This window comes from Anolis sagrei, chromosome 1 (genome assembly GCF_037176765.1).
Source record: "Anolis sagrei isolate rAnoSag1 chromosome 1, rAnoSag1.mat, whole genome shotgun sequence".
Taxonomy (NCBI): domain Eukaryota; kingdom Metazoa; phylum Chordata; class Lepidosauria; order Squamata; family Dactyloidae; genus Anolis; species Anolis sagrei.
Genome location: NC_090021.1, coordinates 278,685,477 through 278,829,655, shown reverse-complemented (window position 1 = coordinate 278,829,655; position 144,179 = coordinate 278,685,477). Strand labels below are relative to the sequence as shown.

The following is a 144,179-nucleotide window of genomic DNA, read 5'->3' as shown; positions in this document are numbered from 1 at the left end:
CTGCTCTCATTTTTAGTCTTAGCCTTACTCCCATTTTTAGCCTTAACCTTGTGGGTGCTAACCAAGATGCTGATTCTTATCCCCCAAATTAAATCATTCCAGAAGCTTAACATAGTTGATCTAGTTTTACAGAAAAGTAGCTATATTTAATCCCGGATCATACAGCATGGTCAAGTTCTGTGTCCAATCTCAGCTGCTGTAAATTGGTTGCGCGCGACTGGAATCACCAAGAAAGCTGTGTTACCAGATTCAGTGGAAAAGGATAGATTTAAGTGTTGCGTGGAAAGGACGGTTCTGACAAGTGGAACTTGTCAGGTTGTCAGCAGCCGAAGAAATCTTTACTTCTGCAAAACTCCTCCTAGAGGACAGAAAGTCAGCTGTTTTATTTTAATTTTATTTTTTGCCAATCAGGAGAACAATCTGGGGATTTGGAGACAGGGTTCAAGAGAGAACAAGTATACAATGGAACCAGGAAGGTCTTTTATGAAATTGATTCTTCACAATTTGTAAAGCATACCTTTTCAGACTTCGAATCCCAGAATACTCCATCCAGCATGCCAACTGAAAACAACATTTCCAAGCTATGTTTCTGCTTGATAATGGTGACTGCTGTCAATCATAGTCCTCAGAGCTTGGAGATAATGGGATATATTCTGAAACAACTACTTCAGTCACATAAGTACTTATTTCTTGGCTGGACTAAAAATCATCTCTGTTATGCCAAAAATTGTTTGAAGGAAAAATAGCTGTTTTGGCCAAAACACAATTCAGAGCAAAGCTGAGAAGAATATTTGTTAGAACATGATTATATTATTTCACCTAAACCTGTCTATAGTAGGCAATAATGCTACTTGGGAGGTCTATGCAACATGATGTAGTACATAATTTCTGTTTAACTTGGAGCTGTCAACCTTAAAATGGTATCCTATTATACTCCAGACAGTGCTCTTGGCTACAACTTTAGAGATTAGATTAACCTATGTTGCATTGAATGCCTTTGACCAGTTTTAACTACTGTATGCCCCCAGTGGCGCAGTGGGTTAAAGCACTGAGCTGCTGAACTTGCTGACCAAAAGGCCGGCAGTTCAAATCCAAGGGAGGAGAGTGAGCTCCCACTGTTAGCTCCAACTTCTGCCAACCTAGCAGTTTGAAAACATGCAAATGTGATTAGATCAATAGGTACTGTTCCGGCGGGAAGGTAATGGCACTCCATGCAGTCATACCGGCCACATGACCTTGGAGGCGTCTATGAACAGTGCCACCTCTTTGGCTTAGAAATGGAGATGAGCACCACCCCTCAGAGTTGGACATGACTAGACTTAAAGTCAAGGCAAAACCTTTACCTTTACCTATGATGTCTGGACACAAATAGTCTAGCTAGCTAACCATTGTTAACCTTGGGAAAAAGACAGCATGGTAAAGTGGTTTGAGTGTGAGAAGATGATTTGAATCACCACTCAGACACAGAAGCCAATTTCATCCTGGAAATCCATGACCTGACCTTGGGCAAGCCACACATTTTCAGCTTCAGAGGAAGGCAATGATAAACCCACTCTGAATAAATCTTCCTAGGGAAAATCTTGTTAGAGCTATCCTAGTCGCACAAATCAGAAATGACTTAAAAGCAAACAACAATACATTCGACATCTCTTCATATACAAATGAAATTACCTATGATAGATAAAGAGCCCGGAAGTATATAATATGGATTACAACACTTAGTACCTCACAGCCTTTGGAATCACCAGCTATGTTGGTGGAAGATTCTGTGAATAGTACTCCAAACCCCAACATATACATGTTCTGAGCTTAGTGGTCTCCTCCCATTAGTATAAACTGGTTGAATACACTGAGGATGATCTTATCTAATCTAATTGTATCTAACCTAAATTTTAGTATTGTTGTTGATATTTAATGTGCTGTATTGTACTGATTTTGATCCTATTGAATTTTAATATGCAAGATCAATATTCAGATTATTTCATGTAGTATTTTTATATTGTTTTACATTGTTGCTCTTATATTTCATATTCATTTTGTACGTGAACAGCCTATGGTCTAAGCATTAACAAACTACATCTACTACAATAAATATATTTCATTTGATTTGTACTCATGAACCATGAAGGCATACTTAAACACTTTCCTAGACTCAGTGCACATTCAGCATGTCTTCCAAAAATGGAATTGGCTCTGTTGACATGTTTCCCATCTCACCCTGCCTGTCCTTGCAGCCTCCACCCACACTTTCCCCATTATCCCTTGATAGACAAAGTAGGAAGATTATTATAATGATCCCTGACAAGGCAGTATCAGAAATTATACTGATGGATCTAAAGAGACAGTTGATACAGAAATCACAGTCCATAATATAATATAGGGTCATTAGCTTTGTTGGCAAAGACCAGACATCCCCCATACCCTGAATATCATCTTCTTGCCCCCCTTTCTAAAATGGGCTCCTGATTGAATTTTTGCAGTGACTTCTTAAATCTCTGCTCCAAGGGTGCATCTACGTGCTAGAGGCAAAACAGAAAATACTTCAAGGCAAAGGCAATTACTAGCATAGACCTTTCAGGCTCCTCCTTTGAGTTTTGCGTATCTTCTAGGCTTGTGCATTTCGGGTGAATCCCTATCAGTTTTTGCTTGCCAAATACTGGAAGCTCCCCATATCCGTTTTCTTGTGCCTCCCAAAAATGGGCGATCTGCCAAATGGGCATTTTTATTCCTCCTCTGAAAAAAGCAGCTCTTTTGGGCCCATTGGTAGCAATGGGGAACTTACAAGGCTCCCTTTTCTTCTGGGAGCCTTTTCTTTCTTCCCTTCAAGGGGGCCTGGGTGTCAGCAACAGGGTTAAGAAGGCACCCTATCTAGCCCATTATGGGGGGAACTTCCCACAGGCTCCCCTTTCATATCCTTGGTTAAGACCTGGATTTAAAAGAGCATCAGTGTTAAGATACTCTTTCTGGATCTTTTACCTTCTAGAACATGGCCATATAGCCCGGAAAAACTTACAACAACCCACTTTTACCTTCTGTTTGTAGATGAGACTGGGTTTAGGTTTAATGCTTCTTAAGGCTGCTTCTACTCTAGATGAGAGGCAAATGTGCACACTTTCAACAGCACCAGTAGCATGCCACAAACAGCTTTAGGCATTTTAAGGAGGCTCAGGGAAGGAAGAGTGCTGATGACCTGGAGCTCAGTGAGCTATCCTCCCTGGACTACCTTAAAAATCCCCTCTGTCTCTACTGCCTGCCTGCAATCTTCTTAAGGTTTTGCTTCCTTGAAGCTGCCTGTTTCTACTTTCTACTCTAGAGGAGAGGTAGGCTTCTCTTTTTGTTGGCTGGGATTACTGTTACTCATAGTACTTATTATCTTTTAGAAGTATTTTCTAAAGGAGAGGAAGTGAAGGATAAAAAGAAGCTAAGGGTGACTCTCAAGCCTCCAAACGTACTCTTGTGCACACCCCACCCATCATCCCTCAGGTCCCCAACTCCCAGTAAGTTCCACTAAATAAAAAGAATCAGGAAAATAAAGAAAACTCTAAAAGATTCAACTGTGATTTCGAATAGGGGAGGAGGAACCATGATCGGCTGCCACATGTTCCCTTTTTGGATGGGAATCCATGATGGCTGGTCCCTTACTGTTTCAAGCACCAGTACAAAATGGATAAGCCGAATGGCCGAAGGTACCGGCTAAAAACGGATCTGTGCACAAATCTTATATCTATTGTACTATTTAGTTTGTTCTTGTTGGCCCATTTGGGACATATCTACAAGTTTAGAAAAGTTACTTTTTGTAACAACAACAACAACAACAACAACAATTTTATTTTTATATCCCACTTCCATCTCCCCAAAGGGACTCGGGGTGGCTTACATAGGGTCAAGCCCAAAGTAACACATTAAAAGGCATATCAATAAAATAATAACAAAATAAGTAACAAAAATTCTCCGACAGGACACAAAACAGGAAGTCTTTTTAAGTTTTTTTGTATTGTATATGTATTGTTATCGTCTAGAGGACGTATGGTAGAGAGAACAGAATGATAGGTAGCACCCCAACCAACCCTATCTCTCCCCAGGCCCCCCGCTCCCCCCCCCCCGTCCCCTAGTACCCCACCCTTAGATAACCATCCCTATCCCCCCCATACCCCCTAATTCCCCCGTCTGTGTGTTGTTATGTGACTGGAATCTTGTGATATATGTTGTTTTAACTATATGAAAACCTTAATAAAGATTATTTAAAAAAAATAAAAATAAAATAATAACAAAACACAATATAAAGAAATAAAACACAATGTTCTACAGTGTATAAAACAAACATCAAATCAACAACCAATAGCAAGGTTCAATATCTCTTCGTGAGTGGGTGAATTGGTGCCACAACATTAGAAGATAGATTTAATAAGTAAAGTGAAAATATCTTATATCAATGATGAGAATAAGAACTATTTGTTACGGTAAGTCGTAGCAGGATCGAATGTGTGTTAAAGAAAAACCTTATGATGTTATTTATTATGTACAGCTGGTAATGTAGGTCAGCCAGCATGTTTGGGCCACACCCGGTGGGGTATAACTCTATGGATTTTAGAATACAGTTTAGAGAAGCACTACGCTACTCTGAGGAGAAGCACTATGCTGTAATGCTGCTATGCTCTAACAGCAATGCTCTTTGCTATGGTGGAATAGCTATTTACGCAAGGTTTATGTTTTGCTAGCTCATTTGAATGAAGAAGAAGAAGCTTTATTCTGTGTTACTTACAAGGACTATGTAAGTTTGTTGCACTGTCTGATTTTGTATGCAATATTGCAAGTTTATGCCTCTGTTGATAAGATTAAAGTTTGTCTGTTCCTTCTTCTTTTTTATGTCTTTTGCATGGGCTTTGGCTAAAACACGCTTTGCCCAACACAATTTACCATTAAGGATTTGGATATAACATCATATCATGATGATACCATCATATAATGTTTATTTTTGACAGCATCCATCATGCTGGCTGGGTTGGGAGAGAAATCAAAAAGTGAAGGGAGTATCCATGCTAATTTGTTCAAGAAATAATGGCCATGTTCAAGGCTTATGCATTCACCATCTACAGTTTGAAAAGATTTTTAAAAACAAAAGCAAACCTTGATTTATATCATGCTATAAAATAAACATCATGTTATTATGCCATTATATGTAATAGAAGTTGGGCATCTACTAATTTTGATATTTATATCCTAGAACCAAACTCAAGCAGATACCAAGGGCCCACTGCATTTCACTGTTGTCATGGAAGCTATGGGTCCTTCCACTGACCCAACTAATTTTGAATTTCCATGACGCCAGCACTTGTTCATGCATTTCTGTACTTTCCAATGGGATGTATGTCAGCAATTGGCAGTAATGTCCCACTATGCCAGTGTCTATGTAAAAGGTAATATCAAAAATGATAGTGGTAAAAAATAACAGGGAAACCCTTATTCATAGAATGATACAGTTGGAAGAGACCTTGTGAGTTATCCAGTCCAACCCCCTACCAAGCAGCAGGAAAATTGTATTCAAAGCACCCCCACAGATGGCCATCCAACCTCTGTTTAAAAGCTTCCAAAGAAGGAGCCTACACCACACTCAAGGGCAGAGAGTTCCACTGCTGAACAGCTCTCACAGTCAAGAAGTTCTTCCTAATGTTCAGGTGAAAGAACATTCTCCATGACGAACCTCTGTCCCTGACCTCAAACTGGCTATTAAAGTACTTCAATTAATATATATTTCAGTGAGAAATAGCTGAAGAAGAATCCAACAAGAGGTTTACCATCATCACCTGTGTTCTGAACAGGGACAAACTCCTTTCTATCACAAGGCCAATCAGCTCAGCAATGCAACATCTGTCTTATCACTCAGTTCCTGTTTTGTTAATAGCCACTGTTAATGCTGATTATTGGCAATGTACTTTCAACAAGTAACTTTATCTTCAAAGTAACCTGCAAGTTCTTCAGTGTGCCACTTGGTACAATGAATTTTCTCTCTGGACCGATTACAAAAGACATCTCAGCATCTGGAAAAATTCCCCTGGATAATGCTGTGAAGATACAGTGGAAGTGTGAAAGCAATATTCCTGAAACAGAAACCCCAAAAGGTATTTCTGAATATATTTTGTTACGCTGCCTGAGCTGAGAGATGCATGGGGAATTGTGGCTTGAAGGAAGTGCTGAATTGTCTTTATTAGAGATTTTCCCATCATCACTCACAGAAGTAGAATTTCCAGATTCCTTGGGATGATGAAATGATTATGAGACCAATTAAGTCAGTGTTTCTGATGTGCCCTCAGAACCCACAGGGGAACTGGGCCAAACTTGGTGTTGGTGCCCAGGATAGCCTGAGATGGCCCATCAATGCATTACCTAGTCAAGGTTTTGATAAAACAGCAACTAACAACAACAAAACCAAACAACACCTATGTAAATTTATGCTACTGCCTATAACCCATGGGTTGGAATCATGTGGCACATGGGGTGTACGCAGATATTGGCGGGTTCCCATGCCAACCTTGGGTTAACCCAAGTGCCCTAACCTTGAAAAACACTCACGGGGATTGATTAAGCCCCTCCAAATTGTTTCATAGAATCATAGAGTTGGAAGAGAACTCGTGGGCCATCCAGTCCAACCCACTGCCAAGAAGCAGGAAGGTTGCATTCAAAACACCCCCAACAGATAGCCATCCAGCCCCTGCTTAAAAAACTCCAAAGAAGGAGCCTTCACCACAGTCCAGGGCAGTGAGCTCCACTGCTGAACAGCTCTCACAGTCAGGAAGTTCCTCCTAATGTTCAGGTAGAATCTCCTTTCCTGTAGTTTGAAGCCATTGTTCTGCATCCTAGTCTCCAGGGCAGCAGCAAACAAGTCTGCGCCCTCCTCTCTATGACTTCCCCTCACATATTTATACATGGCTATCATGTCTCCTGTCCGCCTTCTCTTCTGCAGGCTAAACATGCCCATCTCTTTAAGCCACTCCTCATAGGGCTTGTTCTCCAGACCCTTGATCATTTTAGTTGCCCTCCTCTGGACATATTCCAGTTTCAGCCTACCAAGCCAAAATAGCATTATTGTTTATTTTAAAAAGCAGCAGAATATAATGAATTATCACTTCTACCTCCCCAAAATGACTCTCAAGACAAAACACTGCATCCTTTCAGAGTTTAGGACAAGCTAAGAAAGGGTGGTATGTGTTTTCTCGAAGATATTTAATACTGGATTATGCAATTAGATATACAACCTCATCATACTCACCTAAAAAAGCATCCTAGGATGCTTTGACCTTGTCTTCTGGATGGAGTCCCATGTCGGCATCAATGGAGTCTTCCCCTGCAACATGAGAGGCTTCCTTTTGTGGGTCCTCCGTGGAAGAGCGATGCTTCCTCCATTTGATGGGGAAAGCGTCACCAAGAGGGAACTGCATGTGGCAACAGGTTTGCCCCTCTTCCCCTCTTTTTTCTCCTCAAAGCCAGGCAGAGCAGGATATTTCACCTAGCCTTTGTGATGAGGCCCATAAGTGTCCCATCAAAGGTGTCCATCCATAAATTGTTGGTTTCTATTTCGTGGATGGTAGTTGGCAATGTTTGAATAGTATTCATGGGAGCTTATTCAAAAACCAGAGGGCCTCAGGTTGCTCATCTCAGTCACAAAACATTGATGATGCCAGAGACAAAATATGAGGATAGATGTGAGAGACAGTGTGCTGTGGCAGGTACATAGTCAAAACTTTGTTTTTCCAAAATTTCCTCCAATTCCTTTAACACAATCAGTCATCTGCTGCAGGTAAAAAGTGCTTTCCCACCCACAGTTAACACATGCTCATTCATGCAGTGGAATAGCTCCATCCCCAAAGGGCCTCGAAGAATGAGTGGGGATAGCTGTCTGTGTTTTAATGCTACTTCACACTTACTGTTTCTCCTTTCTTTTCACCCTGAGGATTACTTCCACTCTGGAGATCTTAAAAACCATAGCCATCCCATGAAGTTCTGGCTAGTTCCTTGAATCCTGGAAACCCTATAGTCATCATTGGTCATAATTACTATGCCCTCCAGCAACAACTAAAGGCCCATAAGTTCTCTAACCACTCCCCAAAGCATCAGACCTAGGGTTCTTGATATCAGAGCTAAGTCCAATGGCTGACTTTTTAGATCCAATTTGTTTCATGGAAGCCTTCTAAAAGATTTTTCACTGAGCTGAAATCACTGGAGGCTCCTGTGCCATTGACCCTACTCTGTGCACTGTTGTCCATCTGTGGAATGGAAAGGCCAGCATTACTTTACAAGATGGTTTTAGTGATATTTACTTATTCCCTCATCTGGCTGACAGTCTCTTATTGCAAGAGAGCTGGAGGGCAAAGCACAGTGTGGTCTGGAGGTAGGTAAGAGAGTTTCATAACTGGCCATGCATATAGAAATTAATAGCTCCCATAACCTCTCTCTCTCCCTTCATCTCTCTCTCTCTCAGTCTCAAGAGTTGGCCTTTGCCTTGGGAGATAAATTACATGCTTTCCTCTTCCTGTATTAAACTCTCTATTGACATAGCAATTGCTGTTTTTTTTAAAATCCCAACAATGGTGGTGTTAACACACTCACACAAAAGGTCAAAGAGATGCTTCACAAACTCTGAACAGCAGCAAATGGGCCTGTGGCTGGCATTAATATTAATAAGAGTGCTCTAACTTTGCTAAATGTATATGGGGTGGTTTTAGACTCATTCAAACCTCGGAGAGCTATCTGGGGTGAAATGTGCATGGCTTATCGTGCCTTAGTGGCATCAATGATTGCATCCAGTAAAGGGGTGTTTCCAGGCCTTGTTAATAAGAATCTTGTACAATGGTTCATCAAAGCAAATATTGATTAAGCTGCCTAGATATTGCAAGTCAGGCCTCATTAGGTTTGCTTGCTAAGCAATGAACAATTAACAGGATAGACAAAGAGCATTGCCTTTGTTGATTTGTGAGTTCAAAGTCCTTGTTTACAAGGCCAATGTTAGGAGGATGCACTAAACACATAAGTTTTGTTTTTGCTTGTGTGGCATCAACACACTTCTGGAGCAGGAGCATGATGATTTAGGCTTTAACAGGGCACGGCATTAACTACCTCAGCTGACAAATGTTAAGGGGCAAGGGATAGAGACAATGACCCTGAGTTTTCAAGACCTTAAAAGGGCAGCTGAAGACCAGGGATCTCGGAGGTATCTCAGTTATAATATCACTATAAGTCAAAGCCAACCTGAAGATGAATAACAGCAAAATACTGTGTGTGCGATATGGTTAGATCTGCCCACCCTAAGCAAGGCTGCTACTTTTATGTGTAGTGGAGAGAGTCTGTCCCAACCTGAAGGCACATAAACAACAATAAAAAATGATCTCTGTCCCAAAAGTCCATTAGAAAGCAGTGAGGGAAAAGACCATGGGGTGAAAAAAGGAACTAGGGGGAAACAAAAAGCAAATTCAGGCAGAAGTTTTATAGCTACAGAGTTCTTGCCATGACCAGCTGGAATAGAAACTATTCTGGTAAAAAAGAAAAGCCAATGGAGCTGGTCTCTGAGCAGAACTACTGAAACAGACTTCTCCTCTCCTCCATGAAAAGAGTTCATGGCAGTTGATTGATTGATTGATTGATTGATTGACTGACTGATTGATTTAAAATATTTATACCCCATTCTTCTCAACCTCTGAAGAGGGACTCAGGACGGCTTCCAACAGGCAACTATTCAATGCTAACACAATATAAAACATATCATAAAATACAACCATATAGATTAAATAGTTATAAATATACATTAAAAAACAGTTTACTAGGTTGAAATCGTCATTCAGATCAGTACATTGTGGTCAAATAAAGTCTTATCTTCATCAGTAAATTGGTCTATTCTGCAAACGCTTGATCCATAGCCAGGATTTTAAGTTTATTCCAGAAGGTCAGGAGGGAGGAAGCAGATCTAACCTCATTAGGGAGGGAGTTCCACAGCCAAGGGACCACCACGGAGAAGGCCCTGTCTCTCGTCCCCACCAAATGTGACTGCGATGGCAGTGGGACTGAGAGCAGGGCCTCCCTGGATGATCTTAAGGTCCTTGGTGGTTCGTAGAGGGAGATACGTTCGGACAGATATGGCTTTCATGTTAGTGAGGCAACAAATATACTCCAGGTATTTGTCTGATCTTTAAAAGAAAACATCCAAGGTGATGGATCCTATCCTTGAAACGATTCAGTGGCTTGAATGCCTCCTTGAAATTTCTGGCTGAACTCCAAAGCGGATTCACTCCTTCTCTGACATGGGAGCCACTAGCATCAGTGGTGACAATTGTTGGACATTAATACTAGTTGGTCTTTTAGCAGAGCTGGTGGAACATCTAGGCTGAGACTCTACATTGATGAGACGGAGCTTAAGGCTGTGCCTCGCCATTTCTGCATCCCCTCCCAACCAACAGCTTTTAAAGTTTAGGAGGAGCAGTAACAGGGATTCCAGTGAGTGCTGTGATGGCTGTTGCTTCTTATTTTTGGGGAAGAGTGGATGTGGGAGTACCTTTCAGTGATGGCTGGTCTGTTCTCCAGGAGGAAGGATGGGAATCAGCACTCACAAATTATGTGCATGCTCTCAAAGCATTAGAAAGGTAAGCCCCATTAACCTGGTAAATTTAGGGAGGATGGGGCATATAATCTGTCATTTCAATATAGCACTGAGTTGGAGAAGGCTGCAGCAAGTTATACAGTAGTCAAGGTCAAAATGGTGGTCCACAGAATCATGCCAACCTGCAAGCCATTTGGCTGTCATTCCAGTGTAAGTTCCAATGGGAGGGATGGGAACTGTGGTAGCCGAAGGGCACAAATATGCCCAGGGTTCCTTGCATATCATGAAAAATCCTGCCAGTCCACCAAATTAGTTTAAAAATGACTCCATCTATATTTAATGTGTTTCCCCTATTGAGATGAACCACTGCTGGTTAAGACAGTGAGCTGGAACACATCCCAAAGGCCCCAGGCCCTAGTTTGGATATTACCAGTGATTGTGGATTAAGAGCTTTCATAAATAAATGAGTGCTGGGCATCAGTCAAGCCCTCTTTAAAAACTAACATAGCCAACAGTCATTTCCATGAAATTACTGAGCATGTGTGAGCCTGAGGGGTAGTAGTAGATCAAAATATTGCTCCGGGTACAATGACACAGATTCTCTTTTGCAATCAAGATCATACAAACTGAGTTGGCACAGTGCCCGCTTTGAACAGCAGAGCCAAAGGAACATGGACTGTGCTGATTTCAGGCACTATGAGCATAATTATGCAGAGATGCCAGCAAAGGCAAATTTACGCTTCTTGGGGGAAAGTTACTTAGGCATCTAATGAACAAACAAGCAATCAGCTGTGTCGCAGTTGGGACCCTGGGTATTTCCAGCAAATGAAAAGGGGGAAACAGACTTAATCTTTGGAGTAGAAACAGCACTTTCCCACACTGTTCCATCTTTCTCTTAACCAGAAAGACTCAAGTAGCTGATGCACAAAGAGAACATTTAAGGAACAGTGCTTTCGATTCTTCTCTTAGATATTTTATATCACTGCATATTTCCAAGGAGATGCTCAGGAAGGAAGAAGGGAAGGAGCAAAAGTTATTATTATTTATTATTTACAATATTTATATTCCACCCTTCTCACCCCACAGGGGACTCAGGGTGGATTACAATGCACATATACATGGCAAATATTCAATGCCATTTAGACATACAACATATATAGACTGACACATAGAAGCAATTTAACTTTCCAGCTTTTTCCGTCTTCACCTTCCACTTGTGACACTGGGCCCTTTGATGGAATACTTCCTCATTCTTCTGCACACTGCTGGAAGGTTTATTTTATGGCATCGTAAATTAGTTAAATTAGCCTACCTGCATAAAGCAGTACCTAAATTTTGTACTTGACAAATTCAAATGTCTTTCAGTCTGCATAGGTCAACAGCAAGCTAGACTATTAATGGTCAGGCACTTACTCTGACTTGGGCTGGGTTCAAACTCATGATCTCTCAGTCAGTAGTGATTTAATGTAGCCAGCTACTAACTAGCTGCATCACAGCCCAGTCCCATTACAAAACTTTGTTTCCCATTTGCTCAAATGATGTGTTTAAAACAAGTGTTGGAATTATGCAGCCCCTCAAAACATTGTTGGTCTGCAGCTCCCATAGGCCTTTCTAGCATGTAAATGATAAGGGCTACAGTCCAATAACATCTGGAGAAGTACATCATTCCCATCATTGGCTAAGGCATTAAATTTCACACTGTTGGGTGGACATCTCTTGGAAGCCATGGATCACCTTGAAGGGTGCATGAAGAGAGGGACATGGTCTTCTGTTAAGGGATTATTCTCCCCCATACACCAAAATCTAAGTAAGCTGATCTGAATGCCCCTGGCACCAGTTCACTTTAGATCTGTTTCTACAATGCTGCATCATTTAATTTTAGTTTGGGAAGAAGGAAATGGGGGAAGGCCAACCATCCTAATGGAAGTTTCCCATGTGTCATTTTGAGGAGAATTTGGTTCTGTTCCATTTGTGTTCTAATGCCACTGTTGGACAAAAATTCTAGAGCTTCACATATCCTCTTATTCTGACAGTGTAGCTTCCAAATAACCATGTCTGAGGCTGGAAACTGCCTTATACCAAGTCACACTATTGGTCCATTCCCAGGGTGTCGTCTTTTGATGTTGTCATCCCTGTCCTTTTATCAGCACAATTCTAGCCCATGCCTGTTGTCCTGGGATTGCAACATCAACGATCCATATTTTGTTTTTTTAATACGATTGTGAGGTCAGGAGTATTGTGCTCCAAAATTCTGTCTGTCTGAATTTGGAAGTCCCAGAGTAGTTTGAACATGTTCATTTTCTGTAACTTTTTCAGGCTTGTGATCCCACCAGTTCTTTATCGCAGGCAGATGGTATTTGTGGCACAAATTCCAATGAATCATCTGAGCAACAGTGTTATGTCTCTGCTTGTAGTCTGTCTGCGCAATCTTCTTTCAGCAGCTGAGGATATGATCTATTGATTCATCTGCTTTCTTGCAGAGTCTACAATTGGGATCTGTTGTCGATATTATTATTATTATTATTATTATTATTATTATTATTATTACCTTGCTTTATCTCCCCAAAAGGGACTCAAAGCAGCTTGACATAAAAGCATTGGTATACAATTTAATATATAGACATATACAAACATAAAACACAATTAAACACAAACTGCGCTAAAAAAATTCACAGTTAAAATCTATCAAAACATATTCAAAGTTAAAAACCACAGCACCTCCTAGATCTTAAACACCTTCATCTTTATTCACACCTGTCTGAATAAAAAGGTTTTCGCCTGTTGCTGGAAGGATAGTCGCAAGCGGGCCATTCTGTCTTTCCTGTGCAGGGAGTTCCAGAGATGTGGGGCTGCCTCTGAGAAGGCCTGCTTTCTCGTTCCCACCAACTGAGCTTGAGATAAAGGTGGAACTGAAAGAAGGGCCTCTCTTGAAGATCTTATGATAAGTTTGCCTTATGGTCACCATAAGCTGCAAATGACTTGAAGGCACACATACCACCACTATCAATAGAAGTACATCCCTTGGACAAAAATTGGAACGATTTCACATTTTCCCATAGAATTTGCCAACAATAATTTCCCTGAGTGAAGTGTTACTAGATTCAGCATTTTTGCAATTGATTTGTCTTTGACATGGAAAGCTATTCTGTACTAGTTTAGCAATGCAGCCTGATAAATATTTGAAGGTTAGCATTTTTAACATGAGAAAAGGAGAGGTTTAGAATGAAATTGTTCTCTCTCTCTTCCCACAAAAGTAAGCGTTGTAAGAGTCAAGTATGCAACAAAACCATTATATTGAAATATTTCATGTCGTGCCTGTGTGGCAAATGTGACAAAATTGAGTGCATCCTTAAAATAGCAGCAGCCGTCTTCTTCAAACTCAAAAGTGGATGATTATTGATGGAAATGAGAACATAGTGCACAAAAATGGGGAAAAGAATAATGCACTTAACTCTAAAAGGAGTCATAATCTTCCTCGCTAGAGTACTTACTAGTATTTTAATCAGGATTGGTGTAGCAGAATTTCTTTCCCAGTTTGGACCCACTCTTACAAACATAAACTCATGGGCACACATTTTTTCAAACCAGAGAAAATGTGTCCAGAGCTTGCAAAGTAATTATTTGGGCTGCCATTTCTACCATGATCCTGGGGGTTCTGGAAGTTGTTATGTAAAAAGTAACTTTGACATGTCTTGGTAAATGTAAATGAGCTCTTAGTGACACCTAGTCAGAAAATGCAAAATGACATACAGAGTATCAGCTTACAAAGTTCATAATCCATGAGATGGGAGACATCAATGGTAAAAGTAGGTCTGTCAACTGAATTATACCAGTTCATACAAGATTTAATGTAGTGGACTATGACTCTGGAGTCCAGGTTTTAATTCCCTATTATAACATGGAAACCCGCTGAGAATCACATACTCTTAGCCCCAGAAAATCCCCTCATTTGCTTGTCTTAAGGTCATCATAGTTTGAAACAAGTTGAGACATACAACAGATTTCTAACTGGAGCAACTCACAGGGAGCACCCCTCCACCCATTGAGCCATCTGCACTGGCTACCAAGTACAATTCAAAGTGCTAGCTTTAGCCTATAAATCCCTAAACCAGTCGTTCTCAACCTGTGGGTCCCTAGATGTTTTGGCTTTCAACTCCCAGAAATCCTAACAGCTGGTAAACTGGCTGGGCTTTCTGGGAGTTGTAGGCCAAAACACATGGGGACCCACAGGTTGAGAACCACTGCCGTACATGGTTCTGGTTCGGCTTACCTATCTGAATGCATCTCACTTTATGAGCCAGCTAGAGCATTAAGATCAGCTGAGGAGGTCCTGCTCTCGGTCCTGCTGCCCTCGCAAGTGCGACTGGTGGGGACAAGAGATAGGACCTTCTTGGTGGTGGCCCCTCAGTTGTGGAACTCCCTCTCCAGCTAGATCAGATTGGCCCTCTCCCTCCTGACATTCAGGAAACTACTTAAAACATGGTTTTTAAAATAAGCATTTGGGGAGTGAGATGAAGCAGTCAAGACAACTTCAGGATCGGTGCCATTTTGAATGTTTCATGTTTGATGCTGTTTATAGTTTTCTGGTTTTAATTTTGTTATATGCTATTTTAATTATGTGTTGTATTTTATAATTTGTGAGGCATCGAATTTTGCCATTTAATTGCTGTGAACCGCTTTGAGTTCCTCCAGGGGTTGAAAAAAAGTATATAAATAAATAAGCAAGAAACATCAACATAGTTGCTAATGTATTTGATCTATACTGATTCCAATATTGGAAAAATCTCATCAAGTTTAATTGTAGAACCCCTGCTGAATCTCTTTTTTGTCCCCATGTTTTTGTAATTGTCATTTTTGTTTGAAAAAGCATAATTTTTCCATACTTTCATTATCCACATTCCAGGAGCAGGCAGAGAAAGGTTACCTTTCTCAGCTAGGCTATGTGAGTTCTCACAACATGATAAGTACAGTCAAGACATATGAAATAATGACCACAATCCTAGGAATACCCGTTCTGTATACAATGGAATGAATGCAAAAAGGTATCCTTTTTGATACATTAAATCTTTCTGCACTTCACCCCACACTTCCTCCTGCTTGTAAAGCTTATAGAGTTTGCTTTGGCTATTTATTATGGTCCTTAAACATTACTGTCCAAGAGGAAGGAAAAACTGTGTTCCTTCAATTCCACATATAAAACTGAATGGATTGGTAGATGACTCCAAATCCAAATCTAGATCAAGACACCATCCTCCATTGAAGGCAGCAGGCTATCATAGGGAGCAAAAGATAGGTCAATAAACATGTGATTCAGTCCTTTGTCTTCTTGTTGGCTTTTACATACCTTAGAAGTGTCCTGATTTGACAGGCACAGTCCTAATTACTTGTTTGTCACCTTGCTTTCTCAGATACTTTAAGAACGTCTCAGTTTCTCTCTCTTCCTCCCACATTGCCTGTTTGTCCTCAGCTTACTTCCATGTGCCACAGCGGGTTAAACCACTGAGCTACTGAACTTGCTGACTGAAAGGTTGGCAATTTGAATCTGGAGAGCGGGGTAAGCTCCTGGTGTTAGTCCCAGCTTCTGCCAACCTAGCATTTCGAAAATATGCAAATATGAGCAGATCAATAGGTACTGCTCCAGTTGGAAAGTAATGGCACTCCATGCAGTTATGCCGGCCACATGAACTTGGAAGCGTCTATGGATAACGCTGGCCCCTTGGCTTAGAAATGGAGATGAGCACCACCCCCTAGAGTCAGACACAACTAGACTTAATGTCAAGGGGAAACCTTTACCTTTACTTACTTCCATTGGTGTTGAAGTGTTTCAAAGTGCAAAAACTGCTGCAGCCTTCTAGCTTGAATATTTTCCTCAATAGTATTTGCCATCTTGTCCATACTCCAATGTTGCTTGGCCACACAGGTCCCCATTTTCTTTTGTGAAATGATATATTTGCATTTACTTCCAGCAGCTCTCTGCTAATAGTCGGGCTAGCAAGTCCCGCCATATTTTACAAAAACTGGTCCTTGATTAGCTTGGTTCTTGGATTTCTTAGGGATTTTTTTGTGAGAAATGTATTCAGCAGACAAAATTTCACTCTGTCTGCTTTGCTGTGTTGGCCCATGTTTATCTAACATATTCAAACACACAAAATGAGCTAGTGTTATTTTGTCAGGCCATTCTGATGGTGTAATGAGATGTGAAAGTACGGAGAGTTCTTCTTGATCTGCAAAAAAAGTAGCTCTTTTCCTATTGCAGTCATCCAGAAATGATATCTCTAGAGAATATTGAAGGAGGACATTTTAAGCGTAGGAAGGTCTATAATTTTCATCTGTCTTGTTACTTAGAGCTGTCATCCATATAATTATCGAATGGGTGCTTTACACATTTTTCAACCATCACCCCCCCCCCCCCCCTTTATCTGACTGATAAAAATGAGCAGCTAATTGCTTGGCATTAATGACAAAGATAACAGCATTGCAATGTCCTGTTTGAAGTGTCTAGTACCTGATGAGATGTGTAGCAATGCAGGCAAAGGAATCAGAGACTTCACAACCTGAGCTGACACCACAAACTGGAAAAGTTAATGCTTTGGATTGTAGTTTCCTGTAATCTAGAAATGAACTTTCCCAAGTTCTGGTCTATACAGACTGGTTGGGAAATTAGGCCCATGTGTAATACTGATGCTCTAGAGCAGTGATGCCCACCATCGGTCTTCCAGATATCTGGGACTACAACTCCTGGAAGCCTTGGCTAGCTTGTCCAATAGAAAGGAATTTTGGCAGCTGAACCCCAACAACAACAACAACTTTATTTTTGTACCCTGCCTCCATCTCCCCAAGGGGACTCAGGGCAGCTTACATGGGGACATGCCCGAATTCAACATAGTTAAAATATAACACAACAAATTTCATAAAAACAATTTCAGCAGTAGAAAAACAACCGCACATAGTGCAATATATAGCAAATGTCAAACAACCATCATAGGTCTGAACTCGGGCGAGCGGGCTGGTGCAAATTACTTGCCAAGGACAGAGCTGATGGGTAAAGTGCTGAAGGCAAGTGACAAGAGTAGAAACTGGGGGTGGGGTAGTGTAAGAAGAGCACTATATCTGTAGTTAGAGAATAATGATAATGTGCTGGTTTTGGAACAAAACTGGGGGCCAAAATTATTTGGGGAACTGTCTAATCAAAGGCACAGTGGAACACCCATAGTTTTAGTTCTTTACTGAAACCTACACCTGTTGATAAACTCTCCAAGCTAGCTGGCATTGCCCCCCCCCCCTCGATGTGTGACGGGAAGTTGCTGCTAATTGTGAGAGAAATAAGGTTGAACACTATGAAAGCCACCCATTACATGGCTACCAGCCTCCTCCCAGTAGACTCAAATTAAGGAAAAGCTTTATGAGAACTACCACTCCTCTTGGTGTCCCTCCAGCAACAGCAAGGGTATCCCTCTGGGCAACTAAATCTAAAATCCCAACTGCATGGCCCCCACAAGGGTCTTCCTCCAGGGGCAAACCAAGAATGGGCAACATGGAAGTCCCTAAACAGACTCAGAAGCAGAGTGGGCAGATCAAAAGACAACCTGGCAAAATGGCACTACCTAAAAGAATTCCATACCTTATGTGATTGTGGAGCAGAACAGACAACTCTGTATCTGTATTCTTGTCCATTGTGCCCTGCCTCATGTACAGAGGAGGAATTGTTAGGGGCTACAGACAATGCTGTTGCTGTTGCCCATTTTTGGTCGAAAGATATTTAGCCACCTGCACACCTTCTATTTTTGTCAGTTTTATGCTAATTTATGCAATGCTTTTGATACGAAATAAAATAAACTGACTGGGTGCATCCCTCCAAGAAGGAGTGGAGCTGCTGCAGAGCAGTGCCCCCAAGGCCCATTTTGGAAAGCCACCCCAGAAGGATACCATGAACAATGACATCAAAAGCTGCCGAGATGTCCAAGAGAATCAACAAGAACACACTCCCCCTGTCTAGCTCTCTGTGAAGGTCATCCAGAATGGCAACCAAAGCTGTCTCGGTACCATGACCAGGCCTGAATCCAGACTGTGATGGGTCCAGATAATTGGTTTCGTCCAAGAATCCTTGAAGTTGAGAAGCAACCACTCACTCCAGAACCTTTTGCCTGTACACAATAGTCAAAGCCAGGAAATGTATTGTTGAAGGCTTTCATGGCCGGAATCACTAGGTTGTTATAGGTTTTTTGGGCTGTATGGCCATGTTCTAGAAGCATTCTCTCCTGATGTTTTGCCTGCATCTATGGCAAGCATCCTCAGAGGTTGTGACCTCACGTCTGTAGAGAATACTTCTAGAATATGGCCATACAGCCCAAAAAACCTACAACAACCCAAAGCCAGGAAAGTTACTTTGTCCCACAATGTACAAAACTCCTCAGATTTTTCTCCATGCCATCCTTCATGGTAAATTACATCATAGATATATTAAATAACTAACAATTTGCTGCTCTTTCCTGAAACTTTGCATCTGCAGTCAGGAATGACTGCCCTCTTCTATCTAATGTTAGAGTTTCCTTAGTAATTACCATGCTGGATGATTGCTCAAATATCACAGTTAAATAGTACCAGCTGACATCTAACACTACAGCAGTGTGTTTTCATAGAAGGCAGTGCCCATAGCGGGCACTTTTTATTATCATCAATAGGATTCAAATAATGATATGGTCGGCCTTTTGTATCCATAGATTCAACCATCCACAGCTTGAAAAGATTTTTTTAAAATTAAAAAAGCAAATCTTGATTTTTCCATTTATGTTAAAGGCACAATTTTACTATGCCATTATATATAATAGGACTATTGCTTCCATAGATATTGGTTTCCATGAAGGGGCCTGGAACCAATCTTTAGCGAATACCAAATGCCTATTGCAATCTAATGTACAACCTCAAGTCAATGTGCCCACTGTGGCCAGCTGTTTCCAGGAGAGCAGCCATTCCCACCCCCATCTTCTCTTTATTATTCCAAACATTGCAGCTCAGAACTTTCTCTCTCTCTCTCTCTCTCTCTCTCTCTCCATGAGTACAGCAAAAATAACAATTCGTTGTACTTTTTAGTATTGTTTAGGAGGGAGGGAGAAGAAATCCGCACTGCAAACTCCTGAGGGAGTTAAATCCTATCCTACCTACATTTACACATAACAAGTGTAATTGAAATCAATTGGGCTTATTTCAGAGTTCGGCTGCATGTTTGCCCAGCAAATCTCTCCCTGCTTCCTTAGAAACAGAACTAAAAGTTCCACACTTACTGCACACTGTCACCATTGTATCCAAGGAGCTCCCAGTGGTGCAGTGGGTTAAACCCATGTGCCAGCAGGACCACTGACCGACAGGTCAGCGGTTCAAATCCAGGGAGAGCGGGTTGAGCTCCCTCTGTCATTTCCAGCTCCCCATGCAGGGACATCAGTGAAGCCTCCCACAAGGATGGTAAAACATCAACACCCCTTTACGTCCCCTGGGCAACGTCCTTGCAGATAGTCAGTTCTCTCACACACTTGCACAAAACAAACAAACAAAAAACCGCTTGTATCTTTTAAAGTATTGCAGTTTCCCCCAGTTTTCCTCTCTGTCCTCAGTTTTCTTTGACTGGTGTAAATTGAGTTCAAATTGCAAAGGGAGTGTGTCTTCAGTTAACTCAGGAGAGGAGATATTTATTTTATTTATCATGTCAGGAGCGAACCAAACAGTTGTATTGTATTCAAAACACAGACACAAACACACACACACACAAAGTTTGCAAACTTGGCATTATACTAAATGTCCTTTGACCAATAGCTGGCCACTTGGAGTGCCACTGGTGTTTCCATAAAAAGGTCCTCCATTGTGCATGTGGCAGGTCTCAGGTTGCATTGTAGTAGGTGTTCTGTGGTTTGCTCTTCTTCACACTTGCATGTAGAGAGGAGATGAAGGGGTGACATATTTCTCTGTCCTGTAGACTCAGGCAAAACCAAACTGCTGCAGGCTCTCCTGCCTTGTATGTTCTCCCTCCTTAACAACGTTTGTCTTCTTGACCACACTGTGATGTTGCTGGGCTTGATGTGTCCCAGTTTGCTTCTAAGAGAGATTGAAGGGGATAATGTATGCTTTCAGAAGCCTGTAGTGGGGGTTGGAGAAGTTACTTTTTGAGCCCCTTGTCTTTGTACAGTCAGCAGTTGTGGAATTTTCCAATCTATTCTTGCTTGTATATGCCTAGGTCTTTGTATATGGAATAAAAGTATGATTTGCACAATACTCTTGAGAGAAAGATCAGGACAACATAGCCGTCCTGGTGTTGCTGAACTACAATTTCCACCAAATCACTGGCTTCACTATGGGAATATGAGATTCCCATCTGTAGTAGAACCTTGAGCTTATTTGTCTCAGATTTATAACTAAGTGCATGAATCCGCAGTTTGCAGGGATTCTCTTTTCTGGGACTGGATGGTTGCTTGGCCCATTTCCTGTGAAAGGTCACTTGGGACTATCTTGGTGCCAGTCCTTCAAAGCAAGGAGCTGGTGGACTGTTTCCTGTCAGGGATATGGTTTGCTTTGAACAAGGAGAGGGACTGAATGGGAAAGCAAAGGCTTTCTGCCAGTCCTTGTCTCCATCCTTTCGCTGAGGAGAGACAGGCAGCTGCCTTTGTGCTACTTTGATTGCCCAACACAGATGCTGCCTGTAGGCCACTATTATTTCTCCACTCTAATCCCTTTGTAAATCATCTATCCCATCACACTCCAGTTGCCTGGTTGTTTATCAGGAGCCAAGCAGATGTTGTCAGTGGGTGTCTTATTTCTCAACTTCAGCAGCAGCAGGAATGAAGGCCAAGTCCCAGTGGGGCCTAGGTACTGTTGGGGTTTTTTTGGGGGGAGGGGATGGCATAGGAAGAGATGAAAAAAACAAATTGAAACAGTTTGGAACTGTTCTTCCATCTGGTTCAATCTCTGGAGGTATTTTAGATTACAGTTTCCCTTAGTCCTATGAGAGCAGAACTCTAGTCCAACACATCTGGAAGGTACTGCATGGGGAAGTGGGGGCGGGGGGGGGGGGGGGAAGGACTGCTGTAAGGATTTGAATATTCAGCTATTCCATTCTCACAAATTGGAATAATTTCTAAAGTTTTCTGCACAGTTCTCACCTTGTATCTGTACATTCCATTATATTTCATAAATACTTCAGGAACATGGCCATGTAGCCCAGAAAACTCACAGCAACCCAGATCATGTGCATTTAATGAAATAGTCTAGAATGTAATCTGACAGGTACCATTTACAACACATTTCCTCTACTCTTTGCCTTCATGCACATTCACACTTTCTCAGCTTTCACAATGCCATGTATCATGTCCCACAGTTGATGGTGGTTGGTGGTTAATGCAAGTCATAGTTCTAAAGGGCTGAGTAATTTGTAAGTAACAGTTTACAGGCAAAAGCAATTAAGGGTGGAGGCATGCAAGGGATAGGTTGCAGTTGGGTGTTACTGGATTTAAGGAGCTAACCTTGGGGCTGATCCCTGGGAGAAAATATTTGTCTTATCTTGATGGTAGGTGCTGCTGGTTTTCCCCCAGGTTTCTGGATTTTCAGTATCCTGACCTGTCTCCTGAACTCTTGGAACCCTGGAACCTTGAATCTTTGGGCTGGCCTTTGAGTACGCTATAGACCAGGGGTACTTAAACTAAAACCCGGGGGCTGGATACGGAGCTCCCAGTGGTGTCATTTACCTGGACCTCGCTCAGAGTCAACGTAAGTCTGAAATGACTTGAAAGCACACAACAACAACAACCCTATTTCATCAGCCAAAAGCAGGCCCACACTTCCCATTGAATTACTAAGAAGTTATGCAATGTGCATAGGAACTAATTCATGCTTTTTTCAAATTATAATCCGGCCCTCCAACAGTTTGAGGGACTGTGACCTGGCCCTCTGTTTAAAAAGTTTGAGGACCCCTGCTATAGACTCTTGATCCCTGGACTTTGCTCATTGAACTCTCAGCCTTTGATCACTGGACTGGACTCTTTGACTACAGTGTAGCATTTGCTATCAGTTTTTGTTTTATATCCTGTGGCTGAGTGCTATCTTTATGTTTTATATTTTGGAGTATTAAAACAGCCGGAAAGCAAGTGCTGTTTTAATTAAACTGTTTGATACAAACTGGGTGTTTGTTTGATTCACCTCTGCCTGAATACTGGTAGAGCCCTGATACACATCCCATATACATGCACAGTAATATAACCTTCCATAGGCCAGCTCTTCTGGACCACTGCACTACAACTCCCATAACCCTAAGCTTAGAGAAGCTGGGTTTGTAGGAAGCTGGGCTAATGCAATCAGGTAAAGATCTCTTCAGTCATTGATCAACTTGCTAACACTTTTGACACTAATCCTTTGTTCTACTAAAGTTTCCTTTCCCCACATTACGTCATCCTTTGCAAACAGGTTCAAGGGGCTGGTTCTGCCACACAAGACCTCAGTTTAAGGATGCACAAAAAGAGGTGTCACAGCCTCCTTGTTGATACCAAAAGTGGTATCTCTCTCTTGATCTCTCTCTCTGGTTAAAAATGATTTGGAATGTAAATACCATGTTTCTTTAGACCAGACCTGCCTTTTAAAAATATTAAAACCACAGGAGTTAGTTGAGTGGTTCTGTCAGAGAGTGTGGGGGTGAGGAGAAGGGAGGATTTCTGAGTACAGAAAATATCTTGTAAAACCACAACAGCTCTTAAGTGTTTGAGGAGGCGAATTACCAATCTGTGCAAGAGTTTGAAAAAGAATTGCATTGTGTGAAGTGCAGAAAAAAACAATGGCAAGTTTTTGTATTTGCGTGGGCATAAGAGAGTATATATGAAAAAGAAAGTGTGCCTGTTTGTGCGTATGTCGTTATTTCTTCTTCGCTGCAACATTTACTCCTTAGTTTACTAATCTTCTACATTTCCATGATGGGCAGCTCCACATGATACCTACTAAGTACTATTTATGTGCAGGTTGACCCTGCCATTAGCTGAGTAAGACAGCCCAGATGAAAATGGCAGCAAATTGTTAGTTATTTAGCAAATGGTTTGTTTCTTTTACTTCCAAGGATGGGGAAAAGTGATCTGGGGATTTTGTGTTTCCTGGACAAAAATAACCTGGCTGATTTGCCACCTCTGCGCTTTGACTTTGGGAGAGTGGGGACAGCAAAAACATCTTGGGCAATTCACACAGCTGTGTTTTCTTTCAACTTGTAGATGTCTACAACTTGCACTATCCTATTCCCCTGTTCCTGGTTATGGTTGGCCATGTTTTACAACAGTTCTCACCATAGGTTATAGGGCGCTGTTTTAAGTTTAAATCATTGTTTTATATGCTAGTGGTTTTTATTTTTAATGTATTGTGTGTTTATTTTATGCGTTGGTCCAGGATTAGGGTTAGGATTAGGGGTTGTGCCATATATAAGCCAGCTCGAGTCCTTTCAGGGAGATGGAGGCGGGGTACAAAAATAAAGTTCTTGTTGCTGTTATTATTGTTATTGTTATTATTACAATGCACCAGGTGCTTTCACATTACATAATTATAGTACTGTGATTTCACTTCATTTGCAATACGTATAGCCGATGGGATCATGGGATTTGTAGTTTGGTAAGGCACTGTAGCTTTGTGGCTGAGAATTCTATATGCCAAATGGCACTGGTTGAAAGACATATTAAGAAGAACATATTCATCCAATCAATTATCAAATTCACAGAAGTTAAGCCTGCAAACTTGGAGGGATGGCTGTATACAGTCTTTGTGTGCCTGCACTTTATGTGGAAGGATAAATAATATTCCATTATATACGTTAAATAGTGGGTGTGCTGTCGCACGCTGGGCCTGTGCATTAGACTGTACACAGGACATAAATTCTTTGTGCCCAATGGGACGCCGGGGCTGCCTCAGATTAAAGGCCCTTAGATTCCCCCAAACAGAGTCTTTAGAATGCTTAAAGTAAATCCAACAAAGTTCTTTATTGATGAAACAAACAGGTACTTTCAAGCTTTCTTAACTGTCTATAGGGTAGTCTAAAGGCAGGCAACTGTTCCTTCACTGTTGGGAAAATCCCCGACCTCTACCTGGGCAATCTGTCTTCTTTTCTGTTGGTGTGGGACCCCTACACCCGGTCCAATCTGCTTTATGGTTGCCGCGAAGGGCCCTTACCAAACAGGGACTTTGCAGAACTTCCAGGAGGAGGAAGATGTTCACTTCCCAGTGATGGCTGGCTGAAGTCCCTCAGCCAAGCTGTGGCTGTATGTCTCCCGGCCAAGCTGTAGGGCTGTATAACCCCGGCCAAGCTGTAAAAGACGAAGCTTTTCTACAGGAGCCACTTCTTTCTATGTCCTGTGCGCAAGGCTTCTCTGTGAGAACTGAACTCAAAAAAGCTCCTGTTCCCTCCAAAACTCAAAAAGGGGCAGGACCAGAGAACCTAACTATAACTGGCAGGTGGCTTACCCTATAAATGCAAATTATAACAGGAAACCCCCTGTTGCAAAATCCCAAGCATGGGATTGCACACAAACATTTAAACACAGCAAATAAATCTGGAGCTCCTGGAACAGCTGTTCCAGAACAGTGGGTATTTGGTAATGATAATAACTACCTCACATTCATTCAGGGATTATTAATAGCTAGGCTAAAGATACTGTAGCATCAATTTAGCTTCTGTGCTAAAATGTGTTTTAACACTCACCCCGTGATAGGATACTAATGAGTTAGAAGCTTCTGTATCTACTCTGATTATCAATGGCTGCCATTTCAGGGCAGGGAAATTCACCACATGATGAGCTCTGCCAAATGAAGATGGAAACATTGCATATGGAAGTAATAGGAAAACATCAGAATATGATTCGATTGGGCAAAAAAGGTCCATGTAGTCTAGCATTCTTCTCCCATTGTGGCTGTCCAGTTGATCATGGGAAGTCTACAAACATAACATGAGTTATACTTGGCTTTCCTGCTCATGTTCTCAAAAAAACTGGTATTCAGGGTTATATTGTCTTTACTACAGAATCTATAGCTATTATGAAAATTTATTTATTTATTTACAGTATTTATATTCTGCCCTTCTCACCCCACAGAGGATTCAGGGTGGATTACAATGCACATATACATGGCAAACATTAAATGCCATAGACATACAACATATATAGACAGACACATAGGCAATTTAACATTCCAGCTTTGTGAGGGCATGCTTGATTCTGGCCACAGGGGGAGCTGTTGCCTCACCATCCATTTGTGACACCAAGTCCTTTATGGAGTACTTCTTCATTCTTACGCATGCTGCTGGAAAGTTTTATGTGTCATAAAATAGTTAAATTAGCCTCCCCACATAAAGTGGCACCTAAATTTCTTACTTGACAGATGTAACTGTCTTTCTGGCTCCATAGGTCAAAAGCAAGCTAGAGTATTAATGGTCAGGAACTCACTCTGACCCAGGCCGACTTCGAACTCATGACCTCTCAGTCAGTAGTGATTTAATGCAGCTGGCTACTAACTAGCTGCACCATAGCCCGAAAAAGTAGCTGTTCAGAGCCTTACTCTTTAAATATGGGTTAATACCAGAGAAAGTATATTCCAGTGAATCTGAGGGGATAAAAGCCTCAAAAACAGACTTGGGGTGCCATTTGGCTCTGTTGCTGGTTTGCCTACCCTGCTATACAAAATAGGATTAAATAAAGCTTCAGCCAGCTCTCATTTATGGATTTTTGGGGTGAAGAGTTCCTCACTCGGTGATTTTACTCATTTAGTTTCACATGAGGGACTATTTGTCTGAAATTGCAATTAAATTGTTGAAGTTATCATGTCAGAGAAAGCATGTCTTTCTGCTGTCTTGTGAGTCTCTTACGATGCAGCTCTCAGACCAGTACAAAACTGAGACAACAACTCTCTACAGAGGACATCTGTCTTAGAAATACACACACACATTGGCCCTCAGGATTCATAAAGAGTGTAAATGGGCCTCAGATCTTTCAACTATGCTAGCAACATTTTACCCAAGTTGTGCTCACGCTCTCAAACTTGGGGGGCTATGATAATGTCCTAATGTAGTTATTTTGGGAAACTAGGGCAAGTATGACTTCAAAAAACGAGCAATGTGGAGACCATTTCAGCAAGCACTTCCCAAAGGACAGGTGCAGGATACTGCCTGCCTGCTCAGGAGAGGAGAGGTAAAATCTGTCTCAGGCCAGTGAATAATGGATATGTGTCCAGAGAGTCTTTTGCTAATTACTTCATTATCTCTCTAAAATGGCTTTCGTTGCTTAAATCACTAGAGTGGCAAGTGATAAATGCTTCTTCAAGTGGGAAGGGCTTTGAAAGGGAATTATGCCAAGACCTTATAATGAAGTTTCCATGTCAAGGTAAACCTCAATGCCTTGGTTCAATGGCCATAACATCATTCCATCAGACGTCACCATCAATTCATGATTGCTATCACATCTCCTTGGAACCAGATCCTCTACTCTCCTCTACAATGTGCAGCTGCCTTAAACAAGCCCTCCTTGCTTATTGAGTAGTGTTAGGAGGATACATGAAAGGGTTTTCTTTTGGGTATCAAGAGCCCTGGAGCCAACACTGAGTTTTAGATGAATGTGCTGGGCAAGGTTCAGCCTCAACCAGTTCAGGACCATTTAAATGTCTTCCTCCCCCTGCTCTGGGAATGGAGATAGAAATCATTCATTCATTCATTCATTCGTTCACTCACTCATTCATTCATTTACCATATTTATATACCACCTTTCTCAGTCCAAAGGCAACTCAAGGCAGTTTACAGTCCTGAGTAATGTTGTTACTCAACATTTCTACCTTCAGCATTATAGTCAGCATCACTTCCTATCACCTTCTGTCTCCTTGTGTTTTCCAGGTCAGATGACAATAGAGAGCAGACAGTGTTCAGCCCACTGCTGCCCCCAAATATGGTGTAAACCAGGGCTCCACAAACTTTTTAAACAGAGGGCCAGGTTACAGTCCCTCAAACTGTTGGTGGGCCGGATTATAATTTGAAAAAAACATGAATGCACACTGCACATATCTTATTTATAGTGCAAAAACATTTTAAAACAATGCAATAATTAAAATTTAGGACTAATTTTAATGAATATAAATATATTAGTATTTCAATGGAAAGTGTGGGCCTACTTTTGGCTGATGAGAGAGGATTGTTATTATTGTGTGCATTCAAGTAGTTTCATACTTAGGTTGACCCTGAGTGAGGGTCGGGTAAATGACCTTGGAGGGCTGCATCCGGCCCCTGGGCCTTAGTTTGAGGACCCCTGGTGTAAACCCTGAGGAGCCTTAACTGCAACAACTATCATCTTTATGAAAGTCACAATGTATGCCATGTCTCAATAAAGCAATATTTTGGAGCTCAAATATATCCTTAATAAGGACAATGTGACCTACTTCACTTATCATGTCTGCTAGGCATTAGGAAAACATTACTAACAACAGCAAAGGATCACCGCCTTGTCGGGGCGCTGGAGCTTGAGCACCTCAATGATGTCATGAGCGAAACCGTGAAGGGCCACCCAAGACGGGACGGTCGTGGCAGAGAGGTCAGACCAAGCGTGATCCCTGGGGAAGGCAATGGCAAACCACTCCAGTATCCTTGCCAAGAAAACTAAATGGACCAGTACAACCAGAGATATGTCGATATGCCATTGGAAGATGGGACTCCCAGGTCGGAAGATGGCCAAAATGCTACTGGGGAGGAGCAGAGGATAAGTTCAACTAGCCCCAGATGTGATGACGCAGCTAGCTCAAAGCCGAAAGGAAGGCTAGCGGCCGACGGTACTAGAGGCGAACGACGAATCCGATGCTCTAAAGATCAACACACCATAGGAACCTGGAATGTAAGATCTATGAGCCAGGGCAACTTGGATGTTGTTATTGGTGAGATGTCAAGACTAAAGATAGACATTCTGGGGGTCAGCGAACTGAAATGGACTGGAATGGGCCACTTCACATCAGATGACCACCAGATCTACTACTGCGGACAAGAGGAACATCGAAGAAATGGAGTAGCCTTCATAATTAATAAGATACAACCCAAAAAATGACAGAATGATCTCAATTCGAGTGCAAGGAAAGCCTTTCAACATCACAGTGATCCAAATATACGCCCCAACCACAGCTGCTGAAGAAGCAGAAGTAGATCAGTTCTATGAGGATCTGCAGGACCTACTGGATAATACGCCAAAAAGAGACATTATTTTCATTACAGGAGACTGGAATGCCAAGGTGGGAAGTCAAATGACAACTGGGATCACAGGCAAGCATGGGCTGGGAGAACAAAATGAAGCGGGACGCAGGCTGATAGAATTTTGCCAGGAAAACTCACTATGTATAACAAACACTCTCTTCCAACAACCTAAAAGACGGCTTTACACATGGACTTCACCAGATGGTCAACACCGAAATCAGATTGACTACATCCTTTGCAGCCAAAGGTGGCGGACATCCATCCAGTCGGTGAAAACAAGACCTGGGGCTGACTGTAGCTCAGATCACGAACTTCTTATTGCTCAATTTAAAATAAAACGAAAGAGATCAGGGAAAATACACAGACCAGTTAGATATGATCTCACTAACATTCCTAGCGAATATACAGTGGAAGTGAAGAACAGATTTGAAGGACTAGATTTAGTAAACAGAGTCCCAGAAGAACTATGGACAGAAGTCCGCAACATTGTTCAGGAGACGGCAACAAAGTACGTTCCAAAGAAAAAGAAAACCAAGAAGGCAAAATGGTTGTCTGCTGAGACACTGGAAGTAGCCCAAGAAAGGAGGAAAGCAAAAGGAAACAGTGATAGTAAGGGGAGATATGCCCAGTTAAATGCGCAATTCCAGAGGTTAGCTAGAAGAGATAAGGAACTATTTTTAAATAAGCAATGCATGGAAGTGGAAGAAGACAACAGAATAGGAAGGACAAGAGACCTCTTCCAGAAAATTAGAAACATTGGAGGTAAATTTCAGGCAAAAATTGGTATGATAAGAAACAAAGATGGCAGGGACCTAACAGAAGCTGAAGAGATCAAGAGAAGGTGGCGAGACTATACAGAAGATCTGTATAGGAAGGATAATAATATTGAGGATAGTTATGATGGTGTGGTGAATGAATTAGAACCAGACATCCTGAGGAGTGAGGTTGAATGGGCCTTAAGAAGCATTGCTAACAACAAGGCAGCAGGAGACGACGGGATCCCAGCTGAACTGTTTAAAATCTTAAAAGATGATGCTGTCAAGGTGATGCATGCCATTTGCCAGCAAATATGGAAAACACAAGAATGGCCATCAGACTGGAAAAAATCAACTTATATCCCCATACCAAAAAAGGGAAATGCGAAGGACTGCTCCAACTTCCGTACAGTGGCCCTTATTTCTCATGCCAGTAAGGTAATGCTCAAGATCCTGCAAGGAAGATTCCAGCAATACATGGAGCGAGAGTTGCCAGATGTTCAAGCTGGGTTTAGAAAAGGCAGAGGAACGAGAGACCAGATTGCCAATATCCGCTGGATAATGGAGAAAGGCAGGGAGTTTCAGAAAAACATCTACTTCTGCTTCATTGACTATTCTAAAGCCTTTGACTGTGTGGATCATAATAAATTGTGGCAAGTTCTTGGTGGGATGGGCATACCAAGCCACCTTGTCTCTCTCCTGAGGAATCTGTACAAGGACCAAGTAGCAACAGTCAGAACTGACCACGGAACAACAGACTGGTTCAAGATTGGGAAAGGCGTACGGCAAGGCTGCATCCTCTCACCCAACCTTTTTAACTTGTATGCAGAACACATCATGCGATGTGCGGGGCTGGATGAATGCAAAGCTGGGGTGAAAATTGCTGGAAGAAACAGTAACAACCTCAGATATGCAGATGACACCACCCTGATGGCCGAAAGCGAGGAGGAGCTGAGGAGCCTTCTAATCAAGGTGAAAGAAGAAAGCGCAAAAGCCGGGTTGCAGCTGAACGTCAAAAAAACCAAGATTATGGCAACAAGAATGATTGACAACTGGAAAATAGAGGGAGAAACCGTGGAGGCTGTGACAGACTTTGTATTTCTAGGTGCAAAGATTACTGCAGATGCAGACTGTGGCCAGGAAATCAGAAGACGCTTACTTCTTGGGAGGAGAGCAATGTCCAGTCTCGATAAAATAGTGAAGAGTAGAGACATCAGACTGGCAACAAAGATCCGCCTAGTCAAAGCCATGGTATTCCCTGTAGTCACCTACGGATGTGAGAGCTGGACCTTAGGGAAGGCTGAGCGAAGGAAGATCGATGCTTTTGAGCTATGGTGTTGGAGGAAAGTGCTGAGAGTGCCTTGGACTGCGAGAAGATCCAACCAGTCCATCCTCCAGGAAATAAAGCCTGACTGCTCACTGGAGGGAAAGATACTAGAGACAAAGTTGAAGTACTTTGGCCACATCATGAGGAGACAGAAAAGCCTAGAGAAGACAATTATGCTGGGGAAAGTGGAAGGCAAAAGGAAGAGGGGCCGACCAAGGGCAAGATGGATGGATGGTATCCTTGAAGTGACTGGACTGACCTTGAGGGAGCTGGGGGTGGTAACGGCCGACAGGGAGCTCTGGCGTGGGCTGGTCCATGAGGTCACGAAGAGTCGGAGACGACTGAACGAATGAACAACAACAACTAACAACAAGAAAAACAATTCAGTAAAATAAAATGAAATGAAATTGAAATTAAGTTTTCACAAGTTTCCTATTACAGGTTGAGTATCTTCTTATCTGAAAGGATCGGAACCAGAAGTGTTTTAAAGTTGGATTTTGGAATATCTGTGTTTGCATATATGTGCATCATGAGAGATATCTTGGAAATGGGACCCAGGTCTGCACACAAAATTCATTTATGTACCATATATATTTTATACAAAGACCCACGCTGCTTTAAAAATAATTTTGTGCATGAAACAAAGCTTGTGTACATTGGACAATCAGAAAGCAAAGGTGTCACCATCTCAACCACTCATGTGGGCAATTTCAGATTTAGAATATTTGGATTTCAGAATTCCAAATAAGGGATGCTCAACTTGTACTAACAGCAGCGTTGTTGTTAATAACAGGGTATCTTGGAGGTCTCTGGTTCATCGGTTTGCAATCGGTTGAAGATGACTTAATGACAAATAACAACTGATTTTGCTCCAGTGGGCAAAAGCCTGTAACCAGAGCTGATCAAGGCTATTCATGGGTGCAATTAATTTAAAGATTGATTTAAATCAGAGCTTATAAACAGAGCTTTTAAACGGGGAATCAAATCCATGAGATGAAAGAGCAATATCCCACTTCAGAGGAAAGTCAATAAATCTCAGGGAGAAAAAAGAGTAGCAAATGAGAACAACTTGAATTAAAGCATCCAGTGGAATTGGCTCCTACATATCAAATTTATAACACGCAAAATAAGGTATGTTAGCCTTTTATAAAATACTGCCTTTGACCTTTCCACAAGTCCTCTAGTTAAAGCCCTACTATAATGTTTCCGGATGCTTTTAGTAGTTTTAGCCTGAAGAATCAAGAATAAAAAGTCTTATAGCTACCTATTGCAAGAGGTGGTGCAACCTCAGTGCGAACAAACAGCCAGTGCATTTCTCAACACTTTGGCCCACTTTGTGAGTTTACTACAATGAGCTTGTGGTACACTAGGAATTAAATGTGCTAGAGGTGCATTTATAGGAAAGATGATTCTAGAGGGGTCATTGTAAGCTGCCTTGAGTCCCCTCCAGGGTAGTGAAAGGGAGGGTAGAAATGCTGTAAATAATTAATTAAATATTTGTCCAACGATACAGAAGAGGTTCTCTATTTGACAGGCTGACAAAAAGAAGTCCTCTTATTTCAAAGTAATCTCTGTATGAAGGGCAGTCCAGTTTGAATGTAATCTAAAGATAATGACCCGTGAGCAGGAAAATTGGGAATCCTAAATATTTTATTTATTTATTTATTTATTTATTTATTTATTTATTTATTGTGTCATCAGCATGTGCTCCTCACTGGCCAGGAGGCTGTCTCAAGCCTGCTTGTTCTGGGATTGGCACTGGTTTTGATGATGTGGCTGGGGATCCCCTTCTTGCCAGTCGTAGAGCCACCAATCAGCTCCTGGGGGTATCTTCTTGAGTGGAGAGGAATTCCCAGGAAGCAATGCCCATATTAGGAGGGTTTAGGTCGTAGTTCCAAAGACAATGCGTTTCCAGTCATAGAGATGACAGGATTATGTAGATATAAAATCCAGGGTGCTGGGGACAATGAGAGATGATCCTTCAAGTCCGTTCCCAGACAGGACAAACGAAGGAAAGGTCCCAAGATGTCTATTGAGTCTTTGTCTAATGTCCTGTTGTGCTGATGGCCAGGGTCCCGCCTGGAGCGATATTAGATGGGAAGCCATAAGCCCATCAGTTGAACCATCTGTTTCTGAAGTAGTCCAAGTTGCACCTCTCGGCTTGAGGTGCAAATAATGTATTTTTGAGTTGTTGTCTCTGCCCTATGTTAAGCAGACGTTAAATAGTGTCTCATGCTTTCAGAAATAAAATATTTTACTAAACAGAAATATTTAATAGCAGGGAGTAGGAAAGGGGAGACAAAGGGATAGAGTATATTTCAATCAGGTTAGAGAGGATACAATTTACAGAAGAGATTATAATAATGTTTCCTTTCCTTTTTATAGTTAGCCCCTACACATGTAGGTATCTCTGGATCAGCTAATATTACCAGGGATTAAAATGAAATCTCAGTGGGTCCCTTTGTCTAAAGGTGACCTGCCTTGGGGCCAGTGGTTACTATAAGGCAATGACTTTCATGCTTGACATGGTAGATGTAGGGAGGTGTACATGTATATATGAGATATAGCAAAGGAAAGGTCAGGGTAAAAGAGTGCTAGATAGCAATGAATTTTATACAGTATAGATATAGGATGGGAATGTTTGGATATGAAAAAGAGATATATTGCATCAAGACAGGATTGGGGTTCTTGAGGGAGAGATTTGCTGCTCCAGACCCCATTTGTATGTGTGCCAGTTCAAATCAGTGCATTTGTGGGAGCAGCTAACAAAAGAATATATATATATCTCACATTTATATTCCGCCCTTCTCATCCTGAAGGGGACTCAGGGCACAGCATATATACGGCAAACATTTAATGCTGGGACACAAATTCTTATATACATGCATAAACATTAAAAACATTTATCAAAATATTAAAATACACAATTTAAAACCATCCTAGTCATCCACGTCAAATCTAATTGGCCTGGTAATCTTTCCTATTGCTGCTTTATTGCCCTGTCCCGAAAGCCCTGGCTCCACAGCCATTTTTTAAATACATATATATGTGGAGGCTTGGGCCTTGTGGGCTGCTGCCCAGGGCTAATTGCAGGGTCACAGGGATCCCTTGGATGGTGGGGAAATGGCTATATTTGGTTGCGTGTACTTGGTGTTAGAAATCCCGAAAACAATAACAATTCAATTGGCAATTTAGGAAGACGTTCCTATCCAACAGTTCTTCATGACATTAGGGCAGGTAGGGCAAACTTCAGCCCTTCCAGCTGTTAGGAATTGTGGGAGTTGAAGTCCAAAACACCTGGAGGGCCAAAGTTGCCCATGCTTGCTTTAGGGGTATAACTAAGGTCTCTGCAGTCAATCATCTTGCGGCACTTATAAACTTAGATCAATACTTTTTGGAGGGATAAGGGAGCTAGTGTGTTGTGTATTGGACTACAAGTCTGGAAACTATGGAAACCCACAGGGTGACCCAGAATGACACACTGTCAGCCCCAGAAAAATCCTGTGATAGAACCTTAGAGTTATCATAAATCTATATTACTTGAAGGCACAAAACAACAACATTTAAGAAATGGTTTGTCAAATGCAGAGTTAGGAAATGTTACTGTTTGGAATAACATGTCAAGTGTTCATGTCGGGATTCTGGGAGTTGTAGTCACTGTAGGGATCATTTCGCCATATTATTTCACTTTCAGGTAGGAATGGACTTGGAACTTTGTATCAACACTCCTTTGTGAAGTTGTGCACCCTGCTTTATAAAACATATGGGAAACAAAGTGGGTTTCTTATATCCTTAATTCCCTTGTTCTTAGTTTATTTTCTAGTCCTGTTTCCATGGTCAATTTTTTCATCACCAGATTGTTCTTGTTGCAGTTATTAGTGGAATGTTGCAAAGCAAACAAAACCTCAAAGGGATGGCTGTCCTGTGCAATCAGAAAGTGGATTGGTTTAGATCCAGTCCTCTGAACAATTTACTTGCTGCCAAGCTAAACATTCAGGATTTGCCCTGGAGCTGTAAGTTCCCAAATTGCTAAACTGAATGGAGAGGTAGGAAAGATTTAAAGCAAAAGGTGCTTGGTCTTTCCTTGCCAGGGGATAATGGAGACAAGGTAATAGTCCAAGCAGACAGGAATCAGGGAAAATGTTATGGGGAAAGCTATAAAACAGAAGCTATCTGTAGATTCCTCGGATTATAAATTGAATGTGGGAGTGAGGAAGATTTAAAACAAAAGAAACTCGGTGGAGCTTTGCCAGTGGATAATGGAGACAAAGTAATTGTCGGAGCAGACAAGAAGCATAATATTATGGGAAAGGCAATAAAAACGAACCCATCTCAAAACAGATAATAAACTGTGATAGCCAGTATAATATATGTGACTACTTATGTGAAAGATGGCTGACCTCATGGCTCCTTTTATGTCCCATCTTTACTGTGATACTCACTGTTCCTTTCTTTAGTCTGTCAACCCGACTGTTTGCTAGCCAGAGCTGCATAAAATCAATCACTCAAGTCCTTCAATGTCTAGAAGGGTTCCAAGGCCTTTTTCGCAAACAAGAACTTCAAGCTCTTCTTTTCAGGGGCATTAGGCCTGAAGTCAAATTAAGTCTTAACGAATGACTGTGTTTTAGATAGATATTAATGCACATGTCCAGAGAAAAGCTGCACAAAACTAGACCCTAGAGACAGGCTTAGAGGATTCAGGGCAGTAAAGATTATTAATAATTAGCTTTTACTGGATTGTTTTAAATACTGCCAAAGACAATTTAATAAAGAGCCAACATAAACTGCTTCAGAGAGTGCATGGCTTTCAGATGCTCTTCAGTTTCATATTAAAAATGGGAGACCGAACGCTTATCCAGTGAGGCATCCTGTTTCCCACAAAGGCCACCCAGAGACACATGAGAAGCCCACAAACCGGACATAAACACAATAACAACTTTTCTGTGACTGACAGATGATACAGGAGGAAGACATGACTACTGTGGTTTCTCTTCAACTGCCCAGACAACATTTTATGAAATTTTGGGGTTTGTTGTTTAGAGAGTGACATATTGCCATATCTGTGTATTACAAAAGGGACATAGTAGCCATGAATAGCCTTGCCCATCATAAATTTGTCTGATTTCCTTTTTTAAAAGCCAACCACATTTGTGGTTATTTACTACATCTTGGGTAAGAGATTCCAAAAGTCATCTCAAAATTATTCCTGTAGCTGGTCAGACTGTCATTAAACTGGAGGAAATTGAAATGGCTATTTAACCCAATAGGCTAAGGCTAGAGGTCTGATGGTCACCCATCCAACGGCATCAAAACTTGGAGGGCTGCATCTCCTCTCACTGCCCTGACTATTTCACAGACTCTTGTTCTCATCCCTTGCAGGGACATAGAAAGGGGAATTGTTGTTTTAGTGTAAAGAAGGAGCTTTACCTGCACCCCATCCAGCCAGTGGAAGAAGAAACACTGCCAGTTTTCGGGGAAAGAAAACCATTGTGACATAAATATAGAATGGACATCCCCCTACACCCCTAAAGACTTTCATGGGGTGCAATTGAGCATTTTGTGGGGGAATTATTGCAAAAATAGGAGGGGAAGAAAAGGGGGAGCAAAAACAGAGATGCAAAAATGCCTTGGAGGCTGAATGTGGCCAGACTTGGTCAGCACCAGAACTTTCCTCAATATGTTTAAGGCCCTTCCACACGACATCTTTATAGCAATGCGATTCTACTCTAACTGTGATGATTCCATCCAATGGAATCCTGGCATTTGTAGTGTGTTGAAGTACCAGGCATGTCCAGCTAGAATTTCTAAACATCCCTTCCCAAACAGCAAATTCCAGAATTTCATAAGATGGAACCTTGGCCGTTAAAGTGGAATAAAAAAAGGTAAAGGTTTTCCCCTGACATTAAATTCAGTCATGCCCAACTGTGGGGGTTGGTGCTCATCTCCATTTCTAAGCTGAATAGCCAGCATTGTCTGTAGACAAGCCTTAAGACATGGCTGTTCGAGAGGGCATTTAATTAAGTGCTAAACAATACGGTAATGAGAACTGGAATGGAACAAGGAATATGAGACTGGCTATGATTCCACTAAGAGACGAAGCGGATTTTTAGTGTAGTCTGTAATTGTTGTATAGTTTATATGTTGTTGAAACTGGCCTTTTTGTAATTGTCTTTTATGTGTACTGTACACCGCCATGAGTCGCCCTTATGGGCTGAGAATGGCGGTTAATAAGTGCATCAAATAAATAAATAAATAAATAAAATAAATAGACACCTCCAAGGTCATGTGGCCAGCATGACTGCGTGGAGTGCTGTTACCTTCCCACCAGAGCGGTACCTATTGATCTACTCACATTTGCATGTTTTCGAACTGCTAGGTTGGCAGAAGCTGGAGAGTGGAATAATAGTGCTATAACTGTGTAGTGTACAAGGGCTCTTAATTCTGAATTGGAAGATGAGATGGTCCAGAGTTCTTCTCATGGGTTGGAAGAAAAAATCAAAGAGGGTGAGGAATAAGTAGACAAGAGTCCTTGTTTCTGGATTTGTTGGCAAATCAAATTTAGAAGACAAAAGGGAGTTTCTGGATTCTGACAAAACCACATGGAGCCCAAAAGGCGGGCTAATCCATTTATTTAGTTGCCTACTAAATATTGGCTCTCAAAGGATCAATATCCAGTAAACTTCACAAGATTAAAATAATGGAATCCTTTTAAAAAAAAAAACAACCAGAAAAGCAATCAATAAAATGGGAAGATGAAGTAGCAGGTATAAAATTATCCAGTATTAAAAACTCATGAGATGTTAAAAGCCAGGTAGATTCTTTGTGGGAAAAAGGTGTTTACTGACACCACCCCATCTGAAGAGATATCATAGAGTTGGAAGAGACCTCGTGGGCCATCCAGTCCAACCCCCTGCAAAGAAGCAAGAAAATGGCATTCAAAGCATCCCTGATAGATGGCCATCCAGCCTCTGTTTAAAAGCCTCGAAAAAGGAGCCTCCACCACACTCCAGGGCAGAGAGTTCCACTGCTGAACAGCTCCCACACTTAGGAAGTTCTTCCTAATGTTCAGGTGGAATCTCCTTTCCTGTAGTTTGAAGCCATTATTTCACATCCTAGTCTCCAGGGTAGCAGAAAACAAGCTTGCTCCCTCCTCCCTATGACTTCCCTTCACATATTTATACTTGGCTATCATGTCTCCTGTCCGCCTTCTCTTCTGCAGGCTTAACATGTCCAGCTCTTCAAGCTGCTCTTATAGGGCATGTTCTCCAGACCCTTGATCATTTCAGTCACCAACCTCTGGACACATTTAATTTGTCCTCCAATATAAATATAGTCATCCCATAAGAAATATACAACCTCAGTGTCAAAAGCTTGAAATGTTACTTCTTTGAAATACAAGTCCCAGAATCCCAACCAGTATGGTCAGTAAGGTATCTGCAAGGTGTAATCCAAAATAATAACATTGCTTTATACTTTGGAGTATCTCACAGCTTTGGGGGAGTATGGACAGCTGGATTGGGTCCAATTCAAACTGGTTCTCCATCCACAAAAGACACCACCGCCCCATTTTTTCTATCCACTCATCATTGCAGGGAGAATAGGATGGATTGTGCCCATGTCACTGTCATCACTGCTCCCAGCAGGCCACAGAGCTCCATGTGAGCTGCTGGCTTCTATGAGCACCCTGTTCTGACATCAATTGAGGTGTCCACCTGACCAGAAAGAAGATAGGGAGATCGGCTCCTTCCTTCTTCTTAGTTGCACAGGTACCTCTGCAGAAAGCAGAACAGGGCATCATGACCGTTCACATGAAGCTGTGGCCAGCTAGGAGTGGAAGCACTGGGACAGAGGATAAGGTGACAGTTCAATGGGATCAATGCAATCTTGGCCTGGTGGCACCATAAAGACTCTAAGCCACCATCACAGCAGGTTCAGAAGAGAGTGTGTGGCTGCCTTTGGAACAGTCCAGAGCATATCCCTGGATTTACCAGCCAGTGTAGACACAGTCCTAGGCATATTCTGTAATGCCTTTTAAGTACACATAACTCATCATCCATTAAGCTAAAGAAATAGAGTCCAAAGGGCCTTTAGGAAGTAATCCTATACACACCTAGTTAGCTGAAAACACATTTGAAGAAATATTGATTAAATTCCTTTACAGGATACATATCCTGTTGAATGGATAAAATGGTGAATCACATTCTGGGAAATCTGCAGGCAAAGGCTGAGAAAGCTTACTCAGAAGAATACTTAATGCTGTGGAAACTACCATGCAAGTGGGCTTGGGCTTCAAACCCTCCTTGCAATGACACCCCACTGAAATCAATGACATCCCATGAACATATCAAATAAATGACTGACTGGTATATTGTATTGCTTTTCTGGGAGCACTGATGCCTTGAAAATGCCATTGTCTCTCAGACTCTTTTCCTGCTTCAATGTCACTAGGTTTTTGGTGAGGATAAATGAGCTAAGATAAGAATGGCAAAGTCCTTTGCATACTGTAAGTGCTATTTAATCACCACCTCCATATCTATAAAAAAACCCTCTAGCAAACAAAGCAGGTACTAGAATCACAGGTGTTAGATATGGGATACAGCCTTAACTGCACCCCTCCTATAAAAATCTGGTGCTTTCCCTTTGTTATGATGTGTTCTGTTGGATACATACATGCATAGACAGGAAATGGCAGCACAGTATTATTTCCTCCCATATTTGTACAACCTCGTGTCCTAGTCCTGGAATTGTTAATATATGGGGTGGAGTCATTTTCATTTGATTGCCTGGAATGTCAGCTGTTACAAGCAAGCACAGTTTTCCTCCTGAGGGATAGATAGGGTGCCTGGTCAGAGGGATATTACACTGATAAGACCCTGCAACTCCCCGCCACCCAGGACTTGGCTTTTCTGCCCAGATAATCTCACTGGCTAAAACTGAGACTAAACCTTTCCCCACCTCCAGCCTCCTTCATTCAACAAGAACTCTACAATCCCTCTGTACTCAAAGGAGCACCTTCTCTTGTTTTTACCTCCTTGTGCACTTTGGAGTTCCTTATTTGGAAACCTCTGAACATCTAAATTTTATAGACGGTGTAATACTTTTAAAATCATCCCTCCGTATGTTTTTAGCTACATGTTGTTGTTTTTTTATAAAAAAATCTGTGATTCCTCTTACTTTGTAAACCACCTTGAGTTTCAGTTCTGGGGAAAAGGAAATGAATAAATGAAATAGTAAAGAAGAGAAAGAACAGGACAGACCGGTAGCTAAGAGAAAGGATATTTTAGCAATGGCACTGTGAATATGGGATTGTTTTCCCCAGGAGGTTTCCCTGGTGACTCTACTATACTGGGCTAAAACTAACAAAATGAAGTTCAACAGGGACAAATGCAAGATGCTCCACTTAGGTAGAAAAATGAGATGCCAAGATACAGAATGGGGGAAGCCTGGCTCGACAGAAGTACGTGTGAAAAAGATCTTGGAGTCTTTGTGCACAACAAGTTAAACATAAGCCAATAATATCATGCAGCAGCAAAAACAGCCAATGGGATTTTGGCCTGCATCAATAGGAGTATAGTGTTTAGATTCAGGGAAGTCATGCTACCCCTCTATTCTGCCTTGGTCAGACCACACCTGGAATACTGTGTCCAATTCTGGGCACCATAACTGAAGGTAGATGTTGACAAGTTGGAATATGTCCAGAGGAGGGAGACTAAAATGATTAAGTGTAAGCTCACAGCAGCCGCTCCCAGAAAAGACACAGGACGCCAATCCGTAACCAATCAGGAAACCTTTACTACTGGATGCATATACACAATGAAAGCCAGGATTGGCGCACAGACGCAAGTCAACCCTTATATACCCTCCCCCACATTCGAATCCCCTCTTCCCGCCTGACAAAGATCCCGCGCAATATTCCCCGCCAAACCACCAACGGGCCCTCCCAAGGTCACCAGCTGCAATCCCTTATCAGTTCTCCATGTCAGGAATCCGGTTTTTTGCGCCAATATCCAAGGCCAGGAACCCGGGTCCTGACATAATGTCCCCCTCCACCTCTTCTTCTTCCTGGAAGGGAAATATACGTCACCATTATGTTCCTTCTTCATCTAGCGGACCTTGGTATTTTTTCAATAAACTACAATGAAACGTTGGGTGTATTTTCCCCAATACCTTAGGTAGTTTCAGGGTATATGTCACTTCATTCACCTTGTTTGAAATCCTAAAAGGACCGATGTATTTGGGAGACAGCTTCCGAGAGGGGGTATTTAGCTTAAGGTTTTTTGTGCTCAGCCATACCAAATCCCCTTCTTCCAATTTGTCACCTTCCCTCCTTTTCCGATCTGCAAACAACTTATATTTCCGTTGGGCCTCTCGTAGTGATTTTGCCACTCCCTCCCAGTTAGCTTTCATTTTGTCTGACCATCCTTCCTTTCCCTCCAGTTCTTCCCCCCAACTCGGCAGTTTGGGTAAAGGGGTTACTTCCATGCCGTACACTACCTCAAAGGGGGATTTCCCTGTGGATGCGTGACAGGCCCCATTGTACGCAATTTCCGCAAACGGGAGTAGATCGGCCCAGTCAGTTTGGCATTGGTTTGTGTACGTTCTTAGGAACATTCCCAAGGTCTGTTGTGTGCGCTCGACCCCCCCATTGGTCATGGGATGGAACGCCGAGCTCAAGGTCCTCTCCACCCCCATCAATTGCATGAAACCTTCCCAGAACCTGGCTGTAAATTGTACCCCTCGATCACTAATCACCTGGTCCGGGCAACCATGCAACCGGTAGATATGTTTGATAAACAATTCAGCCAATTTCTCTGCAGATGGCAATTTGGGCAGCGCTATGAAATGTGCTTGTTTTGAGAATAAATCCATCACTGTCCATATATAGCGCTGACCTCTGCTGACTGGAAGTTCACCCACAAAGTCCATAGCAATCACCCTCCAAGGTCTTGATGGCTCTGCCACCTTTTGCAATAACCCCGTTGGCTTTTGTGTGGTTGCCTTACTTTGTGCACACGCATTACATTTGGATACATACACTTTGGTGTCACCCCTCATCCCGGGCCACCAACACTGACGTGCCAACATTTTCAGGGTCTTCGTCACTCCCCAGTGTCCTGCCCCCTTGTTGCCATGGCATCTAATCATCATTTTTTCCCTTAGGTTACCTGGGATATATAGCTTCCTGTGCACAAATCCCAATCCATCCTTCCATTCCACCTTTTCCTTATTTCTTTCCAGCCACTCATCCTCCCTGCATGCTTGTCTTATCTCCTCCTCCCATCCCCCGTCCTTGCTCTCAACCCCCACCAGCCTTTGATTGCGCTCCGTTTGCGCTCGGGTTTGTACTGCCATGCCCCACTGCTGTTCTGAGAATATGCTCCCCTTTGGGCCTCGTCCCCTCCCTCCATCCTCCGGCATTCTTGACAACGCGTCTGCGACCACATTTTGGTTCCCCTTTTGGAAACGCAGCTTGAAATCAAATCTGCTGAAATACTGCCCCCATCTTATTTGCTTCGCTGACAATTGCCTGGGTGAAGTGAGGTATTGTAAGTTTTTATGGTCGGTCCACACTTCAAAGGGGATGCCGCTTCCTTCTAATAAGTGCCTCCATGTCTCTAGGGCCCTCACTACTGACAGAGCCTCTTTTTCCCACACCGGCCAGTTTCGTTCAGTTTCGCTGAACTTTTTTGAGATGAACCCGCATGGTTTCAACCTCCCTTCTGGGTCCCTTTGCATCAGGGCCGCCCCGTACGCCCAATCTGATGCGTCACAATGGATCACGAATGGTTTGGTTAAATCGGGGTGGATTAATACTGGTTCTTCAGTGAATCTGCGCTTCAGTTCTTCAAAAGCCCTTTGGCATTCAATTGACCAATCTAACTTTGCTCCCGGGGATCGTACCTTTACTGTTTCCCCCCTTCCCTTTGTCTTTAGCAGTTCAGTTAAGGGCACCGTTATCTGAGCAAATTCCTTTATGAAACCCCGGTAGAAATTTGCAAACCCGAGGAATGATTGCAACTGTTTGCGCGTTTGGGGAGGGCTCCACCCCCTGACATCCTCCACTTTTGCTGGATCCATTGCTATCCCTCCCTTGGATATTCGGTATCCAAGGAAGTCTATCTGTTCCTTATTGAACTCACATTTTGGCAGCTTTGCAAACAGTTTTGCCTCCCTCAATTTCTGGAGCACCTCTCTCACCAATTTGACATGAGATCGTCTATCACGTGTAAACACAATTACATCATCCACAAAGCAAAACACCCCGCGATACAATAGTGGGTGTAACACCTCATTAATCATTTGCATAAATGCTGATCCAGAGCCCTTTAAACCGAAGGGGCAGACGGAGAATTCAAAATGGCCGAACGCGCAGGTGAACGCAGTTTTCCACCTGTCCTCGGGCCTTATGCGCAGTTTATGATAAGCTTCGATTAAGTCAATTTTCGTGAACACCCTTGCTTCCGACAATCTCGATAGTAAGTCCTTAGTCAGTGGCATGGGGTAGTTGTTGGTGGTGCTCACTGCGTTCAGCCCCCTATAGTCCACGCACAGTCTCAATGAGCCGTCCTTCTTGTGCCTAAACAGCACTGGGGCTCCCAATGGTGATTCGGAGGGCCTTATAAACCCTCGGGCCAAGTTTTTATCAATATATTTCCTCAGTTCCTCCATCTCCTTGACTGACATGGGGTACAATCTACTCCTGGGCAACTTAGCGTCCTCATTGAGTTCAATCTTTACTTCGACCCTCCTAGGAGGGGGAAGCTGGTCCGCCTCCTTCTCGTCAAACACATCCTCAAAGTCTCTGTATTCAGGGGGAATTTCCTGCACCCCACCCGCCGTGTTTTCTTCCCCCTTGCAACAATTTCCTCTTTCTTCGCTCTGGAATGTTATGCTGCCTTCCCTCCAATTGATCTGTGGGTTGGCTTCCCTTAACCATGGCATCCCCAGTATCACATTGTAAGTAGCCATAGGGGATACAACGAAGGTTATGCTGCCTTCCCAGCTCCCCACTTTACATCTCACTTCTCCCACTTCAAACCGTGCCGGGGCCCCAGCCGCCACTGACCCATCTAGCTGCGAAAATTCTATGGGGCTCTGCAAGGGGGTTTTCTCACATTTCAGCTCGTCTGCTAGCTCTGGGGCCATAATGTTTCTTGAGCAGCCGCAATCCATGAGAGCTTTGCAGCTGGCCCACTTCCCCTCCCCTTCTAGCCTGATCGGGAATACTAGCATTCCTGGGCTGTGACTCACCAGATCTCCCACCGGGGCCCTAGAAGGGGGGCTCTCCTCCGCTCTCTTCCCTGCAGCCGGTTTGAACCTTGGGAAATGGGACTCTCCCCCTTTCCTTTGTCTGCATTCGGCAGCCCGATGGCCCAGGCGACCGCATACATAACAAGGGCCCCTCTGCTCCTTGGGCCCTCCGGTCGGGGCTTTTCCGACCGTGCTTCTCTCCGTTCTCCGACTCTCCTCCTTCGCCCTCGTCTGCTGCGGCGCTGCTCCTTGATGCCTCTTGATCTGTGCCAAGGTCGTCTCGATGCGGCCGGCCAGCTCGATCCATCCACCTATCTCCTCCGGGTCGTCGCGATGAAGCGCCCAGGTCAGGATTTCCTTCCGCAAGCCCTCCTTGAAGATCTGGACCTTGGTGGTGTTGGACCACTCTGGGACCTTCTCCGCCCTCAACCGGAATTCCTCCACGTACTCAGATACGGAACGATGTCCTTGGGTTATCGTTTGCAGCCTTTCCCTCGCCCGGACCCTCTCGAGCGGATCCCTGAAGCGCGCCTCCATCGCAGCCAGGAATCGCCTTGTAGATCCCAAACATGGGTCGTGCCTGGCGTGGAGCTGGACATACCATTCCGCTGCTCCCCCTCTCAGTGCTGCGCCCACTGCTCGCACTCTGCTTGCTTCCGATCCGAAGGTAAGGGCGTTATCTTCTAGATATCCCCTCACCATAGTCAGGAAGTATGCGAGGTTCCCGGCTTCTCCTCCGAACTCGATCCTCAGCTCCTCCCTCCTAGGTTGGTATGGAAGGAGCTGCCTTCCCCGGTTCTCCGCTCGCGGTGGCCCTCCCTGGAGCCCTCTCTGCTCCGGGGGCAATTCCTGACGCCCTGTGCCGCGCCCGGCTCCGGCCGGGGGCACCAGGAACGTCTGCTGGGGCGCCAGTCCCCGGGGTCGCTCCTCCTCCTCATCGCTCTCCGCCGCAGCCCTCCAGCTCGTCTGTGTTTTAGGACGTGCCCCGGGTTCCCGGTCACTCCTCTCCCCTGCGCTCCACATCGATTCCCCTCGGGGTGGTGGTTCCTCCAACAGGGGGGCCAGCCTCTCCATCACCTTTGACATCATCGCGAGGGTAGTCTCCATTGATGCCATCTTTTCCTCCAGGCAATCCAATCTCTGCGGGGAGGGAAACTCTAGCCCACTGCTTTCTCTCGTTGCTGCCCCTGCCCCCTTCACTCGCCTCTGTGTGACTCCGTTGGGCTGGGCATATGCAGTCGATGAAGCCAAGGCATTCACTCTCTCCAGCTCCTCTTCTGCATTTTCGAAAGGGGAGGCTGGTTCTCCCCCCTCCGTTGGATCTTCTTCCCGTTGCATAGGGGTACCTCACCACAGCCGTGGGATGGCACCGATGAATCCTGGCTTAATGTAAGCTCACAGCAGCCGCTCCCAGAAAAGACACAGGACGCCAATCCGTAACCAATCAGGAAACCTTTACTACTGGATGCATATACACAATGAAAGCCAGGATTGGCGCACAGACGCAAGTCAACCCTTATATACCCTCCCCCACATTCGAATCCCCTCTTCCCGCCTGACAAAGATCCCGCGCAATATTCCCCGCCAAACCACCAACGGGCCCTCCCAAGGTCACCAGCTGCAATCCCTTATCAGTTCTCCATGTCAGGAATCCGGTTTTTTGCGCCAATATCCAAGGCCAGGAACCCGGGTCCTGACAATTAAGGGTCTGGAGAACAAGCCCTATGAAGAGCGGCTTAAAGAGCTGGGCATGTTTAGCCTGCAGAAGAGAGGCTCCTTCTTTGGAGGCTTTTAAACAGAGGCTGAATGGCCATCCGTTGGGGGTGCTTTGAATGTGATTTTCCTGCTTCTTTGCAGGAGGGTTGGACTGAATAGCCCACGAGATCTCTTCCAACTCTGTGATTCTATAACTCCATCTTCTTAGCTCTCACCGTGTGGGAAAATACGGTTCTTCTGAATAGTAACTTGCTACTTACAATTCCTGAGTGTACTGCTATCTGGTCTTACAAAGGTTTAGCACAGAGCATCTAGTAGATCTGAACAACAACACATCCTGTCCCATCATTTCCATGTTTATTTTATGTCTTTCCCCATTTAATTTTTCAGTACTGCCAGGAACTTGAGGCTTCTGGCACTCCTGGTGCTGGAATATTTATCTAACACTCATCTTTGGAGGGAAACATCCCCCCGCCCCAAGTTTGAAAAGCAACAAAGTAATGTTCTCTCCCGTGTTTATTCTAACAACTTTTATTACAATTAATTTTTTTAAAGTATTGTTGAAGACTTTCATGGCTGGAATCACTGGGTTGTTGTAGGTTTTTTCGGGCTATATGGCCATGTTCTAGAGGCATTCTCTCCTGACGTTTCACCTGCATCTATGGCAGGCATCCTCAGAGGCATTTTTTAAATGTCCCATTTGCTGTTTGCTCCTTTGCTGTGCAAAAACAACAGCAGAGTAATTATCCTACTTAATTTTTATAAAACCAACAACATGTGAACAGCAATATGGCTCCTTTTCTCTGCCACCCTAAGGTACCAAATAAATGGTCCAACCTATTATTTGAACATAAATAATGCAAGTCCATTTGGAGGTAAATCTTCTTGAGTTTAATGGCATATACCTACCCTCCAGTTCAATGGTACCTTCCACATTACACTGCCCTGCTCCCCATTTGTGAGTAAATGGGGCTTGGAAGATACAGGTTCAAATCCTCACTCAGCCATGGAAAGTAACTTTTTCCCAGACAGACTTTTTCCAGAAGACTCTTATGTTGATAAAGTGGGGAGAGCCATGCCTCACATCTTTACTGAAGGAAAAGTGGAATATAAGTGGAATAAATTGCGTAGTTAGCATTTTCATGAATTCTAAGATCTACTGGGAGGCCCTTCTCTCGCTCCCACTACCGTCACAAGAACGGTTTATTTATTTATTTATTTATTTATTTATTTATTTATTTACAGTATTTATATTCCACCCTTCTCACAATGCACATATACAAGGCAAACATTCAATGCCACACACACACAACATATATTATAGACAGAGACACAGAGGCTATTTAACTTTCCAGTTCTCATGAGGTTATTCTGGCCAGCAGGGGAGCTGTTGATTCACCGTCCATTGGAGACACTGATGGAGTACTTCCTCATCCTTTGCTTGCTTGTTTGCTGGAGATTTTATGGTGTCGTAAATTAGTTAAATTAGCCTCCCCACCAGAGGCGGCCCTAGGTAATTTTCAACAGTAAGCAAACAGTATTTTGGCGCCCCCACCCCCCGGCCCAACCAATCACTGATATAAATTTTCTGTTCATCGTGGGAGTTCTGTGTGCCATATTTGGTTCAATTCCATCATTGGTGGAGTTCAGAATGCTCTTTGATTGTAGGTGAACTATACATCCCAGTAACTACAACTCGCATATGCCAAGGTCTATTTTCCCCCAAGAGCGCCTCAAGAGCGCCCCTGGGCAAAATCAACTATACTGCAAATGCTTACTTTGCATAATGGGTTGAGCTGCCCCTGCTCCCCACTTAAGCAGTACCTAAATTTCCTACTTGACAGATGCAACTGTCTTTCAGGCTACAAAGGTCGACAGCAAGCTACACATAATGGTCGGAAGCTCACTCCAACCCAGGCTGGCTTTGAACTCATGACTTTTTGGTCAGTAGTGATCTTAATGCAGCTGACTCCCAGCCAGCTGTGACACAGTCCTGGTTGGTGGGGATGAGAGAGAGGGCCTTCTTGGTGGTGGTCCCCTGTCTTTGGAATGCCCTCTCAAGAAACAAGACAGGCCCCATCCCTCTCCTCTTTTTGTAAGAGCTTCCAGACTTGGTGGTTTCACCAGGCCTTTGAGAACAACTAGGAATAGCTCCAGCCTCTGGCCACTGTTAGAATCTGGCCTTGCACCCCCTCCACCCATTACCCTGGATAGTTCCCCAATAGGCCCTGGAATTGAGCAGCCACAAGCCCTACTATTACTATACTTGGGACTGGTTATTGCACTTTACCCATTCCCCTTCCCGCCCCCCCCCCCCATGTCTTGCCTGCACTGCTCTTGGTCCGGCCCTCTTACTTCGCCTTGGGCAGGCCTGTAGCCAGGATTTTGATTCGGGGGGGGGGGGGGCTGAGTTTGATTCACGGGGGGGGGGAGGGGCTGAGTCTGAGTGAAAGAGCAAACCTTTTGTATCTTTACCCCAATAACCCCATGCGTATGAGATATTGAGCGTGGTGATCAGATCATGATATGAATAAACATAACAGTTTAAATAATGTACAGTAAGGCCTTTTCGCAGACCATCATGAGAATTTTTTTGGGGGGGGGGGGAGCTGAAGCCCCCAAGCCCCCCCCCCCCCCCGCTACATGCCTGGCCTAGGCCAATTCTGAAATCCTGGCCTGAACAGTAATTTTGCACGAAATAATAGGATAAGATTGGTTTTTAATGTATACATGTTGCTTCGATAATTCTTTGTTTATGTTTTGCTTACTCTGTATGGTTTGGTGTTTTATTACATGGATATCGCCCTGAGTCCTCTAGGGGAGATAGGTAAATAAAGTTTTATTATTATTATTTTGTTATTGTGAGAAAAAAATTCTTACATGTATTGCAATCAGTTCCCAACATGTTCCTTAGTGTTACCTGTATGAAACACTTTCCTAGTCTCATTGCAAAGAATGGTGCAATGCATAGAAAATCAGAACACAGAGGACCGTCTTACACTAGGACAGATTGTTTGTCCCTCTGGCTCAGTACAGTGCATTCAGACTGGAAGTGGCTTCTCAGGGGCCTTCACTGGTAGCTTCCCCCATTACCATATGGATCTTTTAACTGGAGAAGCCAGGGACTGAACTCAAGATCTTCTGTATATATATAGCATGTCCTCAGGCAGTGAACCAAGTAACTCTGGGTTTCTGCCTGAAACAATGTGTTGCCAAATTCCAATTACTGTTCAAAATAAATCAAACAAGTGTGTATGCACGTTTGTGTGTATCTAAGTTAGCTGTGTACACTTGCATGTGTATAAGTGCACCTTCTTTATTTTCCTCCACAGCGTAAACATGACACTTTTATCTAAGGGTCACTTAGCACAGATAACATTCTCAGATCTCCATTCTTGCCACTTCATTGCTAAGGATAGGAGCCCCCGGTGGCACAGTGGGTTAAACCTCTTGCCGGCAGGACTGAAGACTGACAGGTTGCAGGTTCGAATCCGGGGAGAGGTGGATGAGCTCCCTCTATCAGCTCCTCATGCGGGGACATGAGAGAAGCCTCCCACAGGGATGATAAAAACATCAAATCATCCAGGCGTCCCCTGGGCAACGTCCTTGCAGACAGCCAATTCTCTCACACCAGGAGTCACTCCTGACTCAACAAAAATATTTTGCTAAGGATCACTGATATTCACTCTGAAATATATTAGAGCACCAGAGAATTTTTGGATGAAAATTCCCTAAATCTCCATCTGACTAAGAGATCTGGGTAGACATCATCTTTAAAAAGTAACTATTCCAAGTTCAGTGTAAATAGTAAAACAACTACTCTTACAGCGAACTCATATAATCCAGGGCCCTTCCAGACAGCCATATAACCCAGATTATCAAGGCAGAATATCCCACTGTGTCTGCTTTGAACTGCGTTATCTGAATCCACACTGCCATATATTCCAGTTCAAAGCAGAAAATGTGGGATTTTATTCAGATGTGTGGAAGGGGCCCCAATTTCTGATTCCAGATTATCTACTTTGAACTGGATTATATGGCAGTGTAAACTCATATAATTCAGTTTAGAGTAGATAATCTGGGATCAGATACTAGATTAAATGGCAGTGTAGAACCTTCCTCAAGGACCTTCTCTTTATTTCAGTGTGGATTTTGCAAGAGGATTTCTCACTAGATGGTGTTCAAAGTTATCACCTGTCATTAGAAGTTGCAAGTTGCGTAACGATTGTTTAATTTTCGTTATGTCTTTTCTGAGAGTGCTGGCTAATAAGCTGGCTAAGTTCGATTTGTCTTCTGTCTTCTGCTCATATTTCCATAGTGATTTATTTTATTGTACTAAGCCAACAAAAGAATCAATTCTGAAGTATGATAAAACTATAAAATTTTGAAAGCAATCATGTCTCTGCATGGGCATTCATTGCAAATGGGACTGTGCAGCAGGTTTCATCTTCGATCTCCCAAATTTAGGGGGACAGTCATAACATCTTTCTCTTCTGTATATTTACGCTGCTGCCAGGGCTGTATTGGAGCTAACACAGTGAACAGCCACGTGTGCATTCAAAAGCATCTGGAAGAAAGGCTAAGTTTGCATAGTGGTCCAAATTGCACTCTGTTGATAAGGAGGAAATGTTTGCCTTAAAGTATAATATGTTAACTTTTAGAAACCCTAAACTATTGCACAGTTAACAAGCATCAGCAGATGTAAAAACGAACAATCTGTTGTGCACCAGGCCTGTAATTCACATTGTAGTCTGATTGCAGTTTGACACCACATTGGTTGCTACAGCTCAGTGCTATGGAATCTTGGAATTTATGGTTTGGTGAAGCACCAGTTCTGTCACAGAGGCTAAAAACATTATATAACTACAGCTCCCATGATCCCATAGCATTGAACCGTAGCAGTTATAATGTCAAACTGCATTATTTCTACAGTTTATTTATTTATCGTATCAAGAGCGAACCAAAACAGTTGTATTGCATTAAAAACAAACAAACAAACAAACAAAACACAAAGTTTGCAAGCTTGGTAGTTGATTAAATGTCCTTTGACCAGTATCTGGCCACTTGGAGTGCCTCTGGTGTTGCTGCAAGAAGGTCCTCCATTGTGCATGTGGCAGGGCTCAGGTTGCATTGCAGTAGGTGGTCTGTGGTTTGCTCTTCTCCACACTCGCATGTCGTGGACTCAACTTTGTAGCCCCATTTCTTAAGGTTGGCTCTGCATTTATTTTTTATTTTATTTTTACTTATTTCGCATATTTCTACCCCACCCTTCTCAACCCCCGAGGGGGGGCTCAGGGCGGCTTACAAAAGGCACAATTCGATGCCAATACAAACAACAAGAGAAAAAACATATCAACAGCAATCATAAAACAATTAAAACTATCAATTACACAACACAATCAATAAAACCAGTCTAATGCTCAACGTTCGCCAGCTCAGAATCTATAAATTCATTCCACACTGTCAAATCTTATCAATTCCAGTCGTCATTGTCCTTTGTCTATCTGCCAGATCACCCAAAGGCCTGGTCCCACATCTATGTTTTTAGTTTCCTTCTAAAAGAGAGGAGGGATGTCGATGACCTAATTTCCCCAGGAAGTGAATTCCACAGGCGAGGGGCCACCACCAAGAAGGCCCTGCTCCTCATCACCACCAATCTCACTCGTGGTGCCAGAGTGCAGTCTGTTCAACGCCTTCCAAGTCGCCCAGTTTTCTGTGTGCCCAGGAGGGAGTCTCTCATTTGGTATCAGCAATGGCGGCTCAACCCATTACGCAAAGTAAGCATTTGCAATATAGTTGATTTTGCCCAGGGGCGCTCTTGAGGCGCTCTTGGGGGAAAATAGACCTTGACATATGCGAGTTGTAGTTACTGGGATGTATAGTTCACCTACAATCAAAGAGCATTCTGAACTCCACCAATGATGGAATTGAACCAAATATGGCACAAAGAACTCCCACGACAAACAGAAAATATATATCAGTGATTGGTTGGGGGGGGGGGGATACTGTTTGCTTACCGTTGAAAATTACCTAGGGTTGCCTCTGGGTATCAGGCATTGATTGAGGTTCTGGGTTTGAGCCGGCCACTTTTGGACTCTCGTTTGCTGTTCCAGTGAGTGTCTCTTGATTTAAGTTGTTGGCGTGCTGGCTGATACCCAAACAGGGGGTGGGCCGGAGATGTCACTGCCTTGATCCTTTCACTATTGGTTGCTACAGTACAGGTGCATTTTAGATCTTTTTAGAAAGATCGGTTTGATAGATTGAAGATAATCAAAATCTTGAAAATCAACACTTGGCATACCTGAAGTTGCAATTTCAGTGAGATGAGTAAGAAGGGGACACAGCTCTCGTTGACTCAGCTTATTTCTTGTTCTAATAATGGTAGGGGCAGAGGGAATGTAGTTTCCATTTTGAATGACAAGTGGAGACTATCCTGTAGAAAAGGTAAAGGTTTCCCTTGATATTAAGTCTAGTCCTGTCCAACTCTGAGGGGTGGTGCTCATCTCCATTTCTAAGCCAAAGAGCCAGCGTTGTCCATCGACACCTCCCAGGTCATGTAACCAGCATGACTCCATGGAGCGCTGTTACCTTCCAGCTGAAGCATTACCTATTGAACTACTCACATTTGCATGTTTTCGAACTGCTAGGTTGGCAGAAGCTGGGGCTAACAGCGGGAGCTTGCCCCGCTCCCTGGATTTGAACCGCTGACCTTTTGGTCAGTAAGTTCAGTAGCTCAGTGGTTTAAACCACCCATTACTGGGGCTACTGGAAGACTAGCCTGTAGAACTTCCTAAATGTCTCTGAACCAAAGACAGATGTATTAAAATTCCTAAGAGGAAGGAAAAGAGATTTTGAATAGCAGTTTGTACCCTGACTGAATTAGAAGAAGTGACTACTTGTGTAAAAGAAGTCCAGAGTTGTGCCTAATGAGGGTGGGAGGAACTTGCATAAAGTTAACTGCAGAAAAGTTCTGCTTTTTCCACCCAGTTTGATTGTAGTTTTTGATCTCAGCATCCGATCAGTTTTGGAGAAAATATCTATGCTGTTCATTATGGTCTTGTGTCTATCCATGGGGAGCTGGGGCTTGAAACAGAAATCCAATCAACTAACGCGACTCCAGTGTAATCAAACTGTCTTTGAAGCAGAGCAAGTTGAGCTTCTTTCCCCTGCTGCCTTCATAGTTTCTTTAAAGCTTTGTTGTTGATGTTTGGAAAAAAATGGGTGGGAAGGAAGGGCCAGAGGGAAATTAATTGGCTTGAAATTAACTAAGTAGAGGGCATAATAGGAAGGGTTTTTTTTTAAGAGGGAGAAGGAATATGTATTTTTATGATGGCCATCGTATAAAATCAATTAGATACAAGGAATTCCTTGGAGGCTAGAGATGACTATATGTTGTTTTCAACTACATCCTTGCCTGTCCCATTGCAGGGTTCTATTTTCTTTTAAGATAAGTGAAAAGAAGTATGTTTGCTTAGCCATGATGCATATGCAATATTTATAAAAGTGCCCAGGTAAGATCCTTGGCATCCCAAGGTACAAAGGACCTCACCACCACAAGTCACTTCAGCTTGGGATGAGAAGAAGAAGTCAAGCTTACCTGAGAATTGTACTTCTACACATCTGGAGGATTACAGGCAAGAAACAGTTGAATAAACAATGTCTGACTCAATATGTGGCATTCTCACAGCTATTATGCTTCGCCCACTAAACTATGCTACTCTTTAGTAGTTCTTTAATCTAAAGTTGCATCTACACCTTAGAATTAATGCATTTTGACACAGGTCAATGATATCAAATCATGGGAGTTGTGGCCTTCTTTGGTGCCACATCAAAGTTCAAATCCAATGATTCCATAGCATTGAGCCATGGCAATTAAAATGGCATCCAACTGTATCAATTCTACAGTGTAGATGTGCCCTTACAAAACTTTTCCAGTTAGACCTTAACAGAAAATGGGCTGCTAACGGTAAAGGTCAAGGTTTCCCCGGACATTAAGTCTAGTTGTGTCCGGCTCAGGGGGATGGTGCTCATCTCCATTTCTAAGCCAAGGAGCTGGCGTTGTCTGTAGATACCTCCAAGGTCATATGACTGGCTAAGAATTGGAAAACATTGCTTTTTTAAAAGCACAATTCCCAGGATTTTGTGAGTTTCGGCCTTTAAAGTAAATTTTTGAAGCTCTACTCTCACTAGAATATGAGCTGGCCTTTCAGTGGATGTAGTATAATGAGAGGAAGCTTGGGGCTTATCAGTCTGGTAAGAACTGTAGCATGTGAATCACAGGTTACCAAACTATGGTAATGTGTTTGGTATTGTGATCCCAGCATGAAAAATACACTTTTCAGCATGAGTATAGGCTCCCTCCTCTTCCTTCTCCTCTACACAGTGTTTCTTTATAGGGTTCTTTCTTCCCAAAAGTTTTCAACCCAAAATGACTCATTTAATATAAGCAGTGCTGAGAAATGGTATAATAATATGAATCAGTCTTGTCTGGTCTTCTTCTCACAAGCCTGCTGGGAAACACAGTGTTCTGTGCATGGTATGTGTATAAATTCAGTATAAACTGGGCATATCTACCCCCAATGTACATCTCCTGACACTGCCAGAGCAGATGAACTGAGACCGAAGGCTGATGAAACAAGATACAAAGGGGAAATACATGTTTTTTTATTCTTGTATACAATGAAATCCCTGTATCTGCAAGAAATACATTCCAAGGCCTTCTGTGGATACCTGAAATCACGGATAAGAGGAAATCCTATATTTTGACTATGTTTGTCCTGGATGCATACTATAGAAGTTGTGCTCATACCTTGGAAAGTCAGACCTGGTCACAGTGGCCCATGCTCTCATTACATCCAGGATAGACTACTGCAACACGCTCTATGTGGGGTTGCCTTTGAAGACTGTTTGGAAGCTTCAAATAGTCCAGTGAGAGGCAGACAGGTTAATAACTAGGGTGGCATACAGGGAGCATACAACTCCCATTTTGTGCCAGCTCCACTGGCTTCGAGTTTGCAACCGAACACAATTCAAAGTGTTGGCTTTGGCCTACAAAGCCCTAAATGGCCCCAGCCCAGTTTACCTGTCCAAACGCATCTCTCCCTATGAACCATTGTTGAGATTAAGATCCTCCGAGGAAGCCCTCTTTTCTGTTCCACCATTATCACAAGCATGATTGGCAGAGATGAGAGAGAGGCCTTTCTCAGTGATTGCCCCCCAGCTATGGAATTCCCTCCCTGGTGAGATTAGATCAGCCCCCCTCCCTCCTGTCCTTCAGAAAGATGGTAAAAACTTGGCCATGGGACCAAGCCTTTGGGATAGTGAAATACGGTAATAACATGAAACCATCTGGTATGGCTGGTTTGAGGTTTTAACAATTTGATTTTAAAGTGGATACAACTGATGCAGACTGCAGCCAGGAAATCAGAAGACATCTACTTCTTGGGAGGAGAGCAATTATCAATTTCGATAAAATAGTGAAGAATAGAGACATCACACTGACAACCAAGATCCGCATAGTTAAAGCAATGGTATTCCCCATAGTAATCTACGGATGCGAGAGCTGGACCATAGAGAAGGCTGAGCGAAGAAAGACAGATGCTTTTGAACTGTGGTGTTGGAAGAAAGTTCTGAGAGTGCCTTGGACCACGAGAAGATCCAACCAGTCCATACTTCAGGAAATTATTTATTTATTTATTTATTTATTTATTTACTTTGCTTATATACCGCTGTTCTCAGCCCAGGGGCGACTCACAGCGGTGTACAACATAGGAAGAACAAGATTCAAAACACAGTATAAAAACAATTCACAATCCATTATGCAAAAACATTATACAAAAAGCATTATACAAAACATTGTCATTACTACGAAAACCATTCAGCGTCGTCTCAGCGTCCAAACCACAATCCAATATCATTTTCTGTTGTTCCATTCCTATAGTCATTACCAATCATTGCACTTCTTGTTCGAACGTCTTCTTGAACAACCAAGTCTTTAATTTCCTGCGGAATATCATCAGGGAAGGAGCCAGTCTAATATCCACGGGAAGGGTGTTCCACAGCCGAGGAGCCACCACCGAGAAGGCCCTATCTCTCGTCCCCGCCAGCCGTGCTTGTGAAGCAGGCGGGATCGAGAGCAGGGCCTCCCCAGAAGATCTCAAAGTCCTGGTGGGCTCGTAGGTCGAGATGCGGTCGGATAGGTATCTTGGGCCGGAACCGTTTAAGGCTTTATAGGCCAATGCCAGCACCTTGAATTGAGCCCGGTAGCAAATCGGCAGCCAGTGGAGCTGGTACAACAAGGGGGTTGTGTGCTCCCTGCATCCTGCTCCTGTAAGTAACATGGCTGCAGCACGTTGGACCAATTGAAGCGTCCGTCTTCAAAGGCAACCCCACGTAGAGAGCGTTGCAGTAGTCTAAACGGGATGTAACCAGAGCGTGGAAATAAAGTCCGACTGCTCATTGGAGGGAAGGAAGAGGCAAAGATGAAGTACTTTGGCCACATCATGAGAAGACAGGAAAGCATAAAGAAGACAATGATGCTGGGGAAAATGGAAGGAAAAAGGAAGAGGGGCTGACCAAGGGCAAGATGGATGGATGGTATTCTTGAAGTGACTGGCTTGACTTTGAAGGAGCCGGGGGTGGCGATGGCCGCCAGGAAACTCTGGCGTGGGCTGGTCCATGAGGTCACAAAGAGTCGGAAGTGACTGAACGAATAAACAACAACACAACTGATTTTAATTTTTGTGTATATTTATAGTTTGTTTTATTCTGACATTGAATGTTTGCTGTATATATGTTGTGCTCCATTCTGAATCTCCTTTGGGGTAAGAAGGGTGAAATATAAATGTTTTAAATAAATAAATAAATAATAGATAGATAGAATACCACTGCAGGACCTAGAGAGGCCCTCAGACTCTTCCAGAGAGAATAGTTCTTTTGGAGTATGGGCAAATGAAACTATGGATATTGAGTCCATGGATAAGAGGACCGTACTGTATGTAATTGCTGGTATACAGTGTATTAAATGTCTATGCATATTCAAACATGTGTATCTGCATGTGATTTTACAGGAAAATAAGCATGAGACTAGAGCTGACACTGGAACAGAAAGCCGAAGCCTTTGTTTCTGTGTATGTTTGGCCATGAGATCTCAGGATAGCGATTCAGAGAACCTTCAAGCTAGAAGGCAATTATTTCTAGGAGAACAGCCATGTTAGTCTGCAGCAGCAAAACCAACAAAGACTCTTGGGGCACTTTTAAGACTAACACATTTTATTTGGCATGAGCTTTGTCACATGCATCTGATGAAAGGCTCTGGAGTCCTCAAGTCAAGTGAAACCTTTTAGTTTTTAAGATGCCAGAAATCTCTTTATTGGTTTTGCTGCAACAGACAAATATGGCAACCCTCCTAGAAATGTTGGCTGAGTCCTTATGTAATAATAATATCCTCTTGGCTATGATGTGTTTGTGATTTTGTTTGTAATTCTTTGATTAGTGTGTGGTATTAGGAGGTTCATATTCAAGTCCCCACTCAGTCCTCAATCTTACTGGGGCAGTCACTTTCTTCATCAACTTCCTAGAGTTGCCATAAGGATGAAGTGGGGAAGAGAAGATCTATGTACAGGAGGAAAAGGAGACTATAAATGAATGAATAAGTATGCGATCAAACTCCTGGCTCCTGTTACCCATCTTCTGGCTGTCTCACCACCAACAGATGACTATAATTCAGAAATAACACTTGTAGAATTTAGCTCCACCCCCACACTCCATACAATTTCACATCAGAATGGTTTACAGCAGAAAAACAGTGTTTTATAAGTAGATACGTTGCAAGAATATATTGCAGGCCTTACCTCTACATTCAGGTTGGTGCAAAGTTCTGCATTCATGACTACTATACCTAGATACCTAGCAAGTGTAGCCAGGAAATCAGAAGATGTTTACTTCTTGGGAGGAGAGCAATTACCAATCTCGATAAAATAGTGAAGAGTAGAGACATCACACTGGCAACAAAGATCCACATAGTTAAAGCAATAGTATTCCCTGTAGTAACCTATGGATGTGAGAGCTAGACCATAAGGAAGACTGAGCAAAGGAAGATAGATGCTTTTGAACTGTGATGCTGGAGGAAAATTCTGAGAGTGCCTTGGACCGCAAGAAGACCCAACCAGTCCATACTTCAGGAAATAAAGCCCGACTGCTCATTGGAGAGAAGGATAGTAGAGGCAAAGATGAAGTACTTTGGCCACATCGTGAGAAGACAGAGAAGCTTGGAGAAGACAATGATGCTGGGGAAAATGGAAGGAAAAAGGAAGAGGAGCCAATCAAGGGCAAGATGGATGGATGGTATCCTTGAAGTGACTGGCTTGACTCTGAAGGAGTTGGGTGTGGTGATGGCTGAAATGGAGTTCTGGTGTGGGCTGGTCCATGAGGTCACAAATAGTCAGAAGTGACTGAACGAATAAACAACAACAGCCTATTTCAAAGTGTACTCATTCAAATATAGGATGTTTCTGCTTATTCCTTTTAAGATGCTGGCTGAGCAATTTGTGAGAATTGCTTGTGATGAGAAGAAGCCAGGCTTGACTATGGCCTGTGTACAGTGTCCGGGGGAAGGTGCATTGATCAGAGATAGCTGGGAGGAGCTGGGGTTAACAGAGTTTGTGCCTGACCTTTCTTGGAGATGGTACGAAGCACCAAAGCTTCCAGCTCTGACAAAGTGACAGAAACAAGTCTCCATTACAATATGGCATTATCTTTGCTGTGACTCAGAAATGTCTTTGTCTCACAGGGCAGGGAACTCCAAGGGAGAGCACAATAGAGATGGCAAGCTGACCCTCCCCCATTGCCCTTTAGATTGTGGAGTCTTGAAATACTGAAATACTGTCAGTTTCTTAACAAGGGATTCCACAAAATCTGCACAAAGGAGAGGTTCCAAGGCTTGAGCAGGCCTCCTGCCAACTGCCTTGGAAGCCCTATAATGAGGTAAGACGAGGCTGCTGCCTCAGGCAGCTTGTTTTAGGTATCATTAAAAACAATCGAATGGCAGGCCAAGAAACCAGCTAACCCAAGGGGGCAATCAGCCAGGACATTCTCCTGCCCGGACTGCATTGAAATGAATTGGAGTTATGCAAGCACACTTCTTGTGCACCTTTTTTTTCCTTTTCGAAAAGGTCTGGTCAGCAGAACTTCCTGGGAGATAATGTTCCCTGCTAATTAGTAAGAGGGAGTGAACCATTTGGATTGTCTGTCATGGGCATCAAAATGTCCCGAGGACGTCTGCAAAAGATGTTGGCAAGGAGACCAACTAGCTTGATTTCATTTCTTTCACCAACACATTCTCTTTATCTCAAACAGGAGTTGGTAGCAGTGCTAAGGAGCAAAAATACTGTCAGGAAATGGCGCTTTGCTTCTGACATACTCTATTTTGTTCTTAAAATGGGATAATCTCTTTCTTGCAAGGCTCTCTGAACATTCATCTTGAATAACATTATTTCACAATGCAGTTTCAGTCCCTTAAGGTGTGCAAAGATAAAGGAGGGTTAAGTAATTTAATAATATCCACAGATTTTTTTAAAAAAAAACACCTTTTATCAACCCTGGCCAACATAAAGAATTAAGGTAGTCTCGAACATCTGGAGGGCATCAGGCTGCCTATTCTGTGATTAATTTTCTGGTTTCTGCAGATGGAAGAAAGACTAGCCAAGTCTGCTTGGATGAAGGATATGAATGTGTTTATTTGAGGAAATTGGCCAGCACCGAAATCTAAAATGAACAAAAGATTCTTGGCTAAACTAAGTGTAGATTTTGAAAAAAGTGTCATATGTTTGGTGTATAATACTTGCATTGCTCACTCACTCTTAAGTGAGTGAGAACATTCATGTTTTTGTACTTTCATTTGCTCACTTCATCATTCACCATTCCGATTGTGCTTTCATTGTTAGCTGATCAATTGATCAAGTATTTGTTGTGTTGCTGAAGGCTTTCGTGGCTGGAATCACTGGGTTGCTGTGAGTTTTCCAGGCTGTATGGCTACGTTCCAGAAGCATCCTCTCCTGACATTTTGGCCACATCTATGGCAGACATCCTCAGAGGTTGTGAGGTTTGTTGGAAACTAGGCAATTGGGGTTTATATATCTGTGGAATGTCGAGGGTGGGAGAAAGGACTCTTGTCTGTTTGAGGCAGGTGTGAATGTTGCAATTGGCCAGCCGCAACTAGGATCAAGAACCAATTGCAACTGGACATTCCACAGATATACAAACCCCTCTTGCCTAGTTTCCAACAGACTTCACAACCTCTGAGGATGAGTGCCATAGATGCAGGTGAAACATCAGGAGAGAATGTTTCTGGAACATGGTCATGCAGCCCGGAAAACTTACAGCAACCCAATGATTCTGGTCATGAAATCCTTCAACAACACACCTGTGGAAAGTTCAGGGTAGGAGAAAGAACTCAGATAATGTCTGTTGGAAACTAAGCCTCACTTGCCTAATTTCCAACAGACATTATGGATAACCATTTATAGATGAAGTGGTGGAAGAAAGAATAACTTTACTTCAAAACTGATAAATGACAGCCATGAGATTAAAAACAATGTTTCATCCAGAGGAAAAATGTTCTTGCCATTCATCAAGGGAACCACTGACCGCATAGGGAAGCTGATGAGGAAATACAACATACAAACGATCTACAGACCCACCAAGAAAATCCAACAAATGCTACGTTCAGCAAAGGACAAGAGGGATCCTCTGACCTCTGCAGGAGTCTAACGTATACCATGCAGCTGTGGACAAGTCTACATAGCGACCACCAAACTCAGTATTGCTCAAACACGAATCAAGAAATATGAAAGGCACTGCAGACTACTTCAACCAGAGAAGTCAGCCATTGCAGAGCACCTGATGAACCAACCTGGACACAGCATATTATTTGAGAACACGGAAATGCTGGACCACTCTAACAACTACCATGTCAGGCTACACAGAGAAGCCATTGAAATACACAAGCATGTGGACAATTTCAACAGAAAGGAAGAAACCGTGAAAATGAACAAAATCTGGCTACCAATATTAAAAAAACTCTAAAATTATAACAGTAAATAAAGAACAACACTCAAACACAGGGGAATTCCAGACAAGAAACAATCAGGGACAGTAATCACCTCTCAACAAAGGCAGTAACAAGCAACACCTAAAAACTTTCAGGCCATCAAATGGTAGTAACAAGTAACAAGCAACACCTAAAAACTGTCAGGCCATCAAATGGTAATCAAGGTGGCCAGTTGAAACATTCACACCTAGCTCCAACAAACAAGAGTTCTTTCTCCTAACCTGAACTTTCCACAGATGTATAAACCCAAATTGCTTAGTTTCCAACAGACCTCACAACCTTTGAGGATGCCTGCCATAGATGCAGGTGAAATGTCAGGAGAGAATGCTTCTAGAACATGGCCATACAGCCCAAAAAACCTAATCAAGGTGGCCCATTGAAACATTCACACCTAACCCTAAGAGACAAGACTTCTAAATCCAATTTTCCTAGTTTCCAACAGTCCTCACAACCTCTGAGGATGCCTGCCATAGATGCAGGTGAAATGTCAGGACAGAATGCTTCTAGAACATGGCCATATTGCCCGAAAAACCTACAACAACCCAGACGTCATAACCTCTGAGGATGCCTGCAGATGTGGATGAAATGTCAGGAGAAAATGCTTTTGGAATATGGTCATACAGCTCAGAAAACTCACAGCAACCCAAAGTATTTGTTCTTAGGCAGCCTACATAGCAAATGTCTCCCTTGTGTAGGAATGAGACCTCTGTCCATGGTGCTAAACACTGGGTGGTTGTTTTTTTTTTTTTTTTGGAGCTCCACAGATCAGGCTGAGCTCCACAGTCAACCCCCCATGATATTCTGCTTAAACGCACCCCATAACCCTTTGAAACATCATCAACATCAATGTAAAAAAAACCAAAACCCAATGACTTTTTTTAAAAAAAAGGGAAATCAAAGTTGTATTGGAAAAAGAAGGGGAAAATTCCCATCAATATTTAAAATGAATGTCAGGTGAAATTGCAGGGTTTCAGATCAATGTGTCATCTGCTGAAATGTGAACAGCTGCTGCTTTTGTGGATGTCTTCCTTCCCCTGTTTTTATTATAGCATCACTGATCTCTTCTCCGCCTGATCTGTTGCACTGACAAGAATATCTGAGGAACTGGGATATAGAAGCACAACCTAGCTTAGCGAAAGCAGCAGGGAAAGAAGAGAATCAGCTTGACGGAATGAAATGTTATTCCCAGACAATTATTATTTATAGCTGGTTCTATGGCAATTATGGCGTTCTGCTATTCTAGACAAGTGGATCCTTCAGATGGATTTTCTTGTAACTCAGGGATTTGGGGAAGATTGTGTTGTATCTTAGAGCAGAGTTGAAGTGCCCTGGCTCTGATGGACAGTTCTTGTATAGTAGGGCTATTCAGAGTGATAGTCGGCAGTCCAGTGCTGATCTGTGTACCATCAGCTGCTGACCTGTAGCATCTTTCCAAGAAAGAAAGAAACCATTGCAGTCAATGGCCACAAATGTACTATTGATTTTTAGGGAGGAAAAATCTGTCCTCCTACATCAGATAGCTGGAGCAGCACTTTTCTTTGAGCTAAGCATGTGTCACAAATGTCCTGCTCTAGCAATAAAGAGCAAGACCTAAAACTATAGGTAGCCCTTCATGAAGTACTGATATTGATTTATAGCATAATTTTGTAATAATAATAATTAATAAACTTTATTTATACTCTGCTTCCCTCTCCCAGAGCAGTGTTTCTCAACCTTTCTAATGCCGTGACCCCTTAATACAGTTTCTCATGTTGTGGTGACACCCAACCATAAAATTATTTGCATTGCTACTTCGTAACAGTAATTTTGCTACTGTTATGGATCATAATGTAAATATCTGATATGCAGGATGTATTTTCATTCATTGGACCAAATTTGGCTGAAATACCCAATACTCCTAAATTTGAATACCGGTGGGGTTAAGGGGGAATTTATTTTGTCATTTGGGAGTTGTAGTTGCTGGGATTTATAGTTCCCCTACAATGAAAGAGCATTTTGAACCCTACCAATGATAGAATTGGGCCAAACTTCCCACACAGAAACACCATGCCTTGAAGGGACTCGCTGGTGTGATCCTCCCTCCAGCCTTGCATGCTCTCCCTCACCTTCACATGCGCACCATGCTGCCATGCACCAAGCATGCCTGCTCTCCCCTCCTCCTCTTGGTGAGAGACTGTCTGAGAGGCCAGCCAATCACAGTAGGGAGGGCTTTTGTTGGGAGGAGTCCTGCTTCTTGGCAAGAGGTTGGATTGGATTGCCCAAGAGGTCTCTTCCAACTCTATGATTCTATGATTGACTTCCTATTTCCAAAAAGGAAGAGAAGGACAGGTGGAGAGATCTTCAGTCTTCTCTGCCAAAGAGGTTCCTAAAACCATCAGAAATGTATGTTTTCTGATGACCTTTGGTGACCCTTCTGAAATTCCCAAGCAACCCCCCCCCCCCCCCCCGCCAGGGGTCCTGACCCCCAGGTTGAGAAACATCATCCCAGAGGGACTCAGGGAGGCTCATAAAACACTCAAAGGGCAAACATGCAAAATACAAAAGGTGCAAAGACAATAACACAGAAGCAATAACAACCAACATAAACATCACAACCCCGCCCCCACTTAAGATCAATAAAATGCAGCAATAGCTACAGATATAAAACAACTGCAATCAATATCAGTCTATTAAAGTGCACAGTAAAATAATCTCTAAGTCCTCAAATATCTTCTATTAGGGTTTCTAAACATGGTCAAGTGCCTGTCTAAAAAGCCACGTCTTCAATTGTGTACAGAGGCTTGGAGAGTGGAGGCTAGCCACTCATGAGTAACATCATAACTCAAGAGCAGATTGTAAGTTCAAGTCACCCTATGGCATACTGTTTCAGCTGAAGTTAACCCCATTTAAGTCCCATTGAATTCTGGTAAAACTTTGGCTGGGTGCTGTGTTTAACTTACTAAATATGCTTTGTTTTTGTTGTGTGACTTCAGGTCATTTCCAACTTATGGTGCCCTAAGAAGAGACTATCATGTGGTTTTCCTGGCAATATATGCTGTTGCTCTCCTCTGAGGCTGAGAGAGTGTGACTTGTCCAATGGGTTTCTATGACTGAGTAGGGACTGGAATCCTGACCTTCCAACCACACTGGTTCTAAATACGTTTCAAGGAATAAAAATAAATATCAATATATGTGTCAAGAGTTTCTCAATTAGTCCAGTTACTTCAAAACACGGGGATCTAGGAAAAGATAAGCATTTGTGGAATCACATTTCCTTCCCATATGATGAGGTGTCATGTAGGAAGGGGCAGTGCTAAATGGAGAGCAAATCTTCCATCTCCACCACCATTATGCTATCCTGAAACTGGCTCTGAATACTTAGTTGACTGCACATCTCACAATGTTGCGCTGAATAGTTCCAAACAAGGAAGAGGAGAGGCCTTGGCTGGCCCTATGAGAAATCTTTCCAGGACTGGCAAGAACTGAAGCCAGTTCTTGGCTTTGCATGCAGCATGCAATGTACTGCCTGTAATATTTTCAGTGCACATTTGCTTATGCTTGTGAGTCAAAAGCTTACCTGGTCTCTAATTCCCATTTATTAGTGTGTTAAGTATTTAAAAGTGGGGAATACAAAAGAGAAGTGCCAGAATTTTGTGTACATATCTAAAAAAAAAAAAAAGAGAGAAGCTCCAACCCTTTTGTCTCTTGGATTCTGAGTAGCCTCAGTAATCCCAAATGATGATGATGATGATGATGATGATGATGATGATGGAACTATAGCTCCCAACATCCCTCAGCTAGCCTGACCACTGTCCATGAGCGGGCAAGTCTTTTGTTGCTTTGTCCCATATAGCAAAATAGTTTTGGCCTGCCCTGGCATCACTGGTCAGTGCATCACTTGTCCCATATAGCATCACTTTGTCCCATATAGCAAAATGGTTTTGGCCTGCCCTGGCATCACTTGTCAGTGGTACCCACCGGAAAAGATGCTACAGAGTGGACTGGGCAGGATGAAACAGGACAGGAATAATCCACTCAAAGCCAGCGGAAAGGTCTATAACTCAGTTGCTCAGTCCAAGGATATAAGTTTGTTTTCATGTCCAAGCATGCTTAGCATCAGAAATGTACACGGTGAATCAAAGCATTATGTTAAGTTCAAAAGCTTTTGCTTGCTGACAGTGAAAATCTCCCTTAAATAAATAAACAAGCACTTTATAATTTTAAGAAGGCTAGATTTATAGATGAGTTTGTGCAGGCTATGGGAAAGTTGAGTGTAATTGGAAATGTCTTTCAAACAGTTTGAGAATAAATAAGTATGTTGTTCCCTAGCAATTAAGGGCTTTACTCGTAGTAAGTCATCCAAGGTGGTCATCAGTGGTGGCTTGTGGACTGACTGGGAGAACAAAGTGGGGTTTACTCTAAAGTGAAGTTCTGGGCTTGGTCCATGAACCACAATGACTGCTGTCATCCCTGAATGAAATTTCTTTGGTGGGGTGGTGGATATACTTTTAGCCACCTTTTCATTGCTCACTTACACAGAGTTTGGGAAGGTTCTTACACAGGGTCATGGGTTGTTTAAACCAAAATAATAAAATGCTCCTTGTAGATCATGAACAACATCTGGCTACATTCTTGTTTTTTTTTTAATTTCCTTCCTCCACTCCATTTGGAAGTGATGACATCTGCCAGGAAAACCTAGCTTTGTTATATTTACTTTTGTTTTCACTAGTGGAAATAGTGTATCTAACTAACATTTTTAGAAAGAGTGGCTAACAATTGCTGCCGCTTCCCTGACTGCACAAGGATCGTTGGATGGCACCCAGGCACACTCCCTTGCCTAATCAGTGGCCAGAATGGGAGGGATGCATTGTAGCTTGCTTCAACCTGAAGCAAAGGCATTGTGCAAGATGGTACTGGATACCTCCTAGAAAAATACAACAACAACAACAACAACAACAACAACAACAACAACAACAATAATAATAATATACTTTATTTATATTCCACTTTATCTTCCTGAGGGGACTCAGGATGGATTACAGATTACATATATGGCAAAAATTCAATGCCAAAGCTTGTAAAAGCTTGCAAAAGCTTGTAGCTGTTGGGATTGTCTTTGTAGAGCTGCGGTGCTGAAAGCTGGGACTTTCCTGGACTCAACACAGGGGAAGTGGTTACAGTTGTGGTCCTCACTTGAGCTGGAGGCCCTTCATAGCCGACTCCAAGCTCTTGATGTCCCAAAGGCTCATGCCTGTCTTATACAATTAACAACAAAGACAGACAGAACACAGACAGAGGCAAAGGCTTCCCCCTTTCCATCTCCAGCACCTGGAAGTGTTCTTATTCCATTTTCCATGCCGAGGAGCCTGTTGTCTGTGGACACCTTCCTGGTCCAATTGCTGGCATGGGTGCCCTTTATCTCCTTGCCAAAGCAGTACCTGTTGATCTTACTCACATTATCGTTTTTGAACTGCTAGGCAGGCAGAAGCTAGGGCTAATGGTGGGAGCTCACCCCAACCTGTGGCTTTGAACTACCAACCTTCTGGTAGGCAAGATTTTCTGCAGCTGGTGGTTTAACCTGCTATGGGGAAAGTAGAGACAGTTGTAGTTTTAAGGGCTATTTTTATTGCCCCCCCCCCCCCCCAGGGCCCAAATGATCATATTTTAAATGCTGTGGCTGGTGGGAGACAGCCCTTCAAGGTCTCAGGGCAGCAATGTGACCATTAAGATCTGCCAGTTACCTACCTTTTCCTTAAAAAGCATTCATGCTACTGGCATAAGCCAGCAACAGGATTGTGGATTGTGGCAGCAAACACTTCATGTGAATTATTCTTTCAAGAAGTACTGTGAAGAAGCTGCTCTCAGTGCAGAATCCTGTTGTAGTTTGGGCAGAATTTGTATATCTTTTAACTTTTATATGTTTATAATTGATTTTAAAATGTATTATAGGATTTTCATTCTTTTTACATTGTGTGCTACATGTTTTTAACCTATTGTTTTTGGAAGCTGTCTTGGATTCCTCTCTGGGAGAAAGGTGACATATAAACTAATTAAATGAATAGAATAGCTTCATGCTACTTGCAGTCTATTATCTAAGCAATAGCACTCTGGTAGATGTGGAAAAGTGTAGCACCCTATTCAGGGTTGCAGAAGCCATGTGAAACTAACATAAATCATTGTGCAAGATTTACGGGAGAAACTGTTCCAAGACACACTTAGATTGAAAAAACTAAGGACCAGGAAAGCACATCTACTGTGCTTACTGACTTTCATTCTATGCTGCAGAGACAACAATACTATCCCACAATTTCTCACATCCAAAAGGAGCTACAACACACCACAGACTCACTGTATTTACGACCACCTGGAACACAACCTCTTATGAGAGAGAATTCACACCATTTGCAAAGAACTTGCAAACACAGACAAGGCACAGTTGCATCCAACAGACAAGAGTTCTTTCTCCCACCCTGGACATTCCACAGATATATAAACCTCACTTGCCTAGTTTCCAACAGACCTCACAACCTCTGAGGATGCCTTTCATAGTTGTGTGTGAAACGTCAGGAGAGAATGCTTCTGGAATATGGCCATAGAGCTCAGAAAGCTCACATCAACTCAGTAATTCCAGCCATGAAAGTTTTCAACAACATATTGTGCAAGACATTGAGCTGCCCTGAAGGCTCTGCAAGTGTGATCCTTAGTGATGTGTGGACAGTTGGATCAAATGTTGCAGAGCAAGCGAGTCCACACCTGTTTCGTGATTGGACACAATGGTGCCCTCCAGTAACTCTAGTGCAGCTATGCTGGCATAATGTAAGACTCTGTAGGATCTCCACCTATGACTTATTGTCTTAGCTGGTGCCCTTCTTGGCCAGCCCAGAAACTTCTCATTTAGTGCTGAGCAAGCTCTGCGGTTTAGAGTAGGAGTGGGCAGACTTCAGTCTGGCAGAGTCTGCTTTGTAAAAGATATGCACACTTAGAATGAAAGGATTCTTAGTTCAGGTTTTATGTTCCAGAGCTGAATGGAGCTCTCAGTCCTTGTAGACATAAATCTGTTCCTGTTGCCATAAGGACAGGTTGGAATGCCCTTCCTACTAATGGTAAATATGTGCCTACCCTTCCCTGCTTTCTTCAGATAAGACTTTGCTGACTAACAGTTGATGGTCACTGCTTTTGTACTGTTTTCTTTGTAAGGTGTTTGGATTCGCTTGTTTTTAATGTATTGTGCACTACTCTGAAGCTTCCAATAAAGAGTGGCTTATCAGTTCAAAAAAATCTATCTTCAATTTGACAGTATCATTTAGGATGGGGAGGTTTTGTCCTGCCTCTGCTATTGTTAAACAAGTCACAAATGCTTGCCAATGTGCTGCAATTCATCCACAGATCCACAAGCAGATCCAGATTAAGCTTCAATCTAGTTTAACCATCAAAATCCTCTCTGACCACAATCTATGGCAGAGATAGGGGAATGTGATGGTTAGTGAAATTCTTTCTTTTTAAAAAACAACAACCACGAAGGAGCTAGCCTCCAGACAGAAAACCCCAAAGTGCACATTGTATGCTATTCCATTAAGTACTGCTGCATGCTCAGTCATAATAGCTAACCCAGTGATAAGAAAGGCAGTCAGGCTGATGGGTGTCTCAAAAATGTGCCCTGAGCCAGATAGAGAACTGGGTAAATCAGGTAGGCAAAGTTGGAACCACTAAGCCATTCATAAGGCATTGCTTGATAGTGCTTAAACACACACACACACACACACACAGGCAAAAGTCCAGAGGAGGTTTCTCCTATAAATAACTGTCCCTCTTTAAAAAAAAAACTACCATACCGTAGGTTTAAAAGTCTGCTATTCAAATAACCAAACAAACTCTTGAATTAGGGTATACAACCTACAGGCCTCCAGGTGTTATGGACTGCATCTTAAATCACTGTCCATCAAGAATGCCCATAATGGGTTGCTGTAAGTTTTTCTGGCTATATGGCCATGTTCTAGAAGCATTCTGGCCTGACGTTTCACCTGCATCTATGGCAGGCATCCTCAGAGGTCATGAGATCTGAGAAGCTTAAGTTTTGTCTATGAGATTTTCCTGCTGACTTGTTTCATGGATTCAAGTGCCTAGTTTCAAGGATTGTTAATGTACTCATGGATCTTGTTTTCCTTTGAAGCTTATGGACTATTTCTTATCTTGGATCCTTACTGTTTTGCTATTTTATTTACTGCTTTGCATTCATATATTCTACAATAAACTGCTTGCTGATTTTACCAATCTTGTGTAGTGTTTAAGGCAGACATGGGCAAACTTTGGCCCTCCAGGTGTTTTGGACTTCAACTCCCACCATTCCTAACAACCTACCGGTTGTTAGGAATGGTGGGAGTTGAAGTCCAAAACACCTGGAGGGGCAAAGTTTGCCCATCCCTGGTTTAAGGTCAGAGGTGTCCCTACTCTGGTGTACCATAAGCCACTTCTGAAAAGAGGGCAGAGGCCCAACTCTACTACTCCTTTACGCCTAATTCCAAGGAAGCTCCTTGGGTGCTGGATGAGTGCCTGGCCACTGTGACTGTCTGGATGAGGATGAATAAACTTAGGATCAATCCTGACAAGACAGAGGTCCTCCAGGTTGATTGTAAGCTGGATCGGGGTATAGGGTGGCAACCTGTGAGACCACATTTCTATTTATGAACCCATGCGATCTCTTGGATTGCCCGGAGGGGCCCTTTTCTTGCTCCCACCTTCTTCGCAGGTGTGACTTGTGGGGACGAGGGAGAGGGCCTTCTCTGTGGTGGCCCCTCGATTCTGGAACTCACTCCCTAAAGATATTAGGCAAGCCCCCACATACGCAGTCTTTAGGAGGAGCTTGAAAACTTGGTTGTTCCAATGTGCCTTCCCTGAATGAAAGATTAATAATTCCCTGTTCTGACCAATTCTCTGCAAAATGTCCTCTGAAGCACTTTATTCTACCTGTTGGGGCAATTAACCCAACCCTGCCCTCTAAAACCCCTGTTCAGACTCATTTCACTGCTGTCACACCCAGTGTTTAATTTTTTTAATCTATCAGAATTGGCCCTGCCCACAGTGTTGGATCCTTATGTTTTTAAATGTTGTGTCTTATTGCTGATATGTTATTTATAATGGTTTTTGTATTGTATTGTATTTTTTGTTTTACTTTATGGTTGTGTTAGTTATACTGTTATATTGTATTGTTGGGCTTGGCCTCATGTAAGCCGCCCTGAGTCCCCTTGGGGAGATGGTGGCGGGGTATAAATAAAGTTTTTATTTTTTATTATTTACTAGCCATCCCCTGTATATATGTGTATATGTGTGTGTGTGTGTGTGTGTTTATGTATATGTGTGTTTGTGTATATATGTATGTGGCTTTGCGCATTCATTGTAAAGTATTTTTTGTTTTTTGGCTTTTTATGTCTCTTCTGCTGTGTTTTTCAGTGTTTTTAGTCACTTGTTGGGAAGTTTGCCCCAGTTCTTTCGTTGGTGGGATTCAGAATGCTCTTGGATTGTAGGTGAACTATAAATCCCAGTAACTACAACTCCCAAATGTCAAGGTCTATTTCCCCCAAACACCATCTGTGTTCATATTTGGGCATATTGAGTATTCATGCCAAGTTTGGTCCAGATCCATCATTGTTTGAGTCCACAGTGCTCTCTGGATGTAGGTGAACTACAACTCCCAAACTCAATGTCAATGCCCACCAAACCCTTCTAGTGTTTTCTGTTGATCATGGGAGTCCTGTGTGCCACGTTTGGTTCAATGCCATAATTGGGGGAGTTCAGAGTGATCTTTGATTGTAGGTGAACTATAAATCCTAGCAACTACAACTCCCAAATGACAAAATCAAAAGATTTTGAGTGAAGGACATACATTGGGTTGTTAGGAGTATGCTGTCCAAATTTGGTGTCAGTTGGCCCACTGGTTTTTGAGTTCTGTTAATCCTACAAATGAGCATTACATTTTTATTTATATAGATTTGAAGAAGTCTACCACTCAGGGGAGCCGGGCAGCAGAGAAAAAGAGACCCAGGCGCAACTGAGGCTCTGTGCCGCTTGAGGCCCCTTTCCCATTCCTCTACTCGACGGCTCTCCTCCTCGGCCCCCCTCCTCTTCTGCGCGGAGCTGTCCAGGTGCTGAAAGGCTTTGCCTGTTGCCTGCGAGGGAGCCAAAGGGCGGCAAGGGAAGGGCCAGGGCCGGGGCGGGTCGGGCGCCTCCCTGCTCCAGGTGCCCGGCGTGTCAACAATCCTGCCACCTTCCCGGAGGCTGCCACACAGGCACAGGCCAGCTTTCTCTTCCGGAGTTCGCCAAGGGCCCTGGCACCCGAGGGAAGAGACCCCAGCCGCCTCATTCCTCCTCCTCTCCCCCCTTTTTTCTTGCTCCGACAACCCTTTCCCCGAAGCCCACCAGCCAGGTCGGAGTGGTTGGGCCCAGAGGCGAAGACAGGACACTTCTGGGTCCCTCTCCTCGCTTTCCCAGAGGCAGCCCCACTTCAACCCAGTTCCCAGGCTGAAGAAAGAAAGAAAGAAAGAAAGAAGTCCAAGTAGCGCTTAAATGATTGGACTAGGCGCCATTACATCACGATCATGATTCTCTCTCTCTCTTTCTCTCTCTCTCTATCCCCCCCCCCCCCCCAAGGCTGCCTGGTTGGTTTTCCGGCGGGTGGGGGGTGGGGGGAAGAGGGCGGTGTGCGCCTGCGAGTTAGTTGGAGCGCTGAGCACATCTGGGGAGGATAAGGAGGAAGAGGAGGAAGAGGAGGAGGAGGAGGAGGAGGAGGAAGGCAGGGCGCTGTGCGGGCTCCCTTCGCTTTTTGCCTCCCTCCCTCCCTCCCTCCCTCCCTCCCTCTCTCTCTCTCTCTCTCTCTCTCTCTCTCTGTCTCCACGCCCCCCTCCTTCCCTCCCGGAGCGCTGGCCAGTCTGCGCCCTCCTCCCTCCCTCCCTCCCTCCTTCCCTGCCCGCCTGCCTCCGTCCTCCCTCCGGGCCCCACTTGGCAGCCCCCAGGATGTCCCTCGGAGCGGACCCCGTTGGAGGGCGAAAGCGAGGGCCAGGGCTCCTCTTCCTGCCCTGATCCGGGAAAGAAGGCGGGAGGGAGGGAGGGAAGGAGAGGCGGGCATGGGCTCCGGCAACGCCACCGACAAGCGCTGGGACATGGCGGGTAAGTTTCAGTCCGGCCCCTATAGGACCCTTCGACGGGGCAGGGCTCCTGGGGAGGATGCGGGGTCCCTAAACCACCCTCCTCCTTCTCCCCATTGGCCCCACCAAACGAGGAAGGGCGAGGGGGGGGGGGTGTCCCATGGCAAACGAGAAAGAAAGGATGGGTTTGGGAGCGACGTTTGGACCCGTCGGGCTCTTGGGTTCCGGGGTCAGGGGGTTTGGGAGGGAAAATGAGGGGAGGGCAGGGGGAGGGGTCGAGGGCGAGGCCAAAGGTCTCCGGGAGGGGGGTGGGTGTCCGCTTCTTTATTTATTATTTATGTATATACTTCATTTCTACCCCGAGGGGACTCAAGGCGGCTTACAAATCCGGCAAAATTCCATGCCACACAGCTTGTGTGGACAATAGCTCTGGCTTGTGGCGAGCAGAAACCCCGGTCCCTTCGCCCGTCTCCTCCTCCGACTTCTTTGCCACTCTGCTCCTCTTGTGCCCTTGCTCTCCCTCGTAGGCATTGCGGGGATGCAGGGAGGTCGTCTTTGCAAAGTCTGAAGAGAGCTTGGGATGCCCTTTGCTGGGGTCGGGGGTGAGGAGAGCAGAGAGAGAAGAGCCACATATAGGTCAGCTGCCGGGCCTTTTGGAGACCCGAGGGATGCCCCCGCCACCCCTCGAGAGCGAAAGGGTGAGAGGAGCCGCTCCTCAGAGCTGAGCTTGACCCCCAGACAGACATCCCGCGAAGGGAGGGAGAGGAGAGGAGAGGAGAGGAGAGAGAGGATTCCCCGGTCAGCGACTGCCTGCCTTATGCTTCCTTCCATTGAGGAGCCCCTTCTTCCCCAAACCAACTTGAGGTTCATGGCTGCCCAGCAGGCATCATCTCTCCCAGTCTTTTGGAAGCCCAGAGGAGAAGCACTACCTTCAGAGGGTCTGCACAGTCACCCCAGTTCACTCAGGTTATGGGACAGTAATGCTCCCTCCTCTCTCTTTCTCCTTCACCCCACCCCGTTCCTTCACATTTTCCCCTTCTCTCAAACCCTTGTGACAGTGGTTCTCAACAGTTCCTCATGTTGTGGTGACCCCCCCAAACATAAAATTATTCTTGTTGCTACTTCATAACTAATTTTGCTACTGAATTGTAATGTAAATACCTAATATGCAGGATACATTTTCATGCACTGGACCAAATTTGGCACAAAAACTCGATATTCCCAAATTTAAATACAGATGTGATTGATTTTGTCATTTGGGAGTTGTAGTTGCTGGGATTTATAGTTCACCTACAATCCAAGAGAATTCTGAACTCCACCAATGATGGAAGTAAACCAAACTTGACACACAGAACTCCCATGACCAACGGAAAATACAGGAAGCATTGAGCTTGAGTTTTGCAGTTGTAGTTCGCCTGCATCCAGAGAGCACTGTGGACTCAAACAATGATGGATCTGGACCAAATTTGGCATGGGTACTCAATATGCTCAAATGTGAACACTGGTGGAGTTTAGGGAAAATAGACCCTTACATTTGGGAGTTGTAGTTGCTGGGATTTATAGTTCATCTACTATCCAAAAGCATTCTGAACTCCACCAACGATGGAAGTGAACCAAATTTGGCATACAGAACTCCCATGACCAAGAGAAAATACTGGAAAGGTTTGGTGAGCATTGACCTTGAGTTTTGGAGTTGTAGTTCACCTGCATCCAGAGAGCACTGTGGACTCAAACAATGATGGATCTGGATCAAATTTGGCATGGGTACTCAGTATGCTCAAATGTGAACACTGGTGGAGTTTAGGGAAGATAGACCTTGACATTTGGGAGTTGTAGTTGCTGGGATTTATAGTTCACCTTCAACCAAAGAGCATTCTGAACCCCACCAATGACAGAATTGGGACAAAATTCCCACACAGAACTCCTGTAACGAACAAAAATACTGTGTTTTCTTATGGTCTTTGGTGACCCTTCTAACACCCCCTCACAACCCCCCCTCCCTGGGTCTCAACCCCCAGGTTGAGAAATGCTACCTTATGAGAACACGAGAGAGGGAGAGAAAGAGAGAGAACATCTCCCTTCTTCTCAAAACCTTATGAGAACACAAGAGAGAGAGAGAGAAGAAATAGGGAGGGTGAATTACAGAGAGATATTGCAGCAAAGGCACGTCTGTTGGGAGCCTTTTGGATATAGCTGCTCTTCTAACAAAGCACCTGAATATGGAAATTGCCTGAGGATTAAAGTGGCTTCAGAACTAGGTCCCCTTGATTCGGGTGGTACTAGCATCCCAGAAGCGGAATCTAGGATTATGCAAATGTGGATCATCATCCCTCTTGACTAAAGGCAGGGCTCATTAGGAACTACCAACCAAGGGAAATGGGAGTTCACAAAGCTTTCTTGCTCTCTTCTTGTGATTTGGGTGTGCTGGAGTGGAGCAGCTGGGGATTTGGGGCCCTTGACCCAATAAATGTTGTCGACATTGCCTAAGGCAAACATGGGCAAACTTTAGCCTTCCAGATGTTTTGGACTTCAACTCCCACCATTCCTAACAGCCTCTGGCCCCTAACAGCCTCAGGGGAAAAGGAAAGGGTCTGAGGCTGTTAGGGATGGTGGGAGTTGAAGCCCAAAACACCTGGAAGGCCCGAGTTTGCCCATGCATGGCCTAAGGTGATATTGTCACTGGTTTTCCTTGGCAAAAGTGCTTGTCGTTGCCTCCCTCTGAGAGACTATGACTTGGCCAAGGTCACCCAGTGGGTTTCCATGGCCAAGCAGGGGATTTGAACCCTAATCTTCAGGGCCAGACTCCAACACCGTAACCACCCCCACACCACAGAACTAAAAAGCTGGGCTGTCCAAAGGAAGGGCTGTTGGCATTGAAAAGATGGGAGAAGTTCATGAAAGGTGACTCAATGCAGCTTCAGTGTCCTTGTCATTCTTTCAAGGTTGTTCAGAGTTCACAAAAGGACTCCAGAATGTGAAAGGAAGATCCTTCACTAGGAAAGGGGGAGATTTAGGCAGTGCTAGTGATTGTTTGCTCCCTTCTCCCTTATATAGCCCTCTCTCCACCCTTCAAATATGCTTGGCAAACAGTTGGGGGAAGTTGCTGAATGAGGTAAGTTGTAGCAGAAGGGATGAGGTTCAGAAAAATTAAGGGAAGGCACTTTATATGAGTCAGAGGAGAGCTATCTCCCTCAGCAGAAAGACACATTCAGTCCTGTCACTGCAAAGGTAGATAAGAAATTAATTTTTACGTATATTCAGCTGCTGTCGGCTTAGGTGGCAGCTTAGGTTACCTACAGAAGCAAACCTCAGACCTTGCTTCATTAAGCTTTCAGCCCAATTTTTTTTTCTTGTCAGGAGCAACTTGAGAAACTGCAAGTTGCTTCTGGTGTGAGAGAATTGGCTGTCTGCAAGGATGTTGCCCAGGGGATGCCTGGATGTTTTACTATCCTGTGGGAGGCTTCTCTAATGTCCTGTTATGGGAAGCTGTAGCTGACAGACAGGAGCTCACCCTGCTCCCCAGATTTGAACCGCCGACCTTCAGGTCAGCAGTTCAGCTGTCACAAGGGTTTTTAACCCATGGCACCACTGGGGGCTCCTATTCTAATTTATAGAATCATAGAATTGGGGGCTCCTATTCTAATTTATAGAATCATAGAATTGGAAGAGACCCCGTGGGCCATCCAGTCCAACTCACTGCCAAGAATCGCATTCAAAGCACCCCTGACAGATGGCCATCCAGCCTCTGTTTAAAAGCCCCCAAAGAAGGAGCATCCACCACACTCTGGGTCAGAGAGTTCCACTGCTGAAAAGCTCTCACAATCAGGAAGTTCTTTCTAATGTTCAGGTGGAATCTCCTTTCCTGTAGCTTGAAGTCATTTTCCGTGTCCTAGTCTCCAGGGCAGCAGAAAACAAGCTTGCTCCCTTCTCCCTATGACTTCTCCTCACATATTTATACATGGCCATCATGTCTCCTCTCAGCCTTCTCTTCTGTGGGCTAAACATGCCCAGCTCTTTAAGCCGTTCCTCATAGGGCTTATAATACTGGAGAAGGAATATAAGGAAGGGGAGGAAGAGGGGAGAAGGGCCAGGTGTAGGAAAGCCAAGGATGCAGGAGGGTGAAAGTTGGCAAAGTTATTGCAGATCAATTAAGGACACCCTTTAGGTTCAGGATATGATATGCAATAACAGTCTAGTGTTTGTTGGGAGCGGCCAACATCTGATGATATGTGTGTGGTTGTGCATTGTGTGTACAGCAATATAGACACATTTGCCTATAAAATCACATATGGCCTTTTACTAGGGCAGCAACAGCAAAGTTTTATCAGGAGAAAATGTGGTTTCTGTGTTTTGTGGATTTAAAATCTCTTTCATCAAATCTACAAAACTACCATATTTTGAGGGTTGGAGAGTGCCTTAGTAAAAGTAGCCATGTGAGTTCTATACTTCTCAGAAAAAATAAACTGGCATCCCAAGCTTACCAGATCGATATACAAATTGTGAAATTTATAGTAAATTTCTTTACCCAAAAGTCATTCCTACTTCAATTGAACTTTCTTTAGGCAATGCAAAACAACTCTACCCAAAAGTAAGTCCCATTGAGTTCAGGAGCTAACTCTCCTGTAAGGAGATATAGGTTTCCAGCTTGAAAGATGGTGCATGATTTCTCCTATCTTATTACATGCTTTTGTTATTGTACCCTCTCTTGGCTCCCAAGAAAACGAATAGTCCTTCTCTTTTGAAGGATTTCATCATCCCAGCACTGAATTCTCATCTCCGAACTATTTGTTTTATATTTATGTACTTTTTGATCTCAGAAATCCTCGTAGCGTTGCCCAGAAGCGTTTTCCCTCCGTCACTGTATACACTAAAGGGTGTAAAATGACTCAGAGCAGCCCTGGGTAAATAAGCAAGACAGGCAGAAGTATAACATGATGTTCTAACCATCACCGTCCTCTTGTTGTGGTCATGTTTAAATAATGGTTTAATTGGGGTGCAATGCCATATTGTTCATTTCGGTGGCAGCCCCTTATGCAAATGTTGTGTCTAGTGACATGGGAGCAGGAGCTTTTTGGCATCAGAGCAAACACCTGGCTTTCTTTTTCCTCTGCCAAAGAAATGTCTTTTTACAGTACCAAACCACCTTGTGTTTCAGTGGTTCCTTTTCAAATAAATATCCCTATTCTTAGATGTCTGTAAGTAAGTAAACAATGGGGTTTTTTTGGCACGAATAGTGAACAGGTTGTTAGAACAAATTATTAATTTAGTTTAGATGGATTAGTTTAGTCACCTGCGTGCATATAAATTTAAATAAAAACACTGAGTGTCTCCACCCACCACATACCACTATGGGGGGAAAAAACTTTTAACCAAATGACACATGTCTGTAAAAATAAGTGTTCCCATGATGCTTATGACTAGCTGGGATAATTAAAAATAATTATCTATATCCCAGCTATATTTGTGTATAGCTGGGATAATTAAAAATAAATGGGACTCTGACTTACCAGAAATAATCCAGATTTGGAGATATTTCAGATAACTGAGGTTGTTTTTTAAAAAAAATAAAAATGATGTTACAAGTTGATGTCAAAATAAGCCAGCATTTTCTCCCCAGTCAGTATGCAAATGCTGAACTTTTTTTTTAAAAGGGCACATAAATACATCTGAAATGTGCTTGAGGGAAAGAGAACTAAACTGGAGTGTGTTGAACCTTTGTCAAGCTTAGTTCAACAAATCCAAATCTGATGAATAAATCAACATTTGTATGCTTTAGCATATTTAAGAGTGCAATAGTCAAAAGGAAGATGTCAAGAGTCATTTACGCTAACTATCTGGTTCCTGAGTTGTTCTTCTAAACTAGACATAGTGCACATAATCTGACACATCTGAATACAGATATTTGGAATTTATGCAAGGATAGGTATAAATGATGAGTTATAGTTAGGTGAGATTATTGAGAATTTTATATTTGATATCTATAGAATTTTTTCACGAAACTCTCACTTCCATGGTTCTTTGGGGTGAGACTATTAAATCAGTCTAAATATTGTTTGTGTGTATGTCCCATCAAATCACCCGAGGACCTATGGTGAGTCCATGAATTTCATACTGGAGCTTTGGTGGTGCAATGGGTTAAACCTTATGCTGTCTGAACTGCTGACCTGAAGGTTGGCAGTTTGAATTCACCAGACAGGGTGAGCTCCTGTCTGTCAGCTTCAGTTTCCCATGCGGGGACATGAGAGAAGCCTCACATAGGATGCTAACAACATCTCTGCAGACAGCCAATTATCTCATACCAGAAGCAACTTGCACTTTCTCAAGTTACTTCTGACAGAATAAAAAATACATTTCATAAGGTTTTCTTAGGAAAAGAATACTCAAAGGTGTTATTGCCAGTTACTTCCTCTGAAATGTAGCCTATAGCACCTGATATTCACTGGTAGTTTTCATCCAAGTGCTAACCAGGGCTGACGTGGCTTAATTTAGGACCAGATGGGATCTGGTGTCTTTCCATGCCCATAATTCATAACATTTGTACAGACCATGATTGATTGAAAGACAAAGCAGAAGGTCCTGTTCCAGGAAAACCAGTCCTGTCTGGCAGGACAATGGCATCTCTCAGGAAATGGGAAATAGAAACTCTGAGCTTAAACAGATGCACCCATTGCCAATGAAAACCCAGCTGACCAAAACAAACAAAGCCTAATACCAAATCTACCCCAACAACATCATGCTTAACACTGTCAATAGCTCCATTTCTCACATAAATAGCTACCAGGTACATGTCCACGAGGAATGGTGTGCTTTTGTTTTAGATAGTTTGGAAGTCTAAAATAGAATATAAAACAGTAAAGAAGGGCCATCATTTTCATTCAGAGAGTGAGAAAGAGGAAGGGAAAAGAGAGAGAGAGAGAGAGAGAGAGAGAGAGACCGAGAAAAGAATATGAGAAAGAGTTTGAAAAAAGAATATTCCCAAATGCTCTCTGGATTTCTAGAGGAGGAAACGTGTTAATCTGTTGCATCAGAAATAATATAGGACTATTTTGGCACCTTTAAATAGTAACAAACTTGTGTCACATGTTTTCATGGACTATAGTTATATTAAGCCAGGTATGCATGCGTATGTACATATACTCAAGGTGTTCTTTGCATCTGATTATTCTTGTCTACAAAAATGGATGCCAAATAGCTTTGTGATGTGATAAAATTACTTATAGTTTAAGATGGAAATGGCTCTCATTTGAAGTTAGGTGTATATGTTCTAAGCAATACGTGATCAGAGACCACAGATGTGCAACCTTGGGTAGCCCAGCTGTAAGAATCCAGAGGATTCTTGTAGTATGCAATTAAGGTGAAGCATATGTCATATTCAGCCTCAATGATTAAGGAATTAGTATTGCCATGAAAACTGTTGCAGGCATTGGCTTTCTTTGTCAGATCTAGAATGTACAATGTCTAGATCAGGCATGGGCAACCTTTTTAACTTGGGGGCTGCATGGTGGGCTGGAGTGGGGTGGGCTGGAGTGGGGTGGGCGGGCTGGGAGGAAGGGTGTTCTCCCCAAGCCTCCCTCCCTGCCCTTTCCTCCCTTTCCTCTTCTGTTTCAGAGGTAGAAAGTGAAGTAAAGATAGGAAATGTTTGGATCCCAAAAGGATTAGCCTTGGTTAGGATGATATGGTAGATGGGAGAGAAGGAGCAAATCCATTAACCCTGAATTGCCTACGCCTGATATATAATCCTAGAATCCTAGAGCTGGAAGAGACCCCAAGGGCCATCCAGTCCAACCCCCTGCTGTGTAAAAAGGCACAATCAAAACACTCCTGATAGAAAGCCTCTGCAGAAAAGTCTCCAGAGAAGGAGACTCCACCACACATTCAGGCAGCCTATGCCACTCTCCAACAGTTCTTATTCTCAGGAAGTCCTTCCTAATCTTTTTAGTCGAATTTCTTTCCCTGTCATTTGAAACCATTGGTTCCTTATGCCCTGATCTCTAGAGCAGCAGAAAGTCGGTTCCCCCTCCTCCTCTTCCTCCTCTTTTAAAATCTTGAAACATGGTTCTCATGTTCCTGTTCTACCTTCTCGCAGCTAAACATTCCCCAGGAGGAAAGAAAAAGAAAAGGAAGGAAGGATGGACGGGAATGTAAGGCAGGAGGGAGGAAAGAGATAAGGAAGGAATGACAAAAGGGAAGGAAAGAAGGAAGGAAGGAAGGAAGGAAGGAAGGAGAGGGGGGAGGGAGGGAGGAAAGAGGAAAGGAAGGAAGGACAAAGGGGTGGGAAGGCAGGATAAAGAGGGAGGTAAGGAAGGAAGGGAAGGAAGGAAGGAAGGAGGGAGGGAAGGAGGAAGGAAGGAAAGAGAGAAGGAAGGAAAGAGAGAAGGAAGGAAGGATAGGATGGTGAGACAGAGGAGGGCCTGAGAAAAGAGCCCAGTGGGTTGCATCCAGCCTTTGGGCCTGGGTTTGCTCATACCTGGTTTAGATGAACCAAAAGAAGATATAGACAGCCATAGTCTAATCTTGAGGTAATATAACATTGATATATGGGGTGCAGTTATTTCATTGGAGACTGGCTCAGTGAATGAAGGTTAATACAATACACCTAAATGGGTTATCCTGGTTTAGATATATACTGACCTTAGTAGATGAGTGTGATTATCTTTAGTGTAATTTCTTTTTAATCTGACTAAAAATGATGAATCATTAATATGATTCAATTACGAGGAGAACTGCAGAAAAAGACTTGTTGCCTGTTGGGTTTTGTTAATCTGGTGAATGACAATAACCAAGACGTCACATTTTGTTTCCAACAAGGGGATGGGCTAGTCCTTATTTGTAGCTTGTTCCCTTGTTGTGTGGGCTTTGAAGCCCAGGTGTACAATATTTTAGGATATAATAAACGCAAAATGAAACTCACGTACGTTTCAAGAAGGATGCTTACTTAATACTTTTGCTTTCATTGTAAAGGAAAGGCAGTCAACTGGGTGAAGAAAGCAATGTTATAGTAAACAGTAAATAGCAATTGCTCGTCCTTTTTTTTACATGAAGCGTCAAGCAATCTTTTTCAAAATATGTGTTTCATCGTATCATAGTCAATAAGCCCCTGGATGATTTGCTGAGCATATGTGTACAAGAGGGAGGAGGGGATTCAAGTGAAATTTCAAATACATCTCCAATTTTGGGACACAAGAAAGATGTTTATACGAGAGTTAGTTTACAGATTGAGGATGGCAACTGAAGAAGACTTCAGTGGTCACTTTTCTCCCCTAAACCTTTCCTAGGGCCATGGAGGCCTCTAAAACAGACATGAACTGACAGCTACAAATACTTTTAACCGGGTTTTTAAAAAAATAGGTATTTTTGATGTGCTGAGAGCCAGGATGGAATAGCGATTTGGATTATGACTCCAATAAACCATAGTCTGAATCCTAACACAGCCATGGAGACCCTTTGGTTGGCCTTGGCCTTGTCACACTCTCTTGGGGCCTAGTTTAACTACAGAGGATCTGTGTTTTAAAAATTGTGTGATCTTTATATAAATTGATAGTGGTTGTTTTTATAATTTATATGTGATATTATTTTATACTTATGTACCGGTTTTGTTATGCTGTACTTGGAGTGCCTTGATTTTAATAGTGATTATAATTAGAGTGATTATAAGTCTGCTTTTATTTTGGTTGAAAATGAAAGTACATTTTACATGTTCCTGAAAGTAGGCTTGGATCAAGTTTGAAAACTGGAACATATTGTCAAGGGTTTTGGTGATCTGTGTCATTCTGCTGGACACTGGGTTTTCCTAGCTTGTGTTTCTGAAGTATCCCTTTATATTTAGGGAGGAAGAGCTGCCAGCTGCCTGATAAATGTCCGGTGGAGACTTAAGAGTCTATAGCTAGGGGCATAGTTACTGTGACACCACAGTCAAGTACTTGTAAACAGAGAAATCCCTAATCTTTATCCTCATTTTATGACAAGTTTTTAAAATAGCATTAGGCTAGGGTAGGGATGGGCAAACTTTGTCCCTCCAGGTGTTTTGGACTTCAACTCCCACATTTCCTAACAGCCTCAGGCCCAGGCATGTAGCCGAAATTCTCATGGTGGTGCATTATTTAAACTGTTATGTTTATTCATATCATGATCTGATCACCATACTCAATATATCCCATATGCATGGGGGTATTGGGGTAATGATACGAAAGTTTTGCTAGGCTAGACCTTCTTTCACTCAGACTCAGCCCCCCCCCCCGAAACTCAGCCCCCCCAACCCCCCTGAAAAAACATCACCCCCCCCCCCCGAAACAAAATCCTGGCTACGGGCCTGCTCAGGCCCTTTCCTTTTCCCCTTCAGCCGCTTAAGCGGGGTACAAAAATAAGTTATTATTATATTATATTATTGTATTATTATAAACCTGGAGAATTTGGGACTGCCTTTCTTCATAGAAAAAGCTGGCAGAGAACTAAGGCCTGTGGCAGGTATGAGATTTAATATGACTGCATCTATTTAATTTCTTTGCCCAGAAGCTTGCAAAGAGCACTCTTTGGACTAATGGAATGCACTATTAAGCACTGTTTAAAAAGCGCTGTTTTATGTGCAAATTGGTAGCAACTTTTCTATAACCACTGAAGGGCAGGGAAGCGATTGAAGGGCAGGGAAGCGGCGGAAAGATTCATTCTTTGTCATCTAATTGCTCCTTATTAGCTATAATGATTTGTTGTTTGGAGGTGAAATCTCAACTTTGGAGATGAAACAGGCAAGTCTTTAGAGAGGAAGCAAAATTAATTGTACCTGAATACTCTTGCAAGCCTGTAAGGACTACATTTTGCCTGGAGCTTGGAAAAGTTATAGTTTTGAGAATAACCTTCCTTGAATCCCTCAGCCACCATGGAAGCTATAGTCTAAAAAATATTTTTTCCCCAAAGCTCTGGTGGTGTGCCATTTTCTGAAGGCACCCAGAGTGCTGCATGGCCTTAACTGGCTGAATCAGTTAAGATGCCGTAAACCAGATGTAGCTTGTCAGCATTGTGCAAGGCAACGATTCCCTAGAGACATTAGCGGAAGAGAAGGGGCACAGCAGGATCATGATTCCTGTACATGGCATCCCAGTGGTATTTTTCAAACATGCAGACAGCTGCTTCAATACACCCATGCACAAATATTTAGTGTTAATCTTGATAGGCACTGTAGCAGAGCAGACTTGCTTCCTAAAGAAAGAAATAATGGATTTACTTTAGCATAAACCATCATGTGCAGTCAATAATAATAATAATAATAATAATAATAATAATAATAATACAAAGTATGGATTGTCGATGTTGCAATTCCAGGTGACAGCAGGATTGAAGAGAAACAATTGGAAAAGCTGACACGATATGAGGATTTAAAGATCGAACTGCAAAGACTCTGGCACAAGCCAGTCAAGGTGGTTCTAGTGGTGATCAGCACACTGGATACAGTGCCTAAAGACCTTGGCCTGCACTTATACACAACTGGCGCTGACAAAATTACCATCTGCCAGCTGCAGGAGGCCACCTTACTGGGATTTGCATGCATTATTCGCTGATACATCACACAGTCCTAGACACTTGGGAAGTGTCCAACGTGTGATCCACTACAACAGCCAGCAGAGTGTCTGCTGTGGACTCATCTTGTTGTGCTAATAATAATAATAATAATAATAATAATAATAATAATAATACACTTTATCTCCACGAGGGGACTCAGAGTGGATTACAACATACAGAAATACTCAAACATTCAATGCCTTTAATACAGTGAAATAACAATGACAGACAAATACACATAACAAAGGTAAAGGCTTCCCCTTTCATCTCTGGCTTCTGGAGGTGGTGCTCAACTCTGGCCACAGGGAGGTGCTCTTTCTATTTCCAAGCCGAAGAGCTTGTTGTCCAGAGACACCTCCTGGTCATGTTGCCAACATGGCTGCATGGGCACCTTTTATTACCTTCCCATCGAAGCGGTACCTATTGTTCTACTCATATTTGCATATTTTCAGACTGCTAGGCTGGCAGAAGCTAGGGCTAACAATGGGAGCTCACCCAACCCGTGGCTTCGAACTGCCAACCTTTAAGTCAACCTTTAAGTCAACAGATTCAACAGCAAAATGGTTTAACCTGTTGAACCACCGTGGCCCCAAGTTCTTCCAACTTGGTCGTCTTTTGCTTTTGTTTTGTTTTTTTAACATTTTCCTTGGGCTGTCCAGGAAACTGTCAGTTTTTCAGGTTATAGACAATGGAATGGCAATAGACATTTCTGTATCAATTCAAAGTCCAGCAGAAGATGACCCATGCCACCTTTTTCACTAACAAGCACAACAACATTACAACAACATTACTGGTAGTTTATTTTCAAATAATCCCATAGTTTTATCATATAATTTGCCATGAAGCCTGGAGCACTTTGCAAATTATTCATGGGGCAATCCCACTATCCCAGCAGTTTGATAATTTCCTTGCTTTTGTTAGAGACTTGGAACTATTAAAACATGATGGGGCATGGACTACTCATAATAGATGGCTTGTGGGTTACAAAAAACTTGGCAAATCAAAGATACTATGAAATTATTTATAAAGATATTTATTTACACAAAAAAGGTCTTAAACTGGCAGCCCTTTGTATTGCAGTAATAAATAATCAGTCACAATGTGTTGTCGAAGGTTTTCATGGCTGGAATCACTGGGTTGCTGTGAGTTTTCTGGCAGCATGGCCATGTTCCAAAAGCATTCTGGATACTTCTGGATCATGTCCATACAACCTGGAAAACTCACAGCAACTCAAAACAATCTCACTTTCTAAAGGTTTTGTTCTCATAGCCATTTTAAAAATCCATCCCATCATTTCTGGGCACATTTCAGCACTTGTTCTACACAGGTCACATTCTGAAACATGTTCTGAAATTCCACCACATTGTTCAGCTAATTAGCTGCAAGTCCAGCTATAGCATTTTATTATTTCTGTTTTGTATTGAATGCTTCTTCTCGTTAATGATGAACTCAATTGGATGCTTCCCTGGGCTTTTACTGGATTTGTTCCTGTTCACATTGCATCTCTAGCTATGTCTTTGCATTTGATCCTCTGCATATGTTCCGAGTACTCTATTAGTTGATTTTGTGAGTAAACGTCTTGGTTCCACTCTTCTGTTTGGCTTGTGGCCATTGTTTTGGGCCATGATATGCATGGCAAGTATCTGTTGCCAATTTCTTAGGTGGGGTTTGTGCCTATGTGAGACAACCTAGAGGGTGCATAAGGTGTGAACCGCTGTAGTGTGTTGGAAACACCATATTTCAGTTTTCTGAGCCTGCTTTCTCCTGTGCAAGATTTGCTTTTCCACCGCAAAGCACAATAGCAAACATTTTAGCAAATGGATCCCAGTCTTTGTGCAGATAACATTCAGAGGCACCATCTGCGCACAGACTTCACACATTAGATTCACACCTTCGTTGATTGCAGATGGTCAGTGTATGCATTTTTAAAATACCTGTGTTTCCTACTGGCCTGAAACTCCCACTTATTTGATATGACAACTCTCTAAATGTGTAATATGGAGGAGAAGCTTTCTGTGGATTCCACGGTGCTTAGTCTCACATGTCAGGGGAAAATCAGGAAGCCAGCTAATACATTACCCAAGCAGTGACACTGTTTCCCAAGTCTGGACCCAGAGTTGTTCTCACACGTTTACATGATCTCGTTTCTCCTGAAGATAGGAGATCTAACTATGGGGAAGACACGGTGGCAGCTGGTTTTGAATGCAGTTCTGTGGGAACTGTTGGTAATACTGCTGCGACATTTTTTCTCTTATGTGGGCACATGGGGAAAGTGGACTCAAGGCTTATTTCTATCTCCTACTGGTCCATACTTCAGGAAATAAAGTCCAACAGCTCATTGGAGGGAAGGATATTAGAGGCAAAGATGAAGTACTTTGTCCACATCATGAGAAGACAGGAAAGCTTAGAAAAGATGATGATGCTGGGGAAAATGGAAGGAAAAAAGAAGAGGGGCTGACCAAGGGTGAGATGGATGGTATCCTTGAAATGACTGGAGGTCACTGAAGGAGCTGGAGGTGGTGACGGCTGACAGGGAGCTCTGGCATGGGCTAGTCCATGAGGTCATGAAGAGTCAGAAGCGACTGAACAAATAAACAACAATACTGGTAGAATACTACTAAAGCTTTGCCATTTTGGCCATCCTCCATAAATATGACATCCCTTGATTTATATGTATGTTTAATGCTCTCTCCGGAAACTGTTGGAACAGAAGAAACTTGAGGTAGATTCTGGCCACAAAAGTATGGGTTTTGCTGTTGACACTATTCTGTTTCCTTACTGCTCCTACTAGTGTTTTTTTCTTTCAAGAGTAGTCTCTCTGCATTGAGGTTCATGTATCATATGTTCTGCACTGCATATGTGGTGCCCAGGAGTACACACAAGCATTGATGAATCAACCCCCAAATGGATAGAGATCTTCATGTTTGAATTTGATTTACAGCTGCATATTAGAAATAATTACCATAGTTTTAAGAGAAAGGAAATGCCTCTCTGACGTGGCCAAGAATGTTACAAAATCATTTGTGAATCTGCTGGGTCTGCTGTCCAGGTGTTCTCCATTGACAAGCAACATCAAGCAGAAAACTTTCTTTTTATGGGTTTTTCCAACAAACAGCCCTTCAAACAGAGTGGGGATAAGGAGATGCTACTTTTATAGCTGTGAGTGAGTGAATGTTACCATCATACCTCACAACTAGACAAGCTGGCCACACCTCATGGAAAGTGGATGGATTTGTGCAAAATCCCATTCAAGATGAAAGATGTTTACTTTCACATTAGTTTGGGACCACCCTACCATCAGGTATGGTAAAGTGACTACTTCAGGCACAGATTTTGAGTGCCAAAAAAGGATGGATACATGTTAGTCCCTCTGTCATCATCCTTGTTTACTGACAGGTAGGAAAAAAGTTAAGACATCTTAATGTGTTGAGTTGACTTTGCCATCATATACAATTGACTCTCCACATTTGTGAGTTTGACTTTTGCGGATTCAGTTAATATGAACTCTCTAGGAATCTCCAAGTCCTCTAATGCAATTCTGTGAGTCCACGTCCAGCATAGTTGCACCAAGAAGTTGCACTGGAGGACCTAGAAATTTCTAGACAGGTATTCTCTTAGGTAAAATAAAAATACATTCTTTATTTTATTTTCATAACCCTAACAAATCATAGAATCATTGAATCATACAGTTGGAAGAGTCCTCATGGGCCATCCAGTCTAACTCCTCTCGAAGAAACAGGAAAATTGCATTCAGAGCACTCCTGACAGATAGCCATCTAGCCTCTGCTTAAAAGCCTCCAAAAAAGGATCCTCTATTGCGCTCCAGGGCAGAGAATTCCAGTGCTGAACAGCTCTCACAGTCAGGAAGTTCTTCCTCATGTTTAGGTGGAATCTCCTTTCCTGTAGTTTGAAGCCGTTGTTCCACATCCAAGTCTCCAGGGCAGCAGAAAACAAGCTTGCTCCCTCCTCCCTATGACTTCCCCTCACATATTTATACTTATTTATTTATTTCAGATATTTGTACCTCGCCCTTCTCAATCCCTGAGGAGGACTCAGGGCAGCTTCCAGGCAGCAATGATTCGATGCCTCCAAGTGCACATAATACAATACATAACCGATAATTGCATACAGTTAAACATTAAGTCAATTCAATTAAAACATACTTAAGTATAACAGCCTTATGTCCTCATCTAACTGAATTCTGTGATCGGAGACTCCATCAAGCTTGCCCATAGTCCATTACCATAGCAATTGTTATCATTGTCATTATCCTCATTTATCCTCTCAGCCTTCTCTTCTTCATCTCTTTAAGCTGCCCTTCATAGGGTTTGTTCTCCAGACCCTTGATCTTTTTAGTCACAAATGTGTCAGGTCGGCTGTATTTGCTACATAACATTAGTGTTTTGAATACCCATAGTGCTGAACCTTAGTAATATTTGGTTCCAATTACGGTAATGTTTTCGTGGGGTTGCTTTTGCTTTGACTCCCTGGTTATCAGCAATGCTTTTATTAGTGATGCCAGGACCCGACTCCCTGCCCTGTAATTATACCTTCAGAACTGATGAAGGAGGGAGGGAGGAAGACCTTCTCTCCAGAAGAATCTCTTGGCATTTCAGAACCTGCTGCATTTGGTGGCATTTCCCAGAACCATGGGTAGTTGTGATGACAGCTCTGCCTGTGGCACAGCAGCAAAGTCTTTTGTCTCCCGGATTATGTAGATTCTACATTGTGGAAAACACAGGGTTGCTGGGGAAATCTAGCTGCTTACAGCTGCTCTTAGGAAAAGGGCATTGAAGATGATGCCTCATATATTCTCTGCATCTCTTTTTTGTGATGGGTGTTCTTCTGAGTCCTCCGATCCCAGCCTGAGCCTGTCAGCTGTGTTGCCGCAATCAACACAATCAGGAAGCAATCGCAGCTTTAATATTCTGGAGTAAAAATTGACTATGTAAAGCGTCTCATGAGACAGTCCTGCTTTTTTATTTGGCTGTCTTTATCTCTCGTTTTCTTTCCTTCTTTTTAAAAGCTGAAATCTGGAAAATAATTTCCACATAGAAAACAAAAAGAGAAGCTGCCTCTCCTGAATGACACAGGCTAGAACTGTTATGTGTATTGCTTGGCAATAATCCTGCTGATAGCAGGAACAGACACAAAAAGTCATAGCAAGACTGTGAGCTGTGAGCACAACTCGGTTCATCTTTAAACTATAAGCTTATTGGGTACTGCTTTGCCCAGGTTATCTTCCGGTTCTTGTTACAAAAGTAAAATGAAGCTCGAAAAACTTACTTTTGGTTGATAGTTCCCAGAATCCTTGAGAGAATAGTGGCCAAAGAAGACTAACATTTGTGTTGTCATTAATGGCCGGAATCACTGGGTTGCTGTGAGTTTTCCAAGCTGTATGGCCATGTTCTAGAAACATCCTCTCCTGACGTTTTGCCCACATCAATGGCAGGCATCCTCAGAGGCTGTGAGGTATATTGGAAACTAAGTAAGGGAGGTTTATATATCTGTGGAAGGTCCAAGGTGGGAGAAAGAACTCAAAGGCTTTCATGGCTGGACTCACTGGGTAGTTGTAGGTTTTTTGGGCTATATGGCCATGTTCTCTCCTGACATTTCACTTGCATCTATGGCAAGCATCCTCAGAGGTTGTGAAACATCAGGAGAGAATGCTTCTAGAACATGGCCATATAGCCCGAAAAACCTACAATTACCCAGAAAGAACTTTTGTCTGTTGGAATCAAGTGTGAATGTTGCAATGAACCTCCTTGATAAGAATTGCAAAGCCTTGTAGCTTCCAGGCCTGGTTGATTCCTGCCTGGTGGAATTCTTTGTTGGAAGGTGTTAGCTAACATTTTCATGACTTGGACTAGAATTTTTTTTTTGCACAACAGTTCCCATTACTTTCATCCAGCATGGCCAATTATTATGGGAGTTCTACGGATCTCAGATAAGTTTAACCATAACAGAGACAGAGGAACATCTGCCATCTAGTTTATAACCTCACAGCATTAACCTTGGAAGTATTCTAATAGGCAACTCCCTTGAAGAAGTTAGAGACCTCTCATTCTACAGAATTATAGCAGTTCAGTACCACTTTTACTGCCATGCTTCCTTTTTATGGAATCCTGGGATTTTTAGATTGTTGCAGCACCAGAATTCTCTGATGGACAAACCACAACTCCCAGAATCTCTTAGCCATGACGGTTAATGTAGTATCAAACTGTTATCATTCTTCAGGAGACATGATAGCCATGTATAAATATGTGAGGGGAAGCCATAAGGAGGAGGGAGCAAGCTTGTTTTCTGCTGCCCTGGAGTCTAGGATGTGGAACAATGGCTTCAAACTACAAGAAAGGAGATTCCATCTGAAAATTAGGGAGAACTTCCTGACTGTGAGAGCTAATCAGCAGTGGAACCCCGAAGTGTGGTGGAGGCTCCTTCCTTGGAGGCTTTTAAGCAGAGGCTAGATGGCCATCTGTCGGGAGTGCTTCGAATGTGATTTTCCTGCTTCTTGGCAAGGGGTTGGACTGGATGGCCCACGAGGTCTTTTCCAACTCTATGATTCTATGCAGTGTGGATACAACCTTAGTTTCCCAAAGTCTAACTAGGCCTGGATGTCAGTCTATAGTCTACAGTCTGTACTGTTTTTCCATCATTATTAAAAGAAAAGTCTAAAAAGTGCTTCTATATCCACCCCCCAACCTGCCTCCTTTATTAGGTCTTGTCTTGCTAAATTTCTTATCTTTCTCCTAAAAGGCAGAGGAGGCACCAAGACAAATTGCTGGCCTGTTTTAGAGAAATGGCACACAAAGGATTTCATGCTCATGCCCTGACATTAGCCCATTGACTAAACTGTCAAGATTCCCTTTAGCATGTATTGGAAACCAACAATGCTTGCATTGAGCGCATATGTCCACCTGGGGAAAGTTGGCATATACCTTTGCTCAAGCAATGATTTCAGCAGCTTGGTAGCATGTCTGATATTGCCACAAGTCTCTAAAAGATTGGAAGTTTAAAACAGATGCAACCCCGAACACATCAATTTAGTGGAACCACTGATATCGACAAAGCTTACGGTATTTCTGAATTGGTATGCAGAAGATCAGGAAAAGGTGAATGTTTCTACATGGTTAGATTCCTAAGGGGTTACCTATAATGAAGCAAACTGGCAGTAACTCTTTGAGCTACTGCACTTTTGCTCTGGGGAAAGACATATTTTCAGATGAATAGTGGATGTCAGGAAGCTATAAAAGTCTGAGTCTCTGTTTAAGACCCAACAAGATGTGACATTATTCATGTCTTTTGTCCTTTTATTACTGATTCTCCCTTTCTAATAAATAGCTAGTAGAGCAGTGGTCTTTTGGCCTTCAACTCCCAGAAATCCTATCAGCTAGGGAAGCTGAAGATGGACTGGAACTGTTTTGTACAAGATGACTTTTCCTCTTTTGATCTGTCATGGTCCAATCCAAACTGGATGCAAGATGGACAGTGGGCCATCCTGCATCTATGATTTGTAATATTAGGAAACTTAAAGGAAATGGTAGATGGGGAAGCTGAAATAAATAATATTAGAATTGATTTGGCCTTTGAGTACCGTATTTTGGTGACTGAGGAGCTCCCAAATAGTATGGTTAGCTGACGAAGGCTTCCTTGGCTGGAATCACTGGGTTGTTGTAGGTTTTTTGGGCTATATGGCCATGTTCTAGAAGCATTCTCTCCTGATGTTTCGCCTGCATCTATGGCAAGCATCCTCAGAGGTTGTGGCCTCACAATCTCTGAGGATGCTTGCCATAGATGCAGGCAAAACGTCAGGAGAGAATGCTTCTAGAACATGACCATACAGCCCAAAAAACCAACAACAACCCAGTATGGTTAGCTAATAATTGTGTGCACATAACCACTATCTTTACAATACTAATGTTTGCTATATGAATCCCAATAATGCATAGCTTCTCTTTGGAACTGAGAAGGATCAAACCAGAAACTTTCTTCATGCAAAACATGTATGGCCCATCATCATATCAACTGTTTGATCACATAACAAAAAATCAATATCATGCTTGAAAACACATAACATGCTGTCTGCTTCGTTGTGGGCTGTAAGACAGTACACGTTGGATTTTTCAGTGCACTTGTTTCTGCTAGAATTGCAAGTCCTTAATATGTACCAGCTAAGAAATACTACAACCCCAGGGAATGCAGATCTAATGCTGTCAAATATGTATTAGCTTAACTTAATTCTGTGACTGGGAAATGATTAGGTAATTAAGACATCTTTGTTTACCTAAATGTAGAGAGTGGTAAAGCACCTTAGCTGTACATAATTTAAGGAAAACCTCCTACAGATGTAGCTGGAGGGCGTAAATATGGTAAAGCTCCAGATCCCGTTTGATCTTGAAAGCTAAGCAGGGTCAGCCCTGGCTAGTACTTGTCTGGGAAACGGTTGTAGGGTATGTTTCAGAGGAAGGAACTGGCAAAACCACTTCTGCATATCCATTACCTATGATAACCTATGACAAATTCATGGGATCACCATGAAGGCACGCGCAGGCACTATCAGATCTTGTTGGTTAAATGAAGAAGACTGGGAAGAGATAGCTAGTTTAAGATGGTAACAATTAATTGTGTCACATAATGTCCCCCCTCTCCCCTCTGATGTTGATACCTGAGCACAGAAAAGTTGCCAGTATTTTCTTGGAGACAGGCACCCAATCCTTTCTTTTTTATGACTTTGTGATGTCATGTCTGAGCCTATGGGAAAACTATATTGTCTGGTTTTACTTGGGGGTTATCTGATACTTTCTGTTAAGATTAAGACCCTTAGCATATAGAGGTTCCTTAGGCAAGGTGAAAAGATAACCAAATGAGTTTACTAAAACAAGACGAGTAAAGGGTTAACTCCACTGGGACTATCATAAGGTAACTTAAAACAATACATTACAAAAGGATATTTTGCTGGCTCTCTCTGGAATCTTTTAAAGTCTTTTGCCTCTGATGTAAAGTGATGGATTATAAATTGTTGCTTGCAAACTGTCTCAATCTTCTCTCCTGTGAAGCTTAGGCAGACCAAAAGCTTCTGTTGTCCTTTGCACTGTTGGTATAATAATACTGTTAAATGCAGCAGGTGCTAAGAATGCCTGTTTGGATTGCTTGGGCCTAGGATACCAGACAATGTCCAAGCCTCTATAGCTCTGCTACAGAAAAAGGAGGAGTCCAGCAAGAGCTCTATACAGGGAAATGGAATAGACCAAGTAAACCGGCATCTGGGGGGATTTTAAGCTCCACTCAAAAACTAATACAAAAGAAGGTCTCTACACTATTGGGAAGGTCTATAATCAGGAGGAGTAAAGCAGAGGAGAAGAAAAGGCAGAACTAAGACTTCACAGACTTCTATATGTTTTAATGGGAAATTCTACACTTGAACTATATATGTATTCAATGCATAATTGCTGGAATTCATGCACATTTTGTTCATGGGATTTGCTACTCAAGTCCAATGTTTGGAGCAAATTCTCTTGCTGTTGGAAACAATGTTGTCTGCTATTTCCACATTCTCTGCCTTGTGCACTCTATGAAATTTGCTTATATCACAGCCACGACCTTGGATTGACCCCCAAAATGTTCTTTTCATGGGCTAGGGGTGTATCTAGCTGGGCATATATTTTTTGATATATATTCACGGGATGACCTTTTAAAAAATAAATACTAGTTGATCAGGTTTTTCATTGGTGCATTAGCAGAGGAATCACCCACCATTTTGCCATCTATTTCACTACTAACAGAAGATTCTTGACACACACAGACAAGAGTATTTGGGAGAGGCACAGGGTGTATATGTTTTTCCTGTCTCGTCACAGAAGATTTCCAACCTCCTCACTTTGTTCCTAGCAAAACATATTATTTAGCTGTAGCAGAAACCCAAGCAATGTGAGTTTAGCACAGAGCTGCAAGACGTGTAAAGCAAAATTCAAGCATGCTCTCTCTCTTTTCTTAACTGGAGCAAACAGAAAAGGAAGCAGAGAAGGGAAGAAGCACAACAGAAAGTTAACTGATTGTTTTTATAGTGTTAGCCATTAAAGGCCACAGATTATGCTGTTTCCACAAACATATTATCTACTTTAAACAGACACCAAGACTGTTGAAAGGATTATTTTAGATTACTGTATTTGAGGCACACCCTTAATGTATATATGTTTCTCTGGTAGAAACAGAACTTGGTTGTCTAAAAAGTAACATTTTACTTTTTCTTTGCTGATAACTCTTGGCTCCACATCTGAAAATCCCATTTCTGTGGGGAAAGATAGGGTATCAATAAAGGGATGAACGACAGAAGAATGAAATCTAGAAGTAGGTTCAGTGAGTTATTGATTTTCTTTTACATTCAGCTTTACACAAGCCCATCCACCCATTCAGAAAAAGCTTTGACCCTACTTTAGATGTCTAGATATCATCACACACACAGCCTGAGATAGGAGGTAATACTGTGTTGGATCAAATCAACAGCAGGCAGAACAGAGAATAAAATAGATAAAACCACAGTTTCCCAAGTTCATAAAACACCCAATTTCCCAGAGTTTAAATGAAACACCAAACATCTTTGGTGTGAATCCTGGTTAATCCAAATGTAATAATTAATTACTTGGTGTCATAGAATCATTGAATCATAATGTTGGAGACCCCATGGGCCATCCAGTCCAACCCCTCACCATGCAGGAAAAGCACCATCTAAAGCACCCCCAACAGATGGCCACCCAGCTCCTGTTTAAAAGCCTCAAGGGATGGAGCCTCCACCACACTCCCAGGCTTAGTTCCATTGTTGAACAGCTGTTATGATCAGGAGGTTCTTCCTAATGTTCAGGTGGAATCTCCTTTCCTGTAATTTGAACCCATTTCTACGAGTCTTAGTCTCCAGGACATCAGAAAGCAAGCTTGCTTCCTCTTCCTTATGACATCCTTTCATATATTTAAACATGGTGATCAAGTCTCCTCTCAACCTTCTCTTCTGCAGGCTAAATATCCCCAGCTCTTTAAGATGCTCTTCATAGGTCATAGTCTCCAGACCTTTGATCATTTTAGTTACCCTCCTCTGGACATGTTCAAGTTGGCAATATCCATCTTAAATTGTGGTGCCCAGAATTGGACACAGTATACCAGGTGATGTATACCAAAGTAGAATTGAGAGGCACCATGACTTCCCTTGATCTTGACACTATATTGCTTTTGAAGCCACCCAAAATCCCATTGGCTTTTTTAAATCTGCTGCATCACATTGTTGGCTCATGTTCAACTTGTTGTCTATTAAGACTCCAGACCACTTTCACGTGTCGAGCCAGGCATCAACCAACCTGTATTTGTGCATTTCATTTTTTCAGCTTAAGTGAAGTATCTTATACTTCTCCTTGTTGAAATTCATTTTGTTAGTTTTGACACTGCTTTCTAATCTGTTAACACAAATTTGAATTCTGATCCTATCTTCTGGAGTATTCGTTATCCCTCCCAATTTGTCGTCATTTGCAAACGTGATTAGCATGCCCTCTAAACCTTCATCCAAGTTATCCCAGTGTTGAACAGTGCTTGGCCCAGAACATAACCCTGCGGCACTCTACTAGTCATGCCTTTCCAGGATGAAGAGGAACAATTGGTGGGGTTCAGTTGTTTCAACAATTGCAAATCCACTTAACAGTGTCCCTAGTTTGTTTTACCATTACAGAAAAACAAAGTGTCTTGCAATACAGCAAGAGAGTAAGTAGATGGCAGCAGCAATCCCTGGCATGTCCTCCAAAAATGTCACACACTGTAATATCAGATCTGACTCCCAGAAATGTCAAAACATGAATCCAGCTGCTAGATGCCGAATCTACCCTCCTCCTTGAGAAGAATCAAACTTAATTACTACTTGAACTCTAACATATCTAGAGAGTGTCAGAAGAGAAAATACTGGAATTATATGAGTAAGTAAGTAAGTAAGTAAGTAAGTAAGTAATTATATGTCATGTGACTTTGAGACTAATAAAAACTAGTCCCATAATAGGAATGGGGTGCAGTTTAGATTATTGGAGAAATAAACTCTATATATCTGGAGGAACAAACATTGCTCACTTTGTGTTGTCAAAGGCTTTCATGGCCAAAATCACTGAGTTGCTGTGAATTTTCCGGGCTGTATGGCCATGTTCCAGAAGCATTCTCTCCTGACATTTTGCCCATATCTAATTGCTTATATGCTTAGATTTATGAGATGTGTTTTATTGTTTACCTGTGCAGCATTGATTTTTTTCTGGATTTGCAAGCCACTTTGAGTCCCCTCCAGAGTCAAGAAATGGGGTAGAAATGAAGTAAATAATAATAATAATAATCATCATCATCATCATCATCATCATCATCATCATCTATGGAAGGCATCCTCAGAGGTTGTGAGATCCTTTGGAAACTAGGCAAGTAGGGTTTATATATCTGTGGAATGTCCAGGGTGGGAGAAAGAACTCTTGTCTGTTTGAGGCAAGTGTGAATGTTGCAACTGATGACCTTGATTAGCACTGACTAGCCTTGCAGCTTCAAAGTCTGGTTGCTTCCTTGCCTAGTTTCCAACAGACCTCACAAGGTCTGAGGATGCCTGCCATAGATGTGGTTAAAATGTCAGGAGAGAATGCCATACAGCCCAGAAAACTCACATACTCACATACCCCATACATTTATTTATTTATTTTATTTCAATTACTTATACCCCGCCCTTCTCACCCCCGAGGGGGGACTCAGGGCGGCTTACAAACAACGGCACAATTCGATGCCTGAATCAATAAACAAACAATACCTACAACAATTTAGACAATTAATAAGTTAAAAACATTAGTACATAATAAAATAGCATGGCCATACAGCCCAGAAAACTCACAGTAACCCATTGTTCACTTTGTTCTAAATGAAACATCAGATTTAGAATATGAGGGTACTATATTCATATACTATAACTACTAAGGCTTTTATACCATGATTTCAAATGCCATGACATTATTGTTTCACATGGCAGAGGCTTAAACATTGATATATCCCAGTATCTGGTTACAGAAGGGCCCCAGGATTAAATGTAATGCTTTTGGCTGCTCCTACAGCCATCTGAACCATTTGACAAGGCAGAGGCTAAGTGACCTAGTAGGAATCATATATTTCTGAACCACTGCAGACAGTATCTTGTCTCTTGGCCAGAATACATAGGAAGCACATTGTGTGCATTTCAGATCTAAACAGAAAAATGGATTGGCCACCTTTGTATTCAGGAATCTCTGATGATCTGCTTCATGGCCGTGTTTAAACCCTAAGAAACTGCATATGAAATACGATACTGCATTTGTAATATTATGCTAGATTTCGCATAGCATAATTCAGTGGCCACAATTCTACATGTGCTGCTAGTTGAAGTAGTAGGCTAGGAACCCACCGGTAGTGCAAAATTCACCAGTTTGACTGATGCCTGGAATTATAGACAGCATGTAATTAAAGTCTTACAAGAACTGTACTGCCTGCCAATACATTTCCAGTTAGAATTCAAGATGCTTGTGATGACATTTAAATCTCTAAATAGCTTGGGACCTTGATACTTGAGGGAACACCTCTCCTTATGTGTGCCTGCCCAAGGATTAAGCTTTGCTGGTGGTGGGGAGATGTTCCTGCGAATCTCCTCTATTGAGGGCAGTGTATTGTGCTGAGACATGGGAGAGGGGCTTTCCAGCCTTGGCCCACCAACTGGGGAATGCTCTCTCTATGGAGGCCCAATTGGCATCAATACACTTGTCAGTTAGACACCAAGATAAAACTAGACTGTTTACCAAGCCTTTGACACAATTCAACTACACACACACACACACACACTTTTATTTGTTTGTTTGTTTATTTATTAGCGGTATTTGTATACCACCCTTCTCAGTCCTGAAGGGGACTCAGGGCAGTTTACAGTGTTGGCAACAATTCAATGCCGTTTATAAATAACAGTATAAGACATCTAAATTGACCCTCCCCTGACAAAACATTAAACATTATTGAAATCATCACATAAAATAACATCACATATCACACAAAGACATGGCCATTGTCCGTAAACTTTACATCTACTTTTTTATTTACTCAATGCATTGTTGAGTATGTTTTTAGCTTATTTATACTTTCCTGCTGTTTTTAACCTATTTAACCTGTTTTAATGCTATATGCAAGCTGTCCTGAGATCTCCTGATGTTGGGCGTGTGTAAACATGTAAAGAAATAAAGAAATAAGCTATTTTAGTTGAGCAGCTAAATCTGCTAATCCCAATTTTGACTTTGCAAACACTGTGGGTGACAGGGATCTGTTTTCCTATTGTTTGGGATGAATGAGTATTATTTCCACCCTCGTTCCATGAGTGATCTCTCATGCAACAGTCAGAAACAGGGTTACAATTTCAATTCCTCCTTGTATCAGAGATCATTTCCAGGAAAATGGTGCAAACATCAGTCTGATGCATTCTTGTCAACACGAGTACATACCTCTGGTCTGTTGCAGCAAATGCTGCCCAGATGCCAGGACTGAGTGACTTTGATTCTCATAGCAGATCCCCTATATTATTGAATGTGTAGGGATTATGAATGTGAATCAATTACAAGTATGTAATTCTAGGTTACACATTTGTAACTGTGTTCTTGATGGCCAGCCTGTTTTTTGGTTACTTAAAGAAAATATTGAAAGTTATGTAACTTTCCAAAATTCAAGAGAACAAAATAGTTTGCTGCATGACAATATTCCATGCTGATGCAAATGGGGAAGAGCACTATTGCTTATATGGGCTTCCTGAAATAGTTGATTGGCAACAGTTAGAAGTAGGATGATAGACTAGATCAGGGGTCCTCAAACATTTTAAGCCAAGGGCTGGTTCATCTTTGGTTCCCCAGACTGTTGGGGGGGGGGGGGGGTAGACTATAGTTTGGAAAAAAAACGAATGAATTCGTATGTACACTGTAAATATTGTATTTGTAGTGCAAAAAAAAAAGTAAGAACAATACAATATTCAAAATGAAAAACAATTTTAACCAACATAAACTTACCAAGATTTCAATGGGAAGTGTGGGCCTGCTTTTGGCTAATGAGATGGTCAAGTTAATTAGTGTTGTTGTTGTGTGCCTTCAGATCATTTCAACAACTTTGTTGTTTTTTATTCGTTCAGTCAATTCTGACTCTTCATGACCTCATTGACCAGACCATGCCAGAGCTCCCTGTCGGCTGTTGCCACCCCCGGCTTCTTCAAGGTCAAGCCAGTCACTTCAAGGATGCCATCCATCCATCTTGCCCTTGGTTGGCCCCTCTTCCTTTTTCCTTCCATTTTCCCCAGCATCATTATCTTCTCCAAGCTTTCCTGTCTTCTTTTTATGTGGCCAAAGTACTTCATCTTTGTCTCTAATACATTTCCCTCCAGTGAGCAGTAGGGCATTATTTCCTGGAGTATGGACTGGTTTGATCTTCTTGCAGTCCAAGGCACTCTCAGAATTTTCCTCCAACACCACAGTTCAAATTAAGTACCTTCGCTCAGCCTTCCTTATGGTCCAGCTCTTGCATCTATAGGTTACTATGGAGAATGCCATTGCTTTAACTATGAATAGCTTCACTGCCAGTGTGATGTCTCTACTCTTCACTATTTTATCGAGATCTGTCATTGCTCTCCTCCCAAGAAGTAAACATCTTCTGATTTCCTGGCTGCTGTCTGCGTCTGCAGTAATCTTCACGCCTAGAAATACAATGCCTATCACTGCCACCACGTTTTCTCCCTCAGTCTTGTTGCCATAATCTTGGTTTTTAAAAAATGTTTAACTGCAAATCAGCTTTTGCACTTTCTTCTTTCACCTTGGTTAGAAGGCTTCTCAGCTCCTCCTTGCTTTCAGCCATCAAAGGTGGTATCATCTGCATATCTAAGGTTGTTAATGTTTCTTCCAACAATTTTAACTCCAGTCTTGGATTCATCAAGCCCACACATCGCATGACATGTTCTGCATACAAGTTTAATAGGTTGGGTGAGAGCATACAACCTTGCCTTACTCCTTCCCAATTTGAACCAGTCTGTTGTTCCATGGTCTGTTCTTACTGTTGCTACTTGGTCATTATACACATTCCTCAGGAGACAGACAAGGCAACAGTATCAGACTTAGGGTGACCCTATGTCTAAAGTGTAGGACAGGGGCCATGTAAATGATGTTGGAGGTCCATATCTGGCCTATGGGCCTTAGTTTGGATTAGATGGTCCAGGGCTCACCCTGATCCAGAAGGACTCTTCTAGTTAGAGCTTAGAAATGTTATTTTTGACACTATAAATCCCAGAATGCCTCAGCCAGCAAATACTGTGATTTCTAGGAATGATGATATAAGACTACTGCTACTAATAAAAATAATATGCACTTCCCAAGCTTTGCTCCTCTTAGAATCATAGAATGATAGGGTTGGAAGAGCCCAGAGGGGCCATGCAGTCTAAGCCCCTGTCATACAGGAACATTAATACAGAACCACAGAATTACATTCTAATGCATGAGTGTTACATTCTCTGAGCTTTAGCACAAAGCAATACTCATCTTTAAAGAGCTGTCATTACATTTATGGAAGCCATGAATAAGGAGCACTTAGAATCCCTCAAGTGCTCAGTATAAATGGAAGTACTGTTATTAGATTTAAAATCAACTAAATTCTGAGGACTTTAAAAATATAAGAACAAGTGTGTTTAAAATCTAACAAAGCAATGCTATGATTCCAACTGGGGTGAAAATGAAATCCTTGACACAGAAGCCTGTCTTCGTAATCTGAAATGATAGTTAGGTGACTATGCAGCATGGAGAGGGCACTCTGCACATGCCTCAAGGCATCTCTGGACTTTGATATTGCTTCACATACGTCAGGGCTGACAGCTATTAATAAAAACTAGTTCCAGCATGGAGATGAGATGAGCACTGGAACAATTAAAACCCTGACAACAGTCCCATAGTAATAACCTAATAAAACACATAAAACAGTCCACTGAAACCAATGTATAATGTATTGTCAGCCACTCAGTAAAACAGAAAATATTTAACTCTACAACATATGAGTTCTTTCCAGAATAAGTAGCATTGTCTTCTAGAACTAGTAGCTAATATGGGTAGGGCATCTCTTATCTGGAATTCCAAATCCAAAATATTCCAAAATTAAAAATTGTCCCCATGGATGGCTGAGATACTGATACTTTTGCTTTCCTATAGTTTTGTTTCATGTACAAAAGTATTTAAAATATTGCGTATAAGATGATCTTCAAGCTATGTGTATAAGGTGGATATCAATTTTGTGGTTAGTCTTGGGTCCTATCTTCAACACATCATGCACATGTATGCAAATAAAGGCTATCTAAAGTCCAAAAGGCATTGTGGATAAGGGACAGTGAGGACCCATCCAGACAGTAACTTTATCCCAGGAGCTTTCACTGCAAATAGGAGGGTGACCAGATGCTGTTTCCTGTAAACATGGAAGCAATCACTACAAATGGCAAAAACCACGAGATTTTCAGGTGCAGGAATATCCCAGTTCTGAGTGAAAATCTTCATCTTTGAATGTCTGTATGTCCCTGCAATCGGAAATCATGGGATTTTTTAATCTAGGTTTGTTCCCAGGTTTTAGATGTTTGTTCCTGATTGGTCAGTTCCTAAAAAGAAGGTAACAGTTCAGTAGAACACAAAAACACTGTTTCTGTGCCAGAAATGTTATGAAACGTGTGGAGGGCACATTTTCTTTTGCCAGGACAAAGTTGTGGCCCACTAATCAACGTTATACTTTTCACAATAAGAGCAATCATTAGCAGACATGTATAAGCAAGGAACAACATCCTGTCTGCACAGATGGCCCTGCAGCTTATATAACCCAGGAATAGAACTTATATAATGATTCGCATCTTTGCATCTTGAGGGTTTTGTTTTAAAGGATGCCCCATGGCAGCCATCTTGGGCACCTCTAAATCCTGCAACAAAGCAGAAAGTGTGGATGACGGAGGCAGAAATCCTGAGACTTGCAGGTCTGTATGTGGACCTCTTCTGAAGTCCTGGGATTTTTTGCCCCTGATTAAAACCCGCAATTTGCTGCTGTCTGGAAGTAGACTGAGTTGGCTCAAATGTTCCTTCTGTTGCAAAGGCAAATAATTGGTAGTGCTAATCAAATGGACGGAGATTCAGACAGAAGCTTCTAGTGCTATCAGTAGAAAGGCATTGTGCAGCTATTTATTTATTTATTTATTTACAGTATTTATATTTTGCCCTTCTCACCCCGAAGGGGACTCAGGGCGGATCACAATGCATACATACACAGCAAACATTCAATGCCATTTTTGACAAACAATACATACATACAGACAGAGGTCATTCAGCAGTTCTTCCACTTCAGATTCTGGAAGTTGCTATTTCATCTTTTATTTGTATCATATTATGTCTTCTAACTGAAAAGATAACAGAAGAAACGGAGGTAAATCCGGGGGTGCTTTGGCATCTGCAATACACACATACATGCAATTCTAAGAAATAATAGCCTAATCCAAAATGGCTTAAATTGAATTGCTAGGTCTGATAAAGCAAAGGCATTGAATCAATGGGATTTACCTATATATTTGCCTATATTTTGACTCAGCAATCCACAATTTGATGGGTCTATACTAGTTGGCCTTAACCAGCAGTGTTTCAGTCAATGTGTCTCTTGGCCTTGGATGCAAATACTTTAGAAATCAGTGAGACTTACTTTGAAGTAAACATTAGTGATAAATGAGCTGGAGTGGTGGCAATTCTATGCCAGTGGGATAAAGTCTTGGAGAATTTCAGACAGAGGTGAAAGCGTCTGTCAAACAACCTGGGATTGTTTAAACCAATGATCTCTTTACAGCAGGAGCCCTTAAATATAAAATCTTGATTCCATTGGATTACAGTATCACTTCAACAGAACTACATTAAATTACAGCAGTACTATCGGCTGTGGAATGAGATTAAAAGGCTCTGCAAAATAGACACATAAGTCATTTCCCACAATTTACAGGGCCACTGGGGTATTACTAAATCGATTAAGAGACATGTTACAAAGCTCTCCCCTGGTAGCTAATATGCTTGCATTGCAGAAGCAACATGGAAATACACAAAATTTCCCTCATTACTGCAGTCTTTTGCATGGAGAAAAGCTAAATGATGGTAACTTCAGTTGTGTTGGTGATAATGAATATGATGATGAAGGTAATGATGATCGTGGTGCCTCTTTCACTTTCTTAGATTCAGTCTTGTAAAAAAAATAATAATCCTGAGTATTGGTTGGGAGAATTAACCATGATTCATTAGACAGGGTTTTTAAGGGGTGCAGTTCTGTAGGAGGCAAATTATAATAACTCACAAGCTGTGCATATTTCTTATGAAGCAATTATTGAGAACAACTTTTTTTGAAGGACGCATTGGAGATAACAAAGAAGCATTTTTGAAATATATGCCAAAGGGCTAATAGAAGCAGTAGATATGCACATTAATTCTCCTGACATAGCAATGGCAATCACAAAATGGGGAAACAAAGTAACCTGAGTATTACACAGGTCTTTTTGTAAGTCAAAGCAGATCTTTATTGCTGTAGCAATGGACAGAAGGCTGAACTGGAAAAGGGACATGGTCTTCAGTCAGACAGCACTGTAAACATTGTGTTGTCGAAGGCTTTCATGGCCTTCAGTAACATTTATGCCTCATCCCAAAAGAGGAGATGTGTGACCATAAGAAGGGGGTGAAGCAGGCCATAAGTCTGTATTAAATGTGCATGTTATTGCATAAATGTGCATGTTATTGCATATGTTGGAATTTATGGTTAGAAGCAAACTGTTGTTGTTGTGGGTCTTCAAGATATTTCTGACTTATTGCAAGTTTATCACAGGATTTTCTGAGACTGAAAACATGTGACTTGCCCAGGATCACCTAATGAGTTTTCATGACCAAGTGGGGATTTGAATCCTGATCCTCAAGAGTCATAGTCCAGTGCTCAAACCACTACGCCATGCTGAAACACAACATATCTCTTCATGCTGGACCGGACTATGAACTAGTTGGCCTCTGCAGCTGCTCAAGCTGCTTTCAGTGGCTAGAGTTCATCTAGCCCACTTCCCTGCTAGAGCATCCCGGACAGATGGCTGTCCCTCTAGTGCATGAATCCTCCGGCAAAAGAGAATCCACTACCTCCCACGATGCTCTGTTCTTATCTATTTAGGGATAGGGTGCAACACCTTGCCTATATCCGGCAAAGATTAGTCAACTATTGTGTTCTTACCAGAGGCAGCTGGTGGCTTTCATATCAGCAAGGTTGTGAACCCATTCTAGAATATATAGTCTGGCCTGGGAATTATCCAGAGTAATGGACCTATTTGGGGATAGGCTCCGTGCCTTGGGTTCATTCTGCCACTGAACATGGAAGGTAGCAAGTGCCAATGATTCTGAAGTATTTTAAAAATGTTATACATGGTAACATATACAAAAAGAGTTTCTCTTAGTATTAGGCTGAAATCTTCTTCCTTACAGTTTCTGTTCCTGCATATCCTTAATCTTCTTCATTCTAAACATGTTGAACATGCTAAACATGCTGAACAATCCATAAGACTTGGCTTTCAGTCCCCTTGGGTATGACAACCTTACTAAAAATACCAAAAAGTGCCATTATAAACTTGACAACACAATGTCAGTTTGTACAGTGAAAGATCTTTTAGTCCCATAAGCCTTAAATGTCCCCTGAGACCCAGGGTTAAGCCCAGGTTGTACCAGCCTCTTTAATTTTGCCCTTCAGATGATGCTTAAATTCCTTACATAAAGCCAAAATATCTCTTCATTAGTTCAGCACAACAGATCTTTTTAAAGTACACATTGAACTTTCATATTCAGACTAGAGAAGGGTGAGAATTTATTCAATTCACATTTCCATATTTATATTTTTCAAACTGAAACACAAACCAGAAAGCTGCCAGATATTGAAATTCATACATTTTGGAGGGTTGTGCTACAATTTGAGGAAGAAAATGCATACATTTGAAACAGTGAACACAAAAGTGAAGAAAATGTATATACTTGAAACAGCATGTATGTAAAACATATGCTAGGAGAAATGCATGTAGAATGCTTTAATCGTTTGGGGAAAAAAGGCTTGCAAAAATGAATCCTTAGAAAAAGGAAAACAAAATGTGTCCATTTGATAAAAGTGTACAAAAATATGTGTTTTTCTAAAAATGTACATGAAGAAGCATACTTTTTTTTTTTTTTTGGTAGAATGAAAAATTGTTTTCCAAAACTGGGATGGAACAAGCTTAGCAAAGGAAAAAAAACAAGAGTCTGTACAAAATTTCTCTTGGTAGACTTCCCTATCTCTGATTCAGAGGAGATCTCAGACAATGGCCAAGCTGGTTGGGAGATTTTGAGAGCTGTAGTCCAAAAGGCTTTGTTCCCAAGCTCTACTCCGATGATACCAATGTCACGGAGCACTGCTGAATATTGGCTAGAAGTGAGCAACAGTGAAACAGTTTTTGTCTCCATGCCTTGTTTATGGCACAATTACCCATCTGGAGGAATACTGTGGGAAACAGAGTATTGGATTACACAGACAGACCTTTGTGTTAATCCAGAAGGGCTCTTTCTGAAGTTTTCTCCTAGGGAGATACAGATGTAGAAATCCGTAGGAACACATTGCAACAGATAAAAACAAGTCTATGATTGGGAAATCAGAACAGCAGGACAACAAAAGAAAATAATAAATAACAGAATTCCTTATAGAACCATAGAATCATAAGAGTTGGAAGGGACCACAAACACCATGAAGAGATACACAACTAAAACATCCCTGAAAAATGCACATCTAATCTCTGCTTAAAGACCTCCGAAGATAAAAAAAAGTCCACCATCCTCCAAAGGAATCTTTCCCATTATCAAACAGGTCTTATTGTAAACAAAGAAGTTCTTCCTAATGTTTAGGCAGAATGTCTTTTTTATTCTTTTGTTCATTTGCTGGTCTCAGCAGAAAACAAACTTGCACCATCTTCTCCATGATAGTCTTTCAGATATTTTAAAATACTTATCATGTCATATTTTAGTCTTCTAAAAACATCCAGCTCCCTAAATTGTCCCTCATAAGCTTTGGTTTTCAGATCTCTGATAGTCTTCATTATTCTTCTCAGGACACATGCCCTTCTTCAACTATAGTGGCCAGAACTGGACACAGTATTCCAGGTGAAGGCTAGCCAAAGTAGAATGGTACTTAGTTGTGCCAGCTAAGGACAAGATGGCACCCTTTCCCCATTCCACATACAGAAACCAATTGGATTAGCACCTGAATTTTACTCCAAGACAAGCAATGGGACAAGAGCTTTCAGCATCTCTGAAGCAGCAGTCTAGTTTATTTATTTATTTACTTTATTTGTATACTGCAGTTTCTCAGCCCGTAGGCAACTCAACACGGTTAACAACAAGAGCAAAAATTCAATGCTAACAACATACACTATTTAAAAACAATTAACACCGTAATATACTAAGTAATTACACATCAATAGACAACACATTAACATCTCGTAACTAGAATCGTGATCCAACTCGTCATCCGTAATTCCGTTTTCCTATATTCATTATATTCATTGCACTGTTTATCCAAACACCTGTTCAAACAGCCAGGTCTTCAGTCTTCTTCGAAACACCATTAACAAGGGGGCTGATCTAATGTCCATGGGAAGGGCGTTCCACAGCCGGGGGGCCACCACTGAGAAGGCCCTGTCCCTCGTCCCCGCCAAACGTGCCTGTGATGCAGGCGGGATCGAGAGCAGGGCCTCCCCAGAAGATCTTAAAGTCCTGGTGGGTTCATAGGCGGAGATACGTTCGGATAGGTAACTTGGGCCAGAACCGTTTAGGGCTTTATAGGCCAACGCCAGCACTTTGAATTGTGCCCGGTAGCAAATTGGTAGCCAGTGGAGCTGGCACAGCAGAGGAGTTGTATGCTCCCTGTGCTCCGCTCCTGTTAGTATCATGGCTGCCGAATGTTGAACCAATTGAAGCTTCTGAGCCGTCTTCAAAGGCAACCCTACGTAGAGAGCATTGCAGTAGTCTAAACGGGACACTCATGTGTTGTGTACCATATACATCCCTGTACTCCCACAGGAGGGATGGGCCAGAGAGTTCAGGGAAAAGAGCAGGAGGCTGCTCTGTGTAGTAGGACTGTCCCTTTACCTAGGTTGCTTTTCCAGCCTCTATATGCAGTGAAGGCAGGTGGCTTCTACCCCAGTGGGGTTGTGCCACCACTTTTTGATGTATTCTGAAACGAATTGTCCAAGGTACTAAACCTATCTGGGCAATAGTGTACAACACCATGGACACCTCCTTTATATTTCCAGCTAAAACCCAAAATAGAATCACTGCTCCCTTGAAATGAAAACCATCAGCCACCATAACTTGTATGAATTACTGAGCAACACAGCCAACCATGTATGAGAACGAGAGAAAATGAGATAGAATTAGAGAGTGAGAGAGAACGATTAAGGTACCCTCATTTAAAAAAATTTAAATCTTCCTTTGGTAATCAATATATTTCCATAGCTCCCAATCCTTTGGCCAATTAGACATGAATGACATCATGCACCTGCAGCTGAGTAGGCACATTTCTGCTTACTAACAAACTTATTAGCATTTAAATCAGGAATTCTTGAAAGTATTGGATTTCTGACCCCACTCCTGGGAAGACTGACCAGTTCCTTCCAGTTGTTGCCTAGGTGACCGATATGTTATCACACATACCAACTAAGATGAAGTCTCCAATGGAGTTATGAACTTTGTAAACAAAGGCCAATCATTGTCAAGCAAAGTCTAAATCACCACAGTCCCATTTTGCAAAGCTATTTTGCAATGTCAATGTTCCCATTTTACATAAAAACAGAGGTCCAATAAGACCATGCAGCATGTTGTCAAGTCTCTTAGCTGCTGCCCAATTGGCTGTGAGATCAGTATCATAGAGGACAATTCTGTATCTGAAAAGATTTCCAGACCAAGTTTGGTTAAAGATAAAAACTATGCGGAAGGAGAATACTGAAGTTGCCCATTAACCGGTAACCCTCAGACAATAAATAGAGCAGGCACATCATGTGACCTAGTCACAGTTTGTTGACACTATTGTTGTTGCATACCTTCAAGTTGTTTCTAATCTATGGCAACCCTAAGGTGAACCTATTACAGGGATTTCTGTGACTTGCCCAAGATCACCCAATGGGTTTCCATGACTGAGTGGGGAGTCACAACCTGTGCATCTGTACATATGGGTAGACCCAGATTTATGAACATGCATGTCGACTGGCAGAATCAGATTCCATACTCAACCCTCACCTCCTACTGTATCTCTCCCAGCTCCTAGACAATGTACCACAGATGGTCAGATCCTGTTGAATGGAATGAGATGTGTTGAGGTTGGAAGGGGAAGATCTACAGTGGTTGAGCAGAAACACCTTCTGTGAATGGAAACACCGTTATGTTTATGGAAAATGGACCCTGGATCCAATTCTTATAAATCGGCATATGTAATGTTTGGTTCCATCTTGATACTCCTTTTTCCTGGTGCATTTTCCTTCTCATGCATGATGTGTGACTTGCCATCCTATTCACCAGCCACCTGTTTGCATATTTCTTCAAGTAAAGTGCAAGCCTGCTGTTCAGCAAACTGGCAACTATAAAAAATACTCATGTAATTTCCTGAATATTTGTTATTGTGTGCCTTCAAGTCATTTCTGCTTATGGAAACCTCAAGGTGAACTTGTCACAAGGTTTTCTGTGACTGAGAGTGTGTGACTCATCCAGTGTCTCTCAGTGGGGTTCCATGACTGAGTAGGGAATCTAGTCCTGGGTCTCGGGATTCATAGTCCAATGCTGATGCCACTACATCATGCTGGATCTCTGAATATATCTACACATGGCCCTCCACATTTGCAGGTTTCATTTTTGCAGATTTGCTTATTTACTGATTTGATTAATAAGTTCTCTCTAGGAATTTTTACATCATCCAGTGTGGCTCCTTGGTTAACATCTGCCAGAAGTTGACCATAGAATTGCACTGGAGAGCATACAAATTACTAGAAATAAACTTGTTTGGGCATTTGTAAGTCTTCCAGCATGATTAACTTCCAGCAGAAGTTGAAAATAAAGTCACACCTGAGGCTTATATATTCCTGGTGAATTGTTTTCTCAGGTTAAAAAGATAAGGCTTATTTATTTATTTTTTCCATTTCCATGAGGGTCCTATGCCCCTAATTCCAATAAAAGTGGAGGGATAACTGAACAAAATTTAGGTCCTGAGTTTGGTTGATTGATTCACTTTTAACAAAACTGAAACAATTCAGTTAACATCTAGAAGTTTTTTAAACTCTTATATTTAGCAGTTTGTGACCAAGAGCCTATTTGGACCTAAGGGAGCATAAAGTTCTGCACAAAGGTCTGGCCCGCCAGAAATGGAGTGCAAAGGCAGCCAGTACAGAGACACAGTTAGGTAGTTATCCCTGTGGGCCCGCATAATCTGTGCTCATTTGGGACAGAAAGGGTAGAATTGCACCTTAGTGTGATCCTTGTAGTATAGCATAAATTACATTATTATTGTGGAAGAAGGTATTGGGTACCTCTTTGTGCAACTGCAGAAAAAACATAGCAGCAATTTTTAGTTATGTATGTATTAACTCTGACAAGGATTATAGTTTATGAGGGATGTGCAAAAGAAACATGGTTTTGGGTCTTGTGGTTCTCAGGATCCAGCCTTGACCATTGTTTCCTAGTCAGTTTCACATAGTTTCTTCATAGAAAAAATAGTTTAGGCCAGGGGAATTTCAGTAGATGAGTGCTTTGGTTATGGTTTAGCTATATCTACTACTACTACTACTACTTAACTACTACTCCTCTGTTCCCAACCTTCCTTGCTTTTATTTAGAACACAAATCTGCTGTGGTTTTTTAAAAACATGCATTTGAAAGAGAGAGTACAGGTGCTCATATGGTTATGTACACCCATTGAACTTTTGTCTCTAGTAAACAAGGTTTGTTGGGTTTATCTTGTTCCAAGCACCTGTTTAATTAGAAGCAATAGCAGGCCAAAGCAAATCCATGTGTACAATGCTAACTCTTCATTCATGTTCAACTCTTAATAACAGTAATCTGCTCCAGGTGTCTGGTCACTTTGCTTGAGGCTAAAAACACACATCTTTTGTCAGCCTCTGTAAGGTACAGCATTGCCCTGCAGCTAGTTAAACCATTGGATAATACATGAAATAAACAGATTCATGTTTGTATTCTCTGTGGTTTCTGATCCCAGATACAAAAAGCCCAACACACGCCACAGAAGCACATTTATCTATATTTTGATGTCAGAGGACCATATGAATCCCTACCTGAATTTCCTTCTTGGGCTGTCACTAGTAGAGGCAGAGAAACAGCATTGGTCCATATATGTGATTAAACATTATAAGCAGAGAAGAAAAAAATATCCATGAGTTTACCAGTTTGGACAGGGACTCCAAGTCAATTGTAACATTTAATGTAGCTATGTATTGTCGAAGGCTTTCATGGCTGGAATCACTAGGTTCTTGTGGGGTTTTTTTGGGCTATAGAGCCATGTTCTAGAGGCATTTCTCCTGACGTTTCGCTTGCATCTATGGCAAGTATCTTCAGAGGTAGTGAGGTCTGTTGGAATTAGGACAAAGGGTTTATATATCTGTGGAATGGCTGGGGTGGGCTGCTGCAGTTTAATGTAGCTCCCCAAAGTGATGGGGCCTCACTGGTTGGGATAATGTTTGACATTTCTGGAGGTTGCCAGGCTGTGGAATGTTCTCTGAGCTAACGTGATTTTCCTTGGTAAATAAATACTTGTTACAGACCTGCTAATACAGTTGGATGACTCTCCATCCTTCCCAATGAATCTGCTTGTCTGTCTTATCCAACAAATGTCTAAGGTGCCTCTTACTAGCATGGAAGATCTCCATGTTCGTACTTTCGGAGGAGGGTGCATCTGTTACCAAGAACAATTGCTTGCTGAATTCAAACCAGTGCCGTGAGTCAGTAATTAATTAATGAGTGTCAGATAAAGTCATGATCACCACAGCCCCGCCTTGACTACATAGCCTCCCTCTCTCAGGCACGTGCTTCATAAACATACATATCTGTTTACCATTCTCTCCTCCACCCCCTCACTCTCCATGCTGCTTAGCTCATCCATTCTCCTCTGCCTTTCTTTCTTTTTGCTTTTTTACTCCTCTCCCCCGTCTTCTCTCTCTGCCATTTCTTTTTCTGTCTTCTCTAAATGCTGAAACCTGCATTACAGTTGCAGTTTTAACATGACAGAACAAATCCCTTTAGATTTCCACCCTTTTGGTGCTTCTTGGCAAGCTGCGATAAGCGCTCTGTGGCTGGCAACTGGGTTGGAATGATTCTCACTCAGACCTATTTGTTTTCTTTTTTGCTTTAGGCGGGTTGTCACTATCTCCAGCCAAGCTATGTGGCTTGCTGTTTTCCTGGCCTCTCAGCAACTCTTGGACTGATGTGTTAGTGACAACTGAGAGCAACGACCTTTGCTCAATATTTGGCTTTGCTGGAGATCATTAGAACCTCAGATTCTGTGTATGGTATTCCCTCCAACTAGGGAACACCATAGGAATATAGAAATCTGCCTCGGAACATACAAATCTGGTCTATCTAGATTCTGCCATAATTCTGCAAAGTTTCATGTTTAGAAATGTCGGGGACTGCATATAAAGAATGTTAGCACATACAAGGGACATCGCTCTCAGAAGTAGATAGCTTCAGTCTCCCTACATAACACATACAGAATTTTAGGGGTAGGGTTTTTACATAGACTTGGTCCTTGATCATTCCAGTAATGTAGCATGGTCAATGGTATTGACAGTAATTGAGAGATCTAGAAGAGCTAGCAGGGACACACACCCCTTGTCAGTGTTAAGGCGAAGATCATCCGCTAAGCCAGAGGTGTTAAACTTATGGCCCTCCAGATGCTTGCACCTCCAATTCCCAGAAGCCCTAGCTAGCTTGTCCAATTGCCGGGAATTCTGGGAGCTAAAGTCCAAAACAGCTAGAGGGCCACATGTCTGACACTATTGCACTAAGGCAACCATAGCGGTTCTCAATTCTGCATCCTGCTCTGAAGTCCTTTTGAAATGAATCAAGGAATTGTATGTCATCCAAGAATATGTGGAGTTGGAGAATAATTGCCTTCCCAATCACCTTGCCCCCAAAAAGAATGTTAGTCTATAATTATAAACATTCGTCTTTAATTATTAAGGTGCAGGGGTTCTAGGGAGGGCTTTTCCAGCAGCTACTGCTTTTTCTACGCAGGTTGAAAAGTTTCCCTCTCTGAGAGATGCATGAATAATTTGTTGTATTTAGGATCAAATTGCATCTCTTCCCTGGAAAAGCACCCAAGAGGGGCAGGTATCAAGAAAGCAGGTTGTTCTCCTTACATGTGCTCATCTACTGAAACTGATCCAGCATAACCTCACTCACAGAGTTGTTGGACACATTGTTATAAACTCATGCTCCAACGACGGCATCTAAGTTGGCTCTTTTGTGAGAGATTTTATCTCTGAAATGGTTATTAATTTGCATAAAAGAAGCAGTGAGCTACTGAAGGTTCTAATAATGGATTCAGAGGGGAGGGCACCTGAGTTAAACCTCTCACTGGAAAAGGCTTGAAACCACTGAAATGATGGAGAATAGAAGTTGAACAGTGGCATGCATAAAACTACATAGAAAGTCCATTGTCCAAATTTCACACTTCTCTTCTGCACATGCAGTCGTGATCCCTCCTAAGCAGAATTATTTCATGCCTTATGTGCTCCTGGTCCATAGCCATTCAATGAAATCATTACATCTTGAGAGCAAAACAAGAGGGAAAATAAGAAATGGTATTATTTTTACAGCAAGCATTTTGTTCTCTGATTTTTAGTTAAATAAAGAAGAGGAGTGAAAATTATGGAAAGGGGGGGAGGGATACTTCACAAAGTCATCTGATGCAAAACTAGCTTCTTCTTCCTGGGGCAAAAATGGACACTGGACAATTGAATTGGTTAATTAATGTAAATATATGCAAATTTCCAATTGCTCATGGCTTAGCATCGAGGCAGAGCTAAAAAGGAAGGACTAAATGCCAAAAGAGCACCCAGTCAAGCAGCCTTAAAAAGTGCCTATGGCAATCACAAACTTGCTCCCAAATCTTCAGGTGATTTGCCCCATGTTTCATGATCACAGTCTGCATTCATTCCTTGTGCAGCATACTTACATGGCAGAGCAACATGTTTTGTGTCAGCCAATCCACCAAATCTCAGGTATGAGGGGAGGAAGAGGACTCATCTGCATGATGGGTTAAATGCAAGAGTAATGTATGTCGCTCTTTCTTAGCCGGCAGAAAATGAAAACAGCCCTTGCTGCAAAGGCAGCAACAAGTCTGGTGGCACTTGAAAGACAAATTAAAGTGCCATAGCATTAACTTGAGTGGGAAGAAGTCATTTAAGTGAAGCATAAAGTGCTTTATGAACCACACACACATGGAGTCCAAAGGCACAGCAATGCAAGAAGCTCCTTCCTTCATCAGCATACAATGCAAAGAAAGGACAGAAAGCAGAGAGGCTCTACTGGCAATGAGTTGCCAAAAGATGGTAGCCTACTGCAGGGGCAGCAATTTTGGGATACCAATTTGGCCCTGCTGAGACTTGTCCTGTGCTGCATTCACCTATCACTGAGCTACACTGGCAGCAAACTGGAAGGAGACCTTAAAACAAGTAAGAAATACAATTTCCAATCTATTGCCTAAGGCTTTCACTGCCGGAATCACTTGAGTGTTGTGTGGTTTCCGGGTTGTATGACCATGTTCTAGCAGCATTTTCTCCTGATGTTTCATCTGCATCTGTGGCTAGCATCTTCAGATGATCCACACAACATTTCACAATTCCCAATTGCTCATGGCTTAGTGTTTATTGTTGTTGTTTTCATTGCACAAAGGTAGAAATTGGCACAAAAGCAGAACCATCAGCTTTGGTGATAGTCCCTATCACATAATTTTATTATTTATTTATTTATTTATTTATTTATTTATTTACTATGCTTCTATACTGCCATTCTCAGCCCGAGGGCAACTCATGGCGGTTTACAAAACGGCACAATTCGGTGCCCACAACAGTACAAACATAATGCAAACATTAAAAACATTTAACACAGGTAAAAATTCATTACAATTAACATCAGTAACACAATAAAAACCATAAGTCACATAATGTCCATTGCTGGTCCACTACCTCCTCACTTTGAAGCTCTCTGTGGCTATTGACAAGTAAAGCCCCCAATAGGCCTGATTGTGCCATGGTCGCAGGAATTATTTGATTTGATGAGGTCCAGGCACTCCTCTGGCAGCATGCTGGCAATATCCTCTCCCCTCGCTGAAAAGGGCTGGTAATATCCTCTCCCCTCATGTAATTGCAAAGGGGAAATTGTAGGTCACCCATCTGGAAGTGCAGGATAGAACTTCATGCGTCAATGTCCTTAGTCTCCCCATTTTAGTGCTATATTTCATTGGGGAAACAACACATATACAAAAGGTGGGAAGGAGATAATCCTTTTAAATCAAGCATGTTATATATTTTTTTCATTTAATGGCATTCAACAATTTGTCATCACGTATTTTCTGTTGAGTTTTGAGACAGTGTTTTCAAGGGGGAACTGGACTTTGAGAGCATCCCTGGTGCACCCAACTCCTAAATCAGGACAATGATTTTCTGTAGTGAGTTATTCACTCCCATATGGCAATCTTATATGCACTTACTTGTGAGTAAACCCCAGTCTGACTGACATTTAAATATGTAGCTATCAGTTCTGCAGCTTAATGCCAATCCTCCTTTGAAAAGTTCTTTCATTTGTTTACTCATTTTGTTGGAGCATGGCAGCTTTCAAACCTGTAACTAAATGTCAGATGAGACTGACTACTAGTTGCTGTTTCCCCCATTTGATTTGTACCCATTTACAGACAGTTGGGCTTGGCCAGTGTCAATGAGAGAAGGGCCACAGCTGGCATCAGATGGCAAATATCCCATTAGTAATTGCTGTGTTTTCCTTAGAGAATAAAGAGAAACAATAACATCGTCTCATTAGCCACTGTATTAGCTCATACATAAATGTTAGCATTAATTGAATTATGTTCTTCTCTCTTGGGCTGCAAATTAAGTCTTGGATGGAAGATTATTTTCTTTCAAAGTAATCCAGAGGTCTTCATGCCAAGTGACATGAGGCTAAATCCAGCAAATCGTCTGTGATTCTAGAAACTGGAGGGAGTAGTTTTGCCATGGGCTTCCCCAGAGCTGTCAGAATGATTATTTCTGGACAATTTGCACTCAGGTGCATCCTTAAGGTATATGTGGATTCAGGCGATAGAGCCAAGCTTTACAGAGTTCATGAGCTGGTCTTTTTTTATGTTCCCCTGAGTTTAATTGCAGTCATTGCAGAAGGTTCAAGGAAGGTAGAAGAGAGTGTATCCCTTAGCAATAATAGAGTTTTGGAAGCAGAGCATTTGGGAGTGATTTGGTTTTTAATAAGTAGTTAAGACACCTTAGTTTTATAAAAGATGTGACCCTGGTAGAGAGGAAAACTGGTTTGTTGACAATGAGCAAAACATTTCCTTGTGTTTTTGGACTCTCTTTGGTGGCTGAACCATGCACTTTCAAATTAGTTACTACACCAGTATATTTCTGTATGTTTATGTGTGGTCTCTGATCATTTATAGCCTTCTCTCCAGAGCGTCGAATGTGTGTATGTCATGGTGGCTCTGATAGCAGTACAACAGTGAGTGCATTTACTCTCGGTCCAAATTGAAAGTGCAGGTTATCACTGCTCGGGTCCTGCCTATGTTCATGACCGCCCCCCCGCCCCCCAAATGAACCAGTGCGGGCTCTAAGATTTGCTGGGGAGGCTCTCCCTTTGGTCCCACCACTATCACAATTGTGGTTGGTGGGGATGAGGGAGACAGCCTTCTCGGTGGTGGTCCCCCAGGTTAGGAATGCCATTCCCAGGTAGATTAGACAGACTCCCACACTGCCCTCCTTTTGCAGGGATTTGAAGGAGGACAGTGTGGGAGCCTGTCTAATCTACCTGGCCTTTGAGAATGGTTAGTCCCTAGCTGTTCTGCGCAGTAGTCGCACATCCTTGCACTTTATACTATGCTCATTCTCTATTGTTGCAGCTTGCACTTATTCAATTCCTATTGTTTACAGCTTGGCCATGTTTACAGCAGCTTACTGCCACTGGTTTATGACCTCAGTTTTATTGAGCCTGAGCTGATGTTTTTGTATGTGTATGTGTGTTGTATTTTATGTTGTACTTCATTTTTATGTGTGTTTTTAGGCATTTTGTGCCATTTGTAAGCTGCCCCAAGTCCCTTCGGGGAGATAGTGGCGGGATATAAGAATAAAGTTGTTGTTGTTGTTGTTGTTATTATTACTATTATTGGTTCATATATTTAGCTAGCTCTATTAAAATTCACATTGAAATGCAGTTCTTATTCAACTTGCCATTAACTTTGGAGCGCCCAGCTGCCATTATGTGTGTGATGCCTGCATGCAGTTGTGTGCTTTAGGGTTGTGCATGGCCCTAACTCCTAACTTATTTGCCCATTTGAAAATATCAAGAGGAAATGTGTGCATCTGAGCCCTAAATCTAATTGCCAGCCCAAACACACTGAATCCATTGCTGAATAACTTGCTTTCTGCAGTACTAGAATTTCAGGATTGCTAGAAAGTTTGGGGAAGAAGGAACAGGATTCTTATTGGGGATTTCAATGCCTTCATTCCACCCATTTCTATGGTTACAACCTTGTTATGACTTCAGTAACAGTGGTGATTAAAATAAAAATATGAACAAGTGATGAGAGTGTGGAGCCGTAGGTTTTTGTTTGGGGCTCCTTCCTGGCTTTCAAAACACTTATATCATAATATGAATGTGACAATGCAGGTATGCCTACAAAATGGGGTATGCTTTGCCAAACCAAATAGTAGTTAAAACAATAACAGAGATAGGGGATGTGGGAAAATTTCAATTTCATTTTTGATAATGCCTCAGGCACTGCACAATAACTCAGTGGTGAATAAGGTGGCCAGGTGCCTCTTATTATAAGAGAGGTCCCGCTTTGAGGTCTGGAAAGATTGTTCCTCGTAAGACTGACAGGTGTCCATTATTATAAGGTATGTACTCTAGTTGAAGGTTTGAAAACTTTCCCCTTTGGGAAGTGGCCTCTTCATAAAGACATAAATTTGTTCATCTTGCAATTTATGAATGTGGGTGATATGCTAATTGTCTTTTCTAGGACACATGACTAAGTTAACTGACTGATAGAAACCAATACTTTCATTTGCTATTTAGGTGGAACTTGACACAGACTTGATAACAGCTACTTCCTTAATATCAGCTTGCATGTTTTGAACTTTATCTGCCCCTCCACTTTTTTTTGGCAAACTACCAATAGTTTGTTGTTGTTGTGTGCCTACAAGTTATTTCCAGCTTCTGGTGATTCCAAGGCAAATCTATCAAGGGGTTTTCTAGGGTGGAGAGTATGTGACTTGCCCAAGACCACACAATGCACTTCCATGGCTGTGTTGGAAATTAGATACTGGTCTCTAGAGTTGTTATTTTCATATGCTATAGTTTCTACTTTATTGTATTGTACTGTGTGTTTATTTTATGCTTTGTCTTATGCACTTTGTGCCATATGTAAGCCGCACCGAGTCCCTTTGAGGAGATAGAGGCAGGGTACAAGAATAAAGTTATTTATTATTGTAGTCCAGTAATGGAGGAGAAATCATGGTCCACAGACCACGTGCAGTCTCATGCTCTATTTATGACAACCAGAAGCCTGAGCATCCCATTGAGATTTGGAAAAACCATGGTTTTGCCTAAAAATGCTCCCCATATTTCCTTGGTGCAAATTCAGAAAGGTATTCTCAAATGGGCACCTATTATAGACATAAAAGGATATTCATATATATACACATAGCTCACTTCAGACAACATTTTTAGATTTCATGTTTAAAATTTAAGGAGCTACTGATTGCTCTTGTACTCATCCTAATACAAAAATCTGTTTAAAATGTTAACAGAAACTCAATTCACAGTCACCATTGGACGGACACATGCATTTACACATATATCAAAATATAGCTAGAAGTCCCTTTTCTGAGCGGGAAAAAGATTCACGCCATCCTTTACTTCAAAACCAGTCACCATCTATGTAAATATGATTTATTTGATGACACTATAGTTGCAACGAGGAATAGGATTTCAACCTTCATATGTGCAAACTTTTAGGAGCCTCTCTCTTTTCTTGAACAAGAAATCTTTACTGCTAAAAGTCTAGATCGTGCGCCCATGAATCACCAGAATTTAGCTGAGTAAAAGGCATCACTCATCTCCCTTGTTAGGCACCACATGGGGCCAGTTTTACCATTAGGCGGAGAGAACAGCAATTTCTAGATAAGGTAAAAGGGTAGCAAATTGTACTATTTAGATGGTTATCATTGTATTTTTACAGTCAGAGAATGGGCGTTTCTGGGATTTGACTGCCTTGTCTGCCCTTGGGTAGGATGCTATTTGCTGTTCCATGTCATTCAGTTAAATGTCTTGGTCCAACCTCAGCATCACATGTTTTAAAAGGCAACCTAGCCTAGCTTTCTTCTCATAGTTAATGATCGGTTCTATTTATAGCTTGGGGATCAACCACCCACAGAAGAACATTTTAAAATCCTGGCTTTTGCCCAGGGCAAGTTTTCATTCTTGGAGGGCCCATATGTAAAGATGAAAAGGGCTGGAATTGATTACAGTCTCAACAAAAAGCTATTCCTTCAAGTCTCTTATTTTATTGATGCTACATTTATGAAGGGAAAATGATGAAGCACTGATGGATGGCACATCTGTTCCCCAGGCTTTTGTCAAAGGAAAAGACTGCCATGTTCCTTCATGCTAAAGCACACTTCTGCAACTTGGCACTACTCAGAAGTTGTGGATTGCAATCCCCATCTTCCCTCAACAAGCTCCTCAGCCATCATAAGCTGAGCATTTGAACATTTTGGACAAGAGCACCTAATCATTTTCATGTCAGTGAGGTGATGAACCCACTTTGAACCTTTAAATGAGGTGTATTTTGAGCATAGTGTTCAACACCATGGAGAGCACCTGTAATGTTCATATTGAAGCCCAGGATGGATTTGCCTCCTCACTTACTTGGAATTCACCTGTTACCATTGTTTGGGGAATGCAAACAAGACCATAGCTCACCTAAATGCAATGAGAAATGTAAGGTACCATGTTTATGGGACGGGGGGGGGGGGGATAAAGAGATACAGAATGGGTGACCCCTGGAATACTGTGCACTGCAATTGAAGGGAGATGTTGACAAGCTGGAATGTGTCCAAAGGAGGGCAGCTAAAATGATCAAGGGTCTGAAGAACAAGGCCTATGAGGGGCAGATTCAAGAGTTGGGCATGTTTAATCTGAAGAAGGGAAGGCTGAGAGGAGACATGATGGCCATGTATAAATATGTGTGGAGAAGTCATAGGTAGGAGGGAGCAAGCTTGTTTTCTGCTGCCCTGGAGACTAGGATGCAGAACAATGGCTCCAAACTATAGGAAAGGAGATTCCACCTGAACATTGAGAAGAACTTTCTGACTATGAGAGCTGTTCAGCAGTGGAACTCTCTGCCCTGGAGTGTGGTGGAGACCCCTTCTTTGGAAGCTTTTAAACAGGGGCTCCAAAGAAGCCTCTGTTTAAAAACCCCCAAAGAAGGGGCTTCCACCACACTCTGGGGGTGTTGGGGGTTCTTTGAATGCAATTTTCCTGCTTCTTGGCAGTGGGTTAGACTGGATGGCCCATGAGGTCTCTTTCAACTCTATGATTCTATGACACCAGGCTTGCCAGTTGTATGTATATGTGAAAGGGATCTAGGAATTTTAGTAGACCACAAGCTAAAAATGAGTCAATGGTGTGATGCAACAACTAAAAAATCCAATGAGTCCCAGACTGTAGCAATAGGATTGTAGTGTCTAGATCAGGGGTTTTAATAGTAGTACTCTATTCTGCTTTGGTCAAGCCTCACCTGGACACCTCAGCCCAGGAAAAATATTGACAAGGTCTAGGATATGTTCAAAAAGGTGTGACCAAAATGATCAAAGATTTGGTAGCTCAGTCCTGTAAGGAGTGGCTTAGGGAAATGGGTATATTTAGCCCAGAGAAGATTAAGAGTGGATGTGATAGCCATGTTTAAATATTTGAAAGGATGTCATATTGGGGAGGGAGGGAGCTTGTTTTCTGCTTTTCCAGAGACCAGGACATGGAACAATGGATTCAAATTGAAAAGGACTGTCTGATAGAGCTGTTTGAGAGAGGAATAGGCTGCCTCAGAATGTGGGGGACTCTCCTTCTCTGGAGGTTTTAATCGGAGGCTGGATGGCCATCTAGAATCATAGAACTATTGAGTTGGAAGAGACCTCATGGGCCATTCAGTCTAACCCCCTGCCAAGAAGCAGTAAAATCACATTCAGAGCACCTCTGACAGATGGCCATCCAACCTCTGTTTAAAAGCCTCCAAAGAAGGAGCTTCCACCAATCAAAGAAGAGCTTTGATTGTGTGTTCCTGCATAGCAGGGGATAGGACTAGATGGCTGTTCTGGCCTCTTCCTGCTCTAGGATTCTATTATTCTGTTTGTATTCTTGTATTTGGGCTCCTTCCTGATTAGGGACTGGCTCCTCCACTCCCATACATTTGTTTGCCTTTTGGATATTTTCCCCTGGATTTACTAGAAGGGACAGTGTCACCATTCAGTACATCTTATCATTAGCTCTCTACATCAGCTTTGCTTGCTAGAGTGACAACATGTAACCACAAAGCACTTCAGTGCTGCAAGCAAACAGCCAGACCCTCCAGCTAAACTATAATGAGTGCCTTAAAGGAATACTCGAGCACCTCTCCTCTCCTCAAAGGCCATCCAATCCTTTCCCTGGTATGCCTGCACATATATAGAAAACCATAATTATCTTGGCATATCTCTTTTCTGAGCTGACTTATGCACCATACCTGTGGCCATTCCATGAAACAAGGCATTCTGGCTGTCACTTTTTTGTATCTGAAACTCTGCAGCAAGTACTTGGTTAGGCAGTTGTTGTTGCTTTTGCGTTGTTGCTGCTGCCTTTTAGACATATTTTCAAGCTCAAATTGTTATTACTGTGAATTGTTTATTTTTGCCTTCAGGGCTAAAATCAGGGCTGAAAAAGAGTCTGATCAATCCAGTTAATTAATTAATTGATTTGTTAATGGATGGCTTTAGCAACAGCAACAGCACAATGCTGTATCAGAACTGATGGAAAGCTCTAGCTATTCTCTGAAAATGCAGAGCTTGGAAGAGATATTCCCAAAGGTCTGGCTGGAGCATCCTGGGAGTTTTCGTGCCAAAAAGTAACTACCCCTGTTTTTGAGGAAATACCTCCCCCCCCCAAAAAAAAATCCCCTTAAAAAAGGAAATGTTTTGTTGCAGTATCTCCTGATCCTCCATTTCCAATGTTATGTTTGTTCTCAGAGGCTCGGGAGGTTATATGTGCATTGCAAGCACTTGTCCATATCAGTCTTTCCAAACAAGATATCTGAGGTCCAGCTGAGGAGGAACACTCCCTGTTAAGAGGATCACAGCTCTAGCAGTAGGATGCCATAGACTTGGCAATGCCATTCGGATCAATCGGAGGCAACAGTGCTGAGCGATCAACACCGCTTACTGTTATCACAGCTAGAGAAGGCTTTCTTCTTGTTTAAAAGGCACTTTATTTTCCAGAATTCAAGTCTGCCACCTAGTGACGATTGATCCCTAAAGCCCAGGAAAGGTTTTCTTTTCTTACCCAGACAAGCACAAGATGGAACCAGGTTCCTATAGAAACAAGAATCTTTAGATTTCTCCTGGTATATCTTTGAGGGTGGGGGAGATCAAAAAGGCTAGCAACATTCACAGGAGTTTTCATTTTTGAAAACAGAGGCCTGTAAGCAAGGAGGAGGCTTTCAAGCCATTGAGAGAGAAGTCATATGAGGTGTACTCCTCTCAGTGAAAACTGTTCCAGCACTTTTCTTAAGCCCATTTCCCAATGAAATGAGCTTTCATGTCAATATTCTTGACCACGTTAGTGATTTGGAAAGTTTAGCAGTTATACATTGGCACACAAGTTTCTTTGATACTTGTATAATCATAAGGTTGGAAGGGACCTCATGGGCCATTGAGTCCAACCTCCTGCTTAGGGCAGGGCTTTAGCTCCTCAGCAAGTATCTGTCCAGCCTCTTCTTGAAGAAGCTGAGAGAAAGATTGGTTGCACTGCTGAACTGCTATTACTACCTAAACACTCCTTCTGATGTTCAATCAAAATCCACCTTCCTGTAACTTAAATCTTTTAGAACCTGGTATTCAGGTGCTTGAAGGATAGAAAAGGTTGCAGTAGCAGAGATGGAGGATTTGAAGGCTGGTAAAGGTGTGCGCTGGTGAAATGTCTGCTATGGATGGTGGGATGATTAAAGCAGTTGCTTCCTTCCTGCACTCAGGGAAACTTGGTGCCACCACTGAGAAAGTCCAGTGTCGTGTTTTCACCAAACCCGACTTTCCATGGTGGCAGAACTATGCTAAAAATCCTCAAATTCCTTCAAAGTCAAAACTAAAACACAGAATATATTCTCCTGTCCATAGCTACTACCACCCCATCTCACTTAGTTGAATATAATTCCTCCTGAATGAAGGATAGGCAGGTCTTGGGAGGAGGCCCTTGAGAATTGGGTGCAGTATGAAAGGTGACTCTGGGATATAATGCAGTGCTACTCAAAGCAGTGGTCCATAGACTAATATTGCTCCACAGAGGCTGTTGGCTGCTAGTCCTCGGTGAGTTTCTATGAAACAGAGAAACAGTTGCAACCAGAAGGTATAAATACAGTATTAGTCCCTCACACAATCTCCCAATCCTGACAGCAAATAGTTTGGAAAGCACTGATGTAAAAAATAAAACAGGAGATGATTGACAGGAGAAGTCTGCTCCAAATAATACACCACATTTGTGTATCTTTTAGGCCTGGGTAACAACGCAAAAATTTGTTTCTAAAATCGATTTGTAATTGGGGTTTTTTTTTGTTTCGATATTTAAAATAATTACAAAATTTTCCAAAAAAAAAGTTCGGTATTTACGAAATTTCATAAATATTTACAAAACATTTTGTAAAGATGGCGCCCTTTTTTTTTCAATATTTTTTAAATATTTTTTAAATTTAATTATTAATTTAGTAGAATAGGGAGGAGAAATTAAAATTATTATTAAGGAGGGAAGGCAGGCACTCACTCTGGTGGGCCCTCTCGCTCGCCGCTCGCTCGCCCCTCTCGCTCGCCGCTCGCTCGCCCCTCTCCCTTCCAAGGAAAAGTAAAAGCTCGCCCTCTCAGCAAGCATCGGCAGGCGGCCATCTTACGTATTTCCGAAATGGACGGAAATACAAATTTTTTTGGCGCCTGCCGTTTCGATATTTAAAAACACTTCCAGGTTAAAAAAAAAGTTTTGTAATCGTTTCGTAATTCAAAAATTAACGAATTTTTTAACGAATTACGAATTAACGAAACAAATTGCCCAGCCCTAGTATCTTTATAAATCTAAGTTTGCCACTAGAAACTAAGTAACATGACCAATTTTCAGTATGAAATACATGAGTGGGTACTCTTTCTGCCTCCTGCCATCATGGTCACAGTGAACTGGTTGTCTGAACTGCTGATTGTGAGTATGAGCAACACATTTATATAGTGCCACAACTCCTCTAAATATGAGTTGAACAGTGGCATGAAAATTGCAGTTTGGAGTTGCAATGAATTATTCAAACAAGCCCATTCTCCAAAAGCATTGTGCACTCTAAGTAGGGGATAATAGCCAGTTATCTGTAGTCAGAGCAGTTATATGACTTACATCAGTGAAAACAGAATTTGTTTGCTATAAATTGTGGGTAATCCTTAGGAAAACTATAATTCAATTGAATGTGGTTGCTCATTTTGGAACCTGATCTGGAAAATTGGGGAGCTATTTCAAAATCCATGATGATGATGATGCAAACAACAGTTTATTTTATAATCCCCTTTCTGCCAAAGGGCAGAATATCAAACACATACAAGCAAAGATAATAAAACATAATACCAGTACTATAAATATACACAAAATCCCCGACATCTCACCAGTTATTATTCAACTCTGCAACCTCTGGCAACTCTTCAGTTTTATCCAGTGAATTAGGGAGGAAGATCTTCAGCCACTTTTGAAAATGGGAGAGATCTTCCTCCAGCTGGAGTTCCCAAGGAAGACCATTCCAAAGATGTGGACTGAGGTCTTGAAAGGCTCATAGCCTTGACAGAAGTGTGTGTGTTGCTGGAACAGACAATAAACCTTTCCCTGTGGACCTTAAGTTCTGAGATGATGCATATCATGGTTTTTATTAATCCATATACAGATTATGTTTAGAGAAACAAAAATGGGCCTGGGCCCTTGGTATCCATTGGACTTTGGATTCAGGACCCACTGTGGGTGCCTAAATCCATGGATGCTCAAGTCCCATGACATACAATTGCATAGTAAAATGGCATTCCTTCTATAAAATGACAAAATCAGAGTTTGATTTTGGGATGTTTTAAAAGTATTTTCAATTCATGGATGGTTGACTCAATTGATACAGTAACCGAGGATACAGACTGTACTCATATAATGGCTGCTTTATTTCTCCTATTTCAAACTCTTCTGTGCTCTACTTCCCTATTCTTAATCCCTAGTAGTAATATTTATCTGTTTGTATGCAATGGCTGGCAAGTTCTTATGCAGTTACGCCATTGTAAATTGATTTGCAATCATGCAAAGTTGAATTAAGCTGTTGTTCAGTGTTCTGTTCTGAAGAGGTGAGTAGATGTAGCACCTTCTCTGTGCAAATGGATCCATTTTATCTCCATTATTGTGCAATGAGTACCATGACACAAATGGCATCAATCATGTTATGGTCCTATTGCATAATGGGGGCTTGGTTGCCTATCAAGTTGATTCACATGTTGCCCCATTGAACAATGGAGCCTCCTGCTGTGCAACAGGATACTGAGTGGAATGCTCTGATATGCATCAGGGAAATCTAGAAGGTTTGCGAATCATGTCTAAGATACAGCTATATCATTGTATAACCACACTGGTAGAAGCCATTTCTATATTTACAGTATGTCTATACCGCTTTTCTCACACCGGGGACATTGCCATTGGTGGTATCCTCAGTGTAGCTTAGAAGTGTATAAAGAGAAACAACTCCCCCAAAAAACAATAACATTCAATTTTCCTCTAAATCCAATTTAAACAGCCTAAATAGAATACTTAACTCAAGGTGGTGGCACATTACATTCTTCATGTGAAGAAAGGTTTTTTTTCCTTGCTCTAAATTTAGTGGCAGCAGATTTCACTGATCTAGTGTCTGGTGTGATGGGAGGAAGGGAAAAAATCATGAAAGGTGTAGGGTATTTTCTATTCCCATGAGAAGGGACAGGTGAGTCAGAATTAGGGTTTCATGTAAAGGTTTTGTATTTTCTTATCCTAGGGCACTTCCAGACAGGGCTTAAACCCATGATGGAGCAGGCTTAGGAAACCCGCTCCATCACAGGTTTAAGTCCCCAAGCCCTTCCCCAAAACTCAGGCTTTCCCAGGGAATGTCCCCATGTCAGCATGGTAAGTCTCACCCTGGCATGCCCCCCTCCCCCAAAATCCCTTAAAATTACGAAACATACTGGGCCGCCATACCGCTCCTCTGATAGGTCTCCTGGCATGTAGAAATGATACACCAGGTGGCGGGAGGGGGAAACGATTTTCCTCCCCCCCTGCCTCCTAGCACATCATTTCTATGTGCTGGAAGACCTGTCAGAGGAGTGCCATGGTGGCCTGGTATGTTTTTATTTTAAGGACTTTTTGGGGGGGGGGTGCCCTCCTTAGTTCTCTGGGCTGATGGAGCCCAAGAACCGAGATGGTTTGTGGGGACTGATTCTTGGCCCCACACCCTGTTAGACCTGGGCCTTTCAGGAAGACCTAGGTCCAACGGAAAATCAAATTAATTCAGGAAAAAGCAAGATATACCTGCTTTGTCCTGAATCAATCCTCATCTACCAAAGGCATCATTTGGACATCTCCAGTAAAGACCCAAAATGGCCCGCATTTTGTGCCCCCAGTTAGAATTGCTACTGAATGGGTTAAGCAAACTACTGAAAGCAAGAGCCTTTCACTTGTGTGTTGCTGTGTTATGGTTACCAGGGAAATGATTTGGAGATTTTTTTAAAAATGGTCCCAGTATATTAACACTGGTTTTGAGAAAAAGAACCTTAACAGTGAAATGCAATAGTTTCATTGGAACATGATTTGTCCCAGCTGTTTTTTGTTTGTAAAACAAACAAGCAATATATGGCATTGGGCTAAATATTTTATGGAATTGTTTGCCAATGTTACAGAATGACTATATTCTCAATTTCTGTGTTAAACGTTTCCAAAGCGGCATTTCAAATGTGGAGCGTGGTTCCATTCAATTCTCCTTGGAGCATTACATTTCAGTGCCCACTGCACGAGTCACAAACTCATGCTTTAAAATCTTGATTATGGCTCTTGCTGTGCCTTCTGTCAGGATTATTGACAGCAAAAATGAGTGTCCTTAGAACCCACATTTTTCATAAGAGCTCTGCCTTGTTTTTCCTGGAAAAGCGGGGAGTGGTATACATGAGATCTGGGTTGGGACAAGGGATAAGAACAGAATATGCAATTTCAAATGCTGACTTTCGTGTGATGCCTTGAATCTGTACCAGGACATCTGGGCTTTTTTCTGCATCAAAAAGGAAATAAATGATCACGTCAACCCTTTTTTTCCCATCTAGAAGGAGACAGCTCCCATCCTAGCCTCCTTCTTACCAAGCTCTGTTTCTCCAAAGGTCCTGATTTAATAAGCACAGATCAGAAGCTGATCTCCTCTGGGAGGAGATTATATTCATATGGCTTAGAGAAATTAATTGGTTTATCTAATTCATGCCATTCCCATATCTTCATGTTCCTCCTACAGACTTATTAGTGTTTGTCCTTTTTTCTCCCCCGGTGATTATTCTTGTTGGGCAGATGCTTCCACTTAGCCTGTTTTTAGTTGCTGCCCTTGCCTTTCCCATTCAGAGCAAGCCTATTTTAGTAAGCCTGCAATTGACGCTTGTATACACGCATATTATACCAGCTGTGGGCAAAGTGCAACTTTTTTAGCTGCTTTCAATCTGCAACTCCCATCAGCCCTAGACAGCATAGCCAATAGTGACGGAGTTCGGAGCTGCAGTCCAGCTATAGTTTGCCCATCCCTGGCGCATATTTTGAGCACAAACATACATCCTTTACAGAAACAATCAGCCAGTTCTGCATTGCTGTTTCCCTTTCAACCACACTCCAAAAATCCCCCATTCTGATGAATTCAACCAAGATACACCAAATCATCCCAGGCCCTGGAGCTACTAAGCAATAGGAAAAATGATAGACAGCCATCACCTCAGCATTAATGCACAGACTAATTGGGATAGTCAAGTGTTTTTGGAATGAATTCCTCAGGTCACATGAGAGCATACAATTAACAGAGGGCATCAGGCAAGGGAACATCTACTTTCTATTATCAGAAAGGGATCAAATGTATTTATTTATTTATTTATTTATTTATTTACTGTATTTGTATACCTCCTTTCTCAGCCCATAGGCAACTCAAGGTGGCTAACGGGGCAAAATCCAATGCTTACGATGTCATAAATACAATTAAAAACATAACATATAATAAAATTAAACAAATCAATAAAATATAAATTCATAGTGTTTCCTTGTTAAAAATGTTGTGTGGCCTCATTGTCTAGTCCTTTCATTTTCCTATGTCAGTTACTCTGCATTTGCAAATGCTTGTTCAAAAAGCCACTTCTTGACTTTTTTCCAGAATGTTAAAAGGGAGGTGGCCAATCTAATATCTATAGGGAGGGCGTTCCACAGCCGAGGGGCCACTACCGAGAAGGCCCTGTCTCTCTTTTCCACCAAACCTACTTGTGACAAAGGCGGCAACAAGAGCAGGGCCTCCCAGACAATCTTAAGATCCTAGATGGTTCATAAGGGGAGATGCCTTCGGACATGTAAGTTGGCCCAGAACCATTTAGGGCTTTACAGGCTAAAACCAGCACTTTGAATTGTGCCCAGTAGCAAACTGGCAGCCAGTGGATCTGGCACAACAGAGGAGTGTACTTGTTGTTTTAAATAAGCCGAACTTCTTAGGAATTATCATCTGAGCTATGGTTCAGTTTCAAGTTCAGGCATCCTTTCCCTGGAGAATTTTGTCTTGAGGTTGATGGTAGTTTAGGCCCCCGGGCAGTGATGATGTTTTGATGTGTTTGAGCTTCGCTCAAACATAATGTGAGGAGAGTTCTGGAAGAAGAAGACAGATACACAGATGGATCTTATCTTGCAGGCAAGCCACAGTCCGTATCCTGATGGCTAGGCTTAGAGAAAAACAACCTGCAAATCAAAAAGGGAGAGGGAAGAGGGACAAGGAGAGAAATTGAGTTTGCCCTTGCTTGCTAGTCAACAAGTGTCTGTAAGAGCATCTGTTGAGATCGACAGAAGAAAAGGAAGGGGCAAATCCAATTGGCATCTGTGTTTATTATTGTTCCCACTGGTTGTCATGCCATAAACCTTTTCAAAACACCATTGTGCAATTTCTCTTGGGCTGCTGTTCTAAGGCCGATGGGCAAAATGACAAGAGAACCAGACAGAAGTAAACAGGGAAAGGAGACAGAAGAAAAGAGCTGGGTGACATGACAGGTGAAAGAAAATGGGCTTTGTCCAGAAAATGTCAGCAAAAGAAGTAGAAGTCAAGTCTGGAGGGACAGACAAAAGCAGGGCTGATTTGTCTTCAGTCTGATTCTATTCACTCACATTAATATTTTATACTAGGAGTTTTTATTCATAAGCAAGTCTCATTGTGTTAAATTGGACTTATATAATTCTAAGTGTGTTTAGAATGCCTTAGTGCCTTTGCTTGTAATTTCATTCCCTCTCTTTAGGTGCCCAGCCAGGATAATGTTTGCAGTCATCCAGGTCATTCTTGTGGCTCCCACTACTCTCCATTTGTCTCTGTTAAGACATGTCACCATGGAGTGGGAGGTCATATTCTTTATTTTCCTTCTGGAAGGGGAGGAAACAATCTGCCCAATACATGGTGAGCTCTGTAGTGCAGAAGGGCATTCCTCCACTCTATTGCATCATCGGAAAATGCTGTATTTTTTCTTGAAGTGCTGTTGGGCCATGGTTGATGCTTAGTGACAGCAGTGTGGCCAGCAAAATGGAGAAACCTCCCAAATTTCCCAGTTTCAGAAAATTGGACAAAATCCTTACTTAAATCGCTCTTAGTACTGGACTTAGGGAGCCCCCAGTGGTTCAGCAGATTAAACCCTTGAGCTGCTGAACTTGCTGACCGAAAGGTCAGTGGTTTGAATCTGGGGAGCCAGGTGAGCTTCCACTGTTAGCCCCAGCTTCTGCCAACCTAGCAGTTCGAAAACATGCAAATGTGAGGTCAATAGGTACCGCTCTGGTGGGAAGGTAATGGTGCTCCATGCAGTCATGCTGGCCACATGACCTAGGAGATGTCTACGGACAATGCCGGCTCTTCGGCTTAGCAACGGAGATGAGCACCACCTCCCATGGTCGGACACGACTAGACTTAATGTTAAGGAGAAACCTTTACCTTTACTGGAATTAGATAAGACAGTTTCTCTCTTATGACATTGTGTAGCCCAAACACACACACAGAAATAAACACTTTCACACAGAGATACAGAAAATTAGGAAATCAAAAGAAAAGGAGTGGAAAGAAGAATGCCAGAAAAACTGTAACATACAAATCTCAAAACAAACAAACCTACAGGAAGAATTACTACTTTCAAAATCAGGAATGCCATTCTGCAATACTGTTTCTAAGGGAATTAATGGTGAATTTTTAATTGATTGGGGAGGAATTATGTGGCTTTGACAGAGAGGTTGAAAGAGTGCCTGGTGCTCAGTTCTGGAGATCTTGTGATTCAAGGGGGATCTCTTCAAAGAATGCTCTCCTTGGCTGACACTCCACAGTCCCTCTGTGTGTGTTGTGTTTCTTCATTTTGCTTACCAGAAAAAGCAATAGAAGTTACTACACAGGCTATGGAAGCAGAGAAAACCTCAGAGTGGGTGTAGCACCTTCTCATTTTCCTCTTGACCTGATCCTACTGAGTATGTCATGATTCTGCTCTTTCTCTTCTTTGCCAGAGCTCCCTCTTCTCTTCTTTGCTAGAGCTCCCTCCTGCTGAGCAAATTGACTGCAAAGTGCTTGAAGCTGCTGCATCTGCAGCAGACTACAATTGTAGTTAGTAGCAACAGATCCATGTGACTGACAAGTAGGAGGAGGAGAAAACTGGGACTTTTCCAGACCAGCTGAGAATCTGGGAATGCAGAAGACTTGCTATGTCCAATCCCCTGGCTATTGGAGGAGATGTTTGAAGGTTATTTACCTAGACCTCAACTCAAACGCCCCAAGGATCTGTCCACACATACATTTATGACATATTGTTTATATTGAGAACCTGTAGGACTGAATGAACTATTGGAGATTCTTCATCACAAAGAGAAGTTTCAGACTTCTCACTTATCCATTCAACTATAGGAGACATTGATAACAAAGACAGATGTCCACATGCATGCATCCGTGGTATGCTAAGCCAGTACTACCATTAGGTATACCTGGCTAGCTGCCTCAGCTAGCAGATATTAAAGGACAGGGACTAGTAGGCAGTTGCTAGGAGAAAAGACTACTTGCTAGTTATACTGGCTCCCTGTCCTCAACTATGATGGCAAATGCTGTCCCATCACAAGTTTTGGAATATAGTTTAGACATGGAGTGGGAAGAGGTATTATCTTGTTCTTCATCTGAGGGAACAAAATATCTTAGGCCAGCCTTTGTCTGTAAAACATGTTGGTAGAACAAGAATTCATGCAAAATTTATCCACAGCTTAATGTGAAAGGAGTGTATGGCAAGAGAGACATTTCCAAGTCTAGTGGGGTGGAATTGTGGAGCTCTATGTTAGATATATGGGTTGGATATTCTAGGTTGGATATATGGGAGGGTGAGGGAATTTCTGGTCTCTGGCTGAGCACATCTAACATTGCATGATGATTTTAGATTATGCTTCACAAAGTATATTTTTATTTATTGTACTGGTTACGGTTTAGATTTTAATTGCCATTGATTATGGGTGCCTCTATTTATATTGTGTATATATGCCACAAATTGCTTCAAGATGGCTTTTTGTAGTGGGAAGTAACAAATACATATTTCATAACACTTATATTTAACATATAAAAATATGGAAAGTAATAAATCAAACGATATATACGGTAAACATTGTCATTAGGTATGTGCATTTGGAGTAAACCAAGACCTGTTTCATGTCCTGGCTTTTGGTGGGAGCCCCAATCAATTTTTTGGGAGTCTCCCAAAATTGGGAAGGTAGATATCTGTTTTTACTCTGGGGTGCCAAAAGATTTGTTTTCTATCAGCCCATGATGGGGAAGGGGCTTCCCAGGCTACCCTTCCTGTCATTTTAGGTGTTTAAGCTGATTCTACTCTAGAGGAGAGTCACTAAGCTGCAGGCAGGCTTTAAGGAGGCTTCTTACTTGCTTTACTCTAGAGGAAAGGAATTTGACTTCAGGCAGGAGCACACCCTTTCTCTCCTGGGCCTGCACCCACATGCACACTTTCCAAGACAAGGAGGCAAGATCTGTTTTTTACTCTAAAGGAGAGGCGCTCAGCTGTAGGCAGGTGCCCGCTTCAAGGAGGCTTCTTACCTGTTCTACTCTAGAGGAGAAGCACTTGGCTGCAGGCAGGTGTTTTACTTTCTCTCCGGGGCTTGCACACCATGCACACTCTTTCCAAGGTAAGGAGGAAAGTTCTCTGTTTCTTACTCTAGAGGAGAGGCACTCAGTTCCAGGCAGACACACATGCTTTCTCTTCTGGCTGCACCACTCCAGCATCCACACACTTTTTCCAAGGCATTTTAAGGAGTGGTGTGGTAAGGAAGAGTGATGACCTCCTGAAAGAGGAGCGTAGTTTTCAGGAAATTCGAGTTTCTTTTTGTTTGCTGGGGGATTAATAAGAAAGATTAAACTGTGATGCCTAAAAGCAGAGGAGGAGCCAAGATCGGCTCCCTCTTGCTTTTGGGTGGATTTTCATACTAAGGAGGCCTTTACTATTACGAGCTGTCGAAGTACCGAAAGTACCAAAAGAAATGGAGGAAACGGAAAAAACAAATTCAGCGCAGATGTCTAATTCTCATAGATCACCAGTGCATATATGTGTTCTATTTATTTCAAAGAGATTACAGTTGAATCATCACTGTGTACTAGATCACACCTTATAAGATACAATCAGATCCCATCTTAAAAGGAAAAAGGTATGTTCTGTTTTAATCTGGTCAACAGAAACCAGTATATTATCTATCAATGTGGTGATGAATCCACCCCAGGTTTCAGTCTAAAAATTAAAGGAGCTATCTAAGAAGTTGACCTCTTTCTGCCCAATATGTTCAGTATTTTGGGTAGCTCATTTTAAATTAAGAATAAAGCTTGGAAGTGATTCACCACTGCATTGACATTGGCCCCACCACCCTCCACTGAACCATGTGAAGGAGGATTTTTTCTAAGAAATTGATCTTTTCCTGACAGATTTCTCTGATTCACTCATTAATTCCACTGTTCCTTTAAACATTCTACTGGCCTTTGGAAGATGAAAAACCCTTTGTCCCCATACTGAAGAAATGAAATTTGGCAACTAGAAATCACAGCTTGAAAAAAATAATTTTGGGAGATAAAACTTTCATAATCCTCTCTCCAACATGGATACTTCTGGGAATTGTACATTTCCAAAACCATGTTAGCATTTTAACAACCTTATGAGGTTGTTGTGGCCAAGAGAAAGTCAACAACTGAGTCATATGTGCTTTCAAACAAGCTTTTGAGAATGTTTAGTCCTCAGTTGTTCTGCACAGTAGTCGCACAACCTTGCACTTTACTCCTCTCTCATTTGTTGCAGCTTGCACTTATTCCATTCCTATTGTTTACAGCTTGGCCATGTTTACAGCAGTTTACCATCATTTGATTGGTGTCCTCAGTTATACTGAGTCTGAGTTGATATTTTTATATGCATATTTGTTTTATTTTATTGTATTTTATATTGTGATTCATTTTTATGGTTGTTTTTAGGCATTTTATGCCATCTGTAAGCTGCCCTGAGTTCCTTCGGGGAGATGGTAATGGGATATAAGAATAAAGTTGCTGTTATTGTTGTTGTTACTATTATTATTATTATTATTATTATTATTATTAGGCTGAACAAGGATGCAAATTCAGATCTTCCCTGTGCAAATGTGACAGTCTGTCATTGGACTAAACGTGTCTTTCCACCAAATAGGGAATTTGTCCTTGGAAGCATTTGACTATTTTCCCTAAACCAGAATAGGATAACACATGTCTCTCCAGAGATTTTTGAACTATGGTTCCTATCAGTATGGCCAATAGCGAGGGCTTATGAGGATTGTAATAAAACTGGGGTGAGCAATTGTTGGAGACTAAAGGGTTGCATTTCTGTGCAGGTTATAGATTTTTTTATTCCCTTACCTATTGGTTTGCTTGATCATTGTTGATTCTGGTGTGTTACCACCACAGGAAATACCAAAGGATTTGTTCAGGATGGCTTTTTTTTCTAACCATGAGTGACAGCTGTTGTTTATAAAACTGCATACTATTTCAAATGTTCTTTGGTGCCATTAAAAAGACAGTTACACCAGGACTGGGGTAATGTGGAAATGCACTTGTTTCATTGACTAATTGATCTCCACATTTGTGGAAGGACAGATAATTAAGTGACTAAAAGAACTAATTAAGCGACTTTCATCACTTGACAAGCCTACCTAGAACAATATGAAGATGCACTTGTGCACTAATATACAAAGGTAGCTCAGTTCTGGCAGAGAGAGACAGAAAGAGAGGGTGAGGAGACAGAATGACCTTTGGTCAACCTTCATTTCATTGGTGTCCTCATTTTAGTTTGTGTCATTGGGTGGATCCCCATATGACTCACCATACCAGATGTCACATCTGCTGTAACAGGTTGACCTCGCAGTAGAAGATGAAAATCAGAGTAAGGTCACTTCTGCTGATACTGGGTGAGTCTTTATGGAAATGGTTCTGGTAACAAGGTGGTTGTTTCAATGAGACATTGATGCAGAGAGCATATTTACCCAGTTGGTTGGTTCAATTTATATCTGACCTTTCCTCCAAGCTCAAGGTGCTTTTTGCATACATGACTCACCATTTCCCCTTCTATACTATTCCTCCCCCTTATTCTCTCTTTTGATTCTGGGGTAGATCAGGTCAAGAACTTGTGACTGACTCAAGGTTAACCAGGGAACTTCACAACTCAGCAGAAACCTGAATTTGGATCTTCTACTTACTTATTGTTTTTATTACTTTTTCCATTCATTTGAACACAAATCAAAATAAGATAAAGAAATTACTCAGCGTTGCGGAAAGGACCTCAAAATACTGTAAGATAGCATTTTAAATAACATGAAAACAGAACATGTAAACCTACCTTGAGCCACTATAGTATAATAATGTGATGATATTATTGTGGCCTCTTCACCCATGGGTGAAAGCAGTTCTTTCTGCATGACATTGCCTCCTTTCGTAGAAGATCCGTAAGCAAAGCATACGTGAGCAGTAGATTTTGGAGAACTCCTGTTTTTATCCTCCTCCTCCTCATGCTCTACAGTGTATTTTTCCTGTGTGATGGGCAGACCCCTTGCAGCCCAGGTCCTCTGATACAGGACACTACTGCGAGAGGGGAAATGGAGGAAATGTGAAGCCCATTGTGAGCCAAACTTCTGGGCAGAAAAACAGCAATTAGCCCTTTCCTTCCTGGTTGTAAATACAAAACTAGACCCCATTTCTCCCTTGAGAGCACTTTGACTGCCATGGCTCAATGCTATGTTGTCATTTCACAAGGTCTTAGCCTTCTCTGCCTTTGAAGAGGCATAATAATAATAATAATAATAATAATAATTATTATTATTATTATTATTATTATTATTATTATTTTGCTCTTTCTCCCCGGAGGGACTCAGGGGAGATTCCAAACATAAAAGGCAAACATTCAATGCCTGAATACAACAACAATACATCTGTACTAACAAAATTTAAACAACCCGACATATAAACACAAAATTATTACTTTACAACTAAAATTATATTAAAAAAAACACAGCCTGTTACAACAGACGTAAGACAAAACATCAGACGTTGAACAGAAACAACAATTTCCCAGTTCCTTGGGGCAAATTGATTGATCATTGCTCAAGATATCTATTGATCTGGTATTGTGAGCAGGGCATGGATACAGATGGTAACTATTAATCAGAGGTATAATGGTAGTATTATTAACTACTATTACTCCTCCTGGTACGCCAGTGAGCAGAGGTAAGTCTTCAGCTGTTTCTTGAAAGCAGGGAGGGAGGGAGCCATCTTTAACTCCTTTAGGAAGGGGTTAGTAATGAGTGTTGGAAATGTGGCGCACAACTTGGAACGTACTATCATGTTTGGTGGCAATGTAAAGTAGTTAAGAGCTTCTGGAGGGAAGTACATCAACAGGTGCAGGGAATACTGCAAGTCAAATTTGAACTTAAGGCAGAATATTATCTACTGCATTTAATTGATTTTGAGTTGGATCGAAATAAGGAAATGCTGTTATATCATCTATCAGCCGCAGCAAGAACAGTGTTTGCAAGTAAGTGGAAATTAAAGGAACTGCCGACAATGGAGGCCTGGTGGCTGAAAAGTAGGGACTATATGGAAATGGACACTCTGGCAAGCATTGTTTATGAAACAAGCAAGAAAAGGAAAATAGACTGGCAACCGGTAAGGGAATATTTAAAAAACCAAGAAGAATATTCTGCTGTGAGATGAGGGAAGGTGATTATTGAAAACCAAATAGAGTAACATAGAGTTACATTTACAAAGATTTAGGACCCCGTGGAATGCTGGGAAGTTCATTAGATGTCTGTCAATGTCTTTTTTGTTGTCTACCCAAATCCCCCCCCCTCACCCAACTCTTTACCCACCTCTCTTCCACCTCCCCATCCCCTTCCTTCCCACCTAGCAACATTTTTCCCATCCCCCCCCCATTCCTCGGAGTCATAGTGTATCCACATGTTTATACGTGACATTGTTGTGTAAATATGGCAACGTATATTTGTCCGATATGTTTGATGTGTAAGTTGCGTTTGTATGGAATAACTGTAAAACCTGTAATAAAGACTATTTTAAAAAAAAAAGGAAGGGAGTTACAGAGGTGAGAGGCAGCCATGGAGAAGGCTCTTTCTCTCATTCCCACCAGCCGTGCGTGGGATGGGGGTGGGACTGAGAGGAGGGCCTCCTCTGATGACCGCAGTCTCCAAGTTGGTCTATAATGGGAGATATGGTTTGTCAAATACCACTCTTTGGAAGAGAAGGCTAATCTTGTGAAACAGTACCTCCCAGGATTCCATAGGGACGGGGTTGTCAAATTTCAAATCCCAGTGAAATCTGAATGAGATTTTGATTCCAGTTTTGTTTTTGCAATTGAGAAGAGGTGAAAGGGTTGGTTTTTGCTTAATGGTTGGAAGGAACATTACAACTCCCCCATCCCTGTCACCTCCACAGTGGCTTTTTCACATTGTACAGCACAGCTGAAAGCACCTTCAGAAAGCTTAAAAAAGGTTCCTTCCAACTCTACCTAATATGGGTTTTCCATGAGAGAACCCATTTTAGGAGAAGCATGTGATAATTCCCAAAGCATCAGGCTAAGATTCTGGGAGGCCAGGGTTCTAATCCCTGTTCAGCTAAGGAAACCCACTGAATGAATTTGGAGAGGTCACACTCTCTCATCTTCAGAGGAAGGCAAAGACAAAACCCCTCTGACTGAATCTTGTCAAGGAAACCTTCGAGAAAGGTGGCCATAAGTTGGAGCCAATTTATCAATTTCAGCTCATTCCAACAGGCAGGCGGCAGGGAACATACAATTCTTGTGTGAGGCAGAGTTGCACCTGGGACTAATTTTACACTTCAGACTTTCATACAAGATCTCAGCCAATCTATATAAATACAAATGTAATGTTTGTTTGTGGGATTAACATAACTCAAAAACCACTGGATGAATTGACACCAAATTTGGACACAATACACCTATCAGGCCAACAAGTGACCATCACTTATAAAAACACTGAAAAACATAGCAGAAGAGACTTAAAAAGCCACCCCCCCAAAAAAAATTACATTACAACACATGCACAAAACCACACACACACATTTATACACACATGTAAACACACATATATACACATACATACACAAAACACATATACACAGACAAGGCCACAGCAACGTGTGGCAAGGGATGGCTAGTGTTTTATATAATCCCTTACCTCCAAGTGTGTGTAGGAGAGAGAGAAAATGTTTCATTTGTGAGTGGGTTATTACTTTATTTCTCCAATGGGAAAAAAGGGGGGAATGTATAGGACAGCGTGTCCCTCTTAAAACGTGTGTCTTTAGCCCTGGGACCTACCACTGAATGAAATCTGTGTCGATGGCATTACAAGCACATGCAGCCATGTCAAAGATGCCAAGACAATCCCAGCGATTCTGAGACTCAATGACTTGACCAATTTGCTATGTTCCTCTTGTTGTTATTTGTTATCAAGTTGACTATTACTATGAATGAGGGACTTCCAAGATCTCGTGTCATTGATTGCTTTGCCCTGTCTTTCAAATTCAGAGCTGGCGCTTTCATGACTGAATGGTTCTGTTACCTGGGCAAAATTTGGGGTCCAATGGTCCAACTGTAATTGGTTAAAATGAACCACAGACGTATTTTAAATGCAACAATTCCCCAACCAGCAAACATTTCTCCTGCTCATACCAAATGTCCTTTGTGGCTTCCTTTCCCCAGATCCAGGTCTGTGGCAGAACCTAAGGGACTGGTTCTAATGGTTCAATACTGGAAAGATCCAGCAGAGGGCAGGCTCCTCTAAGCAAACCCCTGGAGCATGAGCCAGCCAGAAGACGATTAACTAGACTTCTCCCTGACCCAATCTCACTTCATTATTCTGCAGCTCTGAGCATCTGCATCGACTCATGAAATAAATTTAAAAACCAAGTTCTAAGTGACTTCTGGGGCTTGTTCCACTCCACTAAGGTATAAATGGCTTTCATAAATAGCTCTGGTAGAGAAGGCTGAAGGGATTTGAGGACAGATGGGAAAAGCACAGAAAGACTGTTTTGTGAAACTTTAGTTAAAGATAACATTGGCCTGGAAAAATGTGGGGTCTTAAAGTGATAGGACTGTTTTGTCCAAGCTGACAATCCCAGGAGGGATGACAAGGGACAAAAAGAATTATTATTATTTATTATTATTTCGAACACTTGTACCCCGACTCGGGGGGGGGGGGGTCGACGCAGGGCAGCTTCCAATCGGCAGTGATTCGATGCCACAATAAATACATAATAAAATACATAATAAAACAAGCAATCAATTATAAATAGTTAAAAACATTAAACAATACAATTTAAAAACGACTACAAATTACCATTTTAATGGCCATTATTAGCCAAAAACTAGTTGAATGCTTCATCAAACTTATCCATAATCCATTTCCAAGCTATTGTCAATATTATTATTGTCATTGTCTGCTTAATTATCCGAAGGCCTTGTCCCACATCCAGGTTTTTAACTTTTTCCTAAAGGTGAGGAGGGATGTAGATGACCTAATTTCCACAGGGAGTGAGTTCCACAGGCGGGGGGCCACCACTGAGAAGGCCCTGTCTCTCGTCCCCACCAAGCATGCTTGAGACAGAGGTGGGGCTGAGAGCAGGGCCTCCCCAGAAAATCTTAATCTCCAAGGTGGGACATAGAAGGAGTTTGGAGAGGTACGCTGGACCACAGCCATATAGGGTTTTATAGGTCAAGACCAGCACTTTGAATTGTGCTCGGAATTGGATCGGCAGCCAGTGGAGTTGACATAGCAGGAGCTGACATTGCTGCAATTTGTCAAGCAGCAGTTGCAAACAGTCTCCTCAAGGGTCAGATAACCTAAGTTAAAACTGCTTTCCAAAGTCTCTTTTGTACCACAGAATTATAACACTCTGGTAATACTTTGCCATGGCTTCATCCCACAAAGCTCTGGGATTTGTAGTTTGGCAGAGAATTTTAAATACCTCACAAAACTATAACTATAGGGTAAAGGATATGGACCCAGGTAAGGAAAGCTTACCATGATGATGAGGGACAACAGTTAGGAAGGAAGCTTGGAACAGCCAGAAAAAAACTGACTTTGCTCAGATATTAGGCCTGGTGCCATCTAGTGATTAAAAGTTACAATGCCAAACTATAATCGGCCCTTTGTATCCATGGATTCTGTGTCCACATATTCAGTCATCCAAGGCTTGGAAATATGTTTTGTTTTAAATCCAAAAAATCAAATTTACAATTTTATGTAAGGGGTACTATTTTACTATGCTAGTGTATATAATGAGACCTGATCCACCCTTGGTATCTAGGGACGTCCTGGGACCAAACCGTAGCAGATATCAACAGCTTGCTGTAATGTAAACATGCTGTTAGCTGATCTTTATATAATCTTGATATGATACTAAATTGATCATATCCTGCTATCCTGCCTTGTTCTTCACAACAGCACGAGAAAGAAGATGGGCAGAGTGATCCTAATACCAGGCTGGGTGCCTGACACACTAGAGTCCATCACTGAGAAGTGAAGTTGAACCAAACTGTCTAGTTCTCCCATTTGCCAGTCCTTTTTAACTAATACACTGCACCCATATTAAAGACATTAAAAGCACCCTGAACCCCCTGAAAAAAAGGGTGGAACACAAATATTGTGATCTTGATACTTCAGCTAAATAATATAAGCAGGGAAAGCCTTTGTCAAATCAGAGATGACCTACAAAGAGAAATAAGACATTCAAACTTGTTTAAGAATTCATATGCATAAAAATGTTCAGGGATGGTGAAAAACATTCTTGAACATTAACATTTGAGACTAGGAATTACAGACAGAAATTCTGCTTTCTCTGTAAGCGGCTCTATTTTATCTTCCAAACAACCTTGGTGGGCCAGTTAGGCACACAAGCATGCAGCAAGCTCATCCACTCAGCTTCATAATTGAGTGGACATTTGAACCCTGGTCATCTTAATCCTAGTCTGACATGCTAACTGTTATCCATAGTGGCTCTCTGAATTGAGTCCTGCATATGTGTAATGCCTCCTTCTCCTCTTCTCTCCATTTCTACAGAGTCTGCATACAACTTCTCTTCTCAGCCTGGCCTGATGAAGATGGCCAACTTCACCAATGACAACATCACTGAAGAGGGCACTGCCAAATATAAGACTGTGGAGATGGTCTTTATAGCTACAGTCACTGGCTCGCTGAGCCTTGTCACTGTGGTGGGAAATATCTTAGTCATGCTATCCATCAAAGTCAACCGTCAGCTCCAGACTGTCAATAACTACTTCCTTTTTAGTTTGGCCTGTGCTGACCTGATAATTGGAGTTTTCTCCATGAATCTCTACACAGTCTATATTATCAAGGGCTATTGGCCACTTGGGGCTGTGGTATGTGATCTCTGGCTGGCCCTGGACTATGTGGTGAGCAATGCCTCTGTCATGAACTTACTCATAATCAGTTTTGACCGCTACTTTTGTGTCACCAAGCCACTGACCTACCCAGCTAGACGGACAACTAAAATGGCAGGGTTGATGATCGCAGTTGCTTGGATATTATCCTTCATCCTCTGGGCACCTGCCATATTGTTTTGGCAGTTCATTGTTGGGAAGAGGACAGTTCCAGAAGGGCAGTGTTACATTCAGTTCCTCTCCAACCCGGCGGTAACCTTTGGTACCGCCATTGCGGCTTTCTACCTCCCAGTGGTCATCATGACTGTGCTGTACATCCACATCTCGCTGGCTAGCCGGAGCCGTGTGAGGAGGCACAGGCCCGAGAGCAAGAAGGAGAAGAAGACTAAGCCACTAAGTTTTTTGAAGAGCCCACTAGTTAAGCAGAATAACAACAATTCTCCAAAAAAAGCAGTCGAAGTGAAGGAGGTGAAAAATGGGAAAGTAGAAGAGCAGCCCTTGCAACCCTCAGAGACTACTGGACATCAAGAGGAGAAAGAGACTTCCAATGAATCCAGCACAGTAAGCATCACCCAGACCAATAAAGAGAAGCAGGCACTGGAAATTGTGCCAGCTGAACAAGGACAAAGCCCAGCCCCTCCAAGGATAAACCCTGCCTCTAAGTGGTCAAAAATAAAGATCGTCACTAAGCAAACTGGTTCAGAGTGTGTCACGGCCATTGAGATTGTGGGAGAAAAAGAAGCCAGTTCCAATGCAATTACCTTGGCAAACAGCCGTCCGGCTAACGTAGCCAGGAAATTTGCGAGCATCGCAAGGAGTCAGGTCCGGAAGAAGCGTCAAATGGCAGCTCGGGAGAAGAAGGTCACCAGAACCATCTTTGCCATCTTGCTTGCCTTCATCCTGACATGGACGCCTTACAATGTGATGGTCCTCATTAATACCTTCTGTGATTATTGCATCCCTGATACAGTCTGGTCCATTGGGTATTGGTTGTGCTATGTCAACAGCACCATTAATCCTGCTTGCTATGCCCTTTGCAATGCCACATTCAAGAAAACCTTTAAGCACCTTCTCATGTGTCAGTACAGGAACATCGGCACAGCGAGATAATCTGGAATGTAGACAGACATCGTTTGGCAGAGCTGTTGCAGAGACTTGTTCTCCTGTTCTCCAGACAGACAACTGTGCAGTTCTTACTATTCAATTCCAGATGAAGCCCTTCTTTTAAAAAAATCAAACAGCAAAGTCAGATAAAGAGATAAAACACCCACACCTTTCCTCTTTTTTATTTGCTAACCATGAAGCAGCCATTCCAGTCTATATGGCCCCTGATCTGGTCTCCAGAAAAGAAAAAGAGTAGGAATTGGATGCTGTGATACAGTTTAATGGGAGAGGCATGCTGGATCCCTTTCCCTAACTCACTACTCTTGAAATCTTGGTGAGATTTGAAATCCCCTTCCATTCTCTGGAAATAGCCAGATATAAGGATATAACCAGCTGGAGGTTATGCCAGTGTGCCAAATGGGACAAAAGGATGGTATGTAAGAGAACTTACCCCTTTTTCCTGGAGGCTTTGCACTTGTGTGTGAATGAGAAGAGGCTGTGAAAGTGAATTGGAAGTTGCCAGTAGTGCTAATTAATTCACACCCAAAAATGAATGTGAAGACAAAAAGGGATTGTCTCGGCACCACTTCTCAAGATTCTCCTTGGAACAAGTAATGGGACATGCCCAGGAAAGGTGACCGGCCAAAGTATACTTTAATAATGTTTTAGCACTTTGTCCCAGTTGAGTTCTCAATATGGCAAGTTCAAAGGACTTGTTCCCCTCAGGGAGTATTCCTGCAACTGGACCTACCTGCCTGCTAAGAGACTTCCTGAGAAACTTAGCCTGTCTTCATTCCCGTTCATGGAAGGTGGGTGGCTAAACAGACAGCTGAATGGGAGAGATTACTTTCTGCATCGAAATAATCACAACAGCAGTCGTTTTGGAAAAAATACAAAGACACACACATACATTGTTTGACCCATGCCAAATGAATACTTATGTCAAGACATTTGTGTGTATGGTTGAGACACTTGATGTGTGACTCTAAAAAATTCGACCCAAAAGGTCTGTCAGAGTGGAAGATTCCAGCATTGGGGAGTTTTGCAAAGGGCATGTAATCTTTGTAATGTACCCAGGACTCCCTTTTGTTTTTTTGTTGCTCTTTTTTTGGTAGGTGTCCCCTGCGCAATGTTTCCTCCCAGTTCCAAGATTATTTAAAGGAAATGTCCTTTACTGACTAGATATTTTGATTCTGACAGCTGGTTCCTATATGTAGGGGGTGGGAGAAGCACAATAGAGGCCTCCCCACTTCGCTGCTGCTCCAAGTGTCTGAGGGCATACCAAGAGAAGATAGCCCCTGAGCTTTGTAAATGGATGTTGACATCCCTTCTAGCCAGTGTTGTCATGGGAGCCCTCAGCATGTGGGCTCCAGTGTAAGTGTATGGCCTAAACCCCAGAATATTAATGTTCAGCTTTCAATTCAGTCCAACTATTGCTCCGTTTCTCTAGATTTCGGATAGCACCAGTACCCTCAGCGTGCTATCAACGTGAGATGGAAACCAATGGCCTAAAGTTGACTGGGGTGGGGCAGGGTGAGCACTAAAGTGTGGACGAAATCTCCATCTTATGGTGAAGGCCTCTCAGCTTGGGAGATGCCATTGTATTTGGTTGCTGCTTCATTCCATTCGGGAAGAGGCAGACATAATGCCATTGCCTTTGGAATAATTTGCATAATGTTTCCCAAAAATGCCTTGCAGGTTTTTTAATTGTTATACCTACAGTGGAGCCCACTTAAATAAACAAAGTAATTGAACTATGCGGAATAAATCAATTTTTTTCAGTCAGTCATTTTAGTACCAGTTGCAGACTTCCTTATCTTAAGGCAATTGTCATTTTAGTTATATAACCCTACACACACACACACACACACACACACACACACACACACACACATACTTTCTCTATCTTTAAGTTCCTTGTCATAGTCTGCCACTGTGATTACCTACTACATTTTGAATGACAGCTGACATCATAGGATAATTTCACTGTGGATAGACTATAAATCAGAAAAGCGGAACTTTGAGCCCTCCGGATGTTTCTGAACTATAGCTCCCCGCCAGGGCCGTAGCCAGAAATAATTTTCGGGAGGGGTTGAAATTTTCGGGGGGGGTGTGTGAAAATTTCGCGGGGGGGGGGGGGGTTGAAACCTGCCTCCTAGCTCACGCTGAAGCGAAGATTACAGCAGGGGGCAGACCAGCCTTCAATAGCCTGCAGTTCCGCCCCTGTCAACCACTTCCACCAAGTCTGGCCTCCTTAATGAAAGCATTCGGCACCCCTCCCTACTTGGTTGCTTCACTACATCGGCTATTTCTGCAAGTAATGACAGTGTGAATAAATTCAAAGTGCTGGTTCTAGCCTATAAAGCCCTAAACGGTTCTGGCCCAACTTACCTGTCCGAGCGTATCTTCCCTTATGAACCATCTAGGACCTTGAGATGGTCTGGAGATGCTCTGCTCTCGGCCCCGCCTTCGTCACAGGTACGTTTGGCGGGGACGAGAGACAGGGCCTTTTCAGCGGTGGCTCCCCGGCTATGGAACGCCCTCCCC

The 144,179-nt window shown here is 42.3% G+C and overlaps 1 protein-coding gene across 1 annotated transcript; it reads left to right on the top strand.

Moving 5' to 3' along the window:
- Positions 1-71,760: 71,760 nt before the first annotated feature.
- On the top strand, positions 71,761-143,386 carry CHRM4 (cholinergic receptor muscarinic 4). Its single transcript, XM_060763833.2, has 2 exons — positions 71,761-72,102; positions 140,188-143,386. The coding sequence occupies exons 1-2, from the start codon at positions 72,060-72,062 to the stop codon at positions 141,636-141,638; spliced, it is 1,494 nt and encodes a 497-aa protein (XP_060619816.2). The 5' UTR covers positions 71,761-72,059; the 3' UTR covers positions 141,639-143,386.
- The last annotated feature ends 793 nt before the right edge of the window (positions 143,387-144,179 follow it).

What these genes read in the sequence shown, in the direction of transcription:
- CHRM4 (XM_060763833.2), top strand. Translation starts at nt 72,060, where the DNA reads ATGGGCTCCGGCAACGCCACCGACAAGCGCTGGGACATGGCGG. An exon ending in CAAGCGCTGGGACATGGCGG is followed by an intron (nt 72,103 to 140,187) that starts GTAAGTTTCAGT and finishes CCATTTCTACAG; the next exon opens with AGTCTGCATACAACTTCTCT.